The 144,179-nt window shown below is 38.0% G+C and overlaps 1 protein-coding gene across 4 annotated transcripts; it reads right to left on the reverse strand.

The window, feature by feature from the left end:
* Positions 1-10,874: 10,874 nt before the first annotated feature.
* Positions 10,875-116,531, reverse strand: SMAD2 (SMAD family member 2). Of its 4 annotated transcripts, none has more exons than XM_082640980.1 (11): positions 116,446-116,531; positions 88,801-89,089; positions 56,731-56,820; positions 55,488-55,681; positions 54,563-54,697; positions 52,115-52,189; positions 27,717-27,770; positions 26,303-26,515; positions 23,193-23,330; positions 22,865-23,009; positions 10,875-19,579 (listed from the first exon to the last, which is right to left on the reverse strand). In XM_082640980.1, exons 2-11 carry the CDS (start codon positions 89,034-89,036, stop codon positions 19,456-19,458), a joined length of 1,404 nt encoding a protein of 467 aa, XP_082497106.1. In that variant the 5' UTR covers positions 89,037-89,089; positions 116,446-116,531; the 3' UTR covers positions 10,875-19,455. The 4 variants fall into 4 exon arrangements, with proteins under 4 accessions (XP_082497106.1, XP_082497107.1, XP_082497109.1 ...); XM_082640981.1 differs by having other exon boundaries at positions 116,391-116,529; XM_082640983.1 differs by having other exon boundaries at positions 88,801-89,084; positions 116,446-116,524.
* Positions 116,532-144,179: the final 27,648 nt, after the last annotated feature.

Below are 144,179 nucleotides of genomic sequence, written 5' to 3' on the forward strand. Positions count from 1 at the left end.
AAAGAACAAACTCCCTACTTCCTTTTGCTTCCTGGTCTGAAACGTACTTGGATATGGAGTGAAGTGGAGTTGATACAGAAAACCTTTTAAAGAGGAGACTGGGTATAATTTTTTTTACTGAAGTATAGTTGATTTATAATGTTGTGTTAATTTCTGCTGTACAGCAAAATGACTCAGTTATACACATATACACATTTTTTTAAATATTCTTTTCCATTATGGTTTATCACAGGATACTGAATATTGTTCCCTGGGCTATACAGTAGGATCTTGTTGTGTATCCTTCCTATATGTAATAGTTTGCATCTACTAACCCCAAACTCCCAGTCCATCCCTCCCCCACCCACCCTCCCCCCTTGGCAACCACAGGTCTGTTCTCTGAGTCTGTGAGTCTGATCATTTAAATGCATGATAGATTTCTACTCCATTTGCCAAAAGCCATCCTAAAAGAGGGCTGATAAAAGTCTGTTACATGCTGGTAATTATACAGTGGAAACAGGTACCCTTGCAGACATGAAGTCAGAGGGCTCCTACCATCCTGGCTGCCTAGACAGCTCATCTGAGTGTGGTCACTGAGGAGCCATAGCCAGGTATGTGGGGCCCATGGAATGGCTTCTCATCCTAGGAAGGAGTAACCTGACCCAGGAATTCTAGGAACCAAGCAAATTCAAAATTGTACACATATGAAAATAAACTAAATCAAGTCATTTCCCTGTTCTAGGCCCTCCTGAACTTTCCCTTTGTCCGCTCCTCTACCGCTCGTCCCCTGCACGTCCCTTCCTCCACACTCACCATCCCCACTGTGCCTCTGCCCAGGCTATGTTCTCAAAGGCAAATGCTACCCACCCTCTCCTCGCCACCTTGGCCCACCCTCATTGCTCCCTCTGGGACCCTGCAGCGCTTTATGCCACAGACTGTGCTTTGGATCTGATTCCATACTGCTTTATAATCAGAATTGGTTACATCCATGACAGCACATCAAGATTCCCCCAGATAGGTGGTGTTTCTCCTACAGCACCCACAGTGCGAGGCACAAAAAAAGACTGGTTGATCCATCAACATATTTGATCTAGAAACGTAAATAAAATAGCCCCATGCATCCTCAGGCGCAGCCATGGCTGAACGCTCACACTCTTGCACTGTCTTCCAGATTCAGCATCTTCCTCATTCCCTTGATTTGGGGGGTGCCAATCCTGGTTTTCTCACGTCAAAACAACTTCTGTGCCTGTCTAGTTCTCTAAAGACATAGTTATTGCCTTAGAGGTTTTTCTGTTGGAATGAGCACCACCGTCCCCCAAGGATTGGAGTGCCATGGGGTGCTCATTAGGACCACACTGCAGTATCTACACTGCAGTAGATAAACTGCAGTATCTACAGCTTCAACTGAGACCAGTCTAACTCATAGCCCCCAGCCCCTAATGGAGGGTAAGGACTAAGTCAAGTCCACTTGGCTTCCAGGGACAGGATGAGAACCACAAGGCTCATGGCCTCCAGTGTTTTGAAAAAAGCTACCCCTGAAACTCAGAGAAGTGCTTTAGCACCTCCAGTTACCATTTACTTCTATGAGTTGGATTGGGTTGGTCCCCAATCCCAACTCTCCCCCTGCTCCCACCCCAAGCTCACACTCATTTCAGGGCTTGCCAAAACCTGTGATCACAAAAGAGAAAATGAGAGCAGCTGATCAAGATGGGACCCCGTGGAAGGCAAAAAAAAAAAAAAAGGTGGAGGGAGGAAAGAAGCATACCAAGCATTTCAAGGAAAACAACTTAAAAATTAATGAGCTGTCAGAAAAGGAAGACATCACAAGAGGATCAATCAGGGAAGTTTTTCTGAGCACCTGTCAGTTGATCAAGAAACATTTACTGCATGCCCACTATGCATAAGGCACTGCTGGAAATGTCGAAGTGGATACAAAGATGTAGCATATATAAAAAAGAAATGTTTAGGAAAAACTGATTTTAGCCTCTGACGTCAAGGAGCTTATAATCTAAGTGGCGTTCATTAAATCTAAACCACTCTTCCTGAAGGCCCCGATACTTACAAACTGGGTGTCGAGGTTTCTTTCATGAGTGCCTGTGTCACTCTCTCCCAGGGCTTCCATATGAGATTTTGTGTAGATACCTCTCACGGGCTTCCAAGTGCTGCTGCCAGTTATTGCTATGGGGGGAGGGAATTTTCAATAGTGGTGGTTAGGGAAGACTTTGCAGAGGAGATCAAATTTAAACTGGGTCAAGAAGAATGGATAAATTTGGAAGTGCAGGGTGAAAGCTGGAGAGCTTTCCAAGGCAGAAAGGAGCTCAGGATTTAGCAAGGAAGTTAAGTGTACATAGGCCTAATTATAACATGATAAATGCCCTCCCACCAGTATAAACAAATGACAAAGGAAATGCCCAGAAGGGACAAAGAAGTTTGGAGAGAATAAAGAGAGGTCCTTGGTGGGGGTGATATCTGAACTGGGCTTTGAGGGATGACTAATGTTATATCAGGCTGAAGAGAGAAGGACATTCAAGGTACTAGGACCAAAACAGGCAAACACTGGAGCCAGAAAGAGCAAGTCTGGGGTAAGAATGTCTATGTAGAGCCAATACTTTGATAATATTAAAGATTCCATCTTCCTCATCAGTTTTCCTCCTGCAGTCTTTCCAATAAAGCAAGGCCATGATGCTTAATAATGGCAGGACAGAAAAGGCTATGTACTAGAGTAGTAGCATTGTAACTACTCAGCTGTGACATTTAGAGTCTTTATTTTATTATTTTATTATTCTTTGACATCTCTAGGATGAAGATAAGGAGTCTTGAAAGTCGGGTTTCATTGAGAATGAAAAGGGAGTTCTAAATTCTAAGAACTCCATTCACATACCAAAAGCAAACTTGGACAACTGAACGTGGAGATTTACTCTAAGCCATAGATACAGGGAACTTGGGGTATGAGGTAAGGAGAGTCGTTTCATTAGGGAGAAAGTAGAAAGACTCCTAGCGTAGGGAGAAGGATTCAGAAAGGAAGAGTAGGTTGTAAAGAAGTAAGAACATCTGTGACTTCACTTTCCTTCCTCTCAGGGTCAATACCCTGTGTGTGTGTGTGTGTGTGTGTAGGGGGAAGGATGGGGATGGAGGGTGAGACAGAAATTGCATGATGGGTAAATGGACCACTTTCCTAGGCATAGCCTGGGGAAGATTGCGAGCCACTCAGGGAAGTCCTTCTTGTGACTCAGAGGCATATGCAATACGGCTTAGGGGCACTAGCTCATGATTGGTAGAGGGAGCTGACCAGCTAGCCTGAGAAGACTCTGTTGGCTTCCCAAAGCTTGAGCAAGATGCTCAGGACATCCCAACGTTCCAACCTCCTCCTTTTCCAAGAGTCAGCAGATAAAGAGTCCTAAAGCTGGAGAATGAAGGCTGTTGAAAGGGGAGACCTTGAAACCACGGGCAATGGCAGAGTTGTGGTCAGCAGCGGGACATGCCAACATGTGAACAAAAGCCAAGGAGTCACTCACATGCACCAGCAGATTCAGTAAGGACAGCAGCCACTGAACAGAGACAGCAGGATGGAACATCAGAAGCAAGACTGCCCAAGGACCTGAGCACACTCACTGGAGAACCGCTTCCCCCGTCACCCAGAGGTGACTTCTACTCCGCCATCCACTAGAGCCATCTCGGGGAGGAAGATTGGAAGACAGTTTGAAAAGCTGAGCATTTATTCCAAAGAGGCGATTTGAAGCCCAAGATAAACTGTTGGAATAAGAGAATGAGTTATCTCTGACTGGCAAATTTAAGGTCACCTACCTCTCTCTTCCCACACCCTCCTAAATAACGCCAGATGGGGCTGCCGAGGAATTTTAAATTAATCAGATGAAATAAAGAAAGTGCAACTTTCTTTTGCACGGTCTAAGTTGCAATGTGTGGGAGGTGGGAAAATGGAATAGCATTGACAGGGCAAGGTCTGAAAGCTCACAGGGAAATGCGGTCTAAAGCAGGGGTTTGCTGGCTGACAGTCACTTTGGGCTTTCTAAAAATGCAGCACTCACTGCTCCTTTCCAGACCTGCTAAATCAGAATCCCTCAGGGGAGGCCAGGGAAGCTGCATTTAAAAAGCTCTCCCTGTGACTCCATTTTGGAAAACAGTTATCTAAGCACTGGTACAAGAATTAGCCTTGGACGGGACGTCACTTCCTCCCAGTCTGAGGGAAAAGACAAGTGCAGCACCCAACGGCAAGTGCAGTAATTGGAGAAGTGACTTCAGCCAGTAACGTGGTAGGATAGAAAATCGAGATGGCTGGTACAAACTGGTCTCAACATGCTTGGCTGTGAACAGCAGGACAGCAAGTTGTTACGGGGTTGCAAGGAAGTTTGTCTTCATTTTCCTGTTGTCTTTTTACTGAGGATGTATAGGCTGTAGGAAGGGGCAAGTGGCCACTGAGAACTGAAAATCTGAGAAGGAATAACTGATTGGAAACCTTCTAGAGGAGCCACGCAGAACCAGCTGGGCTCAGAGTCCATGGCTTAGTCCTGACACAACTTTTTCTCTGCCACTGGGCTGAGGAGGGGAGAAAGAGGCACTGGTGGTGAGGAGAATGAAAGTTCTGGAGAGTCACCGTGGGACTAGCGGGGGGGGGGGCCACCTAAGGGTCGATAAAGATATATCTCACTGTGGGGCCTCTTAGAACCTGGAGATAAGATCAACTTTCCTTGCAAATTTTAGCTCCCAGTCCACATTTAGCAAAGACAAAAATACCCAAAGGCTTTCTTCAGGGAGGGCTGTGGAAGTGGATTGGAATGGAAGGAAATTCTTTTTTTTTTTTTTTTTAACTATATCTATGTATTGTTCAGAAGTTTTGGTTTTCATGCAAAAATGTTCTTATATAACCATGTAGCTTTTAAAAAAAATACCAAAGCGCACTACGACATTTTTGGATTGTATGTAAACTGCATAATACTTTTGGATAATATATTTATAATTTGGAAAATAAGAAAAGATAGAACTTCATCTAATAACTGCCTAAACAATTTACCAAAACATGAACAAGGAAGTAATCACGAATGGTTTAATGTAATATTACTAATTGATTAACTTGGCATGTTTAATACTATGTATGTCCAATACATTTTCTATGCTCATTATATCCAAACACAATGCTAGCTGATCAATAAAACTCTTTGGTTCCACTGCACACTTTTATTTTAGGACACTTGCAACAGACATGACAAAGAAACGTTTAGTTTCAAATACACTAATGAAAGTATATAGTCAGTTTAAGGCACATAAAAAAATCATGCATGAAAAGAATGTCTAAAATGTTTATATTTAATTTCAAACACCAAATTTGTGTGTTGCTCAAAGCAAGTTAAAAAAAATTGTCCATTATGGCTTGCTGAATGGCTTAGTTTTAGAGATTTTTCTTATGATTTGTAATAGCTTTCTCTAACTTAATGTGCTGCTGGAGATGCTTCAAACATTTCCCGTTAAAAATACATATATGTCCAAAGCAAGGAGGAGAAGAAAAAATTACACCACCTAACAGTGGTTTTCTCTGGTTGTTGTAATCTGGATAATTTTTTTGCTGGTGCTTTAGTATTTTACAAAAATAATGGGTATATTATAAAGTTAAATATAAAGAGTTTCATCCACTGTGCCGCCCGTAAAAGACCACAGAATATTTTTGTGTATTTACATGAATGTGATAAATAAAAGGAGTTGTGTGACCATTAAAGAGGAATATGGGGAAGGGGAGCTCATTTAAACATATATTCGAGGAGAAATATACTCAGTTCTCTGAAAAATGTGGTAAGGAAACATTGGGCACCTAAAAGTTGAAGGTTGAAGTCAATTCCACTTTCCAGGGCTACCAAGCCTAGCCATATCACCAAAGAAACACTCGCTTCCCAACTTCAACAGCAGAGACTCAGACCCTCCAGACAATTTTTTTTTTTTTCTTCTTCGGTACGCGGGCCTCTCACTGTTGTGGCCTCTCCCCTTGCAGAGCACGGGCTCCGGACGCGCAGGCTCAGTGGCCATGGCCCACGGATGGGCCCAGCTGCTCCGCGGCACGTGGGATCTTCCCGGACCGGGGCACGAACCCGTGTCCCCTGCATCGGCAGGCGGACTCTCAACCACTGTGCCACCAGGGAAGCCCGCTCCAGACAATTTTGATACTTGTAATAAACAGGACACAGATAATTGTGGTGTTTCCTTTTTTAAAATGTGTGTCAGAGTTACTACATACCGTGATCCATCATTATTATTGGTGAATCTTTCCTAAAGCACTTCAGTCCTCCAGAAAGGTCCAGCGTAAGGTACAGCAGGCATACAGCTTCCTTGCACGTAAGAAGTCCCAGAAAGGTTTTGGAAGTGGCATTAATGAATGTAAAGTTCATCATTAAGAGAAAAGGTTTCTCTGAATCAAAGGCTTCTTTTTACCTCATTTGTGAGGTGGACTCTCCTAGTTCTGTACAAGCCAGGCTCAAAGTTTAGAGGGTGCTAATTCTGGTCATATGATAATGGCCAGGGGCAACCGCAAGGAAGAACCTAGAGTAGACAGAAAATACACTGATTTGGTCTTAACTCACTTTCATGGCGTATGTTAGAAGAGGCTTCTACTTAATGCTCCATGGAATGAAAACACTTGAACCAAATATATCCCACCCTGGGATGTCCTCAGCTTCCCCACATTTCCCACTCTTCACTGGCAAACAAGTACAACGGTGAGAAAACACGAAGCGTGGGCACGGTGGATTGATTGCTGTTAGGGCCCCAAGTCTTCACCCTCTTGGTACCCTCCTCCTCTGCCATTTCACTGTGTGGTGCCTTTCCACTCTGAGCTTTGCTTGGGGCTTGCTTCTGGGGAATGCCGGTCGGTCAGCAGGGAGGGTGCAGACTTGAAAGGGGCTTCTGGGACTGGGCTCGGTTGCTGTTCCCTCCTGCCACCTCATGGAAACATGCCTGGGGTAGCTGCAGGAGGATGAGACACAGAAAAGGGCCGAGTCAAGGCCACCTCCCCAGCGGGCCAGGCAAAACTAGAACTACCCAGAGACGCCCCATCTAAATCACTGACCTAACTCATAAACTAAATGGATGTTTACAATTGCACGCCACTGGGCTTTTATGGTGGTTATGCATGACTTCTGTGGCAACAGATAACTGCTCCCGTAGGTTTTCATTTACTTGACATCTCTCAGTGTGGTGTCTCTTGCCGCTTTTCTGAGGCAGGTTTGGTAGCAAAGACCTTCTTTGCTGCCACCACCTCCTGACACTCCCTCGACTGTGGATTCAGTCCTCCAGCGCTGAGCTTCTGCTCTGTAAAGTGTTCTCATATAATCCTCATAACCGCCCTGAAAAGCAACTTCCTCATTTTGGGGAATTGGAGGAAATGAGGAACTTGAAGCAGCAGACTGTTGAAATCATCTATCTAAAGTCACCATAAATTGGCAGAATCAGGGCCCAAACGGAAGACCTCTGATTCTGAGTTCAGCTGTATTTTCCATTACATCAGAAATGATAACCAAGGCTTAAAACTAGCAGAATGTGATTCTGTCCAAAGTCATTAAAGACAGAAAAAGTTTGTTTTAAAAAGGCAACTGAGTTTTATTCCATTATCCAAGATCACTGAAGTAGTTGACCATTACAGGGCTCTTTTCTTCAAGCATTCCACTCTTAGCATTTTTGTTGCTTAAATGTCCTTTAAGACATGGCTATTCCCGGTTGAGAAACAGCCAGACAACCAAGAGACTAAATTATATAAATCTTCCCCCATTTCTCAGTTTTATCTAAGATTTTATGTTCAATACCCCTTTTCAGCCAATCACTAATTATGTAAATTGTAAATTTGAAGATTAGTTGTTCCTTGGTGGCAATACTCAATAGAATAAAAGTACACCCACAAAACTAGAAATTAAGAGAGGATACACAAAATATGCACCCATTTTAAAGGTGATTTTCTGAAGGATGTAATAACAAGCCAGATTCTTAGCCATCTCTCCCTTTTGTGATTTTGGCTCTTAAAAAACATAGAAACAAATCAATTAAATATTCTAAGATAAGGCAGTTTTCTAAGGGTTAATTTAATTGCAGGAGGTTATAGGGGTAGGATGGAAATAGGGGGAAGCAGAACACAGAGAATTAAGTAACATTTTGCTGAATGAAAATCACACCATATGAGATGTCATATAGACACTGCTAGAAACTTTACTCCAAATTTAGTTTACCAAGTCTAGCTTGATTTTATTAACATATTTGATTTTATACTTATGTCAATTTAAGCACCTAGATACTGGAATGATAAAAGACAGGAAAACAACTGTTTAGTTAAAAAGTAGTTAAACTTTGAGAGGATAACATTTTGTCAGTGGTTGTTGCTTTAGAATTTAAAAACTGAATTTTACTTTGTATCTTCCTTTATGCATGTAACTTGGAGCAGAAAATTCCCCCTTTAACAAAGCAAGAAACCACAGTGGTTTGCAGGCCACTAATTCTGTTACAGATGAAAGCATTCAATTATCTCTATAAAATTCAATTCCTTAGAAAATGTGTTTATGATTGACTAAGTACATTTTTAAAATGTGGTGATACCACATGCTATTATTCAAGATTTTGATTTAAAAGTTGGAACGAAGTAACTTGTGGTTCTTGGGTAAAACAAAGACACTAATCTGTTTTTTCAATATAAAAATATTTTCATTATAAAAAGGCAACCTAGAATACTTTTATTCCAGATGTTAGGCTAGGCTTGTGTAAATCTTCATTTTTTCCCACTACAGCCCAAACATACTTAAAAACTGCAACCATTTAAAAGTGGGTCATCAGTTATATTAAAATCTTATTTATATGGCATTTATATTTAAAAGTGTGATCAAATACTGCCAATAACAAGTTAAAATAGCTTAGAGATAAGATCTCTCATGGAAAAAACCTTAACAAGATCTAAAATCAGAGTTAATTCTAGCTTAAGTTCAAGATGGGTGGTCTTAATGGAATCACTGTTGGGCAGTGGTTAAGGCCTCTCTGATGATTGCTACTTCTCACCACAAAAGTCTACAAATACACAAAATTCTGCATAAAATTTCAGAGGGTTCTCTCATCATCTCCAGCTGTGAGCAGAAAGTTAAATTTCACTTAATACACACACACACATATGTACATGTTTAAACTCCCCCCGCCCCAACAAGCAGTCCATCCTCGGCTGGGGTTATGGCTGGTGTCCTCATGTCCTCTGCCCCAGCCAGCCAGCTCAGTAGCACAATCTCTGTGTAGATTACAAGACCCAAGGTGCCAAGTTATGTATAGCTTTTACCTCCTGGCTATCTAGGTGCTATTATTAGATGTGGGCTTCAGAGTAGCACCTACCTAGCTTGTGGTTGTCAGTTTTCTGCTCACCATACATAGCAGCTCAGTAAAGTTGTCCAGCTTTCATGCACGTTCAGGTCCACAAGTTCTGTTCCAAGACCTCATTTTGACTGGCCCCAAAAGTCCTCTCCATCTATCCAAATTCAATGCATCCTTGAACACTGTGCTTAAATCGTATCTTGTCCTTCCTCGTCCTGCACCACTGTTCAGAAGCAACTTCTCCTTCCTCTGGGATCTTATCTTTCCTGAACTACTTTCTGAACTTTTTAAACAAACTTATTGCTGCACAGCATTAAAGTAGGTACAAAAAATTGAAGATTATAAAAACTATGGCAAATCCCTCTCTCAAATAAGGTCATGTAGCTTGGACTGGAGCACAGTAACACACTCTTATTCTCTCATAGCTTCCTGAAGATCGTGTTGGCTCATCACAGAACTTGCTACCCATGAGTCTGATTCAATGTTCTTGCCCTCAGTTAATGTGGCCCGCTTTAAGAATGTAATTAAGTCTATGTGCAAACTAGCATCAGATCAATTCTACAAGTATTTTCATATCTATTCATTGCAGCAGAAAACAGCTTTTATGTATGCCTTTCGCTTTTTCTTTTGGATTCCTACATGTGCAAACTTTTTTTAGGTTGGGCTCGTCTTGTATTATTTTGATGAAAAGGATGAGTCTGTTAAAAAGCTGGATAACTGCATCGTGCAAATATATTCTTGAGCAGCAGATGAAGATGATCTTCACCCTAGTTCTTGGGCACACCTCATGCTGAGAATGAGGGCACTGGAGTACATCTGTTTGATATTAATAGTCATGCTTCCCACACTAGGACTTTCAATTTATTTTGAAGCAAGTGGGGAAAAAAGGATTTGCCAACTGGAGAGAAAGCCCAAACATACAAATAATACTTCTCTCCTACCCTTCAGCCCCTTGAATATGCACAATTATGCACACTGGGGTTGCTATAAAAATCTTCCGGCGCAGATAACCAGTGTCACTAACAGCAGGGTAACAAGCAGGAAAGTTCCCAGGGTGAAGTGACGATGGAAAAGGATCTCTTCTAGTCGTCTGTCAACTGAAGTGATGCTGCAGTTCAATGCTGGAAGGCTCCTTTTAGATTGTTAATAGAGTTGTATGGTGTAGCAATTTAAGTAGGATTTGTTTAAGTAGGTTTCCTACCAACACAAAATTGTTAACGAAATCAAGCTAGTCCCTGGGCTGTTCAATGCCAAGTAGCATAGTGTATTTTAGATTTTGAGGTCCCTTTTGTTGCATCCTAACGTAGGTGTCTTAAATAGTCTAATGAAAGCAGTCTGCTAACGAGAGAAGTACTGATTCATCCTAGGAACTGAGTTCCTGCAAGGCACAAAGAAAGTCTGGTTGATCTAAAAAGTTTTTCAATTATTTCATGATGATATTAATTATGAGTACACCTTAGGTATTATTTTTCAATGAAATCTTTAAAAGAATACCATTTGCTGTTTTTGCTAAGAGTACATTTTGAGGGTAAATGTGAATTTCACTTTCTAGTCCGTTTACAGCACATATCATGTGTATTAGATCATTATTTGGTACAGGCAAGCTCTGAAGTAAACTAAAATGCCTAAACTACCAGCACTCTGAGGTGTATTTTGTGAGTGTACACTAAGCAGTGCATTATCTGTCTGCCAGGGGAGTGGGATAATCTTTTTATATAACACCAAACTTAATAAAAAGATGCACTCAATAGCATAATTCCATTATGTGAAAATACACACAACAACTTTTTTTTGTTTCTGTACAATTTAGAGTGTGGTCAGCAAAATATAATCCCTTCTAAAAAAGGATCAGTTTAAATCAAAATCAATGAAAACGATTAAAAATTAGTCCCATAATAACATGGTAAACTCAAATCGCTTTTTTTTTTAATGCTAGGAAAAATGTTCACCTTTCAATGGTGACAGTACTATTAACACAGGTAGAGAGCCAACAAGGTAAACAGTGAAAGCACATACACAGACACACACAAATATATATAAAATTTGACCAGAAATCACAGGACATTTAAGCAACGTTTTCTTAACTTTTTTTTCCTTTTGTACTTTAAATAGACTAAAATATTTGGTGTGGGTGGTGGGAAGGAAATCAGTATTTCACAATTTTAACTTGAAAACCAGCTGAAATAAAGCCTCAGCTCACTGTTTAATTTAAAAAAAAAGGAAACACATCGTATTTTGACAATCATAGGATTAAAGCTTACAAAGAACACATCTACCATCTACATCACAGTGCACAGAGGATGCAGTCTGAGGACTACCACAGGGAAACAATAACAGACTCTGCATCCATCATATTGCATTACAAAATTAATGCCGTCTTAGAAAAATCTCACCTCCCGTGGTCGGTGTTGTAGCTGGTAAGCACCTGAGGGGTAGGAGGCTATCAGAACTTAGGGCGCTGCCCAGTCTGGACCAGGACACCCAATTCCTTCACCTGCCATTGGCTGATGCATTTAATAATCTCAATACAACATTCACTGAGAATAAACATAATAATGCCACATTCTGGCTTCTTGAGCAGGATAGTCTGGGGAATGTAGTAGAGGATAGAGCATCAAAGGCCATATTTTCCCTCAAGAGAGAAGAAATCCACAGCATTACTCAGTTTTCTTTTACTGTGAAAATTTAAATTTCAGATTAAATTGAACCCCATAAAGACATGATCTGTACTTACATAAGACACACAGGTTCTGAAGAACTTTGCTATCTAGTTGCCTCTTCTGTTTCATTAAACCACCAGTTATCTTCCCTGGATTACTGTGTTAGTCTCACTACCACGTTGGTGCCATTACCTATTATTGGTATAAATCTCACATTCCATACACAATAGTAAATGATTGGAGGACACCTATGCTGTAGGGCAGCTGAATTTAATCGCTACTATTACAATGTTTAAGGTGAGGGTAAGTCCCAAGAACACTTAAGGCTATCAGCTCCTCCTTGGTGCGCCTGGGGCTTTCCCGGGTTTATTAGCACTCAGAGTCCTGCATCCAGGGGGCTGCCTCAGTCCCAGGCGCACCAGGGCGGTTGGTCACCCTAAGAACACTCCTCACTCCTCCCTTAGTATCGCTAGAGAAAGGGTAAGAATTTCCAAGAGTAAATAGGGCTACTTACAAGGGAATTGGCTCAAAAATATTTTTAGGACATTTGCTAATCATTAGTTCCTAGAAGTATCTTATTTAACAGTGTCACTTTTAAGAAGAGTTGGTAGAACGTAAGCAAATTGGTGAGCAGTGGATAGAAGTTCATCCTTGAAACCTGTTTTCCCACAAATCCTCTATAGGTTCTTCTGGTTTTGTCCAGTTATATAGCATTTTACCGTATCTTTTTGAGATTTTGAGAGCTAAATGAATAATAGTTTTATATCTTTTCATATTCTTTTCTTTTTAGGTGAAAACACGCTTTGCCAACTATTCCCTACATTCTTGTTTCATATATTAACATGAAGACTGCCAACTGGGGTTATTTCCCTCAGATTACAAAGGCCCAGAATTATGTTACTTTTAACTGTGCTCTACCAGAAGGTCTGGCCTTGGGAAAAGATGGCCAAAAAAAAAAAAAAATTCTCAGATATGAATGTTTTTATTTTGCCTACAAATGCTGTGATCTAGCTCAACAACCACACAACTGCTTTCATCTTAATCTTTATAGTTTTTCTTGTTTTGCTGTCTTGTACAGAAATGGTTAGTGTCACAGTTTCACTATCACTAATAAAAAGATATAAATATTTATGCCTTAAAGGCCAGGGTCAAAACAGCAAAAATGAAGCCTGAGGTAAAGTTGGTCTAAGAAATGACCATTTTGGGTTCTACATTTTGCCAAAAAATAGGGTGTTTTTAAAAAATGTAAAAGCCATGCATGTTACCTACTTGCTATGTATGTGATAATTCTTTCTCCTGATTAAAATTAATCTGTGTGTATATTAGTTACATAAAACCAACAAATGACTACATTCTTAATGCAGGTACATACATTCATCAGAAAAGGACCCTAATAGTTTTCACCAACATTTTTTTTTGCTGTTTGAACAATCCAAGAACGTGAATAAAGAGAGTGACAAACAAGTATTTTCTTAGGAACTTACTGAGAAAGGAAAATCTCTTTGGAAGAAAAAGACTTGAGTAAGACTTCTATTCCGACAGACAAATGCTGAGAACTAACTTTATGCCACAGCATTGTAATCGGTAGGACTAACAGAACCAGAAATATGGCAAGTTACCTAGTGACTAACGCTGTAAAACAGCCAAAAGCTTTAAAGCCACAGGGAGAAAGAACAGTCAAGTGTGAAATGAAAAATATGTAATAGTTAAGTACTTTTACAATTCTAAAACTTCACTTTTGTCCTTAAATCAATATATTATGGATTTCATGGTTCAATAAATTAGCATCTTTAATTAGAAAGAGAAAGTAAATCCCTACCCCCCACCCAAAAGAGCAAACTGGAAATTCCATAGAAAGTAAGAGGTTTTTTTTTTTTTTTTTTTTTTTTTTTAAAGAGGGTAGAAGAATATAATTTGGGGGGAAATTCGTTGGAGAAACATCTAAAAGTCCTTTGTGTGGAGTTAATGAATCCTCACTTCACTCCTAACATCAGTGGTACTATTCTTTGAAAGGGCCCTTACATCTCAATCAATGGTGAAATTTTGGGTCTATTATGGATCTCATGGCAGCAAACCAATTGACACTGAAGTTAGCTCAGGCTAATATACTCTGGTCAGATCCTCTGTGAATCAGAAATGGCCCAAAGAACTTTGGAAAATCCATTTTCTGTTGAGCACAGCTAAGAAAGTCATCTTGAGGCTACCCTTCAATACAGGAAAACTTGACTTGGTAGTGGTGCTTCCCAGGGTATCTTAAGCAGCAGTCTTATGCCAGGGGGAAAGAGCAGGTGTGGCGGACACACAATCTAACATTATTTTTTTAAAAAAAGGTAACCTTAAGCAAGTACCTTCCAGAGACCACTCAGAGCTTTTTTTTTTTTGATGTTCCAGTTATGATTCTTAATTGTCAAGCTGCCTAAAAATGGCATTCTAACTGAACGACAAAATTAGGACCCTGGCAGAATAAAAAATTTACCCTGATGGTCTGTCCATGAAAGGAAAATGTCTGCAAGAAACTTAAGAATTTTTTACTGATATGAGATTTAAACAATAGATCATTGAACACTGTTAAAATGTATGCAAATGACCCCTACTGTTAAGATTTTTCTGTGAGTGTATATGTATATATAAATCCATACATACACATAATTTATTTCCTACTAAAAAGGTTTAAGGCAGTTATGCTATATATAAAGTTAGCTATAATATCCAAGATAAAACAGCTCCTACTCAAGAAATTATATGAACACATTAGACAAGTTCTCATCATAAAAGCTATCATGAGGCTATCTATATCTAGTATAGCTCACATTTCCTGGTTGAGGCTTCAAACATAGGAATTCCACTCCAAGAGATAATTTGTCCCTCAATCCCCACACACAAAAGGTAGTCTGAACAGACAAAATATTTATGAAAACTTGAAAAGGAAGATATAAAAGGAATTCAATAGGACTCTGACAACCTCTAGACACCACACACTATCATTATTACTCTTGATTGTACTAAATACATCAACCCAATATGCCCCAAGGTGGAAACAGGGCTAGTATTATGAGGAAATCATTGGCTGCAACTACCGGAAAAGTTCATAATCCTGAACATAATTTACAACAGAATCTGACAATGTACACTATCGTCACAAAAACATTTAACCAGATAGAATTTCTGAGCCATTTGTAAGATTTAAGTGACTGACCAATCTGAACAATGTCAACCTTCGTGGTGAAGAAATTAGGACCCTGGGATTGAACAGCACCGTCCTTTTTGGTCTTTAGTAAAGTTCAAAGGAGAGAAACATTCTGATGTATGCAGATACAACACGGTTGGCAAGGAAGAGGGCAACTAGCAAAACCACTAGGGATACATGTTGTCAAGAGAAGGGAAGGGAGAATAAAATTCAGTTGATGAATATAAAGGACTTAGCAAAATAAAGTTCACGAAGGGAAGAAAATGGGCAATAATGTGTTATGTCTAAATCTCAATGTGTTGCACCAGAGTAAGAGACAAGATCACGGGTTGCTTATGTCCAGTCTACTTAAGTTATCTAAAGAGATACTGGGGAATGGTGGAGGGGTGGCACACTGTGAAGCTGGAATGTTTAGCTATGAAAGTAAAGACTGTACATAAAGACAGATGCTAAGTACAGTGAGGATTGTCTTGCGTTACATCACATCCCACCATCAACCGGACCAGGAGGGCACTGATTATTGAGTAAATGCTCGAAAGTATTTAGTTATTTAAAAAAAAGAAAGATGTTAAAGGTATATTTGGACAATTTTTGGAAGAGGTAGAGAAACCAACTGGGTATATATACTCTTTTGATTTCAACTAGCAAGAGACTAGACTGATTATTTTTCAAGTTCAAAATCTTAGTCTTGATGAAACTGACAATAAAGGCACAAATAAAGTGAAATTATCAATAAAATAATTTTAACAAAGGAGAATATCTGGCAATGTTTAAAGGACAGATGAACCAAGCAAAACTAGATATGATGTGAGGTTTAAAAAAACCCCAGGTATTAAAAATTTGCAAATATATACTTAGAATACAGAATAAGAATACAGAGTAAGAATATATAGCTTTCAAGAAAAATTAGGCAGATTTTCTTCTGGCAAAGTGACAGGTCCTGAGAGAGAAAGTAACCCCACACGACTAAGATGGCTTGAGAGTCAGTACCAAATCCCAGTTATCTTTTTATTACTCAACATCTATCACACTGGGTAGGTAAAGAACAGGCATCAATAAATGTTTATTGAATGAATGTATATCATAATGTACAATTAGCACACTAACTGGTATAGTTCAAACCTAGTCAGGAAAATCAAACTTTTTTTTAAGCAGTAAAACTTTTTTAAGAAAGAAATCATTCTATTGGAGTTCCTACGTGGAACTCCAACACAGAATAAAAATGAAGCTGCCACTGGCCAGGCCAAAGTCAATGGGAATGTCACCAGCGTCCAATTCCCTAAACCAGCCCTAAGGTGTATGTAATCCACTGTGAAAACCACCATTCATCTTAGAAGTGTGATAGAAAGCATGATCATTCAGTTCTCATGTTGTTAAACTGAGGAAATTACCAGCACTGTGTAGAAGAAATTCTAAATGATGTTGCTAATCTAAATAAAGACAAAATTCTACAGAGAGGAGATCTTATCACTTAGAAGAATGAAAACAAACCCTATAAAGGGAAAAAACAATCAGCAAAAATTAGGCCACAGTGGCCAAAACAGAATGCAAAACCAGCATCGCATTAAAAAGCAAGGAAGACCATTGAACATACTCATACAAATGTAACCACCACCACCACAAAGTCAACTGCTTGACAGGTCTAACCGCTGAATACATGGGTGCTTCCAAATGAGTCCCAGTTTCATACTGTACAGAAGAATGCCACCAGAACTGTAGAGATGTGATCCACTACTGAAATGCTACAGATGGCACTGCTTTGCTTAACATATCAATGCAAGAGCAACTGCCAGGATGTTCTACCACTTTCAAAGTTGTTCTTTACCCCCAGACAAAGAACAGTGTTCCCTAACATCACTACAAGTCCTCTAGTAAGTAAACACTTCCAAAGGGCAGAGCCTCCACATTTCCAACAGGTCTGACGGTGGTAATACCTGGGACATTTACTCTATCCACAGGATGGACTGTAGAAGTAATAATTATCGGGCAGCAGGACATCTGGAAGCAAGCAGCCAGTCACTACAATGGTGAAAATTTGCCCAAGGCAGAACTGAAGAAAGGGTTGTTCAATTAAATGGTACTGACCTGTTGTAAACTTTTTACAGTAAGGATTTGAGGAAGAGGAAATATTAGTGAGAATGACACATGAAGCAATCTATCACAAAGTAAGGCCACCTTCAACTATTATGAACTGTAGAACCAATCTGATACTCAAGTTTGGACCTGTGTAGAGGTTTTTGTATAAAGCATGAACACCTAGTAAATTATGAGTTTCCTTTAAAATAAGCCTTTGCATTTGATGCCATTTTCTTTGCCAGGAATGCCTATTTTTCTCTCCACATGGCTTGCCCCTTTCTCACCGAAGTGTTAGCTCAAGCATCACTACCTTTCAGAAGCATTCCCCCTGCTATGCTTTATCACAGTACCCTGTTTTATCTCCTTCATAGACAAATAAGCTAATTAAGCATTATAGAAACTGCTATCTCAGCAAAGGCAAGGGCCTTATCTGTCTTGTTCACCTTTACCCAAAGGCCAAGAAAGTTCCTGGCACACGTAACAGGTGGACAATAAATATTTCTTGAATGAATAAAAAATTACTATACCAAGTTTACATAAACACATACATGCATACACAAATATAGAAAAATGGGGAATGTCTAATAGAAAACAACCAATGCTGAAAGTATTGAAAATAACACCTGTAGATAAAGGTGAATATGGTTTCAAAAAACAAGTACCAAAGATAATCTGTCTTTAAAAATATGAAAACTTACTAGAAGGGGACCAGGAGTGGTTACTTTCCATTTCTACTGAGATGCAAACAAGAAATGTTTAAACTGCAATGAGTTAACAATAAACATAAGGATTATCTGCTGCAGGGTGGACTTCCAACAGAGTTTCTGACATCTCCTGTCACTGCAGAGCATAATGCATGGTTGGTTCTAACAGTCACCACATATTCAAGATTAGTTAAGAACAGCTCAGAGTGTAGGTAATAATAAGCTAAAAAACTTGCTGAACTGCTTCTCCCCCAAATTTTAAAATTTAGAATTCATAATTATGTAAAATAACATAGATTGTATAAATTTAATACGACATACCTTAAAAACAGATGGCCTTTACCTGATGATCATACCTCAGCATTACTTTTCTAGGTATTTTGCTGAAGCAATTACATTTACAAAAGGTCCATTTCATAATACAATCTGGTAACTAAATCAAATGAAACTCAAAGGGCACTAGGTTTGCTATTGAAATATTTTAAAATACCTTTTTAAAGAGTGTTTATAGACTGAATTTTTAAAAAGGATAAATATATTGAAATAATTGTAGCATATCCCTGAAAATAATTATACTGTCACCTGTGCATTTTTTATGAGGTGTAAAGATAAATCAAAAGACTGCTAGGTTACACAAGTCTATTATCATCTGCTGAAACTGAAACCTGGTGTAAGACAAAGGGACTTACTCCATATGATTTGTTACCGTACCCCAGAATTAACTGGTGCTGGCGGTATCGGTACAACCATTATTGGTGATGGATGTCACGCTACACTGTTTTGGTATCAGGACAAAAGTGGAAACGGAGGAGAGGTTTGGAAAGATTTCCGTAAGGTTTTAGCAGTAAGTAAACAAACACAAAAAGAATGAATATTTAAGACCCACTGAACACATTAAGGTCAAGGATTTCAAAAGTTAATCCACTTTTCTTCCCCCAAGAGTTTATTTTTGGTAAAAGGCAGAAAAATTAGTTTTTCTACAAGGGAAATCTGCTTCTAAATGATAATTTGAAAATCTTGATATATATTATATATTAAAAAAGACACACAAAAATAACAAAGAAGTGGGAATAACAGATTAGGTACTGTAACTTTATAAAGGCTTGCCTAAATCAAGAAGCAGCACACACACACCTAATTTATGCAAACTAAAAATGTATATAAACAGCACAATACTGTGATACTGGATCATGATACATTACCTGTACACATAACTACTACTGTTATTAATAAACCTTTGGGACACTCAGTTTTATGCCCAACAAGACATCAGTAAGTCTTTAAAATCTTCTCTTCCTCCTTTATGGGAGGGTATTTCTAGACACTAATTTTCCCATCTAATATTCAAACATAGGAAACCGATTCCACAAGGTGCTTTAATTGATGAGACCTCAAGTGCTGTTTTCTCTTGAATTTTTGGATAGTAAACAGTCCACGGGGACCACACACAAATACTAGGACAGAAGAGTTGGTACATTAAGTCTTTTGATGGGACTTGACTGGTGACAAAGCTTTATGACATGCTTGAGCAACGCACTGAAGGGGATCCCATCTGAGTTAATACTTTGTCCAACCACTGTAGAGGTCCATTCAGATGAAGTTCAATCCAGCAAGGAGTGCTTGTTACTGTCTGCCTTCTGTTAAAGGAATGCAAGAAAATAATTATGAAATTAAAAGGATAACATGGCTATGGAAGAATTTAGATAAATCAAAAGGTTGTATCAATATATACTAAACCTAGATTCTTTTCTGACCGAGTATCAAGTTTGCATATCTACTATTTTGAAAACTGTTTAATCCTCAAAGTACTTATGTGACTTTTTTTCTTTTAAAGAGGAAAAAAACACTGTTTTCCCCTCAAATTAAAATTAGTAAACTTATATTTACTGTCCAAAATGGGACACCTTTAAGAGAGAATGTAGTTACTATAAATAATCACTGCCAGGACAAGAGACATAAACCAGCACTGTCCCAAGCAAACCAGAATATATAAAGTCACCCTACTTATTAATCATCCACAGAATAGAAGATACTCAAATAGCAAATGAAGTCCAAATGGAATAGGATTCAAATTTAAAGTATATCAAAACAAAAGAGAATTCTGACCCAAGCTTATCACAGAATGTTAAGAGTTGGGGTTCAACTTTCCCTGACAAAGCCAACAACCAACATCCCTTTTAGCAAAATCATGCAGGCTTTTAATAAGGAACACCTTTAGTACTTCAAACAAAATGAGCTACCCTCTGGGAATCGCAAATTGTTCAATGACATCCTGTCACTTCCACAAACTGATTTTAGTTCTTATTTATTATATACAATAAGGCAGTAAGTCTGCTTGCTTCTTCAACATGACAGCCCTTCAAACATGAGAAAAGGCCATTATCAACTCTTCACCTCCATGTGACACATGCTCAATATAATTTAAAACTGTATTTCAAAGGATGTGGTTTTCTGTAGCAGATGGTGTCAGTGCCCCACTATACCCTTCAGATTTTCAGTGTTCTCTAGCCAATTTCCAGTTGCAGGCATCTGCATTTCTGTGCCTGAGAACTTCTCTGCTCTGTCCACATATACAGCAGATCAGAAGTGCCAGGAAATTAACATCCCCAGGAACAGACCTCAAGCAATGACACAGGAATTGGCATTTAAACGTCCAGTTTCCCTTCCCTCTGGGTGGGATAATTCCGTGTGTTCTTTACTGTTTTCCAAAGTTTTCCTAAGGGAATAGCTCTAGTGACCCACCCACTAGAGTAGATGGGTTAAGAATGGTACTGGCTGCCTTTCCTCTCTACCTCTCTTCCCTCCTTCCTCCTTCCTGACCAGTGTTCCCTCCATTTCCTGAATAAACTTCTTGCATGCAAACCCTTGTCTCAGGGTCTGAGACACACATTATGTGTCCACCACCGTTTATTCGTTTCAGTACTAATTCACTTAACTGAGACATATTTCTCAATTAACTGTGAATTCTTTACACATCTGTATTTCCTGCTTACTACATTTCCTGATTTTTACGCTAAGCAATCAAGCGGGCACTAAAGAAACTAAAAGATAGTTTTAGAAATCCAACCATTAGATCTATCTCCTCAGCACCAGTGTCATTAAGGATAAAAGGTTCCACAGTTCACAGATATATGAGTATTTGATTTATTTTGATCTGTAAATGTTAAAGGAAACTACTTTATTATCCAAAGTAGATGTACCTGACTCCATTATCCATGAAAACATACTGTATATTACTGCTTCTCATATAGATGATAAATTAGCTCTGGGTTAAAGAACAGCAGAGTCCACAGTGAATGAAGGGCAGTATCTCTCTCTACCAATCAAAACTGGTCTTAACAGGAGACCCACAGATACACATGGAATTCTCCCCGACCTATGCAATTCGTATTTAATTCCACTGAATTTCTACCATGTTCTTCAACATTATGATCTTTTGAAGAGAAAAAAAAATGTCTGACCTAATAAACTGGTATCAGATGGTACTATCTGAATCTAATTTTAATATCAACTATCAATCTAATTTAATATCAATAAGATCTAATTTTATTATCAATTTGATAATTTTTTATCAAAGGGAAAAAGAAACTCAGCATTCTTTAAAGTTATCACATCTCAAAGGGGAAATGATGAAAACAAAAGAGAGCTACAGCAAAGTCAAAAAGTGAATTCTTCTACTAACACAACTTGGACAAAATAGTGACAAGTCTTCATTCTAGGATATACATATATAACACATAATATATTTTTATAAAAGTATTCAAACCAGTAGATCTCATATCTCACCATCACAAAAGTCATACACCTCACAAAACTTAAGACAGGGAATCAAGTTCAAATGAAATGAAATAAATTCTGAAGAAGGGCCCAAACTGCTGCATGAAACAGGAGTACTATTACTATTCTATATGAATATCTTCTTAAGCAGACATTCAGACAGTAAGCAATGTGAACTGAAGAAAGACTAAGTATTTTACTTATACTTTCATTCTTTAATATGCTGATGAAGTATTCCCTATCTTTGCTGTGGAATCCAATCAATTGTTTAATTTATCAATAGCGTAATCTATCTTACCCCTTGATGACAGATTAGCTTTGGTAAAACTCAATTAGGTAACTGCTACTTACTATCCTTAGAGAAGAGGTTAAGAGCCAAGGAGAGCTTTCCTCAAGTCCCGTCTCTACCACTTAGAATGTGTCCTTGGGCAAACTATCAAATCTTTTCTAAGCCTATTTCCAAATAAATATTAGTTTGGACCATTTTTTACCTTAGAAAGATTGTAACCTTATAAAGAAAGGATAAAAACAGCAACAGTAATTCTTAGCCACGTTGAAAGGCGTGAGATACTGCACCTAAAACACAGCACAGTGCCTGGCACCTAACAAGTACTCCCTTCTATTACTGAATGAAGTTCCACCTTTTAACCTTATACTGAAGTTGTCTCAACTTCTCTGTCCAGCCTTATTCTTCTTTACTTTCTATACTCCAGTCCAACTGAACTGTACTCTACTCTAGGATCATCACTTTCCACCCCACAAACCTGTGACTACTGAAATCCTAGGCATCTTTCAGAACCCAGACCCTGTATCATCACTACCTCCCCCAGCCCCAGCGAAACACCTCTCCTGCCATGAACTGACATAACCCTTCCAATATGCCATTTATGGAATTTAACACTCTGCATTCTATTACAGTACCCATCCATACACGTTTTAATTCTTTGTTCCATAATGCCAGCACAGGAATTTGCAATAGTTTTGAATCCAGAGGCCTCCAACTTTCTTTTGTTATTTTACGTAAAGATCTGCTGGCTCTATAAACCTCAAGGAAAATAAATACACATGAACTTCAGAAGATACAAAGAATGAAAGAAAAAAGAATTACATTGTGGAAATTTAAGAACCGAATATGTATTTCATACCGGTATTCTGCTCCCCACCCTTTCACAAAACTCATTCTTATGGTGCACATTCTAGTTAGCTGATACACGGCTTCAAAACCCTGATTAACGGACTGAGCCAGAAGAGCAGCAAATTCCTGGTTGTTGAAGATCTTCAGGTTACAGCCTACGATTGAGAAAAAGATTAAAAAATTATGTAAAAAGAATATTACTATTAGAAAATCATTTTAAAAGGGCTACAGATATTAGAATATGAGCATGCAAATCATCTCCTGATTCCTAAAAGTAATAGCAAAGAAAAGCTCAGCAAGTTGATACAATAGGTTTATTTACATTGTTGTATCCATACCTGGTGGAATTTTACACACTGTTGCAGGGTGCCAGCCGTATCTCTGATTACAATTGGGGCTCTGTACAAAGATTGCACTATCACTTAGGCACTCAGCAAAAACTTCTCCACCTATGTAATATAAGCGCACTCCTCTTCCTAAAACAAAATATATATGGAATTAGTTTTACAGCATTTACTATTTCAGCATGACTTTCAAAGGGTCTTCTCAGAGGATAGTAAAATGACATAAAGTATTTTGATGACTTTTTCCATAGCTATGCTTTTCTGAAATCTAACTTTGAAACATACCACTGTACATTTTTCCAAGTATTTTTTTTAAATGATTTTATTGATTTGTAAAGATAATACATGCTTATCAAAAATACTTAAGCAACGCAGAAAAGTGAATGGATAGCAAAATAATTTCATACAAATTATAGTTATTTCTAAATAAAAGAATTCATTTGAAGGAATTAACTAATGTCTGGATTAATATGCCTTCATTATAATAAACAGTATTTCTTTAAAGAGCCCACTATGGTTAAGAAAAAAGGTAATAAAAATTATCAAGAGATTAGTCATGTGCCTCTTTTAAAACTATATATATTATGGGGGCAACCAGGTCCCTATTTATATAAGCAGAATTAGATAAGAAAAAATTATATTGGGAGATTTTAATATACCTTTCAGAATTTGACAGATCAAATATACATAAAATATTAGCAGATCAAATATACATAAAATATTAGCAATACAAGGATTAAAGAAAAAATTGTGAAGAGCAGAGTTCCAAGATAGCACTTAAGATTCTCACCCCAGTGTATTTATCTTCTCAATTATTCAATCAAACACTAATCTACATACTGCTTAAAGGGATTTTTCAGATGTAATTAAGTTCTCAAATCAACTGACCATAAGAAACTAAGACTACCTTTGGTGGGCCTGACTTAATCAGGTGACGGTCCTTAAAAGGGACTGGGCTGGTCCTGGTGAAAGTGATTCAAAGTGTGAGCAATAGGAATTCAACACAACAGAGTCTTCACTGCTGACTGTGAAGATGGAGGGGGCCACGCAGGTGGCCTCTAGTTGCTGATAGCAGCCTCTAGCTTACAATCTGCAGGAAATGAGGATCTCAGTGCCACAACTTCAAGGAAGTGAACTCTGCAATAATCACCTGTGAGCTTGAAAAGGACCTCAAGCTTCAGATGAGAACACAGCCCAGCTAACCCTTTGATTTCCCTTTGTGAGACCCCAAGGAGACTCCTAACACATAAAAACTGTGACACAGTAAATCTGTGTGGTTTTAGGCTGGTAAATGTGTGGTAATATGTTATGCAGCAAAAGAAAATAAAAACCAACAAGCCAGATTTACTACATAAATATGGAACCTGGTGCCCTGTTCTCTTAATGACTACAGAATACTTATATAAAAAATAAAGTTGTTCACTTGACCATTAGGAAAACATTAAGTCCAAAAAGTAGAGATTTTTCAGGCTATAGTTTCTGATCAAAAGCACCCAATAAACTAGAAATCAAAAGTAAAAAAAGATGATCCAATAATTACAGCACTCTAAAATTTTGTACAGAAGTAAATAAGGTAGGGTAAACCTTTTGTTAAATTTTTAAGCAGAGCCCTAATTAGAACATGGAAAAATCAAAACAGTTTTAGTTAAAAGAGGGCAGATATTCAGAGGCCTTCCTCACCTATAAGATACCTGAGTACCTTAGGAAAATTATATAAAATTTATACATCAAGCAAGATTTGAGAAATTCCACATGGAGCCAACTAACAGACCTCTGAAGTCACTAGCACTTTGCAATATCACGCTCACTCTTTAGTGATCAGCATTATTTCTCATAGGAGGTGATGGTTAATTAAATGAACAGAAGCAAATTATTATTAAAAGAAGTTACTTGAAGGTGATGAGAACTATGTTCAGTTATCTTTGTGGCGCTCAAACTATTTTTTACCTCATTGTCAAAAAAATACTGACGACCCAAAGAGTTGTTGTTTATGTGTATTACATCTATGCAAACTGATATTATGTGTGAAAACTGAGATTCAAAAAAATTAATTCATTTGAAAATCAAAATAATAAACCCACTACATATTAACATAAACAAGTTTATGAAAAATAACTATTTGCAAACCAAAGAAAAAATCAGTGAGAAGAGTAGCAATGTTTTATATTTTTGCAAATATCCTTAATGTCTGGCTTAAGAGAAGCCAGTAGAATTCTCATCAGAGTCTACATTTAATTCCTTACAAAATCGTAAGCCTTGTAAGCCTCTGGAATACTTCACTGTACAGTCAAGAGAGAACGAGAGTGAAAATGGCAAACAGCATCTTAGTACCACTGTGAAAATTGTTTTTACCTCACCAACTTGCTGAAAGGGTGCCTGGGATTACCACATTTTGAGATTCTATGAATTATTTTTGAACAAATTAAATGGTAGTTTTTGTTTTAGGTATTCTGCTTCAGATTAATAGTGTGCAGAGCTGATATATGAATTCACTGAAAGGGGGAGAAAACTAGGAGACGTAAACAAACTGAAAAAACTTTACTCAGCAGAGTAAAGTTATTTTTTTATTTTTATTTTATTTATTTGTTTGTTTGTTTGTTTGTTTGTTTATATTTAATTTTTTTAATTTTTTTTATTTTTTGCGGTACGCGGGCCTCTTACTGTTGTGGCCTCTCCCGTTGCGGAGCACAGGCTCCAGACGCGCAGGCTCAGCGGCCATGGCTCACGGGCCCAGCCGCTCCGCGGCATGTGGGATCTTCCCAGACCGGGGCACGAACCCGTGTCCCCTGCATTGGCAGGCGGACTCTCAACCACTGCGCCACCAGGGAAGCCCAAGAGTAAAGTTATTTTAACACGTATTTATTGAAGGACTTCCCAGTATCGAAGGTGCCAAATTAACAGAAGCTCAAGATAAAAGTTCGCAGATGGAAGGATCACCAGGATCTACTAAAAGCTGTGAAGCTGTGCACTTAAACATGACTGCCCTTAAGGTGAGAGAGAGAAGGCAGGCTTTTTTGCACACAATCTCTTGATGTGGTAAACCACATGATGCTCACATTATGAGTATATGGCATTGGTTTTTCACATAAGGAAAAAAAACATACCTATATGTCTTCTTGTCATTTCTACTGTAGCATTTCTGTTGACGTTAGAGAGTAAACCTAGGCAGAACCTCTCTGAATTTGATGGATCTGTGAAGCCGTCTACGGTGAGTGAGGGCTGTGATGCATGGAAGGTCTCTCCAACCCTCTGGTTTAATTCATAATATGCTATTGAACACCAAAATGCAGGTTCTGAGTAAGTAACAGGCTGCAAATCTGGGGCAGAAAAAACAAACACATAAAAGAAATGTGTGTGAATAATTCAAGCCACCTCAAGCCAAGAATAGACTGAATATCATCACCTTTACATGTTCTATGCCAGCCTACACTGGCAACAGCCCAGAAAACAGACTTAACATCTACATCACGAACTCCAGATTCCAAAGAGCACTCCAGATTTTCAATTTCTCAAATTTCCCCTATCTCATTAAGTCATTCTAATCTTCAAACGGCTTTCTTAGACTTTATGGTGGATCATTTATTCTAACAGTAGTTTTACCCTGCTTGGGCCACAGTCAATTTGCATTATAAAGTTAATTTGGGGTAGGACAGCGTAGGACAAAGCTGAAGCAAAGATTAATGAGTCAAAAGCCACAGGGGAAAAAAATGTCATGATAGGATACAAAATATGACATAGTTTTGACATTTGTCTATTTTAACATGAGATTCTCACTGAGTTACCCTAGTTACAAAAATAGAAAACCCAAATATACACAAGAAACAGAAAGTAATAAAACATACACACACAAAAAAGAAAACATACAGTATGCAAGTGGAAACAGAATATAAATCAAAAGAATCTATATATTTCATGGGAAAACGAGGATCACATGTATTTAAGTGCTGTAATTTTGATTAAAATGCATCATAAGCAATATCACGGGAAAAAAATGACAATTTTGTAGAACAAATTCCAATGTGTAGAAACTAAAAAGAAATTGTGAAATAGTGAGGTAAAAGGAAGACCAAGAATAAACTACAGACCGTATACACACATATATACATATGTATTAACTATCACATATATATATATATAATCTCCCATACTACATGTACATATGAGTGATATATGTCTATATATATTTATACACACATCTCATATGAATAACTGCTATTATAAAATACATCAGAAACTAAATATATACATAAAAATCTAGGCATATGAGAAAAATTTTCATGAATAATGAATATGATTTCCATGAATAAAAAGATTATTAACTTCTTATATGTGCCAGGAGAAAAGAGTTTTAGTAATATTGAGGCACATTATCAGTATCATTTTTAGAAAGCACTAAGTTGAACAATCATTTGATTATTCACTGGGATCTCTTTCTCATATATATGGAAAATAATTACCAGAAAGGACATTTAATTAAAAAGGTATAAAAACAGTAGGGGAAAAGTATTTGCAACTTACCCAAACTATGATTAACAGGGGAAAGAGTAGTAGGAGATAGTTCTGCTGGAGATCCTGAAACAAAAGATTCAATTTTAAAACAGCTGTAGAAGTATTCCCATAAGTTCTGACCAAATAATAATAGAATTGATTGTATCTGGTTGTAATGGTCACAGATAATACACAGATAATTTACATACCAAGGATTCAAAATATACAACTGCTTAACGAACTGCTTAATGGAAGTTTAATTTTGGAAGCTTCAATACATAAAAGATACAAAAAGTCCTGGCTTCAAGCTACCCTCTTCCAAAGGCATCCAATGTTGCCAGTTCTTTGTGTACCCTTCCAGAAATATTCTTCAAACCATATAAGCAAATATATTGTGTTCTGTGCCTCCTGCTTTTTATGTACAAATGGTAACACAGTTCTGAACTTTGCTTTTATATTACTTATTCTATCAGAGATGTTGATATGTTTCCCTTTTACATATGTATCTATTTATCCATCCATCCATCCATTCATCTATTAGCTGCATAACATTACATTATGGAATACTGTGATCCCATTTTGATGGATATTCAGGTTATCTTCAATCTTTTGCTTTAAGAACCAAGATTCCAATAACTAATCTCGCACATTATGCATATTCTCAATTGTATCTGAAGGGTAGGCTCTAAAAGAGAAACTGCCAAATCAAAGGGTTGTCCATCTGTAATTTGATAAATGTTGCCAAAATTGTCATCTATAGAGGTTGTACCAGTTTACATTCCCAGCAACAACATAAATAGGGGAGGCTCATGTGCTATTGTTGATAAGAACAAGGTCTTAACAAGTATAGTTTTAATTTGTATTTCTCTTATAAATGACATTGAGCAGTTGTATACTTGTTTATATTTTATTTCCTTCCTGTGAATAGTCTGTTCTTTTCTTTTGCTCAATTTTCTATTGTGGTGTTGATCACTTTTCTCACTGATTTACAGAAGGCTCTTTATGTTTTAGTGATATTAGTCCTTTCACGGTATGGGATGCAAATATTTGGTCATCTGGCTTATGATTCTTCATCCCAATTTTGATTAAGCAGTATTAAAAAAAACTTTTATGTGATATAATTTACCAGTCATTTGGGGGTATGTCACATTTTGATAAAACAGTGGTGATACCAGAAATTCTTGGCTTACTCTTAACTTTAAGGAACTGTTTCTAGTATTTGCCCATTAAGTATGATGCTGGCTGTGAGGATGAGAGAGAGAAAATTCTTTAGGAATTCTGCATCAATAATTGTACGCAATACTGGTCTGTAGATTTATGTTGCAAGCACAAATGTTACGCTGTCTCATAAAGACAAGCGAGAAGGTGTAAGTCTTTTCTATGCTCTGTAACAGTTTATTTAAACTACTCAGCATTGGAATAACATATTCTTTAATATTTCAGTAGAATTCCCATGTGAAATTCTTTGCAGTTAAAAATTTTCTAGGGTTTATTCTAAGACACTTCTCTATTTCTTCTATGAAGCTCTATTTCCTGGAGTCAGTTTCAGTAAATTATATTTATTAGAAAAGTATTCATTTCTTCCAGTTTTAGGTAAACTGGCTAAATCTAATCAAGAAAATAAGGGAGGAGGGGGCACAAACACATAAAATAAGAAAAAGGAAGAACCACAGACACAAGAAAAAACAGTGACCGAGAGATTACTTCACTCAATTTCATGCAACTAAATTTTAAAACATTTGTTGTAAACTGTTGTTAAATAATCATATTATAATTGTAGGATAAATTTTGTTTTCTTATCATTATTCTCTACATATTTTGAGAATGCTACCCAAAAAAGCATGACTTACAGCACCCAAGCTTTAAAAATATAGCAATGGCATAGATGTAGAATAAGGTCAGATGCCCCCTGTGGACCTCTCCCCTCTCCACACTATAACCATGACCTAAAATACCAGGCAACACAGGTGAAACAGCAATTCCCACATAAACAAATGAATCAAAAATAAAGAACAGGTGATAATGATTTTTGACAAGACAGAACAGCCTTCCATAACAAAGTTCTTATGTTCTTTTTTTATTCCTCAGTTTGAAAAATCTGTTGGCAAGTCACAACAGGTACAGCTATGAAAGGTCAAAATATATTTAGAACAATGAACTAAAACTCACTGCTGCTTCCTGAAGCTGAGATAAAATAAACAAAGCCACTATTAGAAATGAAGGAAACTGACCAATTTTTCATCTTTTAACTGTTTACTCCCTCTATTAAATACTTATAAGAAGTGACCAGTAGAGTCACAGTTCATTAATTTAGACTAAGAGGAGTCCAGTCAGATGTGATAAAAGTTAGAACTATATATTATGAAAAGAAAAGTTGATTAAAATCATGTATAAAATTTTTAGAAGTTAAATTAAGCTAAAAATTTATTAAACTTTTTTTCTTAAACAAAGCCAGGTTAAATGATGATTAACCTATTAGTTATTCGTATATACATGCTTCTGCTGAAGTCTGGAACTTCCAGTTATGAGAAGTAATGATCTCACTATTTAAAGCTAGTTTCTATTACTTGCAGCTAAAACATCTAGAGGAATCCTCGTGCACATAACCTTGCATACATGTTCGCAGATATTTGTAGGATACATTTTTTCAACAAGGAAATGTTAGATCAAAAGGAATGTGAGGTTAAACTTTTATAAGTACCAAAGTACCCTCCCAAAATGTTTAGACCCACCAGCAATTTATGAGCTAGTGTTTCTTCATGCCATGTCACCACCTTCTGACATATAACAATTTGAAAGGTTTAAATGGGGCAACTCTGATTTTTAAAAATTTTACTTATTCTTATTTTGTTATAAATAGTGCACTCATGTTCTTTATGTCCCTTTTCTATTAACTACTGTCTTTTTCCTCTTTATTTGTAGGTTTTAAATTTAGAAATCAGTTATTAGGCTTGTCATACATTTACAAACATTTCCCCAAGTTTTTTGGTTTGTTTTGGTAGGTCTTTCAAGGTAAAAAAAAAATTTTTATAACATTATTTTTTAGAGTTTTAGGTTCACAGCAAAATTGAGCATAATGTACAAGAGTTCCCATATACCCATGTACACATACATGTACAACCTCGCCTGCCATCAGAGTCGTGTGCCACAACGTACATTTACTGTAACTGAGGAACCTACACAGACATCATTGTCACTCGAAGCCCATAATTTACATTAGAGTTCATCCGTGGTTCTGCACATTCTACAAATTTTGACAAATGTATAATGACATGTATTCACCACTGTAGTATCATACCAAATAGTTACACTTCCCTAAAAATCTTCTGTGCTTACCTGTTCATCCCTCCCTGCCCTCTAGCCCCTGGCAATCACTGATCTTTTTACTGTCTCTATAGTTGTTTGTGCCTTTTCCAGAACATCACATAGCTGGAATCATAAAGTATGTAGCCTTCTCAGATTGGCTTCTTTGACTTGAAATATGCATTTAATGTTCCATGTATTTTCATGCCTTTATTTAGCAGTTTTCGTTTTAGCACTGAATAACATTCCATTGTCTGGATATGCCACAGTTTATTTATTCATTCACTTACTGAAGGATATCTTGGTTGCTTCCAAATTTTGGCAATTATGAATAAAGCCACTAAAAACATCCATGTGCAAGTTTCTGTGTGTACATAAATTTTCAACTATTTTAGGTGAATACGAAGGAGCATGACTGCTGATCGCATGGTAAGAGTATGTTTAGTTTTGTAAGAGTCTGCCAATCTGTCTTCCAAAGTGGCTGTACCATTCATTTTGCATTCCCATCAGCAATGATCTTGTTGCTCCACATCCTTGCCAGAATTCAGATTTTGATCATTCTAACAGGTGTGTAGTGGTAACATTTTAAAGTTTAAACAGTCAAATTTATCAACCTTTTCTTCTATGGTTTATATGTTGCATAGTTCTTGCTCAGATTATTTAAAAAATTCTTCAATGCCATGTCCTAGAAATTAGAGTCTCATTTTTTAATTTAAGCATTTTCTCTAAATGGAATTCATTTTAGTATGAGATAAGTTACATGTTTAGTATCTATTTTATAACTTTTTGAGAAATATTAAAATTACTTTGAATTTCTTGAGCAACATTAACGGCAAAGAAATGTATATTTTACTTTTATAAGTTTCAGTGTGTTAACTAACCATAAGTTATTATCATTCAAATAAGAAAATAAAAATAGACTTATTCTTTCAAAGGGCATATATGGAAGGACAGGAAAGTTAAAGGCCTTAAAATCATTTAGTTTTATCTTCTTTGCATTCATATTACAGAGATAATCCTGAAGAACTAAAATTATCTACGATTTTGTTTTTATACCAAAAAAGGCTTAAACATATGCTTTAAAAGAATCTCATTTACTGAATACACAGATCAATCACATTCACAAACCCTTCAAAAAACTGAGAATCGTGATGGATTATTCCTTCAACCATATCCCTACCTAATCACCAAACAAGTCTTACCTCAGCAATATATTGCAAAAGCAGGCATTTCTCCCCATGTCATCTCAAATGAGCCAGAGGAAGTCTACTGCAGTAGTTAAGAACAGAATTTCTAGAATCTGAGGTCCTAGGTGCAAATTCCTCTGTAACTTTCTACCTATCTTTCTATGATGTTCATTGCAGTACTGTTTTTTATGAATTACATATGTTTGAATTTTCTTGTTTTACCTGTTTATTAATTTTTTATAATGAACATTCACTTGTTGCATAATTCAAAATGTTGTATTATAATTTTAACCTGTAAAATACTGTTTAACTTTTATTTGACATAGAATGGTAAAAATATGAGATTAAGCAAAAATAAAAGAAATAGGTACTATGTCAAGTCCAGTTTAAAAATACATACTTCCTTCATGTTTATTATGTTCTATGTATTTCCAAATTTTCTACAAGCATGAATTATGTTCATAATGAGAGTACTGTTGCTCTTCTTTTGTTTTTATTAGTACTTTCTATAGGGTTCCCCTTATGGTTAGAATGTAGAAGACTGTTGGAAAAAACCTTGCTCCTACAATAAGAAAATATCAGAAACACTAAAAAAATATTTTTTTTTAACCAAAAAGTGACCCCAAAACTGTAGATCCATTTAAGTCTAAGTGAAGTAGTTTAGAGAAGGATGAGCTCTTCCTATTTAAGTAGAGAGTGGTAACCATTTTCATTGCTGGGAGTATCTGCCAAGTTAGGACATAGACACATGTAGGACTGTACTTGCTAAAGGAGAAACCAGCTGAAATTTTAATGGCCACACACTGGCAACTGGAATCTGAGAAGCCCAACCACAGATACAGTCTTCTTCATTAGCCAATTCTAACCCTCATGTCTTTAGCTGAGTAGTACATGGTAGCACAGGAAGTTTCAGGCAAAGGCTGCAAAGCAGTGAGAGATCCTACAGTCTCACCATACTCACATCTGAAAGACCTGCTGAGGTAGGGGACTGCCCCTCCTTCAAACCTGAGGTGATTTGATGTTAAGGATTAAATCATCACCTATTCAACTCAACTCCTAATATATGGAAGACATTAGATCCCCAACTTAGCATCCAGAGAAAGAAAAGGGTGAGTCTTTCATAAGGAAAATATTATCTGTATTACACTCTAGTATTATTTTATATACAATATCCAGCATCCAACTAAAAAAACATGAGACATGCAAAGAAGTAGGAATAACTGACCCATAATCAAGACTTTAAAGTTAACACAAGCAAAACTACATATAAACCAGATACTGGACTTATTAGATAAAGAGTTTAAAATGGAAGTTATGAAACTGAAAAACAGATTATCTGAAATGAAGTCACTGAACTGGCTTAGAGAAGACCAAAAGTTAGACACACATATACCTTATCACTTGATTTTCAACAAAGAAACCAAGGTAAATCAATGAAGAAAGAAAAGTATCTTCAACTAATGGTGCTAAAACAACTGGACAAATTTCTACATGAAAAGAAGAGCAGAAATGGAAAAGAAGGTAGGTAAATACAAAACATTACTTTTCAATTCTTTAAAATAGTTTTTTTAAAACCTCAAAGTCTAAAGCAAAAAATAACATTTGGGGGTTTATACATATTTACAAATAAAATATATGAAAACAGTAGCACAAAGGACAGAGGTAGGTGAATGGGATTATAGTGTTGTAAAGTTCCTATATTTCACATGAAGTTGTAAAATATTACAATTTAAGTAACGTTCTAAGTAGAAGGTGATGATAGGGGATATACACTGTAATCATGAGAACACTCACTGAGAAAATAATACTAAGTGATACTGCTACAAATTCAAGACAGTAAACAGAGTGGATTCAAATATAAATATATTTGATTAATCTAAAGAAGTCAGGAAATCAGGAACAGAGGAACAAAAACCAGATAGCACATACGAAAAAGAAATAGCAAAATGGTAACCCAAACCCAATGATTATTAAGAACTACATTAATTACAAAGGAACTAAATACTCCAATTAAAAGACAATGATTGTTAGATTAAGTAAGACATAAAAAGGTATCCACAAGAGACACATTTTAAATATAAAGATGCAGGTAGACCAACAGTCAAAGGATGGTAAAAGTAAATATACCATGCCACCTGTGAAATAAGAATATATGGTGATGTTTATATGAGACACATTTTATAACAAGGGTCACTTCATCATAAGGACAATTTAAATGTGCACCACTTAATAACAGAGATTCAAAATACATGAAGCAAAAACTGACAGGACTAAAAGGAAAAACAGACAAATCCAAAGTCACAGTTAAGAGACTTCAACACTCCTCTCTGTGAGTGGTAAAACAAGTAGAAAGAAATCAGACAGAGTCACGATTTAAACAATACCATCAATGATCCTAAGTGACACTTAGAGTAACACTACAATTGAACAACATTTTTTAAACTATAAATGGAACTCTCATCAAGATAAATAAGCCATGTTGTGGCATAAAATAATTTTTAGTAAATTTCAAAGGACCGAAATCATACATAGTGTATTTGAATCATAATGGAATTAAGTGAGAAGTCAATGAACTATCTAGAAACCCCCCATACTTCTAAAAGACCAAACTTCTAAATAATCATGGATCAAAGAAGGAATTGCAAGAGGAATTCGAAAATATTTAAATGATAATAATAATTAAAAAACAATGAAAGGGGGGCACCTTCAAGATGGGGGAGGAGTAAAACATGGAGATCACCTTCCTCCCAACAAATACATCAAAACTACATCTACATGTGGAACAGCTCCTACAGAACACCTACTGAATGCTGGCAGAAGACCTCAGACTTCCCAAAAGGCAAGAAACTCCCCACATACCTGGGTAGGGCAAAAGAAAAAAGAAAAAACAGACAAAAGAATAGGGATGGGACCTGCACCTCTGGAAGGGAGCTGTGGAGGAGGAAAAGTTTCCACACACTAGGAAGCCCCTTCACTGGCAGAGACGGAGGGTAGCGGTGGGGGGGGAAGCTTCGGCGCCACAGAGGAGAGCACAGCAACAGGGGTGCAGAGGGCCAAGCGCAGAGATTCCCTCACAGAGGATGGGTGCCGGCCAGCACTCACCAGCCTGACAGGCTTCTCTGTTCAGCTGCCGGGGCAGGTGAGGGCTGGGAGCTGAGGCTCGGGCTTCGGAGGTCAGGGCCCAGGGAGAGAGGACTGGGGTGGGCTGCGTGAACACAGCCTGAAGGGGGCTAGTGCACCAGAGCTAGTTGGGAGTGAGTCGGGGAAAAAGTCTGGAACTGCCTAAGAGGCAAGAGACCATTGTTTCAGGGTGCGCGAGGAGAGGGGATTCAGAGAAATGCCTAAACGAGCTCCAGAGATGGGCCCGAGCCGCGGCTATCAATGCGGACCCCAGAGACAGGGATGAGACACTAAGGCTGCTGCTGCAGCTACCAAGGAGCCTGTGTGCAAGCACAGGTCACTATCCACACCTCCTCACCCAGGAGCCTGTGCAGCCCACCACACCCAGGGTTCCATGATCCAGGGACAACGTCCCCGGGAGAACACATGGTGCGCCTCAAGTTGGTGCAAGGTCACACCAGCCTCTGCCACCACAGGCTTGCCCCTCATTCTGTACCCCTCCCTCCCCCGAGCCTGAGTGAGAAAGAGCTCCCTAATCGGCCGCTCCTTTAACCCTCTCCTGTCTGGCGGGGAACAGACGCCCTCAGGCAACCTACACGCAGAGGCGGAGCCAAATCCAAAGCTGAACCCCAGGAGCTGTGCGAACAAAGAAGAGAAACGGAAATCTCTCCCAGCAGCCTCGGGAGCAGCGGATTAAATCTCCACAATCAACTTGATGTATCCTTCATCTCTGGATTACCTGAATAGACAACAAACAATCCCAAACTTGAGGCGATGGACTTTGGGAGCAACTACAGAGTTGGGGTTTGCTTTCTGCATCTAATTTATTTCTGGTTTTACGTTATTCTTAGTTTACTATTTATCATTTATTATCATTGGTAGATCTGTTCATTGATTTGGTTGCTCTCTTCCTTTTTAAAATTTTTATATATATATATATTTTTCCTTTTTCTCATTTTGTGAGTATATGTAAGCTTCTTTACATATACTTCTGTAAAGCTTCTGTATAGCTTTGCTTATGCCATTTGTCCTAAGGTTCTGACTGTCCTTTTCTTTTTCTTTTTTAATATAGTTTTTAGCACTTGGTTATCATTGGAGAATTTGTTTTTTGGTTTGGTTGCTCTCTGCTTTCTTTCTCTCTCTTTTTGTCCTTACTTCCTAATTTTTTTTATTTTTAATAATTTTTTTCTATTTTAATAACTTTATTTTATTTTATTTATTTATTTTCCTTCTTTCTAATTTTTTCTTCTCCCTTTTCTTCAGAGCCGTGTGGCTGACAGGGTCTTGGTGCGCTGGCCGGGTGTCAGGCCTGAGCCTGTGAGGTGGGAGAGCCAAGTTCAGGACACTGGTCCACCAGAGACCTCCTGGCCCCACGCAATATCAAACAGGGAGAGCTTTCCCAGGATCTCCACCTCAAAGCTAAGACCCAGCTGCACTCAACAACCAGCAGCCTACAGTGCTGGACACCCTATGCCAAACGAGACAGGAACACAAAACCACCCATTAGCAGAGAGGCTGCCTAAAATCATAAGTTCACAAACACCCCAAAACACACCACTGGATGTGGTCCTGACCACCAGAAAGACAACATCCAGCCTCATCCACCAGAACATGGGCACCAGTCCCCTCTACCAGGAAGCCTACACAACCCACTGAACCAACCTTACCCACTGGGAGCAGACACCAAAAACAACGGGAACTACGAACCTGCAGCCTGCGAAACGTAGACCCCAAACACAGTTAAGTTAAGCAAAATGAGAAGACAGAGAAATACACAGCAGATGAAGGAGCAAGGGGAAAACCCACCAGACCAAACAAATGAAGAGGAAACAGGCAGTCTACCTGAAAAACACTTCAGAGCAATGATAGTAAAGATGCTCCAAAATCTTGGAAACAGAATGGAGAATGTACAAGAAATATTTAACAAGGACCTAGAAGGACTAAAGAACACACAAACAATGATGAACAACACAATAAATGAAATTAAAAACTCTCTAGAAGGAATCAATAGCAGAATAACTGAGGAAGAAGAACGGGTAAGTGACCTGGAAGAAAAAATAGTGGAAATAACTACCGCAGAGCAGAATAAAGGAAAAAGAATGAAAAGAACTGAGGACAATCTCAGAGACCTCTGGGACAACATTAAACACACCAACATTCGAATTACTGGGGTCCCAGAAAAAGAGATTAAAAAAAGGGACTGAGAAAACATTTGAAGAGATTGTAGTTGGAAACTTCCCTAATATGGGAAAGAAAATAGTCAATCAAGTTCAGGAAGCACAGAGAGTCCCATACAGGATAAATCCAAGGAGGACCACGCCAAGACACATATTAATCAAACTATCAAAAATTAAATACAAAGAAAAAATCTTAAAAGCAGCAAGGGAAAAGCAACAATTAACATACAAGGGAGTCCCCATAAGGTTACCAGTTGAACTTTCAGCAGAAACTCTGCAAGCCAGAAGGGAGTGGCAGGACATATTTAAAGTGATGAAAGAGAAAAACCTACAACCAAGATTACTCTACCTAGCAAGGATCTCACGCAGATTCGATGGAGAAATTAAAACCCTTAGAGATAAGCAAAAGCTAAAAGAATTCAGCACCAGCAAACCAGCTGTACAACAAATGCTAAAGGAAATTCTCTAGGCAGGAAACACAAGAGAAGGAAAATTCCTACAATAACAAACCTAAAACAATTAAGAAAATGGTAACAGGAACATACATATAGATAGCTACCTTAAACGTAAATGGATTAAATGCTGCATCCAAAAGATATAGACTGGCTGAATGGATAAAAAAACAAGACCCGTATATACGCTGTCTACAAGAGACCCACTTCAGACCTAGGGACACATACACACTGAAAGTGACAGGACTGAAAAAGATATTCCACGTAAATGGAAATCAAAAGAAAACTGGAGTAGTACATCTCATATCAGACAAAACAGACTTTGAAATAAAGACTATCACAAGAGACAAGGAAGGACACTACATAATGATCAAGGGATCAATCCAAGAAGAAGATATAACAATTGTAAATATATATGCACCCAACATAGGAGCACCTCAATACATAAGGCAAATGCTAACAGCCATAAACGGGGAAATCGAAGGTAACAAAATCACAGTAGGGGACTTTAAGACCCCACTTTCACCAATGGACTGATCATGCAAAATGAAAATAAATAAGGAAACACAAGCTTTAAATGATACATTAAACAAGATGGACTTAATTGATATTTATAGGACATTCCATTCAAAAACAGCAGATTACGCTTTCTTCTCAAGTGCTCATGGAACATTCTCCAGGAGAGACCATATCGTGGGCCACAAATAAACCCTTGGTAAACTTAAGAAAACTGAAATCATATCAAGTATCTTATCTGACCACAACACTATGAGACTAGATATCATTAACAGGAAAAAATGTGTAAGAAATACAAACACATGGAGGCTAAACAATACACTACTAAATAACCAAGAGATCACTGAAGAAATCAAAGAGGAAATAAAAAAAATACCTAGAGACAAATGACAATGAAAACACAATGATCCAAAACCTATGGGATGAAATAAAAGCAGTTCTAAGAGGGAAGTTTATAGATATACAAGCCTACCTCAAGAAACAAGAAAAATCTCAAATAAACAATCTAAACTTACACATAAAGGCACTAGAGAAAGAAGAATTAACAAAATGCAAAGCTAGCAGAAGGAAAGAAATCATACAGATCAGATCAGAAATAAATGAAAAAGAAATGAAGGAAATGATAGCAAAGATCAATAAAACTAAAAGCTGGTTCTTTGAGAAGATAAACAGAATTGATAAACCATTAGCCAGACTCATCAAGAAAAAAAGGGAGAAGACTCGAATAGAATTAAAAATGAAAAAGGAGAAGTAACAACTGACACTACAGAACTACAAAGGATCAGGAGAGATTACTACAAGCAACTCTATGCCAATAAAATGGACAACCTGGAAGAAATGGACAAACTCTTAGAAATGCACAACCTTCCCAGACTGAACCAGGAAGAAAGAGAAAATATAAACAGACTAATCACAAGCACAGAAATTGAGACTGTGATTAAAAATTTTCAAACAAACAAAAGCCCAGGACCAGAAAGCTTCACAGGCAAATTCTATCAAACATTCAGAGAAGAGCTAACACCCATCCTTCTCAAACTCTTCCAAAAATTTGCAGAGGAAGGAACACTCCCAAACTCATTCTATGAGGCCACCATCATCCTGATACCAAAACCAGACAAACACGCCACCAAAAAAGAAAACTACAGGCCAACATCACTGATGAACACAGATGCAAAAATCCTCAATAAAATACTAGCAAACAGAATCCAACAGCACATTAAAAGGATCATACACCACGATCAAGTGGCGTTTATCCCAAGAATGCAAAGATTCTTCAATATACACAAACCAATCAACGTGATAAGCCAAATTAACAAACTGAGGGAGAAAAACCTTATAATCATCTCAATAGATGCAGAAGAAGCTTTTGACAATACTCAACACTCATTTATCATAAAAACCCTCCAGAAAGTAGGCACAGAGGGAACTTACCTCAACATAATAAAGGGCATATATGACAAACCCACAGACATCATTCTCAATGGTGAAAAACTGAAACCATTTCCTCTAAGATCGGGAACAAGACAAGGAGGTCCACTCTCGCCACTATTATTCAACATAGTTTTGGAAGTTTTAGCCACAGCAACCAGAGAAGAAAGAGAAATAAAATGAATCCAAATCGGAAAAGAAGAATTAAAGCTGTCACTGTTTGCCGATGGCATGATACTACGCATAAAGAATCCTAAAGATGCCACCAGAAAGATACTAGAGCTAATCAATGAATTTGGTAAAGTAGCAGGATACAAAATTAATGCATAGAAATCTCTTGCATTCCTATACAGTAATGATGAGAAACCTGAAAGAGAAATTAAGGAAACACTCTCATTTATCACTGCAACAAAAAGAATAAAATACCTAGGAATAAACCTACCTAAGGAGACAAAAGACCTGTATGCAGAAAACTGTAAGACACTGATGAAAGAAATGAAAGATGATACAAACAGATGGAGAGATATACCACATTCTTGGATTGGAAGAATCAATATTGTGAAAATGACTATACTACCCAAAGCAATCTAGAGATTCAATGCAATCCCTATCAAACTACCAACAGCATTTTTCACAGAACTACAACAAAAAAATTTCACAATTTGTATGGAAACACCAAAGACCCAGATTAGCCAAAGCAATCTTGAGAAAGAAAAACAGAGCTGGAGGAATCAGGATCCCTAACTTCAGATTATACTAAAAAGGTACAGTAATCAAGACAGTATGGTACTGGCAAAAAACCAGAAATACAGATCAATAGAACAGGATAGAAAGCCCAGAGATAAACCCATGCTCACATGGTCACCTTATCTTTGATAAAGGAGGTAAGAATATAAGATAAACCCATGCACATATGGTCACCTTATCTTTGATAAAGGAGGTTAAGAATATACAATGGAGAAAAGCCATCCTCTTCAATAAGTGGTGCTGGGAAAACTGGACAGCTACATGGAAAAGAATGAAATTAGAACACTCCCTAACTCCATACACAAAAATAAACTCAAAGTGGATTAAAGACCTAGCTGTAAGGGCAGACACTATAAAACTCTCAGAGGACAACATAGGCAGGACACTCTATGACATAAATCAAAGCAAGGTCCTTTTTGACACACCTCCTAGAGAACTGGAAATAAAAACAAAAATAAACAAATGGGACGTAATGAAATTTAAAAGCTTTTGCACAGCAAAGGAAACTATAAACAAGATGAAAAGACAACCCTCAGAATGGGAGAAAATATTTGCAAATTGAGCAATTGACAAAGGATTAATCTCCAAAATATATACACAGCACATGCAGCTCAATATCAATAAAACAAACAACCCAATCCAAAAATGGGCAGAAAACCTAAACAGAAATTTCTCCAAAGAAAATATACAGATTGCCAACAAACACATGAAAGGATTCTCAACATCACTAATTATTAGAGAAATGCAAATCAAAACTACAATGAGTTATCACCTCACACTGGTCAGAATGGCCATCATCAAAAAAATCTACAAACAATAAATGCTGGAGAGGGTGTGGAGAAAAGGGAACCCTCTTGCACTGTTGGTGGGAATGTAAACTGATACAGCCACTACGGAAAACAGTATGGAGGTTCCTCAAAAAACTCAAAATAGGACTACCATACGACAGAGCAATCCCCTACTGGGCATATACCCTGAGAAAACCATAACTCAAAAAGAGTCATGTACCACAATGTTCAGTGCAGCTTTATTTACAATAGCCAGGACATGGAACCAACCAAAGTGTCCAATTTAGTGTCAACCTAAGACGAATGGATAAAGAAGATGTGGCACATATATGTAACAGAATATTACTCAGCCATAAAAAGAAACGAAATTGAGTTATTTGTACCGAGGTGGATAGACTCAAACAGAGTGAAGTAAGTCAGGAAGAGAAAAACAAATACCATATGCTAACACATATATATTGAATCTTAGAGAAAAAAAAAAGGTTCTGAGGAACCTTTGAGCTAGACAGGAATAAAGATGTAGCCATAGAGAATGGACTTCAGGACATGGGGAGGGGGAAGGGTAGGCTGGGAGGAAGTGAGAGAGTGGCATGGACATATATACACTACCAAATGTAAAACAGATAGCTATTGGGAAGCAGCCGCATAGCACAGGGAGATCAGCTCGTTGCTCTTTGCCCACCAAGAGGGGTGGGATAGGGAGGGTAAGAGGGAGAGGCGAGACAGGCCATATGAGGATATATGTATATGTATAGCTGATTCACTTTGTTATACAGCAGAAACTAACACACCATTATGAAGCAATTATACTCCAATAAAGATGTTGAATAATAATAATAATAATAATAATGAAAAATAACTTATTAAAACCTTTGGTATGAAGCTAAAGTAAGGCTCAGAGGGAAATTTAGTTTTAAATGCTTACATTAGAAAAGAATTAATGACCAGTCACTCCCATCAGGAAACTTGCACAAGCCTCTTAGATAGCCTCATCCACCAGAGGGCAGACAGCCAAGCAAGAAGAACTGCAATCCTGCAGCCTGTGGAACAAAAACCACATTCACAGAAAGGTAGACAAGATGAAAAGGCAGAGGGCTATATACCAGATGAAGGAACAAGATAAAACCCCAGAAAAACAACTAAATGAAGTGGAGATAAGCCAGTTTCAAGAAAAAGAATTTAGAATAATGATAGTGAAGATGATACAGGACCTCGGAAAAAGAATGGAGGCAAAGATCGAGAAGATGCAAGAAATGTTTAATAAAGACCTAGAAGAATTAAAGAACAAATAAACAGAGATGAACAATACAATAACTGAAATGACAAACACACTACGAGGAATCAACAGCAGAATAACTGAGGCAGAAGAACGGATAAGTGACCAGGAAGACAGAATGGTGGAATTCACTGCTGCAGAACAGAATAAAGAAAAAAGAATGAAAAGAAATGAAGACAGCCTAAGAGATCTCTGGGACAACATTAAATGCAACAACATTCGCATTATAGGGGTCTCAGAAGGAGAAGAGAGAGAGAAAGGACCCGAGAAAATATATGAAGAGATTATAGTCTAAAACTTCCCTAACACGGTAGAGGAAATAGCCACCCAAGTCCAGAAGTGCAGACAGTCCCATACAGGATAAGCCCAAGGAGAAACACACCGAGACACACAGTAATCAAACTAGCAAAAATTAAATACAAAGAAAAATTATTGAAAGCAGCAAGGGAAAAACAACAAATAACATATAAGGGAGCTCCCATAAGGTTAACAGCTGATTTCTCAGCAGAAACTCTACAAGCCAGAAGGGAGTGGCATAACATATTTAAAGTGATGAAAGGGAAGAACCCACAACCAAGATTACTCTACCCGGCAAGGATGTCATTCAGATTTGATGGAGAAATCAAAAGCTTTACAGACAAGCAAAAGTTAAAAGAATTCAGCACCAACAAACCAGCTCTACAACAAATGTTTAGGAACTTCTCTAAGTGGGAAACAAAAGAGAAGAAAAGGACCTACAAAAACAAACCCCAAACAATTAAGAAAATGGTCATAGGAACATACATACAGATAATTACCTTAAACGTGAATGGATTAAATGCTCCAACCAAAAGGCACAGGCTCGCCGAATGAATACAAAAACAAGACCCACATATATGCTGTCTACAAGAGACCCACTTCAGACCTAGGGACACATACAGACTGAAAGTGAGGGGATGGAAAAAGATATTCCATGCAAATGGAAATCAAATGAAAGCTGGAGTAGCAATAATCACATCAGATAAAACAGACCTTAAAATAAAGAATGTTACAAGAGACAAGGAAGGACATGACATAATGATCAAGGGATCAATCCAAGAAGGAGATATAACAATTATAAATATATATGCACCCAACATTGGAGCACATCAATACATAAAGCAAGTGCTAAAAACTATAAAAGAGGAAATCAACAGTAACACAATAATAGTGGGGGACTTTAACACCTCACACCAATGGACAGATCATCCAGACAATTAATAAGGAAACACAAGCTTTAAATGACACAATAGACCAGACAGATTTAATTGATACTCATAGGACACTGCATCCAAAAACTGCAGATTACACTTTCTTCTCAAGTGCAAATGGAACATTCTCCATGATGGATCACATTTTAGGTCACAAATGAAGCCTCAATAAGTTTAAGAAATTGAAATCATATCAAGCATCTTTTCTGACCACAACACTATGAGATTAGAAATCAATTACAGGGAAAAAAAAAACGTAAAAAAACACAAGCACATAGAGGCTAAACAATACATTACTAAATAACCAAGAGATCACTGAAGAAATCAAAGAGGAAATCAAAAAATACCTAGAGACAAATGACAATGAAAACATGATGATCCAAAAGCTACGGGATGCAGCAAAAACAGTTCTAAGAGGGAAGTTTATAGCAATACAATCCTACCTAAAGAAACAACAAACATCTCAAATAAACAATCTAACCTAACACCTAAAGGAACTAGAGAAAGAAGAACAACCAAAACCCATAGTTAGTAGAAGGAAAGAAATCATAAAGATCAGAGTAGAAATAAATGAAATAGAGACAAAGAAAACAATGGCAAAGATCAATAAAACTAAAAGCTGGTTCTTTGAGAAGATAAACAAAATTGATAAACCATTAGCCAGACTCACCAAGAAAAAGAGGGAGAGGGCTCAAATCAATAAAATTCTAAATGAAAAAGAAGAAGTTAAAACAGACATCGCAGAAATACAAAGCAGCCTAAGAGAATACTACAAGCAACTCTATGCCAATAAAATGGACAACCTGGAAGAAGTGGACAAATTCTGAAAAAGGTATAACCTTCCAAGACTGAACAAGGAAGAAACAGAAAATATGAACAGACCAATCACAAGTAATGAAATTAAAACTGTGATTAAAAATCTTCCAACAAACAAAAGTTCAGCACCAGATGGCTTCACAGGTAAATTCTATCAAACATTTAGAGAAGAGCTAACACCCATCCTTCTCAAACTCTTCCAAAAATTTGTAGAGGAAGGAACACTCCCAAACTCATTCTACGAGCCCACCATCACCCTGATACCAAAACCAAACATACTACAAAAAAAGAAAACTACAGACCAATATCACTGATGAATATAGATGCAGAAATCTGCAACCAAATACTAGCAAACAGCATCCAACGACACATTAAAAGGATCATACACCATGATCAAGTGGGATTTATCCCAGGAATGCAAGGATTCTTCAATATACGCAAATCAATCAATGTGATACACCATATTAACAAACTGAAGAATTAAAACCATATGATCATCTCAATAGATGCAGAAAAAGCTTTTGACAAAATTCAACGCCCATTTATGATAAAACCTCTCCAGAAAGTGGGCATGGAAGGAACCTACCTCAACATAATAAAGGCCATATATGACAAACCCACAGGAAATATCATTCTTAATGGTGAAAAACTGAAAGCATTTCCTCTAAGATCAGGACCACAACATGGATGTGCACTCTCGCCACTATTATTCAACAAAGTTTCGGAAGTCCTAGCCACAGCAATCAGAGAAGAAAAAGAAATGAAAGGAATACAAATTGGAAAAGAAGTAAAACTGTCACTGTTTGCAGATGACATGATACTACACAGAGAATCCTAAAGATGCCACCAGAAAGATACTAGAGCTAATCAATGAATTTGGTAAAGTTGCAGGATACAAAATTAATGCACAGAAATCTCTTGCATTCCTATACACTAATGATGAAAAATCTGAAAGAGAAATTAAGGAAACACTCCCATTTACCACTGCAACAAAAAGAATTAAATACCTAGGAATAAACCTACCTAGGGAGACAAAAGACCTGTATGTAGAAAACTATAAGACACTGATGAAAGAAATGAAGGATGATACAAACAGATGGAGAGCATGTTCTTGGACTGGAAGAATCAATATTGTGAAAATGACTATACTACCCAAAGTAATCTGCAGATTCAACGCAATCCCTATCAAATTACCAATGGAATTTTTCCAGAACTAGAACAAAAAAATCTTAAAATTTGTATGGAGACTCAAAAGACCCCGAATAACCAAAGCAGTCTTGAGGGAAAAAAAACAGAGCTGGGGCTTCCCTGGTGACGCAGTGGCTGAGAGTCCGCCTGCCGATGCAGGGGACGCAGGTTCGTTCTCCGGTCTGGGAGGATCCCGCATGCCGCGGAGCGGCTGGGTCCGTGCGCCATGGCCACTGAGCCTGCGCGTCCGGAGCCTGTGCTCCGCAATGGGAGAGGCCACAGCAGTGAGAGGCCCGCGTACCGCAAAAAAAAAAAAAAAAAAAAAAAATAGAGCTGGAGGAATCAGACTCCCTGACTTCAGACTATACTACAAAACTACAATAATCAAGACAATATGGTACTGGCACAAAAACAGAAATATAGATCAATGGAACAGGATAGAAAGCCCAGAGATAAACCCATGCACCTATGGTCAACTAATCTATGACAAAGGAGGCAAGGATATACAATGGAGAAAAGACAGTGTCTTCAATAGTGGTGCTGGGGAAACTGGACAGCTACCTGTAAAAGAACGAAATTCGAACACTCCCTAACACCATACACAAAAATAAACTCAAAACGGATTCGAGACCTAAATATAAGACCGGACACTATAAAACTCTTAGAGGAAAACACAGGAAGAACACTCTTTGACATAAGTCACAGCAAGATCTCTCTAGATCCATCTCCTAGAGTAATGGAAATAAAAACAAAAATAAATAAATGGGACCTAATGAAACTTAAATGCTTTTGCAAAGCAAAGGAAACTACAAACAAGACGAAAGAAAACCCCCAGAATGGGAGAAAATATTTGCAAATGAATCAACAAACAAAGATTAATCTCCAAAATATGTAAACAGCTCATGTAGCTCAATATTAAAGAAACAAACAACCCATCCAAAAATGGGCAGAAGACCTAAATAGACATTTCTCCAAAGAAGACATATAGATGGTGAAGAAGCACATGAAAAGCTGCTCAACATCACTAATTATTAGAGAAATGCAAATCAAAACTACAATGAGGTTTCACCTTACACCAGTTAGAATGGGCATCACCAGAAAATCTCCAAACAAGAAATGCCAGAGAGGGTGTGGAGAAAAGGGAACCCTCTTGCACTGTTGCTGGGAATGTAAATGGATACAGCCACTATGGAGAACAGTATGGAGCTTCTTTAAAAAAACTAAAAATAGAATTACCATATGACCCAGCAATCCCACTACTGGGCATATACCCAGAGAAAACCATAATTCAAAAAGACACATGCACCCCAATGTTCACTGCATTATTTACAATAGCCAAGACATGGAAGCAACCTAAATGCCCATCAACAGACGAATGGATAAAGAAGATGTGATACATATATACAATGGAATATTATTCAGCCATAAAAACGAACGAAATTGAGTCATTTGTAGAGACGTGGATGGATCTAGAGACTGTCATATACAGTGAAGTCAGTCAGAAAGAGAAAAACAAATATCGTATATTAACGCATATATGTGGAACCTAGAAAAATGGTACAGATGAACTGGTTTGCAGGGCAGAAACGGAGACACAGATGTAGAAAAGAAACGTATGGACACCAAGGGGTGAAAGTGGTGGGGGGGCGGGAGGGGATGATGAATTGGGAGATTGGGATTGACATATATACACTAATATGTATAAAATGGATAACTCATAAGACACTGCTGTGTAAAAATAAATAAATAAAATTAAATAAATAATGTATAGAGGCTCAGACAAGAAAAAAAGAATCAATGGAAAAAAATACAAAAGAATCAATGACCTAAATTTAAGCTACAAGGGTCTAAAATGACAAAATTAAATGGGAAGTAAGTAGAAGAAAATAATGCAGAATAGAAAGAAATCAAGCAGTAAAAAGGCAAACACAAGAGAAAAGTTTAAGAAGCAAAAAACTGGTTCTTTAAAAATATTAACTGATAAAGCCCCTGCAAGACTTATCAAGAATAAAAGAGAAAAGTCAAACTATCAACATTTTAAGTAAAAAATGGGTCATCAAGATTTACTTGATATTGCAGACAAGAGGATAACAGAATATTAGAAATAACTTTATAGCAATAAAATCTACCATTCAGATGAAATGAACAAAATATCTTGTAAGACACCAGTTAGCACACCAACACAAAAAACTGAAAATCTAAATCACTCTCAATTTAAAAAACCCTTCGCTATAAAAGATGGCTTCTCTGGTAGAAGCTATCAAGTGTTTAAGGAAGAATTAATTCCAATCCTATGCAAATTCTTTCAGAAAATATTAGAAAACCTCATCCAATATATTTTGATCCCAGCATAATTATGATATTGAAACTACAGAAAAACATTAGAAGAAAACTAAAGACCACAATCTCTCATAAACATAGATGTGAAAATCCTCTTAAGAACATTAGCAAATCAAATCCATAAATATTTTAAAAGTATAATTTATCATAACCAAATAAGGTCAAAATTCATTTGTTATTAGAAAAATCATTTAGTGGAATTCACTCAACAAGACTAAAACTGTATTATCCTCTCAACAGATGCAGAAAAAGTATGGGCAAAATTCCACAGCCACTCATTACAAACACTCAGAACACTAGGAACAGAATGGAAAATCCTCAATCTGATAAAGATAATCTATTAAAAATCTATAATTAACATCTTACTTATTGGGGGAATTATTAAATGTATTCCCTCTATGATCAAGAACAATGCAAAAATATCCATTCTTAGTATTTCTATTCAATAGCTTACTGTAGGTCTTAGCCAGAACAGAAAAAGAAGAAAGCATAAAGATTAGAAAGCAAGAAGTAAAACTGTCTTTATTTAAGAGATGGCAAGGTAGTATATATAGAAAATCTTAGGAATCTATAGAACACTAGATACAAAAAGTGATTTTAGCAAAGTTCAGGAAAAAAGACCAACATACAAAAATCAAATTTTATTCTATATCCTAGGAAAAACAATTAAAAATAAAATTGAAAAATAAACGTTTACAATAGCACGAAAAGGTTAAAACAGTGAAGAGTGCATCTAATGACAGAAATGCTATATACCTATGCTAAAAACTGTAAAACACTGCACAGATGGCATAGCCAATAAGACCACTACCTTAAAGTTCTCAAACCTGACCCTCCGTTCTTGACAAATAACCTTATTTTCCTATTTAGAAGATCGTAATCATGAAGATGAAACTGCTTCTGCTTCTGGATCTCAGTCCCTCAATTTACTTCTAATTTTCATGCAATCAAGTTTCTTCCTTTTTCTTAATGGTTAATTCATCCTTTTATATTGTCTTTAAATATACTCACATAGTATTTACTGTAAGTTAGGAACATTTAACTTCTTTACAAAAATTAACTATTAACAACCCTATGGGATTGGTACTATAATTATTCCTAATTTACAGATAAGGAAACTGTGTGCCTCGGTCATCTAGCTAGTATATAGTAGAGGGACAATTCAAACTCAGGTAGTCCAGTTCAGAGTCCAACCATACTATCCTGCCGCCATGCATTTGGTTAGAGAAGCTGTCTCCTAAGTGGGGTATGTGAACCTTGTCTAGGGGTATACAAAATGACTGGTTTGCAAGAAAAAAAAATTAGAACTAAATCAAACTTATATCTCTTGTGATGTTCAGCCTGATCCTTAATGTCCACAAACTTTTAAAGAATGAAGGCTTGACCAGAGAAATTAAAAAAAAAGAAAAAGCAAAGCGAAAAATAACAGGTACTTGTTCATACAGTTCTGTATTCTGCATTATTTGTCCTATGGTTACTTTTTTGTTTGTTTGTTTATATTTATTTTTTTATTTTTTTATTTTTTGGGGGGTCACACAGCTGGATCTTAGTTCCCCGACCAGGGATTGAACCCATGCTTCCTGCAGTAGAAGCAGAGTCCTAACTACTGGACTGCCAGAGAATTCTCCTCTGGTTACCCTTTTAAAAAATATTAACTCCTTCTATTCCAGAAGAGCTTGAAAGATCAATTTAATTATGTCCTTCCCTCAGGGAAGGTACGGACCAGAGTTTAAAAACAGGTTAATTTTGTTCCAAATTGGAACCCTGCATCAGTCAGAAAATTCTTCCCATGGCACTGAGAGAACAATAGATAGCAGGTAGAAGACTGGTATTTAAACCAACTTTTAGCATCTCATGAATCAAATATTCACACTGTCACTCATTACAGTAAATAATTTTAAATGTGTCATTTTGCAAAAGACAGTAACATTTCCCCCACTGAAACAGAATTAGAAATATTAGGTTACGTTCAAAGCTAGCCCCAAAACATTGCATTCATTTTAGTTGATTCAGCTTATTATCCACTTTTAGATTTTGACCATTATCACAACCAATGATTATATTCATCTTATTGTTCTTCCCATGTTTCAGCTATATTATAGAATAGGCATTTGTGCGCTCGTTGGAATCCTTATGGCCTTTTGCGCCTGGCTTCTTTCACCTAATATAATGCTTTCAAGGTCCATCAATGTTGTAGCATGCATCAGTACTTCATTCCTTTATATGGTTGAATAATATTCCAATGTATGGATATAACTCATTTAATTTATCCATTAACCATTTGATAGACAGTTTGGGTTGTTTCCAATTTTGGGCTACTATGAATAATGCTTACATGAACATTTGTTTACAAGTTTAATGTGGACATGTGTTCAGTTTTCTTGGGTGAAATTGCTGGGTCATATTGTTATACTATATTTAACTTTGAGGAATAGCAAATCTTTCCAAGGTAACTGAACCATTTTACATTCCCATTAGCAACATATGAAGACTCCAACTTCTCCGATCTTCATTGAGACTTCCTCCTTTTTTGATTATAGCCGTTCTAGAGGGTGTGAAGTGATATGTCATTATGGTTTTGATTTGCATTTCCCTGATGATTAATGATGTCATTAGGGCATATTTTTATTGGCATTCACTTCTAAGTGTCACAGTAGCAACTGTCCATCATGGGGCAAAAAGGAACATGATTTAGGAATACAGTTCTTTGACACACATGCATTTCTTAGGAAGATATACTCAGAAATCCAAATGTCATTTGCAGTAAGGTATTTGCATTAAGATGTATAATATGGGGAATTCCCTGGAGGTCCAGTGGTTAGGACTCTGCGCTTTCACTGCTGAGGGCAGGGAACTAAGATCCCACAAGCTGCACGGCCAAAAAAAAATTTTTTTTTAAAACATATGATATGTTATTTCCAATGATCATCATTTACTTTTTTGGTTATCCACTATTTTGAAAAGCTGTAAGTATGATTAGCTATAGCAGAAACTTCTTCACTTGGGAGTCTAAATAATGGAAGAATTTAAACAACATTATTGTAAAAGTCAACCACCCCAGCCCCCCACCATGTAAAAAATAACTTAGATTATCATAACTGCAGAATGCTTTAGTATAAACTGTGTAGAAAAGCAGATGCTATAATTTGGGAGGTTGTGATATTAAGGTGTCCAATCCTTAAGATATAACCAGGGTGGAATAGATCAAAACATACAATGACATCACAGCTATTTCACTGGTAACCTATTAGTTCTGATGGGTTATATACATTTTATTATATAACAACTGTTTTAAAGCTTTGATGTGTGTAATATCTATTACATGTCAATTTTTTCTTCAATGTGTTTGAAGTTGATAGCTAAATATTAGAAATTAATTGCATTAGGTCAGGTACAATATACAAGGTATTTTGTGTAAACAATCTACTATAATTCAGAACTCACTAGTAAGTTAAAAGAGCACTGAAAAGCTGATCCATCTCTTCCAAGTTCCTCTGAAAGCCTGTTATTGGGCTAATTAATTAGAATCTTTCATCACAAAGACATTTATTCATAGAGTATCTAAAACTTTAAACAGAAGCACAGAATATCAATATTTTAAAAAGAAAAGTGAGTGTTCTCCAATTTTTATTTGTTTATTCTAATAAGAGAAAATTCTAACAATTATTCTGCAGAGTAGCGTATGTTAATCTTTCACTGACTCCTCTCTCTGATGATTCAAATATGATTAAATCAAGATGATTCTTTTTTTTGATATGTCCCAACTTCTCTAAATGTAAGGGTTATGAATAACTCTAGTGAGTTTCCAACAAGGCAAAAATGTGTACCTAATTACTGAGGAATTTTGAAAAATATTTTTACCTGTATCCATACTTTGGTTCAACTGTTGATCACTTGTTTCTCCATCTTCACTGATATATCCAGGAGGTGGCGTTTCTGAAAAAGTTTAGAACAAATCACATACAGGTTCAATTTAATCTCATCGCCTTTTCTCCCAGCTACCAAAGATAACCAACAAATCGCTCCAAATAACATATGAATGTTATATAACATCTCTATAAAAAGCAATATTGGATACTGAGGGCTTATGATTCAGGTTCTGATCTAAACCTTATAGGTGAATCCTTAAAACTTACTTGTAATATAATTGAGCTCTCTGTGCATATTTTCTTAGCTATTATTTACATATCTGGCTCATTGTCATATGTGTATTTTCTGGGGCAAGAGCCAAAAATATAACTTCAAAGATGCCTCAGTTCTGATCGGTATGTTTCAAAGAAACTAGTACCCATAATTATTTTTTTTAACCTAATGGCCATCATGGATGGATACTTAGAGATGATTAAAGGACACACAACACAGGCACACAAGATTTTGGATTACAAAATAATACAGGCTTACATCTTACATTAGGTTCTATGGGGCAAAATATGGTAATATAGTTCAGGAATGGTCTAACTTGAATTCTACCTAAAAAGTGTATTGCTCCATGATTGCTAACCAGTAAATCCTGAATGCCTGAGGCAGAAAATTAAATTCAAATACAGACTACTACACAAAACTGAGGCAAACTACTTCCTGAAAATACTTAAGATTCTAATGTGTCATTTCCAATATGGTTTATGAACAAAATGTTTATATTCAGGAAGCATCTGAATATCTGAATAAACTTCATGTAAAATAAAAACATTTATACAATTTTACCAATTATAATTTCAAGGAGGAAAAAGTAAGTTTAAATGATGTGGGTTAAAGGCTTCCTTCATAAACTTTTTACAATCTCTCTTCAATAAGCTAACTATAAATTTTAACTTAAGTATCAAACTTTTCATTTTAAGTGTCAGTGCCCCCAAATTTTTAATGTAAGAATAAAATAAATTCCTCCATACACTCGAACAACAAAGAATAGAAAAATAAGAATAATACATACCATTACGTGCTATTTTAAAAGTTAAAGCAAATTTTAAAAAAGAGCTAAGCTTTGCCAGTTTAACCACTTATGTCTCAAAGGTCTAAAGAGGAAGAAATACTGAACTGATAAATATGTTATATTTTTTCATTTTTCTCCATTATTAGCTATCTATAAAATAATAAACAACAAAGGTACTAGTGTTTTGGAGGAAATGTTAAAATTTCTTTCACAATGGAATAAAAAGTGAATCCCAAGGTTTTGCTGTCAGTCGGAGCTGGGTAAAGCCCCACTGTCCAGAAAAGCAGATAGGTGTAATCCACTTGTGATTTTCTACTTTGTAAAATGCCCAAATCTAAACAATTAAAGATGACAGGGAAAATAAGCCCAAACATCTCCACAAGTGAAAGTCACTAAACATTCTAACACCCTCCAAGTAATTATTGGGTAGGTGTCTTACAAGAGTGTATGCTTACACCTCAGTTTCCTAAGTACTGTTGAATTATACTAATTCCCACATCAGAGACTTAAGTACTCCCTCACCCAAAACACTACCCACAGGTAACCACTTCTAGTCAAATTCTTCTCCCTACAAAATGCCCTTTGTTCATCCTCCTTCCCCTCACCCTGGCCTCCACTCTCCACAATGTCTTTGCCCTGTCCTCCTAACTTCTCAAAATGTTTGTTTCCCAGCTACCCAAAAAACAGCTTTAAATCCTCTTTTGGAACAAAACAGTAATGAAAGAAAAAAGCATTAAAATAATCAGAAAACACTTTCTAACCTTAAAATTAGCTATTTTTAAAAATCCTTCCTTTTCCTTATGTTTTCAAAATTATCTCCAATGAACAAGCATTATTTCCATGATGAGACAAAGCAATTTTTTAAATGTAGTTGAAACTCCAAGTTCCTTACATATTTTCAGTTGTATAAAATAAACATGAGTGGAATAGATAAATATTACACAAGGAGAAAAAAGACACTAAAAAAATCCTATGTATAGCTAAATGCTCAGTCTTATACCTTTAGTTTGTGCTAGGAAAAAAAAACAAAAAAACAACAAAAAAGGAAACAGACAAAAAAGGAAGAAATTATTAGCTGTTCTCCCAACAAACAGTGAAAACTAAAAGAGTAGTTTCCATATCATGGAATATTACTGGACATATAATATAATAGAGCAGAATTTGAGAATCATGCAGTTCATTTATTTATCAGCATTACTGAGTCCCAGATGAAAAAGAACTAAAATAGAGGTTTTCTGATTTTCAGCACAACATACGTGTTGCTATGTCTGTAGAACTAAAAATTTTAAAAAGCCAAACCATAATTTATTAATACTTGAACGTTTATGAACAAAATTTGTATCTATCCCAAATTTTAGGAGATTCTGAGGCAAAAATACCTGGGATATAATTACTCTGTGGCTCAATTCCCGCTGGGAAATTAGTGTTTTCTGGAATGGAGTGGGTATAATCATCCAGAGGTGGTAGTTCTGTTAAGATCTCAGTATGCCGTGGCACTAACACTGGAGGCAAAACTAAAAGAGTAAAAGAAATCCAAGTCAATGGCAGAGCAAAGGGGAAGGTGACACCTGTATTAAAAGTTTTCATTAATTTTTGAAGTTTAGGATCCACCTACTTGGTATTATTTGGCTATTGAGAAATTGACAAACCTGATTATGATTTTAACTTGTCATGTAGTCCACAATCTAAATCTCCAAGTCCCAATTTATCTTGTACTTTTGGGGACAAAGTGATCCTGGTAATATTATATTACCATAGAAGTTCATAAATCCTCATCGGAAAGGTTGCAGAAAGATTTGTTAAATCAGATTTGGGGTATTTTTTGAAAATATAGCTGTATTCTTTTAGAAAGTTTCAAGTATACAGCTAAGTAAATTGAAAGTCCTGCTATGAGTTTTACCCAACTGCTTAGATGCAAATGATGTCATTAGAGTACATCAAAAAAACAAAGAGCAAAATTACTGAAAACAGGTAGTGCAGCAGACAAGTAGTAAGACATATCATTCAGTTCTAAGCAGACTGTGTATCTGTGGGATTAGAATTTCCTAGATATGTACTTTGATGTGAAATGCTTGCTATTCCAAGAAACTAAGGTATCTTTCCCTCTAAGATATATTTTCCCATAACATGTGTTAAAAAAACTTTAAAGTATTTTTAATTACTGTCAAAAAATATACTGAATTTAAGGTAACTTATTAGAGTTTTATACCAAAATTTCCCTGGGTCAATTAAGTATAAGAGTACCTAATACACTATGGTTCCAGCATTTAATTAAAACAAGGGGAAAAAATCTACTTTTCCTACCTGGTGTCTCAACTCTCTGGTAGTGGTAAGGGTTTACACATACTTCATCCTTTTTAAGATTAAAAGCATATTCGCAGTTTTCAATTGCCTTGAGTTCATGATGACTGTGAAGATCAGGCCAACGCCATAATCGGCAATATATTACATGCGGCAGTCCTTTCCGATGAGATACCTGAAGACGACCATCAAGAGACCTATTGGGAAGCAAGGGAAAAGAAAGGCGGGAACTTTAAAAAAAAATAAATGTTCTCAATTGAGATAAATTAGTACAATAAGAGCATAAGGAAAGGAATGACAGACGTTTAGTTAGTTTTAGTGAGTACAAGGAAGAAAAATGTGTTATCTAATGGATCTCATATAAAAGTAAGCAGCAACAGTAGGGTATGTTTCTTATAAATATGCTACATAAATGACTCAAATGTCAATGAACGGGTAACCGCTTGGGGAAAAAGTGATTTTTTAAAAAAAAGTATCATATAGCTATACTTGAAAAACTTTTGTCACAACTTTCATCTTCAGTGAATCAAACTCTTATTTAGGGAGGCTTTTAAGGGCATTATTTCTGTAGGTGACAGAATTATCAAAAAAAGGAACTAGTGTGAAGAATGATAAATACCAACAATGATGTAAAAGTAACTTACTAAAACTAATGTAACTCATTACCCAGTTGTGATTGTTTTGAGTACTGAGGTATATTTCTATATAGCTCACACATAAATGCAGATGGTGATGAATATGATGAGATGAAATGGACCAATACCAATATGCTCAAAAGAGAATAAGGTGATAAAAAAAAAAGGTAACATAAAAACGAGTTAGCCTGGCATTAATTGTGATATAAGGGGTTCAGTAAATAAGTATGTACTTATTAGTATACAGATGAGATTTAGATGACAGCAAGAAATTTAGCAAAAACTGGTTATGTATCTACTTAAAAATTAGGCCAACAACAGATTATAATCTAACCTCACACTAAAATGAGAATATAGTTATCAAAGTTTCTATTCTTTAGGGGATGCAATAATTTAAAAAAGATTCAAAACTAGAATTTCATTGATAAAACATCAGCTGAAACATTTAATATATTTTTAATACCGGCAAGCAGTTATTTTAAATGCCATGCCTTATTGTACATTAAGGAAACATCCAAGGCAAAATTATACTAAGCAACCCACTATAGGTCTTCCAAAATACCCTCCCTCCCACAAGATCTCTAGGATTCGATAGAGGGCAGAATATTCACCTGGTTTGTTCAGAGAAGCTGTAAAGGCCTGTTGTATCCCACTGATCTATCGTATTTGGTGTACTCAGTCCCCAAATTTCAGAGCAAGTGCTGTGCATAAATTGAAAAACAAAAAATTGATGTGAACATGGAAGCATGGTTATTCAAATTACCATGATGTAAAACATGGAAAATGTACAGAATACTTCCTTCACCCAGAAAATATACATTGCTTCATTTTTTCACAGGCATTTAGTGCTGGTTTCTATATTTTCTATATGAAGGAAGCCAATAAAATGGAACATGTGACTCCAGATAAGTTATGATTATGTTTTTAAAATGTGAACACCAATGCTCTCTAGCTTAATGAAATCATACCTATGCCTTTTCCAATTTCTTCTACTCACAACAAAGGATCCTATGCCATTAGCCTTACTAACAGTGCTTCATTTTATAACCCAGTTTTTTTAAAAAAACTTATCTAAAAATGGATGTCAACTAATATTTTTAATATAGGTAAAATTCCAATTGAAATAGACATATACCCACAGTTAAGATTTCCAGGTTATTTGCTTGAGATACATATATATTCAGTTTTACTGAAAATTATTATTGCTCTCTTATTACTGTAAAGGACAAGGAAATGGATTTTGAAGTCATTCTAGCGCAGCATACTACCTTAAAAGTTTTAAGAAATTGGTATGAGGACTAAAGATACGTGAAAGGACAAAATTCATAAAAGATAGTATGAATGTGACAAAGTTGCTATATCCAGTTTTTCTCATTAATACACCTGAAAGGCATACACCAGAAAGACCTCAAAATTTTTCTTCCACATTTCTTTCCAGAACAAGGGCAGCCCAGAGATAAGTCTGCCTATTTTCCCTGCCACCACTTCATCTGTGGGAGAAGAGAAGAAAAGGAAAAAAGAACAGGAGCTTAAAAACAGTCTGGAATGGAACTAATGACAGCCAAAGGGGTCTCAGTTATAAGTCATACTTCTAAAATTAGAGTCAAAAGATAATTTCGGAAACTCTATTCCATTTCTTACATATTACAAAATCATCAAAATTTAAAGGAAGAGAAAGATATTTCAAAACAACTTTTGAAAATCAAATTAAACAACTGGTTAAATTCCAGGTGTATACTTTGCTAATGAGCTAACTCAATCAGCATTTCAAAGGGCACTGGTGAAAAGTGCTGTCTTCCTGTGGCTGGACAACACATCAAGTGGGCTGCCGGGCTTCAGGGCTTCAGGGCTTCAGGGCTTCAGGGCTTCAGGGCTTCAGGGCTTCAGCGCTACAGGGCCTTTTGCACAGTCACTGGGCTGCAGAAACATTTCACGCCATGCTTTGGAGGCTACAGTAAGTATAATACTGGATGGTTTTTAAAAATACATTTTCAGACACTTTCCAGCAGCTTTCTGAGACATTTTACAGATTCCCTTGGTTTTTAGGCTTCTAACTTCCACTTCTCAGACTACAAAAGTCAGAAAAAACCAAACTGGAGGATAATTCAGACCTTTCCTTTTTTCCCAAAGATGTACTGACTAAACAACCATCACATAAATGGTCCTTTAATTCGGATATTTATCAAATATCTACTGGAAACATACAGCACCATGTAGTTTAAAACACAATAAAATCAACTAAATTCTAGAGTCACATGAATCCGAATTTAAACCTCAGAAGGAACAGTATGCATCTTACTCTTCTCTCTTTGAAAATAATTTGAGGAAAATGATTGATAAAAGAGTAGATAATGAAGCTATTCTACTCTTATGAGACTAAAATGAACATTTCACTCAAGTAACTCTGGAACTGATATGAGAACCAGAATGTAATAGGGTATGAAGAGCTTAAGTTGTGCTTTATTCAAGCCTTGAAATATATCAGAGAACAATAAGCAGTAGTTGCTAAAAACAGGCAACCGATTTAGAGGCAGAAAGACCTAAATCCCAACTCAAACTCGGCCACTTTCCCACTGCCATCACAGGGTGTATTTAAGCCTCAGTTCTATTGATCATTATAATCTCTCTCACACAAATTGGAAGGTTTATTTGAAAATAATAAATTTGCTTCTATAAAGTAAAATTTTTCCTTGTTTATATATGAATTTTTTTAAAAGAATCAATTTATAACAAAATATACAAAGCACCTAGAATAAATGTAATTATAAATGTGTCAAAACTACACCAAGAAACATTTTAATTATTACTAAAGAACACAAAAATCAACTGAGCAAAGAGAAAAACATACATCTTCCTAGACAGGAAGATAACATCATAGCGATATCAGTTCTGCCAAATTTATATATTTGATGCAGTCAATAAAAATTTTAAAAAATTGTTTAAGACCCTGATAAAATTACCTGAAATATAATGTATCAAAATAAACAAGAATGACCAGGAAAACTCTGACAAAGAAGAAACTGGCCGTTACCAGATCCTGAAACACATTATAAATCCTAAGTAATGGAAATAGTATGCAATTAACAAAAGAATACACAAACAAAACAGAATAGAGGTTCTGCCAGTAGAGTAGCCTCAATTAGGCAAATCTTCCTTTGGATAAAAATGAGAGCCTCTGAACAAAATATAATAAAATTAACTATTTGAAAATATAATAAAATCAACTATTTGATAACAGTGGAGAGAGACCAAAAACAGATACAAATTGAAGGGAAGTCAGCCTTTGTAAGGGGGGAACTGTACTGGATGAGAGCTGCATTTGTGTGGCTCTATATCCAAAGGCACCCCACAGTGTAAGCTACACAGGGCAACTAGACCTTAATCAGAAAACAGCAGTTTTAAGGACCGGCAGAATCAGAGGGTGGATTTGGGGCTGCCGGAAAGGCTGGAAAGAGGAGAGGGGAAATCCTATAATGAAGGAAGCCACGAAGGGAAAAAAAAATCTGAATAGGAGTATGAACTCTGCCCAGACCCTTAAACTATGCATGTGGGAGAGACTGCGGAGGCCTGCTGAAAACCAGTGCTTGAAAGCCTGAAAGAACTAAGCTGAGATTTCAGCTGTTCTTTTTCTCAGAGGCAGTTTGCACTCTGAGGTCACCCAAAACTATCTGTTAGAACAAAAATCAACATTCTTCAGAGAAAGATAAGAGAATTTAGTCTCTAAAATATTTTGTCCCAAATATCCAGTATAAAAATCACAAAATACTAAACATGTGAAGAAATAAGAAAATGTTACCCCCAGTAAAAAAAGACCCCCAAGATGAATTAACAGACAAGAATTTTAAAGTAACTATTATGAATATGTTCGTGGACTTAATGAACAGATGGGAATCTCAGCTGAGTAATGGAAACTATAAAAACAAATTAAATGAAAACTCTAGAACTGAAAATTACAAAATCAGAAAATAAAAATTAACCTGATGGTTGGAGAAGACAGAAGAGTTGGTGAATTTGAAGATGGATCAATAGAAATTATCTAATCAGAACTGAAATAAAAGACTGAATAACAAAATAAACAGTCTCAATAACATGTGCAGTCCCAGAAAGAGGGGAAGCAAGAACAAACAAGAAAAAAATTTTGAAATAATAATGGCTGAAAAATCTTCAACTTCAGTGAAAAACTAACCTTAAATTTCCAAGAAACTCAGTGAATACCAAGCAGTTTAAATACAAAACAACCAACCAAAAACATATTGGGAATATCACTGTCAAACTCCTAAAAACAAAAGATGAAAAGAAAATCTTTAAGCTGGTGAGAAGCATAAAAACTTGGCACAAAGGACTCCATCCAAACCCCTGCAGTTAGAGACTTGACCAAACTCTAACATGGCTTCTAGCAACGTTAAGGCCTCGTCCCTGGTGTGACCCAGACCCTACTGAGTTCCTGCCTGGAAAAGCGCAAGGCTGCCAAAAGAATTTACCATTTGTTCCAGCCAATACTGGTCCATAGGCCCCTGACCTCCTTTTCCTAGCGCGTCTATTTAAAAAGCTTACAACTTGTAAATCCTTCCTGTCTCTTTGAAATGTATACATGACTCCTACAACTCAGGAGTGGAGGACCTGAAAACCATTCCTTTGAAATGTAACCAATCACCAGGAAAAATGGGGTCTCCATCTTCCAGTCTGTCCTCTGAGGGAAGGCAGAAGTCTAACTTCCGATAAATGCCATTTAGCAGACGCAGGTGGCCTAAATCACATGGACACTGACCAAACCTCGTACCCACTTTTTGGGTAATTTTTCACTTCCCTGACTCTGTTCCAGACCCCACTCATTAACCCCTTGCTGCTCCCTCATTCTCCCAGTCACCTCTGTGCAAATTGGAATTGGGCTCAGATCTTACCCCTGCTGGAATGGTTACTGAATAAAATCTGTTTTTACCACTTTTAACCAACAACGTGCAGTTTTGTTTAACTTTGACAGCAGCCAAAGCAGAGCAATTTATACATGTAAAGGCATAAAGACGTGAATAACAATCTCTCATCAGAAACAATGGAAGCCAGAAGATAATGGAACAGCAGCTTTAAGGAGCTGCAAGGAAAAAACAAACAAACAAACAAAAAACCCTCAACCTAAAATCTATAATCAACAAAAATATCCTTCATAAAAGAAGTCAAAACAAAAATGTGTTCAGATAAACAAAAACTGAGAGACTTCTAGCGGACTTTGCACAAAGAAATGCTTAAAGGAAAATTCTTCAGGATAAAGAGAAATGACAACAGATGGAAACTCTAAATCAGGGGGAAATTTTTAAAAAAAACTAGAAAGTATAGGTATGTAAGTAAATATAAAAGACAATATTCTGTTCATCTCTTAATTTCTACAAAAAGGAGATGACCAACTACAGAAAAAAACTGTAACTCTAAAAGCATGTAGTGTAATTTATGACAATGGCAGCAGAAGCAACAGGAGGTGTTTAAAAAACCACTACATTATTGCAAAGCTAAAGATGCATATTGTCGCTGTGAAAGCAACTCCCCCCCACACACACAAAGGGCGAAAGAGAGTAACTAAAGAGCATATAGAAAACTAAAATGAAATACTAAAAAATAAGCCCAAAGGAAAGAAAGGAGAAAATAACAAAAAATAGATAACCGAAAACAGAGTAAAGAGTAAAACAAAGAGTAAGTCCAACCCATCAACGATAACGTTATACATAAATACACCACACACTCCAATAAGCCGGAGACTTGTCAGAATGAATACAGGATGCGAAATGTCTACAAAAAAAGATGTACTTTAAATATAATATATGGATGGGCTGAAAATACAAGAGTGGAAATACATAGTTCATACAAGCAATAAGTTTAATAAAGCATAGTACCAGAAATAATAAGACTTCAAGTCTAAGAATATTACCAAAGTAGAAAGAGACATTAAGAGGGACAATTCATCAGAAGACATTAACAATCCTGTAAGCATTTAAAAATACAGTTTCAAAATACATGAAGCAAAAACTGACAGATCTAAAGGAAGAAATGAACAAATAAGCCATCAGAGTAATCTCAGTAACTCTTTGGACAGTCACACTACCAAAAAAAAAAAAAACCTATGTATCATAGAAGAGCTGCACAATACTATCAACCACCTTCTAACTGACATTTATAGAATCCTCTTCAAGTGCACATGGAATATTTAAAAGAGAGCAAAATAGTGCCTGACAATCAGCTGGTGGGTGGGTGGGTGGGTGCCTGGTTCTTTAGAAGAGGCTAGAAAACTGCCTAAATTTTTCTAGAAATGCTAATTTCTTCCCAGAAATGGCTTTCAAATTACATCACTCAAAAAACCAGACCAAACTTAGGACAATTTTCTCTTCCCTTCTAGTCTCTGTGTATGGGGACATGTAGTTCAAGACCTCCCAAGGGAACTCTATCAGTTTTCATCATTATGTATTTAAAAAAGAATGGCATGTAATGAGAAGTCATCCATGGATCCTATGGTATAGTCAGTGTTTTTTGAACCAAGTCAAAGGACAAGATAGGATCTAGCACAATAACAGTGACTCAAAAAATACTTGATAAATGAGTGAACTTTATGGGGAATTCCTTTATATAAAACAGATAAAAGTAGAAAGGTTCCATGCTTACTGTAGGCATTAAACAGAAGCACAGAATAAGAGTGAGACCAGAGTACTACTACTGCCTTTGCCTTCCCTTTAGGCCTGAGGCACCTCTATTTAACACTGGGATCCAAGAGAAACTGATCAATAATTATCTGGAGTCAAAGGCAATGATCTAAGATCAATGAACTATTTCAGAGAAATGGTTTGCATTATTAGGTATCAACTGAACGTTAAATGAATGAATAATCTACAGAGATCTAAACTGAGTTTACTTCTGAGTTACATGTTGTGACGTCCTTGGTTAAAAAAAATACAAGAGAGACCACATGCTGAGGACAGTTAATTCTAAAACTTTGAAATCCTATAGATTATGTTCTTTGGCCATAAGTGAATTAAATTAAAAATCAATGATTGAAAGATGCTTAGGAAAGTCCCAAATATTTGGAAATTAACAACATACATCTAAGTAACCCATGGGTTAAAGAAGAAATGACAAAATAAAGTAGAAAATACTTTATATGATAAGGACTCCACAATATAAAAAATTGGGGAAAGGGGGCTAAAGGAGAATTTATTGCTTAAATGTTTATATTAGAAAGAAGAAATATTTTAAATTAATGACTTAATTTTAGTCAACAATGATATAGTTCTAATTAACACTGTACTGGAGGTCGTAGCCAGTGGCGAGAAAAAGAAAGAATATTAGAAGGGGAAGAAATAAAACTGCTTTTTTACAGCCAAACTCAAAGAAATACAGAGTAGAATGGTGGTTGCCAGGGGTATGGGGGAAACGGGGAGATGTAGGTCAAAAGATGAACTAAAAGTTCTGGGGATCTAACGTACAACATGGTGACTATAATTAACGATACAGGCATACCTCATTTTATTGTGCTTCACAGATATTGTGTATTTGTTTTTTTGTTTTTTTTTACAAATTGAAGATTTGCCCTGAGCCGAGCAAAATCTACTGGTGCCATTTTCCCAACAGAATCTGATCACTTCATGCCTCTATGTCACATTTTGGTAATTCTCACAATATTTCAAACTTTTTCATTATTATTATATTTTTTATGGTGATCTGTGATCTTTGATGTTACTATTGCAATTGTTTGGGGGAACCATGAATCACACCCATCTAAGATGCTGTATGTGTTCTGACTGCTCCACCTTCCAGCCATCTCTGCCCCCACCACCTCCCTATCCCCTGAGACAAAACAATATTGAAATTAGGCTAATTAATAAACCAATAATGGCCTCTGAGTGTTCTAGTGAAAGGAAGATTCGTACATTTCTCACTTTAAATCAAAAGTTAGAAATGATTAAGCTTAATCAAGAATGTTATGTTGAGGGCCTCCCTGGTGGCGCAGTGGTTGAGAGTCCGCCTGCCGATGCAGGGGATACGGGTTCGTGCCCCGGTCTGGGAGGATCCCACATGCCGCGGAGCGGCTGGGCCCGTGAGCCATGGCCGCTGGGCCTGCGCATCCGGAGCCTGTGCTCCGCAACGGGAGAGGCCACAACAGTGAGAGGCCCGCATACCGCAAAAAAAAAAAAAAAAAAAAAAGAATGTTATGTTGAAATCCCAGATAGGCCGAAAGCTAGGCCACTTGCACCAAACAGTAAGCCAAATTGTGGATGCAAAAGAAAAGTTCTTGAAGGAAACTAAAAGTGCTACTCCTGTGAACACAAAAATGATTAAAAAAAAAAAAAAAAAGCAAAAACAGCCTTACTGCTGATACGAATCACCAGCCACAACACTCCCTTAAGCCAAAGCCTAATCCAAAACAAGGCTCTTTCTTCAACTCTGTGATGGCTAAAGGAGGTGATAAAATAGCAGAAGAAAAGTTTGAAGCTAGCAGAGGTTCGTTCATGAGGTTTAAGGAAAGAGATGAGTCATCTCTGTAACATCAAAGTGCAAGGTGAAGGTGCTGCTGTAGAAGTGACACCAAGGTATCTAGAAGATCTAGCTAAGGTAACTAATGAATGTGGCTACACTAAACAACAGACTTTCAATGTAGACAAAACAGCCTTATATGGGAAAAAGATGCCATCTAGGACTTCACAGCTAGAGAGAAGTCAATGCCTGGCTTCAAAGCTTTAAAGGATAGGCTGACTCTCCTAATGACTCTCTCATTAGGGACTAATGCAGTTGGTGACTTTAAAGCCAATGCTCCTTTACCATTCTAGGGTCCTAGGGTCCTTAAGAATTATGCTAAAATCAACTCTGCCTGTGCTCTATAAATGGAACAACAATGCCTGGATGACAAAGCCTGGAGTACAACATAGTTTACTGAATAACTTAAGACCACTGTTGAGACTTACTGCTCAGAAAAAAGATTCCTTTCAAATTTTTACTGCTCACTGACAATGCACCTGGTCACCCAAGAGCAATGATGGAGAGGTACAAGGATATTAATGTTGTTTTCATGCCTGCTAACACAACATCCATTCTGCAGCCCATGGATCAAGGGGTAATTTTGACTTTGAAGTCTCATCATTTGCGAAATACATTTCGTAAGGCTGTAGCTGCCATAGATAGTGATTCCTCTGATGATCTGGGCAAAGTCCATCGAAAACCTTCTGGAAAGAATTCACCATTCTAGCTGCCATTAAGAACATTCACAGGAGTTTGGAAGAATTCGATTCCAACCCTCGTGGATGACTTTGAGGGGTTCAAGACTCCAGTGGAGGAAGTAACTGCAGATGTGGTGGAAACAGCCAGAAGTGAAGCCTGAAGACATGACTGAATTGTTGCCATCTCATAAGACTTTCAAGGATTTGCTTCTGATGGATGAGAAAAAAAGTGGTTTCCTGAGATGGAATCTACTCCCAGTGAAGATATGGTGAAGGTTGTTGAAATGACAACAAAGGATTTAGAATATGACATAAACTTAGTTGATAAAGCAGCAGCAGGGCTTGAGAGGACTGACTCCAATTTTGAAAGAAGTTCTACTGTGGGTAAAATGCTATTAAACAGCATTGCATGCTACAGAGAAACTGTTCGTGAAAAGAAGAGTCGATCGATGTGGCAAACTGCAGCGTTGTCCTATTTTAAGAAATTGCCACAGCTGCTCCAAGCTTCAGGACCACCACTCTAATCAGTCAGAAGCCAGGAACATCGAGGTAAGACTCTCCATCAGCAAAAAGACTACCATTCACTAAAGGCTAAGATGATGGCTAGCATTTTTTTTTTAGCGATAAAGTACTTTTAAATTAAGGTATGTACACTGTTTTTATTTTTTAAGATATAATGCTATTGCACACTTAACAGACTACAGCATAGCATAAACGTAACTTTTTGTATAGACTGGAAAGCTAGAAAATTCTAGTGATTCACTTTATTGAGATATTTGTCCTATTGTGAGGTCTGGAACAAGCCCACAGTATCTCCAAGGTATGGTTGTACTGTATCATATATATGAAAGTTAAGAAAGTAGATCTTAAAAGTTACCACCACACACACACAAAAAGGTAATTATGTGAGGGGATGGACGTGTTAACTAACTTAATTGTGGTAATCATTCTGCTATATGTGTATCAAATCATCACACTGTATACCTTAAACTTATATTTTTCATATGCAATAATCTCAATAAAGCAGGAATAAAAACCCTTTTTCTGAACAATGACATAATGGTTTACAGAGAAAGTCTCTGAAGCAACATCTAGAACTCATTAGTGAATTTAGCAATGTTGTAGGATTTAATGGCAACTTATAAAAATCCATTATATTTCTATTACAGCAATAAACTATTTGAAAATTAAAATTCCATTTACAATGGTGTCAAAAACATAAAATACTTAGACAAAAGATTTAATGCAAGATGTGTAAGACCTGTTTACTAACAACTAAAAATCTTGCTGAAAGATATTAAATAAACCTAAGTATATAAAGGAATACAATATATTAGATTAAATGACTCAAGATGTCCATTTTCCCTAATTCCCTAATAATATTTGCTCTATTTTTTCAAATCCATTGCAATCATGATTTCAGCAAGGTATTTTTATAGCAACTGACAAGCTGATCTAACACGTATATGGAAATGCAAAAGATCTTGAAAAGCAAAACATCTGGAAAAAAAAGAACACACAACATGGATGAATCTCAGAAATATTTAGCTGACCAAGAGAAGCTGAACATGATAGACTAGATACTGAATGATTCCATTTACATAAAGTTCTAGAAGGGGCAAAACAAACGGGAAGTGAAGAAAATTGAAACAGTGGTTGCCTCTAGGGGGAAAGAGGATGAAAGAACTTTCTGGGTGATTGAAATGTTCTGTATCTTGATACACTGTATATGCATTTGTCAGATCTAATCCTACTAAGCATTGTGATTTGTGTACTTTACTATTTGAAAATTTTACCTAAAAATACAAACAAGGAAAAAGAAGAACTTCAGACAATGAAATAATAATCAAAATGGAAAGTAGCAACAAAAAAATTCGGATGTTTATTTAGTATATGATAAAGTTCCCTAAGAATTGATAAGGAAAGATCTCTAAAATATAAATTAAGTGAAAAAAAAATGTACAATATTTTAGTAAGCTATTCTGTGTAAAAAAGGACAATTAAAACTTTAAGTATTTGCACATGCATATGGGACACACACACACACACACACACACACACACACACACACACACACACACACACACACACACACACACACACACACACACACACACACACACACACACACACACACACACACACCCGCCCCCGTGAACAGGAGTTACTTGAGGTGGGGAGAGGGAGGGAAGGGTAAATTTTTCGATGGTTGTTTGCTCTGTTTTTATGTATGCATGTACACATAAAACATACACAGATTTTTAAACCATGTGAATGTATTGCCTTTTATCAAATTAAACAAATCAAACAAAAGAATACTGCCACAGAATAAAATGTAAGTCAAGTCGTCTTGACATTTCTATTAAAAGATATGCTTCTAACCTTAGATAACTAAGAAGTACAGACTGTTATTTCCTATTCTGCGTCATTTCAGCTCACTCTGGGCATTACTAAAGGAGATAATAAAATGCCAGCCTGAGCCCTGTTTATTCTCTTCTAGCAAAATGTCCTCTCTATGTAACATGGGCCTTTGGTACCCATTTTCTTCCACATGCATTTATGTCAACAGCCCCTTCCTAGCCACCTTTTGACTTAACTACTAATTCTTTTATAGGTATACCTAGCAAACTAGGTCAATTTTTAAGACTTAGTAGTCTAGGGGATTTTTTTTTTGCGGTACGCGGGCCTCTTACTGTTGTGGCCTCTCCCGTTGCGGAGCACAAGCTCCGGACGTGCAGGCTCAGCGGCCATGGCTCACGGGCCCAGCCGCTCCGCGGCATGTGGGATCTTCCCGGACCGGGGCTCGAACCCGTGTCCCCTGCATCGGCAGGCGGACTCTCAACCACTGCGCCACCAGGGAAGCCCAGTCTAGGGGATTTAAATCAGGTGGTTTTAATCATTCCCTCTTCCTTAAAGATTCTTACTAACCAAAGTTTTTATTTATGGGGAAAATAATCCCCATAAGACCTTGAGCTCCCAAAGGTCTTTGTATACCTACCACCTAGCAAGCAAGGTATCTGGTGACTAAATTAATATTTTTATAGCATAAAAACTGGACCACAACGTTCCTAGGCACACTAAATCATAATACTTTAAATAACAGTGGGGAAAATGGATCTCTCAGGTTTTCAGTTTGTTCACAAGGAGTGGCAAGTTACAACTGCAAGTATGTACAGTTCCTAAAAGATATTAAAAGAAACAAACACAGGAAAAATGTTAGAGAAATAGCACTGATTGTAACAACTATTTTATAAAAGTCTTTTGCACATTCCTTATTTCAGTAAATCTAAAATGCAACATTATCTTGTGTTAAACTTAAAAGGAAAAACTTCCAAATTTATTTATATGATGTATCCCAAAGTGAAAAAATGTGCATCTTAAAACCAATGAAATATGTAATAGCAATTACCTTCATAAGTTAGCTGCTACATGTCAGGTACTATGTAAGACTTTAAATATATTATGGACCTTATAATCACCTGCAGGCTGTGCATTATTATCTCACTTTAAATTTGAGGAAACTGAGCCTCTGAGGGATAGTAAAACAATCTCACCAAGGTCAGATTCCTAACAAGTGGCAGGGCCAGGATTCCAGCCCACTCTTGTCCAACAATGCTTTCCACCAAGAGCTTTCTGAGCTTCTACTTTCTCACCACCTACATCAGCATTTCTGTGACTAAAACCTGGGGATCCCTGGGCACCTCAAATATAGTACTGGCAAGGGTCTGTTTGGTTCCTACAATAATTTTTTAAGTTACATTTTTATTCTGAGTAAATAGTAACTTTACATAAATCTTCTAAACACATATTCTGGATAACCTGGTAAGCACTAGTCTTGTTCGGCTGCATCATCTGGGTGTCTGGGTTTGGATCTGGGTTTGACAATCACCTCAGCACCAAAGGTAAGTAGAGAGATTGACTTAACATGTAAATGATGAGATCACTCCAAAAAGGCCAAATGATATCAGGATGTGCTAAATAAATTATGTTTCATAGTAGGCTTAGAGAAAAGAGGTAGAGAATTTAGCAACACAGGGCACATGGTAGTATGCTGGCCTCAAAAGAACCTTAGTCATTCAGCAGCACAATCACAATGGAAACAGAAAATCAATATTAACAAATTATTAACTTGATGTTAGAATTTTCTTGGTTATAGAACTCAGTATAAATCAACCTTTTGATAAGCATAAGTTTACACTAAATTATGTTTCTAAACATTTAAACAGGGCTTCCCTGGTGGCACAGTGGTTAAGAATCCGCCTGCCAATGCAGGGGACACGGGTTCAAGCCCTGGTCCAGGAAGATCCCACATGCCGTAGAGCAACTAAGCCCGTGAGCCCCAACTAATGAGCCTGCACTTTAGAGCCCGCATACCACAACTACTGAGCCCGCGTGCCACAACTACTGAAGCCCGTGCGCCTACCGCAACAAGAGAAGCCACTGCAGTAAGAAGCCCACGCAACGCAACTAAGAGTAGCCCCCGCTCGCCACAACTAGAGAAGGCCCGTGCGCAGCAACGAAGACCCAACACAACCAAAAATACATAAATAAATGTATAAGCATTTAAACAACATTAAGAGAAGTCCACAAAAATGTCTATACATTACTTGAACGTGAAACGTATCAACCTGCACAACACCAAGCTATTGACAAGTAGTAAGGAAGAGAAGGATGGGTCTGAAAACATTAAACTCATAAAAATACCTGCTAGGTGAAATCCACATATCCTAAAGAAAGTATTACATTTTATTAATTACAAAATTAGCTACAGTGATAGCACTATCCCATACACATTAGCTCAACATCTCCTAAATTTGACTATCTGACTTCAGGACAGTCTAAAAACTCTTTAGTTTTAAAAAATACCACGCTAATTGGTTAAAAACAAAAACTGGTCTCAGATAAGTTCTACCTGCCTGATCAAAATTTGATATTGTTCACCAATGCAATTAACATAGATTATAAATTTATGCTGAAATAAAATGTAATAGACTGTAAGTCATCTATGATGCTGTCCCTGCATCAATTCACAGATAAGCAAGCATGTCCACGTTAGAATCTCAGCAAAGTCCTGCAATCCTCTGTATGAAACACAATTTCTTTTTTTTTAATTTTTTAAAATTTCATTTTATTATTTTATGTATTTATTTTTGGCTGCATTGGGTCTTCGTTGCTGCCCGTGGGCTTTCTCTAGTTGCGGTGAGCAAAACACAATTTCTTAAAGGCAGATTATCAACTGTGAAACTTTCTTGCTTACATAGACTGAATTTTAAAAATCTGGGAAAAAGAGGCTGGAACAGCTATTAAAATCATCAGGACACTAAACTGCCAAAAAAAAAAAAAAAAACTCTGTGGCATATAGTATATTAGTTGACCACTGGACTAACCAGATGACTTTGTAGTAAACCAGGAAGAAATCCTTATAGAATTGCCCTATAATCACTTTTACAATAATTATCAGTAAAACCAATACATTAAAGCTTTTTTTCATCTAAGAATAAACCTTTGAAAACTGAAGATAAAATTTAAAATCTAGTGTACAATTTACCAACTATATATGTGTATAGGCATTTTATACACAAATCTACATTAACATTTTGAACTTTGGTTCAAACAAACGTTGTTTGTTAATTAATATACTTTTTGAATTAAGGACGTATATTTATTTGTATACTTGTTATCAGGAGATAGAAGTAATGTGAACTAAGCTCAAGAAAATAACACTGACTTTGAAGGCTCATACCACAGAAGCATATAAACCATTAAACAAGTTGTACTGTCCCTACAGTATCTGCACAATTTACTGCAGCAGTTAAACTACCGGTGTCAAAAGTAATAGGCCTCATTATGTTTTACTAATTCATTATTTTTCACGAACTTCTTGTCTAAAGAGTATATTTCTTCTACAAATCAAAAGGAGTAGGATCTAGACTGTCACTGGGGAAACCCATATAAGCAATGCTGAACACTGAGTAAAATGAAAGGGTTCAACAAAAGAAACTTCACTTGAGGCTCCAGCTCGATTACTGATGTACTCATGAAATACGGACTGCTACGGAATAATCTGTAACCACCCATTCAAAATATTTTTTTTTCTAAAGCATTCCTGTTTTTACTTATTTTTTTTAAATGTATTTATTTACTTATTTTTGGCTGCTTTGGGTCTTCGTTGCTGTGTGCGGGCTTCCTCTAGTTGCAGCAAGCAGGGGCTACTCTGCGTTGCGGTGCGCGGGCTTCTCACTGCGGTGGCTTCTCGTGTTGCCGAGCACAGGCTCCAGGCACGTGGGCCTCAGCAGTTGTGGCATGTGGGCTCAGTAGTTGTGACCCACAGGCCCAGCTGCTCCATGGCGTGTGGGATCCTCCCGGGCCAGGGATCGAACCTGTATCCCCTGCATTGGCAGGTAGATTCTTAACCACTGTGCCACAAGGAAAGCCCCACCCATGCAAAATTATTTCTACTTATAACAGATCAGTCCTTCCATTTTGTATATGATTAGCAAGACTAAAAGTTTATATCACCTCAGGAATCAAGAGCTGATAGCTGTAATAAAAAAATAAAGTCTCTGTAAGCATATGTACTACATGTGTCTGTATACTTCACTTCATCACCATTATACAGCTGAGGGATGGGCAATGGAAAAAAAGAAAATGCCTACCTCCAGATAGTTTTTAACCTTCACTCCATCACCAAGAAAGGAGCTTTAGGTACAACCTTGTTCTTAACAAATTAGCAAAGGATACAAGTGAACAATTAAGAAATTTTCATTGGCTACAGAAAACTTAAGCAAATTGCCAACATTTATTTTAAGCATCTGCTATGTACCTGGCACTATTCAAAGTGCTTCATATGTATTATCTAATTTATACTCGTATCAACCCTATAAAGTGAATTAACATGACCATTATTTTCATATAAAGAAATAAATGTGAGCAGTTAAATAACTCAAAAAGTCACAAAGCTATCGAGGTAACAGCCAGGATTCACATCCACTTCTGGCTGGCTTAAAAGCCTAAATTTTTCAAGGTATACTTCTGCAGAATGATGGTTTAAAATCTGTAGTTTCAAACTTTTATAGGAACATGTATTAACTATGTTTTCTTATTTTCTGTATCCTTGATACTCTGGCATTTGGAGCCTTGATCCTGGAGAGACTACCCCTCCCAGGTCTAGAGGTGTCAAGAGACTCCCTTGAGAGCTCACCTTTGAAACACAAACCAACCGATCCAGAGCTCACACCCCTACCTATTTAATCAAACTCTGACACACACCAAGCCAATATTCTTCCTGCCCTAAATCACCCTAGGGCTAGGTACTGGACAACTAGAAACCACCCCTACAGTCCAGAGACTGGCCAAAATTACTAAAACTATCTAATCCTAAACTTAACTCAGCGTATCTACCCAGCACTGTCATTCCTTCCCTGGAAAACTCCAATAAAGGCTCTGAGCCATGCTGTCCTTGCCCCAATATCTATTTATCAATCCATCTTATTTTTTGATGCGTTCAAAATTAAGTCGTAGATACTTCAAATCTAGACCTTACAGAATGCGTATATTGTTAACTAGAGCTCACTGCTCACTCTTTTTTTGAGGTAACATTTACATAGTGTCAAACAAATCTTAATGGTACCATTTTGTTAGTTTTAGCAAATACATAAATTGGGTAACCCTCCATCCTACCAAGAATTCCCTCCTACCCCTTTCTCAGTTAATCCCTGTAATCCCCTCCCCCACCCCCAAAGGCAATCACTCATGTGTTTTTTTTTTCCCACTATAGGCCATTCTGGTGGTTGTGCAGTGGTATTTCACTGTTTCACAATTTGCGTTTTCCTGATGACTAACAATACTGCACACTTTCCATTTGCTCAGTGGCCCTTTCTATATCTTCTTTTGTGATGGAAATTGGCAATCTTTTGCCCATTTTTAAAATCAGGCTATTCCTCTTCTCACTACTGAGTTACAGAAATTCTTTATAAAGTGTGGATACAATCCTCTTGCCAGAAATATATTTTGCAAATATTTTCTTCCACTCCATGACTTGTTTATTCATTTCTTAATGGTTTTTGATGAAATACTTTTTAATATTGATGAAGTCTAACTTAACAACTTCCTCTTATTGCTTTCCATATGCTTTAAAGAAAAAAACCCTTTGCCTACCTCCAAGTCACAAACGTCTTCTCCTATACAAGCTTGATAGTTTTAACTTTTAGATGAGAACTATGATCCATTTGGAATTAATTATTTTGAATGGTTTAAGGTGGGGCCAAGGTTCATTCTTCCAGATGGAGAATCCAGTTCTCCCAGTATTATTTATTGCAGACTTTCCTGTCCCTACTGGATTGCTTTGGCAAATCTGTCAAAAATCAAACAACCATACAAGTATCTCTTTTAAGGTTCCCTATTTTATCCCATTTATCTATTTGTTTGTTTTTATGCCAGAAACACAATGTATGATTACTGTGGCTTCACAGAAAGTCTTGAAGTCAGATAATTTAAGTCTTCTAACTTCGTTGATTTTTTTTAAGATTGCTTTGGACATTCTAGGTCCTAAATTTTAGGATAAGTTTATATATTCTATGAAAAACATTTATATTTTTAGGGTTTGATGGAGATTAATTTGATTCAGATTAAACTGGGAGAGAACTAACTTAATACTACTGAGTGCTCCAATTCACAAACATGGTATGTCTGTCAATTTACTGTATGGTAGTTCCAACATGAAGGCTGTCTCAGGGTTGGTCTCCATTGGTCTCCTCCTGAGAAAGAATCACATTTTCTTTGCTCTTCATGCGTTGAGTAACTTAAAGTCTGTATGCTGGACACTGTGAACATTACATGATGGAGATGCTAGATTCTGTTATATTCCTCTAAGTGTTAACTGTTCTTGTTTTGGCAGGCAATTAACTTGTTCGCACTCAAACTCTGTCTTTGAACAATTCCAATTAGTTTTTCACCAGCCTAGTGATCTCAGCAAAGTTTTTAAGGAAAATCTGGGGCTCCCCTTCTGTGGCTCTCTCCATGCCAGAATTCTCCTCTCACTCTTCAGCAACTGTGGTTGTCCTAAACTCTGATCTCTAATTCTTCAGGACAGAAAAGGCAGGTTTCATATTGAAATTGTAGCTACCCTGCACATTCTGCATGGATAAAAGCTATAAGAACAGAAAATTCACCTCATGTCACTTGCTTCTTCCATGGGTCAAATCTCCTTCAAAATGTCTATTTTGTTTGTTCATTCTCTAGTGCCTTTTTTTTTTTAATTTTGTGCAGAGTTTATAATTGTTATCTAAGGGAGTCTAAGTCTGATAAAAGCATATCTTGCTATATGAGAAGAATTCTCTCCCCATTTGTTTAGTCTTCTTTAATTTTTCTCATTAAGGTTTTGAAATTTCAGTGTACAGATCTTGTCTTTAAAAAAATGTATTCCTGGGGCTTCCCTGGTGGCGCAGTGGTTGAGAGTCCGCCTGCCGATGCAGGGGACATGGGTTCGTGCCCCGGTCCAGGAAGATCCCACGTGCCGCGGAGCGGCTGGGCCCATGAGCCATGGCTGCTGAGCCTGCGCGTCCAGAGCCTGTGCTCCGCAACAGGAGAGGCCACAACAGTGAGAGGTCTGCGTACCGCAAAAAAAAAAAAAAAAAAGTATTCCTAGGTATTTTAATTTTATTGGTGCTACTATTCATAGAATTGTTTTCTTAATATTACTTCCATTTGTCTGCTGTTAATATTTATGAAAATACAACTGATCTTGTAAAATGAAGCCTTGCTAAATTTACTTGTTTGCTTTAGTGACTGTTTTTGTAGATTCCTTAAGGTTTCTTACATAATCATATCATCTACAAAAAGCAAGAGTTTTGACCCATTCTTTCAGATCTTTATGCCTCTTATATTACATTTTCCTGCCTCATTGAACTGGCTAGGTCCTCTACTAAAATAATGAATTGAAGAAGACACAAGAATGGACATCCCTGTCCTACTTCTGATCTTAGGGAAAACATATTATTTTGTGAGTAAGTATATTCTTAAGCCGTCAGTTTTTCTTAAATGTCCTTTATCAGACTGAGGAAACGTCTTTACATTTCTCATTAGCTGGGAGTGTTTGTCATGAATGGATGAATTTTTGTTAAATGCTTCTGACCAAGTAAAGTGATCAACACTGCTTTTCTCCTTTGTTAGTGCTGTGCATTACACTGATTAATTTTTGAATATTATAAACTAACCTTGCATTGTTGAGCTAAATCTCACTCAGTCATGATGTGCTCTTTGTATACTGCTGGAGTATATGTTTTGTTAACAATTTTTTAAACCTATGTTCGTGACAAGTATTAATCTCTAAATTTTCTCCTTTTGGTGCCATCTTTGTCAGGTTTTGCTATCAGGGTTATACTGACCTCATAAAATAACTCTGTTTTTCTGAGTTTCTATGAGACTGATGTTGTTTCTTGTTCAAATGCTTGAATTTACCAGTAAAACCAACTGGACCTGGAGGGTTTTTTTGTGGGAAAGATTTTGATTATGAATTTAATTTCTTTAATTGATTATAGGGCTATCCAAATCTTCCACTTCCTCTTGCACCAGCCAGGGTAACATGTTTTTAAAGAAATTTGACTATTACAAATTATTGACATAAAGTTGCTTAAAATATATCCATAGTATGCTTCTAATGTCTGTAGGATCTAGCATGATAATATCTCTTTCATTTCATACATAGCTAATTTATGGTTATGGGTGCTCTCTTTTTTTTCTCCATCAGCATTATAGGAGTTTATTCAATTTTATTGATCTTTCTAAATAATCAGCTTTTGGAATTATCATCTCTGTTGTCTCTTTTCTAATCATTGATTTTCTGCTCTTATTTTTATTATTTCTTCCTTCTACTTACTTTCCATTTTCTTTGACCTTTTTTCCTAGTTCCCTAGGTGACGTCTTAGATAACTTTTCTTTTCTAGTATAATTATTTAAAGCTATAAATTTCCCTTTAAGCACTGTTTTAGCTGCATCCCACTTATTTGATATGGTATAACTTGATTATCATTTAGTTTGATATATATTCTAATTTTGCTCATGACCCATGGGTCAAAGAATTATGATAATTTCCATTTTTAATATGCCTTGCTGGTATTAATTTCTAATTTTGTTCTACTGTTGGCAGAGAACATACTCTGTTGATTTCAATCCTTTAAAATTTATTGAGACTTGTGCCCTGCAAATAGTATTTCCTGGTGATGTTACCAAGAGCACCTGAAAAGACTGTTACTATACTGATTTTAGATTTAGATCTTCTATGCCTTTACTTACTTTTTTGGTCTAACTGAACCCTCCAACTATTACCACAAATTTGTCATTTTGACCCATTAATTCTATCCAGTTTCACTCATGTATTCTGAAGCTTTTTTTATTAAGTAGATACACATTTATGGTTACGGCTCCTCAGAGATATCATTTTATAATCTTCTGACCCTCTCGCTTCTGCATAAGGTCACCTGTCCTTCACATCATCGTTCCCTGGTATATAACATGTCATTGCTCATGGCTGCTTTCAAGACTTTCTCTTTCATGGGTTTGACTATGATGCACCTAGGTGTGGTTTACTTTTCATTTATCCTTATTGAGTTTAATGAGGAATCTGACTCCATTCTTGATATATGACTGTCAAGAGTTTCGAGTCCCATCATGTCCTCATCCCCTCTGCCTCAAATCTGAGCAAGCTGATAAGGAAGCCCTTGGGGCTGGTGAGAATTTTAAACCAGGCAAGTCTGGGCCCACACAGGAGTGCAGGAATTATCACCCCAGCCCCATGTCTCCTGTCACTCCTTTCTCAAGTAATTTTTGGACCAGTTTGGGAGCCTGCCCTGCTTTCCCCAGAAAGCCTCATCATATGAGCAATAATCTTTTTCATGTCCTTTCAGTACATGTTTGGCTTCATCAGTCTCACATCAAAATCAAACTTGGGGAGGGATCCACCCCACGTATAGTTTACACTGATTAAGCACTTACTATATTTCAAGCATAGCACTAAGTCCTTACACATACTGAATTACTTAATCTTCCAACAACCCACAATTTAGGCAGTTACCCCATTTGACAAATGAGATAATGGAAGCACAGAGATAAAGTGACATGTCTAAGGTCATACAGCTAGCAAGTGGCGGGGAGAGAGGCTGCATTCTTAATTACCAACACTATTCTGTCTTTTATATAGTTTACTAAAAATAAAAACATAGCAAGACAAAATTAAAACAATAACTTTGGTATCGAATCTCTGATAAGTAAAGCATTATAGAATGTGCTTAATTATAAAAACTAGAGATTTCACTGTAAGAGTTATAATTTCTCAGGAAAAAAAAAACCTCTTTGGACAAGGAAATTAGTAGAGCTACTCCCAAATTAAAATAGGGGGAGACAATAAAATTTCCATAGAGTCCAATAAGATAAAACTGATACTCTTCTTCTTTGGTTTGGAACAGCTCTTTTTAGAAGCAGAAGAAAGGACCAAGTGATGATTGAAAAAAATTTTTACCTTTCCCTTTAAAGTTATGTTGAAAACACTACTTTGAGATCTTGCTAGATGTTTCTACTGCCTTTGAAAAATAACAAAGTATCTCCCACACAAGTAAAATAGTCCCTATCATTGAAAAGATTTAAATATCAATTCTAAAAATAATAGTTGCTCAAAATATTTCAAGCCCTTCCAAAACAACAAACTTTTACTTAAGAAGAAGAAGAAAAAAAGCTAACACCAAAATAGGCTCAGGAGCATTTATTTTAATAATATAGCTGATGGATTTTCTAAATTTATTTTAATATATATTCTCTGTTTTTAACAATTAAATAGTATCCTAAAAGACAAAAGAAATCCTAAGAGAAAATGTTAAGTACATGGTCATTCCAATTTCTTAAATTAAGTGCATAAAACATAAAACAAGGATCGCACTACAGAACACAGTTCTGTAAAAACTCAACTTATTAATCACACATTTTTATGATGTTGTAGTTGGTTGTAAAGAAAGGTGTTTGGGTTTTTTTTAACATCTTTATTGGATGTTAAATTGCTTTATTGGATGTAAAACATCTAATTGCTTTACAATGGTGTGTTAGTTTCTGCTTTATAAAGGAAAGGTTTTTTAATCTGACAATTTTAATATTAGCACCCTACAAAATAAAAATTAACTCACATTTGTATAGCACTTTGAAGTTGACAGTGTGCTTTCTCATGAAGAAGTTAAAATGTTTTATACAGTTAATGCAAATTATATAAGCCATCATGTAATAACTATGGGGAAAAATTATTTTAAGTTACTTAAATTACTTTTCATTATAAATTTTTGTTCAGTATCTGACTCTGAACTTTTACAGCATCCTTAACACAAATATAGCCTCCCTTTAACCTCCTCTTCCCCACTGGCTTAGCAAACATGGAGTAAACCAAGTTAGGGAAAAACTATAACCTCTTCTTACATAAGTTAAAAAGCCAGAAAGATAAGCAAAGTTCATAAAAGAAAAAGGTCTGGGATGCGGGAGTGAATCAAAAATCTTATATACTTCAGTTCTAATTTAAGCACTATTCATGATCATAGTTTCATAAGAGTCTCAAGACAACCATTTCACAGTGCTTCCCATAATAACCCAAAAGCAAAGCTACAGTAATGTTGGATTTTGAGAACAGAGATTAAACTAACAGTTCAAGGGAAAAAAATGTGATGGTAATAGAAGAAAACTCTAGTTGTAATAAAATTGTCTCTTTGGAAATAAAGCATCATTGGATAATTTAACAGGTATATGGTCAGATAGTTTCTGTTTAGAAAAAAAGTTCTGTTAAAATGCTACATACTTCATGCAGATGTATGTAACATTCCTCCATTCTCCCCATATAGTCTACCTGTCCCCAGCACCATTAAATTTGGATTCCCAAGTTTTCAAAAGGAGAATACAGACAGCTTATTTTAAAAGCTGGATTTGTTGAGTCTTCCCATATCATTACCCTCAAGCAAGCTCCTGTCAAACTGTTTTCCTCCTTTCTGTGTAAAATTTCAAAAAGATCCCATGGCTGTTCTAGTCACACCCAAACAGATTATATATATAAAACACAATAAACCTCTTTGCAGAAATTAAAATTTTACTACCCTGATCCAAATCAAAACTTTATTCTCTCATTCAATTTTGCTAATTTCACCTCTTCCAGAACTCTCTAGCTGTTACTTTTAAGGGCCCTGTAGGTTCTGGAACATCAAGAAGAGGGGGTTTTAGGGGAAGAGGGAAAGAGGGAACAGCCTTATAAGGTCAGAAGCCAAAATGCAGCCTCTTCCCTGTAGTTAGTTCCTGTTGCAGGAATTTCTCTGGCTGTTTGGCTTGGGTCACTCTGACTTTCCAAGTTGAGCCTCTTGATCTGTTCAAGACAAGTCAACTTCAACTACCTTAGTAAAAGTCCACCTGGCCCATGGGAAAATGCTTGCACCTTTGTTGCACTGCGCGCTGAACGTGCAGACCATTCCAACAGTGCCCTTCCTTCATTCTACTGATACCGGAGCAGCTCCAGCTGCTCTCTCACTTTTTAGCCTTTTTCAGGTGACAGTCAGGTACCAGTCTATTTATCTCCCAAACCTCATGTCAAACTGAGAAGTTCCCTGAAGCCCCTCAATTTGGATGAAGAAAGGGGAAATGCCACAGCATACCCTACTCTCTCTCAAGTTTTCACATGGGATCCCTTCCACAAACTCTTGTATTTTATTTACATGGCTCAGAGGTCAGTGATGGGTTAACTGTGGCAATACTTATCTCAGCTAATCCTTTCTGCAAGTCCTGCATGAATGGTATAGCACCTCAATTCTCAGTGTAGGTTACTTGCAATCAGTTCTCAGATTTCAGGTCTCTGAATAAATATCAGAAGAGTCCCACTTTCAAAAGCTGTTACAATTTTGCTTCCAGGTAAGATATAAGCAGGTCATAGCAGGCTAATGTTCCCTACTGCAACAACTAGGGGGGAAAAATAACAAAAAATACTTATTCAAAGACAATGGAGAGCTATTAAAGTAATGAGATCCAAATGAACAAAGACTGCGAGAAGAGAGAACACTTTCTGGTGAACTGACAACTGTCTGTCATTTCCTTCCCTGGGGTCACCTGCAGATTCTAGGTACAGGCTGAGCATCAGGCTCCGTCTGGGAAGAAAAACTCTATTGAAGAAAATAACACAGTCAAACTTTTGACAATCACAAGATTCTCCTTCCTTAAAGACATCTGCCTGATTTTAAAAATGCAAACATCAGGACGCTCAAGAGCCAAACTCAAACTATAGAAGACGAGTAGAAGTGAATCTCCCACAGTGTTTGAGGGAGTGGATGACAGAGACCTGCCAGGCTTTTAAGCAAAATCCCAGGAGAATCTTATTTGCAGAAAAGGTACGTGCCAGTGTAGACTAAATCAAATTAAAATGGCAACCAAGCCTCAACCCAGCTCAACCCCTGAGAAGATTAAGGTGGTCAGCCTATCTACCTGACAGGGGAAAGCATCATTTGCAGCATCTATAATTCTCTTGTATGCAATATATGGCGTACAATCAAAATTACACAGCACGTGAAGAGGCAGGAAAATGTGATGATAATCAAAAGAATGAACAGACAATAAGAGAAGCAGACCTAAAGATGATCCAGATATTAGAGATGACAGGGACTATAAAATAACTACTATAAATATATTAAAGAAAATTCAGGAAAATAGAAAAAACAGGTGAAGAATTTCAATAGAGATTCAGAATCTATAATATCAAAGGAACATACTAAAAATGAAAAATATAGTATTTTAAATTAAGAACTCATCGGGGGCCTCCCTGGTGGCGCAGTGGTTGAGAGTCCGCCTGCCGATGCAGGGGATACGGGTTCGTGCCCCGGTCTGGGAGGATCCCATATGCCGCGGAGCGGCTGGGCCCGTGAGCCATGGCCGCTGGGCCTGCGCGTCCGGAGCCTGTGCTCCGCAACGGGAGAGGCCACAACAATGGGAGGCCCGCGTACCGCAAAAAGAAAAAAAAAAAAAAAAAAGAACTTATCGGATATGTTTAACAGAAGACTGAACACAGCAGAAAATAGGAGCAGTAAACTCAAACTTAGGTCAACAGAAAATATCCGAACTGAAAGAGGAAAAACAAAAAGAATGTAAAGAACAGAGTATAAGAGACATGTGGAACCCAGTCATTTCAGTCCAATTACCAGGTAAGATTTAACACAAGATTGAAGAATATCCTAAACTGGTGTTTTACTACTATTTTCCATCTTCACAGTCTATGTGTGGTACTGTCAATTTCAGGTCCCTTAGATCAGTGGTTCCCAACCTTTTTGGCACCAGGGACCACCGTGTGGAAGACAATTTTCCTACAGACCGGGGTGGGGGTTGGGGGAGGTATTTTCAGGATGATTCAAGCACATTAGGTTTATCGTGCACTTTATTTCTATTACTGTTACACTGTAATATAAAATGAAATAATTATACAACTCACCATAATGCAGAATCAGTGGGAGCCCTGAGCTTGTTTTCACTTGACACTCACTGACAGGGTTTTGATATGAGTCTGCAAGCAGTTGACTTATTATGGTCTCTGTGCAGTCAAACCTCTCTGCTAATGATAATCTGTATTTGCAGCCGCTCCCCAGCACCGCCTCAGCCCCACCTCAGATCATCAGGCATTAGATTCTCGTAAGGAGCGCACAACCTAGATACCTTATAGGCGCAGTTCACAGTAGGGTTCACGCTCCTAAAAGAATCTAATGCCGCCGCTGATCTGACAGGAGGCGGAGCTCAGGCGGTAACACGAGCGACGGGGAGCAGCTGTAAATACAGATGAAGCTTCGCTCACTCGACCGCCGCTCACCTCCTGCTGTGCGGCCGCGTTCCTAACAGGCCATGGACCAGTACCAGGCCGTGGCCTGGGGGTTGGGGACCCCTGCCTTAGATGGTAGTGGTACATTTACTTGTATCACCAGCAGGGACGACATAGGCCTGGAAACACTTTACTACAAGACAGGCAGGAGAAGGAGCAAACAATATAGTTAAATGTTGTCCCCAATAATAATGGTCTTCCTAGAATGTGGTTAGTCACATAGTCTGGGCAAACTGGAATGGTTCCAGATAAGACTGGAAAGAGACCAAAGATGCTGAGAAAATAAAAGATGGTTATAATTTTTTAAATGCTTATTATTTTAGCTAGGTTGATTCTAAGTTGAGAAATGAATTCTTTAAAGCCAATACATTACGTGAATGGGACAAGAAAAGTGGGGATGACGCTTGTTGCATCGAGAGTTAAATTTAAAATTATAGATGTTAATTAATCTGGGTAATAATCCTATAATTTTATAAAGGAACCTAGGTCCTAGGGCAGTTGGATGTTTTCCCTGATAAGGTAAATGATAAAAATGCCCTATGGAAGAATATATCATATTACACAAAAGGGCTCTGAATACCAGGGTCCTAGAGCATGAGCTCCCTCAAAAAAAAAGAACTGTAAATGTAGGCACCAGATAAAGGTTAAGGGTCTTAGCAAAGTGTCTTTCAAACTGTGTTTCACAGGACCATAGTGAAGTGCTCATTACAAGCGCCTTCACAACTTATACACAGAACGTATAGAAAGAAAATGACAAGTTGGATGCTGAGGCTGATTATCTCAAAGTTCTAGTTTGCATTTATAAAACGTTTCATTGTTTTGATGAATTGATTTTATAAATAAATGTTATACTAAATTATGATAGCTGTCTGGCAGAAATGTTTACTAAGGAAAGATAGACAATACAATTTAATGTGAGTTCTTTTAGAAAACCTGGAAGGAAAATGAAGACATGGAATATCTGTGAATATTTCAAACAAATCATATTCATGGCTGTAGTGCTTTATAGCTTACAAACTAAACTTAACATTATTTCAAGGGACCCAAAAATAGTACTGTGAAAGAACCCAGATAGGACCACCCGTTTCACAGATGAAGAAACAGTCAAAAGTATAATCACATGCCTCAGGATTCACATTCATCAGTACTGACGAAGCTGACTCAAAAACAAGTCATCAAACTTCAGAGTTCTTTCTGTCATAGTATTCCATATGATTATCTCATACACACACACCCCACACACACACACAGTCTATATCTATGTGTGAACAAGGGAGAGAGAATTATTCTCTTCTGAAATAACAAAAAAGCACTAATTTAAGAAGAACTGAAGGATACTACAGTTTGGTTTTAAAAGACTTCTCTTTAATTCTTCCTGGGTTATCCAGAGAAGTAAAAGGGTAGTAATACAAAATCAAAAGTAAAAGTTGACAATCTGCATAAAGTTTATTTCAATTACTCTGATATTTAAAAATTTAGAAGATGGAAAACAAAATCCAAATGTTAGCAACAGCATTAACAAGAAACATATCCTGTAAGGATATATAAGACACTAGTAATATAACTGGGTGAGGAGATGGGTGACAACAGGAGTGGGAGGGACACATTTTTCCACTGTATAATCTGTGTTTGAATTTGGAATCATGTACACATACTACTTTGTTTTAAGGAACATACTTTTTGAAGGAAAAAATATAAATACATTTATTAGAACGTTAAGAAAATGAAAATATAATTGCCCTTTAACAGAAAAATTGACTTAATTTAAAGGGGAAAAAAGCGAAGCCAAGAATAGTCTAAGTATTGCCCAAAAGTTCTTTTTAAACATTTAATTGGCTTCCCTGCTGGTGCAGTGGTTAAGAATCTGCCTGCCAATGCAAGAGACACAGGTTCGAGCCCTGGTCCGGGAAGATCCCACATGCCGCGGAGCAACTAAGCCTGTGAACCACAACTACTGAAGCCCGCACGCCTAGAGCCCGTGCTCCGCAACAAGAGAAGCCACCGCAACGAGCAGCCCACACACCGCGACGAAGAGTAGCCCCGGCTCGCCACAACTAGAGAAAGCTCGCGCATAGCAACAAAGACCCAACGTAGCCAAAGAATAAATAAAAATAAAATTTTAAAAATTATTACAAAAATAATAAAGTAAAACAAACCATAAAAAAACATTTAATTATGCTGACTGCAAAAGTAAAACATACTTTCATAGATAAATATTAGGGAAAAATTACAAGACATTTCTTTTTTTAGGTAATCCATAAATAATCACTATTAACAATTTGACGTATTTCTCTCTAAAGTTTCAAGATTAAGTGTTAACATTTTTGGAAGTATTGCTTTATCAAGTTAAGAAAATTCCTATTTCTAATTTGTTAACATGAATACTGAATTTTACAGAAAGCTCTTTCTAGATCCACCAAGATCAGAGTGTTCATAAATATGAATACAGAGTATCTTATATTAATGGATTTCCTGTAGGTGAATCATACTAGCATTCCTGCAATAAACCTTACCTAGTCATGATTTTGTGGTTTTGTTTTTATAATTCAAGCTTTTTCATTTATAATTTTTGCATTTGCTTTTATGAGTAAGATTGATATAAACTTTACTTTTACCATTCATTTTCAATTCTGGTATAAAATGAGTTGGGTAAGTTTCCTTTATTATTAGAGTTAAGAAAACTGTGGGTTAGGACTGGGTTTCTCTAATTCTTTGCTATTATAAACAATGCTGAAATGAACACCAGAAATCTTGGACCATATTCCTGATTATTTCCTTAAGATGAAAGATCAAAAGGTAATTATATGGTCAAAGTGCCACCTTAGGAAAGCCCTTATAATTTATGTTTATGAAAATAAATTCTTCATTCCTACACATTTATGTACAATGGATATTATCAAATTGGCATTTCAGACCTCACAGCCACTTGTTTTAACCTTTACAAGCTCTCCATCCCCACTGCTGTTTGGATTTTGCTTTACTGTAGATTAAATGCACTGAAAGTCACTTTTTTTTCTTCTGACTGATTCATTACCTAAATATCAATTGCCATTCTGATTGTATGACTGAGTTGTCCTCCATTTGTCAGTCTCAAAAATTGAGATGGAAAAGCTTCGTGAAACTTTATACTATTCAGCTCATTGTAGCTTAGTAGGTTAAGATCTACCCATGAATCACTTTGTGTCACCACATAAAACAGTAGGAAAGAAGCAGTGACACACATGGGTAATAGCTTCTATCCCTTCAGAGACAAAGCAATGAAGGCAGAGTTAATTATGTGAGGGGGATGGGAGGGATATAAAGTCAGGACTACGTTTCTATCTGCAATTTAGTCCCACTCTAACATTAGAAGATGGGGGTTGGAGGAAAGGAAACTGTTAAGAAGAGTCAATGAAACAGGGTTTTCTTTTTAACAGAAAACATTTGTCATTTTAAAAAATTAAGTAATTTATGTTTCATGTTCATTAATACATGATGAATACATCAATACCTTAAGGTATTTTATTGACAACTTATTTGCAATTTTAAGTTAATAAGCTTACAGTAAATCCACCATGAATTACATTTTAAATAATTCTGCTTAAGCTAGGGTTTGGATTCCTCCATAATGGACCCTTTCCACACCCATTCCCCACCTTTTACAGTCTATATAATTAAGAGTTGATTGAATGTTTAAATACATTTAGTAGTTAAGAGATGACTAATAATCTGACACAATATAACTGTTCTATTATTAAAAACAAACTTTATAAAATATATGGCTCCAGAATATAGTGCAAGAAACTTAAGTTTTTTGATAAACAGCCAATATTAACAAATCTACATTTCTTGAAATATTAAAAAAAAAAAGACCACCAAATTAGACAAGCAAGTTTCTAAGCTTCAAAGGAACTTTTAAAGAGTGAAAAACAAGACACTGGACAAGCGCCGCTTCACTTTCATTACTCAGGTAAAAGTGCGGGGAAAAAAATCTTTAAATGATGAAAAAGCCCTAGAATATGAAAAAAAAAATCTCTAAAAACTAGACTGTAAAACAAAGACTGGAAAATAAGAAAAAGAAATTCGACTAAAGGGACTTCCACAGTTTAAACAGAAGGTCTGTACATTTCAATCACGAGGCTGCTTCCTACTGTACCTCTTTAAGAGACAGGACTGCATGACTCTCCTCTCAGTTCTGTTCTGCCAACAACCTCACCGCACTGGCACCGGAGCCTTAGATGAAGCTGTGCAAAAGCATGGCCCCCTGTCTTCCTGGATCACACAGCTCCCTTGGATAAGGAGACGACATACTAACTGGTCTCCCTGCCTCCACTCCTGACAGTCTCACAACCATTTTCCTCACTTCTTTACCTAAGACTCTTTGACAACTCCCCCATCACCCAATCACACTCATGTTCACTGTGAACCCCCCAGCGCGTAGGATGTGGTGCTTCCTCACTACCACACAGCCTCTGAGTCCTGCCATATCCCACCTCCCACCTGACACTCCCAGGACCCCCATCACCAGTCCTCTCAACACCCCAGGGCCACTCTGGATGAACGGAGCTTCTCCTGACTAAATTCCTCCTTAACCTCCACCCAACTCAGGCACCGATCTTTTCCCAGGAGGAAACTTTCCACAAGCCGCAGAGGAGGGAAGGGTCCCCACTTTGGACACAGCTCCCTAAGCATACATCTTTCAGAACACCTCCTGCACATTATGAAATTATCTTTCTTATTTTTTAAAAGTTTACCTCCCTTACTAGGAAGTAAGCAACTCAAGGGCAAAGACTGTATGTTTATAAATGTTTACTGAACTGAAATACCAGGCACTATACAATGAAAAATGAACACAAAAAACTTGACTTATTCTCAACCAATTCATTAGCAAGTCCTGTCAGTTCAATTTCCAACCAAATCCATCCACGTCCAGTGGCAGTGCAGCCTCCATGCCAGCCCAACCTCTGGCATCTCTGTTTTGGACTGCTTCAATAGCCTCCTGATTTCCCTGCTTGCAGATCACTATACGACACCAGTCTACTACACACACACGTGCACACACACACCACTACACCACTACCCACCCCCAGCCCCAACCACCTGTGTCCGGCAGCCAGAATGATCTTTGTAAAAATATAAATGTAAAAAATTCTTTAAAAAGGGATTAAAATCTGAAAATCCACTTAAAAATCTTTATTTGCTTTCTATTACATTGACACTAAAATTCAAACTGCCCTACGATGCCCTCTATGATCTGACCCTTTCCAAGTTTTGTACTCATTTTGTATCACGCCATCTCTACTGCGATACAGTAAGTCCTCCAATACAGTAAGCTATGTCCTGACTTGGCATCTTTACACTCACTCCTTCCTCTGCCTAGAAGACCTCCCTCAGCTAGCTGCTACTTCTCAAAGCTCAGCTTAAGTGTCACAATCCAATCAAAAGCAGTTTTACCCCTCAGTCGTTGTTTTCTCTGTACTCATTACCATCTCAAATTAGATTAATTTGTCCACTTGTTTACTGTGTACAACTATCCCTGAGGAGGGCAGGAACTTTGAGTTTTGTTCATACTGTATCTATCCCACGTGCCTAAAACCAGTGCCTTGTACACAGCAGGCATTCATAAACACTTCTGAAATGAAAGAATAAACCAGGAAAAGTGACTCTTATTTAAGAAATACATGAAACAAGTGAGGTAAAAGAAATGGATAATTAACCTACCAAACAAGGGAGGAAGCATTCTACTGTTAGTATTTGCAAGCAGACAGGCTGGTGTTATCAGGATCTATTATCAACAAGCATCCAGAGTGTATGTCCCAAAACTCATTAGAAACGTGTCAAGTAGAATGGTTTTACGTGCCATATGCTAGCCTATGTGTATGACACGGAAAACAATCATTTTTAGGAAATGCTATAAACTGACACTCCCGCAAACCCTGTAATGTGCACAGCTATAGCAGTACACACTAAAACACTTAAAAGCCACTTGCTACTTTATGTTAAAAAACAGTATTTCTGACAGCGGCACTGATCTGTAAATGATTAAACTGACACGAATAAAACTTCAACCTCTTAAATAATAGGTCCTTCTAATACAAGAGGTAGGTCTTCAAGACAGGTTCTGACCACCTATGACACCTAGGAAGCTGTCTCACATACTGTTCTCTGCTAGAAGTAATGCTGCAGCTGAAGCAAAAACTATATAAAATTCACCACGATGTTAGCAGCCTCTGTTCACTCCTTATGGAAGTTTTGACCAAGGGAGGAGAAAACTGTCAGTCATTACCGCACTAGTGAAGAAAAATCTTTGAATCTTTATTCAAATGTCATTCAATCACAGAAATTAGGATAACATACAATGAAGCATTTAGGCAATGAAGGTAAATGAAGACAGAAGATAAAAATACAATCTAAGTATTTTATTTTGCTTGATTAAACCTCACTGTTCAAGAAAATGCTTTGTAAAATAAACAAGTCTTAACGAGTCAAACAAAATTAATACGACAGGTTAAAAATAGCTGTCATATTTTAATAATCACTATTGACAGGTCACTTGAAAGTAACAAAATTTCAATAACTTCCCTTCAGATTCCTTTAAGCAATTTTCAACAGTATGGCCATCAAATTTCTAATCTAACAACACTTACCTTGGTATGGTAACACATTTAGTATTACAATTTTGAGTGGTGATGGCTTTCTCAAGCTCATCTAATCGTCCTGTTTTCTTTAGCTTCTTCACCAAACTTTTAACTGCTTTCTCACACCACTTTTCTTCCTGTCCATTCTGCTCTCCACCACCTGCTCCTCCAGATCCACCCGCTGATTTCTTCCATCCCAGCAGTCTCTTCACAACTGGTGGAGTGAATGGCAAGATGGACGACATGTTCTTACCAAAGGCAGCGATCCACTCTAAGAAAATATCCTCCTTAATCTAACCTAGAAAAGATATGGAAAGGATAATTTAGAGGCTAACTTTACAATCAACTACTAGTTTCAACACAGTATCAAAAGCAAATTACAGAATGCAATAGAAATTCAAATTATTTCTTTCGCAACAGACGTTCAGAAGTTATCTTTTTCACCCCTGAAAATGACTTTACTAATTTAAATGAACTGTGGAAGCAAATCCTTCTAAAAACAAGACAGTGTTATAAGTGGACAAATACAATAACTTTGCAAGTAAAATCTTTTATCTTTATCAACACTGGACAAGTTTATCACTACCCATACTACTTTATTTTTAACTTAGTATCAATAAAATATCTTCACCAAAAGAAAGTTTTCCTCACGTTTTAGAATTTCAATGTATTCTCAAAACACGTAACAAAAATATTTTTAAAAATTTACAAGCTCAATATCCCCAAAGTTTTAAACTTTCATAACCAAGTATCATAAAGTAAAATGTAAAGTTATAACAAGGGAAAAGGCATGAAGTGTGAAGTAAACAAGAAGAATAAAGACATAGGGACTTCCCCGGTGGTGCAGTGGTTAAGAATCCACCTGCAAATGCAGGGGACACGGGTTCGAGCCCTGGTCCGGGAAGATCCCACATGCCGCGGAGCAACTAAACCCGTGCGCCACAACTACTGAAGCTTGCGCACCTAGAGCCCGTGCTCCGCAACACGAGGAGCCACCATACTGAGAAGCCCGTACACCGCAACGAAGAGCAGTCCCCGCTCACCACAACTAGAGAAAGCCCGTGCGCAGCAACGAAGACCCAAAGCAGCCAAAGAAAAAAAAGTTAAAAAATATAAAAATAAAGAAATAAAGGCAAAGAGAGTCTGTGAAAAAAAGATTTGGTTCACTTTTACCACCCCTTGAGAAGACTTTTAATTAAGCCTCTTTTAAAAAATATTTTCATTTATATCTAAGTAACAACATGCATAGTGAGTAAAGTCAAATATAGCTCCTCTTCTCACACCAAGAGAATCTTTTAACTTTTATTCTTGCTATTTATACCTCAGTAATGGTATCCCTTGAAATAGCAAGTTTAGATATAGCTATCGATTTTTCTACAGAAAATGAGGATTTACACCACGACCACTTGCTTTCCTCCAAGCTTAAAAATAATTATCTCCCAGGTAGTTTTGTACCTGATGAGATTAGTAGTTAACTACTGTATAATCATGTTTCCCTTCTTGTACAACTCTTTCCTTTCCCCAGAGCTAATTATGTTAGTTTTTCATTTGCCTAGTTTTCTAAGCACCTACTACAAATTCTTCCCACACTTTCCACCAGCCCAATTAAAATTTAATGTCAATGGCTTTAATCTCAAAGTAAGAGATAAGATAATTTACCACTTGAGGACAGAACTGGAGAGTTCAGATTTGAGAAGAATGGAAAACATTTCGAAACCTAGCTCTGAGAAATACGGTAGGAAATCAACTAGGGTGAAGTGAAATAACAAACTTTATCAGGTATTTGCCAGATTATATATCAAAGTATTCCATGAAGGAGTTCCTCTTCTAATCAGGAGGTACAGAGTCACAACAGACCATCACTTTCACCCTAACAATCAAAACAAGACAGAAAAACTATAAAATCATGTTTTTTCTGAACCCATCAGAAAGTTTAAGATGCAAAGTAACCTAAGTGAAACTAAATTCCAGAAAGTGTTGAGTCTTGATAGAAGAGGGGCCCACAGATGGTCTCTTTCCTGGTGGAGTGGCTAAGGAGGAATAATCCCACCACAGTGAAGGTAAGGAGAAATCAGCCTAAATTTTAGTATATTTTAACAGTAACATGTAGGCTGACAAGACATATTAGAATTCCAAGGATTCTACAGAGCAAGTCTGCGCCACTCAACCACTCAGTCCCACAGGTCTGCACCAAGAGTTGGCCAAAATATGGCAAAGGTTGGAAGACAGGGCAGGAAAGCTAAGAGATACCCTAAGAAGCTTAGGGTCTTCCTCAAATGCCCTGGGGAGGTGGCGGGGGGCGGGGAGCGGGGAGGTGGTGAGATGTGAGAGAAATCAATCCAAGAGACTCCAGACATTCAGCTGCCAAGGGCTAAGATGGGACAAGAGAGCTGAGACAGAAACTTCCATGCAGATACTCTGGAAATTGAACTACCAAGGCTGGGGTAGGAAAGGATTGCTGAGAGAAAGCACTGGAAGGTATTACTCGTACAGAGAGATCTCACTAGGCACAAAAGCCTGCGGTAAGACTAGAGAGCAAAAAGAACTCCAGAATGACCAGGAAACCAGCAGCTAGGCTGTAAAGCAGAGAAGTCACCCACAGTTCAGAAAGCTGATGGCTCAGATACAAAGTATAAAGAGATAACTGAAATTACACTAAGACAACAAATCTTACAGAAAGTAAAGTCTTAATCCTACTCTCAAAACACTTGAACTAATCAAAATAAAGTTGCAAATAAGCCCAGAACTAGCTGACTATGCACACATCTTGTTGACTTAGCCCCACAAGAAATTTTGGGGAAGTAGATAATATATACTTCAACCTGTACTGATTTTACACAAACATTCAGCATTCAATCAAAAATTACAAGACAGAGAGAGTAGCAAACCAAAGTCAAAAGATGAAAGTATTAATATAATCAGATCAGAGAGGGCCTAGATTTTGGGATTATCAGACATACTTTAAAATAACTATGATGAAAACTGATGGAAGAGATAGACAACATGAATAATGAAATGGAGAATTTAAACACAGACACTGAAGCTATACAAAAAAGATCACAGGGAAACATTAAAAATGAAAAATACAATATCAGAAATTAAAGATTTCTTTAGATGGATTCAAAAACAGACAGAAATAAGCTGTGAATTTGAAGACAGGCCAAATTAAAATGCCCAGATTGAAACATGAAGAGAAAAAAAAAAGTGTGGAAAAAATCCCAGATCATCCAAGACCAAATGTCAATTGGGGTTTAAGTGGAGTGTAATTGGGGTCCCAGAAGGAGATGAAAAGAGAGAATGGGGCGGAAAAGGCTTAAGAAGAGATAATGGCCAAAAACATTTCAAAAATGATGGCAGATATCAACCCACAGATGGAAAGGAAACATACAGTAGTCAATCTGCTGAATATTAAAGATAAAAATAAAGATAATGGCTGAGTGTCAGCTAGGATGGCAGTGAAAACCCAGACGAAAGGGGAATCTGCACTCATTCACAAGCTCTTTTCAAAGGCTCTCAACTGAGTTCTCTTGAAAACGAATGTCATGGGGCAAGAGAAGGGAGAGAGCTCCTCCCCTTTAAGTGGCACCTAACATGAAGCAAAAGCCTTCAACCAGGAGGGGAGATGCAGGAAAGCCTCCCACACCCAGGGCCCAAGGGAAGTTCCCCTGCCTGAAAGGGAAGAGTAAAGCAAAAGCTGTGCACTATTTGGGAGGGTGGGGGGAGCAGAACCTATTTGCCCACCTCCCACATACAAACAAGCCTTTCACCATGTAACATAACCACAGTCTACCCCTAGAGGAAGACAGGAAACACTGCCACCACCAGTGGCAGACAAACATACCCTGATGCTAAGGAATGAATAGAAAGCAAAGCTCTCGATATGACAATGGGCCAGGAGCAAGAAACTGTCTTTGGCCCAAGATCCTGCACTAATACAAAGCAAAGGTCTGCTACTACTAGAAGGAAAAATCCTTAACAAAATATTAGCAAATCACACCCAGTAACATATATAGAAAAAGTAATCATCATCACCAAGTGGGGTTTATCCCAAGGAGCAAAACTGGTTTAACAGTTAAAAAAAAAAAAAAAAAATCAAGCACCTCATTTACAGTATACAGGAGAAAAATCCTTATGATCCTCTTAACTGATGCAGGAAAAAAAAAAGGCATTTGACAATGTTAATTTAATATCTATCCATGATTAAAAACCCTCAGAGAACTAGAAATAGAAAAGGGGAAGAAGTTCTTCATTCTGGAAAACGACATCTATGAAAAACCTAAAGCTAGCAACATATCTAATGATGAAACATTAAGTCCCTTTCCCTTATAACTGAGGATAAGACAAGGATGTCCACTGTCACCACTTCTGTTCAATAATGCACTGAATGTTCCAGCCAGCACAATAAGGCAAGAAAGAAATAAAAGGCATAAAGATTGGAAAGAAAGAAGTATATTCTCTGGTGATATGACTGTCTTCATTGGAAACTGCACAGAACCTACAAAAACACTAGTAAAATTAGGAAGTGAATTTAGCAAGGTTTCATGGTAGAAGATCAACATACAAAATTAAGTGTATCTCTACATACAAACAAAGAACAGATAGAAAATGAAATTTAAAGAAATACCAGTTATAACTGCCACAACAACAACAAAAACCTATAGGTCAGTCTAAAGAAAGATACTCGAGACCTCTATACTAAGAACTGCAAAATATTGCTAAGGTAAATGAAAGAAGACTGAAATTAAGAGAGACCATGTTCATAGACTGGAAGACTCAATATTATTTAAATGTCCATTCTTCCCAGCTTGATATATAAATGTAATCCCTGTTGAAATTCAGGCAGGATTTTTTAAAAAGAAACTGATATGCTGATGCTAAAATTCCTATGGAAACAAAAGAGATCTAGAATAATAAAACAAATCTTGAAAAACGAAAAAGGATTTTTGAGGACTTATACCACCTTATTTCAAGACTCACTGAAAAAGCCTTAGTAATCAAGAGTATAGAGTGGGCATAAGAAAAATAAAGATAGTGAAATAGAAGAGCGTCCAGAAATAGACCCATACATATACAGTCAACTCATTTTCTACCAAGGCGCCAAGTCAATCTATTTTCAACATTTTTTCAACAGCTTTTCAAAAATACGGAAAATAGTAAGCCTCAAGCACTATCTTATACCATCCTCAATAGGAAAGCAAAACCTTAACTCTTAGAGGAAAACACAAAATACTTTTATGCCCTTAAGACATAAAAAGCACTAACCACAAAAGAAATATAAATAACACAAACCTCATCAAAACTTAAAATGCCTGCTTACCAAAAGACACCATTAAAGAATGAGTAAGTCACAGACTAGAGAAAAAATATTTGCTATAAATATTGTAGATAAAGGGCTACCATATAGAATATATAAAGAACTGCAAGTCAAAGAAAAAAGTGCACTCCATTTTTTAAAAAATAGGCAAAGGACAAATTACAGATATTGCATGAAAGAGGATACAAGAATGGCCAATGAGCACATTAGGAGGTGTTTAATATCAACAATCTTCAGGAAAATGCAAATTAAAACCACAATGCATTTCACACCATCTAGAATGGTTTAAAAATATTCTGACACTGTCAAATGTTGGTGAAGATGTAGAATATATCAGTTTCCTATTCCTGTTGTAACAAATTATCACAAACTCAGTGCTTTAAACCACCACAGATTTACCAAAATGAGTTTTAATGAATTAAAGAAAGTCAAAGTATACTCAGGACTGTTTCCTTCCAGAGGGTCTGACCGGAGAATTTGCTTCCTTGCCTTTTTCAGCTTTTAGTGGCCTCCCGTATTCCTTGGCTTATGCCCCATTCCTCCATCTTCAAAGCACATCACTCCAATCTCTGCTGCATTGTCATACTGCCTTCTCCATCTCAGGTCAAACCTCCCTCTATCTGCCCACTTATAAGGACACTTGTGATTACATTTAGGGCTCACCCAGATATTACACAATAATCTCCCCATCTCAAGATCCTTAACCACATCTGGAAAGTCCCTTTTGCCATATAAATAATATTCACTGGTTCTGGGGACTAGGACCTGGATGTCTTTGGGGACCATTATTCAGCCTGACATATGTAGCAACTGGAAATGCTCATACCCTGTTGATGTGAGTGTAAAATGAATGGTACAGTGCCTTTGGAAAACTGGCAAGTTCCTAAAAAGTTAAACATACATCTACCCTATATCACAACAATTCCACTCCTAGACATATTCAAGAAAAATGAAAACTTAAGTTCACAAAAAAAGACTTATACAAGAATATTCATAGTAGCCATACTCATGATGGCCCCAAACTGGAAAGAGCCCAAATCTCAAGAAAACTGACAAAAATAAAACAAACAACTGTAGTATATTCATACAATGGAATACTGCTCAGGAACAAAAATGAGTGGGCTACTTATACACTTCACAACATGGATGAATCTCAAAAGTATCATGCTGGTCGGTGCTTTGTGACCACCTAGAGTGGTGGGATAGGGAGGGTGGGAAGGAGGGAGACGCAAGAGGGAGGAGATATGGGGATATATGTATACGTATGGCTGATTCACTTTCTTATACAGCAGAAACTAACACACCATTGTAAAGCAATTATACTCCAATAAAGATGTTAAAAAAAATCATGCTGGGAAAAAGACACAAAAGATATACTGATTCCACTTATGACTTGCAACAACTGGGGAAACTAATACAGTGACAGAAGTCAAATGACTGTCTCAGGAAAGGGGAGGAACACACAGAGGAATGCTTGGTCCGATGCACAAATACCTTTCTGAGGTGATAAGACTGTTTTCTATTTTATTTTGAGAAGTAATTACATGTGAGTACACAATTATCAAAACTCACAGAACTGAAAATTTAAAGTTTGCGCAGTTATCAATGTAAATTACAATTCAAAAAACTTAAAAAAGCATCTAAACAAATACATTAAGAAGTTTCAAACAAGCAAAGTTAAATGGACTTCTTTATTTAAGAACTTATCAGGCCTTCAATATGCCAACGCATACTGTAAATTTCAGAAGGGAGAAGGTGGCAATTGACCAAGGATGTTAAGTAAGCCAACAAGTGTCTGCCCACAACTTGGAGGTGAGCCTCTGCAAGCACATCTAGGTATATGTTGGGGAACAGGGCCGGGGATGTGGGAGGGATTTTTTTTTTTATTATTTGAGAACAAACAGTGAGAGCCCAAATGACATCCAATCACAAACTTATCTGGGGCAGCAGTGGCAAGGTTGCTGCAACAGAGGTATACATTTACTTAAAAAAAAAAAAGTTAGTGTAATTCTCAAAAAAGGACTTTGAATTCTCAAAAGACCATTCTCAAAAATGGTCTTCCAAACTGAAGATACCTTGGTACAGGTACAGTTGCTAGAAAATAATGGTCACAACCTAATTAATAATCATATTCATTCCCCTCAAAAGGGAAAAACAATTAACAGGTCCCAACCTCAATTCAGGAGACTGTCCCAAGGGTCTCGCACAAGAGGTAATATAGCATGCCAAATTTCACAAATTTATTTGGCCATGGTAACCCTTTTATAGGGACATCTCTGGAATTCCACATAACAATGCTGCCCTGGCACCCCTGACAGCCCAACTGTGGTTTAGATGCTAAAAATCTGAAAGGAGCCAAAAAGCAGGATTATGTGACTTTCTTTATCAATACAGCAGAAATGGTGGGAAAGTGAGGTTTGCCCAGTTAGGGAACTGTAAGGTAAGTAAAGAAGAGCAACGAGAACTTGACAGTAGGTAGCACCACTAAGCTGTCTAGAGTGGGAGATGCTGTAATAACACACATAAATAAGTATATATAAGAATGCCATATATTATAGTATACTATAGTAAATACTATGATTTAAAATACTATAGTATATGAAACTACAACTTGAAAAAATAAAGCAAACTCAAAAAACTACATCAAACACATGTAATAATCCACCAAAGTAGACATTTGCAACTACCAGGCAGCAAAAGGTGTATTTGGCTACCTTTGGACCTCTGCTGAATTCCTACTGTGTCACAAAGCACGCTCTAGTGGAGCCAGCTATATAAACCTCAATACCATGTGACAGTCTTATCCAAGCACGGGGAACATGCTTATTAATTCAACCTTTGGAAGGGAGAGGCATCACAAAAGCAACACACAGCAGAAGTGCGAATAGAGAAAGAGAAAGAGAGAGAGAGAATACCAGGCAGAAAGTTCAGCAGGTTTTCAAGAGACAGGAAACGTTTTAGGAGTTACCCCAAAAAATGTAGGTATTACTAGAACTCAGAGTACAAGGAAGCAACGTGGTAGGACAGAGGGGAGAGTGAGGCAGCCCAGTTTAAAAACCTGAAGACAAGTTAGTGCTAATGTTAGTATTACTTCAGTGATTTCAGAAACAATTCACATATGTTATTGGCCAAGTGGATGTGGACAGTTTAGGGAAAAGGAGGATTTGAGGATAACGGCCACTAACCAATGTAACTGAGCAGTGTGGAATGATGCACTAATCCCTATTCAGAACACAGAAACAGAAGCAAATCTGAAGGCTAAGGTTACAGGGTCAGTATTAATACATGGCTTTATGTAAGTAATTGTGTTCATCACGTAACTAGGGTGCAGCAGAAAATACAGCAGAGGCTCAGGAGAGAGGGTAGTCAGGGCAAGAGAGCACGCCCAAGCAAGGCAGAGCTAGTCCTGCAGAGAAGGCTTGGATTCTGAGGGCTCCGCGGGCACTGTGTCAGCCCCACACCGATTTTATCCTTAGAGCAAAACTCTTCCTGCATTACACGAGGGATCCCTGTTCCTTGAGAAAAACTGACAGAACATGCAAATATAACAAGACTCTATCTAAAAGTGCCTATAACTTTAGTTTAATTAATCCATCCATGAGAATTCAGCCTAGGAAAATGAATAAAAATTAAACTTTTATATATGCAGCAAAAATGAAAGGGATTCCCAGTGTTAGGAAGAATCTGAGGAAACAGGTTCTCTGTTACACTTCTGTTAGAAATGTTTCTTGTGAGTTAAGATGTATTCTTGGGGATCTGAAAACTTTCTGTAAAATCTTAAAAATTTCTTTTCTTCATGGAAATGAAAACATGAAAAGTTTACGCCTATTCTGGGCCATCTGAATAACCTCATGACCTAGTATTGCCACATGATTTCAATGTCCCATGTCTTAGAAGAGCAGTTACGACCACTTTGGAACTATGTGTTCATTTAAAGTTACCAGCCTTAACTTGTCACGTTTTAGTAATCATGGCTGGCTGACTCCTGGCTAATTATCTCTGGAGAATTTTTCAATTATGCAATAAAATAATATTTTTCAGTAATGCTGATAATACACTTTAATTAGTTGAGCATTTTAAATAGCTAAGGTATCATATTTAGCCACTAGTTTTGAAATGTAAACAGACTGAGTTTAGGTTTTTTACAAGGTATAGATTTCTCCATGTTCCAAGTTGAAGACAAAATGGGAGTAAGAAAATAAGAAAATTAGATTTATGATCAAGTTATCAAGATGTGAGTCATTTACATAATATACAGATTTCCTTCAATAGTGTGGCAGCAAGCTCTCTACTAAAGTTAGAAATGTTTTCCCAACATCTGCAAGAATTGAAAAATAAGTTCAGATACTAACTCTGTTCCTAATTCCAGCTATAACTGATACTTATACAATGCAAGTTTCAACAGAATAGGAAGACTATCTTTACAGCTAAGTAAGAAAGCTTATCAAGTGATATCTTAGTAAAATTGGGATTCCAAGATTACTCACTGGAAAGTTTCAGTTAAGTAAGAGGTCTGATTATCCTGAACTAGCAAATAAAACCTTCAAATTATTAATAACTGTAAAATAGTTTTGCAAATAGCATTCTCTACATGTCTTATTAAACTATGGTTCATTTTCTTTGCAGAGTCTTTGTGTTCTCTGCTGTTCTTTGTGTACTGTTTTAATTCTGATATAAACCCTATCACTGAATATGTATTACAAAAAAAATCTCCAAACCCTTAGAATGCCGTTTCATTTTCTTACATTATCTTTTAGTATATACAAATCTATATTTTAATCTAAAATCTTTTATGACACAACTTTGTTTCTTTTTAAAGAAATCCCTTTCTGCACCCAAATACAGTAGGAAATATTTATTGAGTGCTTACTCAATGACACGTTAGTGTAACAGTCTGGTACGCATTAACTCATTAAATTCTCCTAAGAATCCAGTGGGGTGGGTACTATTATTTACCAATGAGGAATCTGAGACACAAAGAGATACCCTGGTTTTATAAAGATCTTGCCCCCTCCAGATATTCCTGTAGATACTTTAGGTTTGCCTTTCACATTTAGGTGCCTAACTTATCAGGAATTTCTTTTTAAGGGTTGAGATGATCTAAATATCTCCTGTAAGGACAGCTTATTTTATCAGCACCATTTATTAAACAGTTTATCTTTCCTTCACTAATTCAAAATGCCACTCCTGTCACATACCGAAGCCCTATAAATAAATGTCTGATTGTGGACTTATATTCCGTTCATTGGTATGCTTGTTCCTATCTATACCACTACTACTACTTTCAAGCAAGTCTTGATACCAACAAGGTGAGCCCTCCCTCATGTCTCAAATTTATGTTAGTTATTTTAAGTTGAGCTTGTCAAATTCCACCAAAACCCTATAGCACTTGGGAAGTGTGATGAATTTAGATTCATTTATGATATTGAGTATTCCTATTTATGAAAATGAGATATTTCCATTTATTTTGGACTTAATACCCATCAATAAGTTGTCTAATTTTCTGCACATCTCATTAAATTTGCTTATTCCTCCATCTTGGGTTTTATTGTGGCTGGAACATTTAAAAAAAATATTTCAGTCATACAAAAAAATCAATAGATTGAAACACCCTTGGATCTCCCACCCAGGTCTGTCAACTCTCAGCACTCTGCAATATTTGATCAGATGTAAGAAATAAGACATGACAGATGGATATAGCTGAAGTCCCCTATGAACACCTTTATGATCCCACTCTCCTCCCTCTTGTTTCTCAGGGAGAGTCACTATCTTGACTCTCCCCCATGGTCATTAAAGGGTTTTGATACATATGGTATCCATACAATAAAGTTTTGCACATTTTATAAATTTGTGTCAAACTTTTAAACACTGCTCATGTAACTTTGCTTTTTTCACTCAGTATTATAACTATCCATGCTGATAGTTATATAATACAGCATATATTATACATATATAATCCTCAACTCTAATGCATTCATTTAGCTGTCATATACCACTCCATTATATGACTCTATCACAGTTCACTGTCTAGTCTCCTTTTGGTTTCCAATTTTCCACTCTTACAAGCTGCCATGAGTAGTCTGGCATATATCTTCTCATTCGTATGAGAGCTCTTTAAGGACAGAAATTTCTGAACTTCTTGATCAAAAAAGAAGCTCCACAGCGAGAAATACAATTTTACACTGCAACCTCACACTCACACACACACACACACACTCTTAAAAGAGACATTCTACCATATGTTATCCTCTGCCATTTCTCTAAATTGAGGGTTGTGAACCATTAATGAATATGAAATCAACTTAGTTGATCCTGAGAAGTATCTTTTTTAAAAGAACGGAAAAAAAAAATAGAAAACAGAATACAGTAGAAAACAGAGCATACTCAATTATTTCAAAAATTTTAATTCAGTCTGTGTCTCATGTAAAATATATTTCCCACCACAGGTCTGTAAAACAACATATGAAAACCACTGCCTTGGGACAGATACCAAGGAGTTGAAATGCTGCATAGTAGGACATGCACATATACAACTTTACCAAATACTATCAACATGGTTACACTAATGGTCATTCCCACCAGGGAAATATGAGTTCCTATTTTACCCAGTATCACTAACACATTATCTGGTCCCTCAAACTTTTGTCAAAAGGATGGGGTGCAACACAGAGGGCTGTCGATGTTTAGCACTTCCCCAACTACTAAGAAGTTTGAGAACATTTTCATGTTTACTGACTTTTCAGGATCCTCTTCCTTTGAATCATTTGTTCACATTCACCATCTTTTTCTTAATTCACAGGAATTATTTATATATTCTGGATAATAATCTTTTGTTAATGTCACATGTATCTTCACCTAGCAAGTGGCTTTTGATGGCCTTTTTTATGCTTAAGTAGTTCACTTTAATGTGCTCAAATGTATCAGTATTTTAAATCATACGTATACATCTGTACCTTCTTAAAGATCCTTCCATAAGCTGTCACCTCTTAAAAGTCAAAGTGTAAAGTTTTGCTTTTCACACTTGTAATGTTTTTGTGTGTATGGTGTGAGGTAGGTATCTCCCCCTCCTCAACAGAAATACTCAAGTACACCAGCACCACATACTGAATCTTCTCCCTAGTGATTACAAATGCTATTTGTGTTTCTAGGCTTTTTTTCTTTCCTTCCATTAGTCTATATCTGAGGCAAATACCATCATGTCTTAACCATTAAAGCTATACAATGTCTTGAAATCTGATAAAGTGAATTCTTTCACCTGCGATTTTCATTGGAATGACACAATTTATAAATTAGTGGAGGAAAATTGACACATGATACTGGCTTCTATTCATAAACACAAGTATATCTTCTTATAATTGAATATTATATGGATCTTATAATTTTTTCCATTAAGGTCCCACGTGTTTTTATTTCTTCCTAGGTATTTTGTAGTTTGTGATGCCATTTTTTTTTTTTTTTTGCGGTACGCGGGCCTCTCACTGTTGTGGCCTCTCCCGTTGCGGAGCACAGGCTCCGGACGCACAGGCTCCGCGGCATGTGGGATCCTCCCGGACCGGGGCACGAACCCGTGTCCCCTGCATCGGCAGGCAGACTCTCAACCACTGTGCCACCAGAGAAGGCCCCTGTGTTGCCATTTTAAAGGGTGGCTTTTTAAAATTTAGATTTTGTTTGTTGCTGGCATACACTGGTTTTTATATACAGTTGACCCTTGAACAATGAGGAGGTTAGAGGTGCTGACCCCCCATGCAGTCAAAAATTCGCATATAACTTTACAGTTAGCCCTCTGTATCACAGTTCTGCATGTGAGGATTCAACCAACCATGAATAGTGCAGTACATAGTTATTGAAAAAAAAAATCCACATAGAAGTGGACTGGCACAGACAGTTCAAACCCATGCAGTTCAAGAGTCAACTGTATTCTTTTTAAAGTCAACTTTATTGAGGCACAGCTTACATACAATAAAATGCACAGATGTTAAACATATAATTCAATGAGTCCTGGTAAATATATACCTCCATATAACCACCATCCCAGTCAAGATACAGAATATTTTCATCATCTCAAAAAGATTCCTTGGGTCCCTTTTAAGTAAATCTACCCTTCACACCCATGATTTCTATGAAAGTAATTTTACCTGTTCTGGAAATTCATATAGTTGGAATCATGCCATAGGTACACTTCTATTTTTTAAACCAACACCATTTACTCAAATTAGGCAAGTTCCCTAATTCCTAATTTTCTAAGAATTTTTGTCAAGAATAAGTACTAAATTTTATCATATGCTTTCCTTCACCCACTGAGATTATCATACGGTTTTTCTCTTTTGATGTGTTAATGTGATGAATTTCATTTACAGGTTTTCTAATGTTTAATCATTTTTACATTCCTGAGACAAACCCTAAATAGTCACAGTGTTTTTTTTGTTTTGAGCAAATACTAACATTTTTACCTAAAGTTTTATTGCCATGTTCATTAGTGAGATGTAGCCTACATGTTTCCCTTCTGGTACTACACTTGTCTCGATGGCTGGGAGGGTATCAAGATTACAGTTGCCTAGCAAAATGATTTTTTCTATGACATTTTGTATAACACTAGAATTACTGGTTCTTCCTAAGTTTTATAGAACTTGCCCATCTGGAATTTTCACTTGGGCTTTGGGTTTTTTGTTTGGGGATTTTTATTTAATTTCATCTTGGTGTGATATCTAACTATGAATTTAAATTTTAACATTATAATCTAATCAAGTTTCTTATTCTTAAGCCAATTTTGGTAATTTATTTTGCTAGAAATTTCCATTCTACCTGTTTTCCAATCTGAAAGCAAAAAACTGCTCAGTGTTCTTAGTTTTGAAATCTCAATTTGGCCGCAGTCCTATCCCTTTTTCATTTCTAACACATTTGTGCCTTCTCTTCCTCCTCTATCAAACTTAAGTCTTTTCAACTTAGCACCTTAGGTTTAGTTGTTCCAGTTATATCTATTTTCCCCTATTAATATTTCTCAACTTTATTTCCTTCCTTTTTCTAACTCATTACATTGTATAGTTAACTTATTTTTCTTTACTAAGTAAACATTCTTAATTCTTTAATACACATTTAAGGTTGTAAGTTTCCCAGATAGGCAAATGAACTTTTGTTGTATCCCAGTTTTGATAGTATTTTCATCATCCTAAACATTTTCTAATTTTTATGAGTTGCCCTTAAGTTTAGAAGTATGTTTTTTTCAGCATACAACTATGGATTTTGGAGCTGTTGCTGCTATCCTCCTGTTATGTTTCTAACTTAACTGCACTAGGGTCCAGGGACATGATTTTTAAGGTACAAATTCTTAGGAATTTGTCAACATTTGCTCTGAGGTCTAGTACATAACCAAGTTTTGTAAAATTCCATGTGTACTGGAAAAGAATATAATTGTAATTGTTGCATGCTTGCTAACTGCACATTTCCAGTGCTGTATAACCTTATTTTTTACCTATCTCTTCTTAAATTACTGTGAGGTATGTTAAAATCTCCTACAATGATTATTACACATTTGTTGACTTATCCTTGTAATTCTGCTAATGTTACCATATAGACTGCTATAGACAGTCCCTACCACACCTGCCCTGCCCTGCACCCAAATTCACATGTTGAAACCTAATTCCCAGTGTGATCGTATCTGGGGGTGGGGCCTTTGGGAAGTGATTAGGTCATCAGAGTGGAGCCCCCATGAATGGGATTAATGCCCTTATAAAAGAGACCCCAGGGAATTCCCTTGCCCCCTTCTGCCATATGAGGTTACAGCAAAAAGATAGCTGTCTATGAAGTAGGAAGTGAGCCCTCACCAGACACCAAATCTGCTGGCACCTAGAACTTGGAATTCCCAGCCTCCAGAATTGTGAGAAATAGATTTCTGTTGTTTATAAGGCACCCGGTCTATGGAATTCTGTTACAGCAGCCCAAATGGAGTTTATGCCTAGTGTATCTTTTTGCATCTTTTTCCTTTACTTTAGAACTGTGTCATCATAGTTTCAAGTGTATCTACTAATAAAAAGCATTTAGTTAATTTTTAATTTTTCATTCTCCATTAACCAGCAAGCTTAATCTGAAATTATGTATTGGTTTATGGAGATATTTAAGCTTATTTTCTATCATCTTATTTTGTTTTCTAATTCCTAAGCAATTTCTTTGCTTCTTTTTTCTCCTTTCCTGCCTTCTAGTTGAATGATCACATATTCTTTATTTCCACTGTCTCATCCCCACTGATTTGGAGTTATACATTCTATTCCAGTTCTTTCAGAGGGTTATCCTTAAAAATTTTTGATGGAAAACTTTAATCAGTGGGTTGCAGGTGAAGACAGCAAACTAAAAACAAACTCAACAACACACAATAAAGGAATTTAAAAAGAAAAAAGAAAAGACAATTTCATGAGGATAGGGAGAAGAGTAAGAAGAAAACAAGCAAAAGTTTGATAACTGGAAAATGGATGGATGAGTAATAACTGTGAACAGATCAGAGACTACTTACTAACTCTAGGCTACCTGTGGAGAAACATCCTGATTTACACAGCAGAATTCTCAAAAGGCTAAGTAGCAGACACCACCAGTCATAGCAGGAACTGAGGGCCAGAAAGAGGAAGGAGATAAAATAGGCAGGATTGGGTGAGGGATATTTGAGAAGCAATCAGATACTTAGATCCACATCCCCACTCTATGCCACTGGGTACAGAAGACTAAATGTTTATTCTTGGCAGAGAGTAAAAGAGTCTACCTGTACTAGGAGATGGCCTGGGTCCCGTTAGGAGAAGAGAGGGAGTAAATGAACATAAGCATGCTAAAAGCAGACACTCCCAACCTCTTCCTCCACTGAGTTCTGGCTCCCAAGATACCAGCAGCCAGACCTTTACCCATTTAGTCAGATCAAGACTCCTCTCCAGGTTACCTGACCAACCCAGGAGGAAAAACATACAGATACTAATATTGAGGGTTTACCAACAAATGGTCCACTCAGATCACTCTACAGTGAAACTGAAAGAAGACCCACATGCTTAGTTTCCAATCGGCTTTTTAGACCCCACCTTCTTAATCAAGGATTACTTGGTTTATCTGAGGAAAAAGGCAAGCAAAAACAGAAAAATGCAACTTTCAAGAAGTTTGAGACTATACAGAGAAAGAAAACATCGTCAAAATCATCACTATACCCAGAGAAACAAGAGAGAATATAGCAACCCTGAAGCAAGAGCAGCATGTTCTACAAAGGAAACATACTTTACAAAGGGAACATTCAAAGTGTAAAAGAAGAGCTCTTAGATGACTTGATAGCAGAAACGCAGCGGGGGGGGGGGGGGCGGAGGGGGTACAATAGAAGTGTGGGAAGATACAGTATAGGAAATCTCCCAGAAAGCAGAACAAGAAGAAAGATGGAAAATAGTGGAGAAAAATGAAGAAAATTAGAGGACCAGTTGAGGAGGTCGAATGTCCAAACAGAACTTCCAGAAAGACATCAGAGATGATTGGGGGGGGGGGCGGGGGGGGATTATCAAAGAAGTCAAGAAATATCCCCTGAACTGAAAGATGGGAGCTTCCAGATTGACAAGGCCCATCAAGACCCCAGGACAATGGATGAAACACATCCACATCAAGGTTGGTGGCTATGAAACTTCTGAATGCTAAAAAGAGCCAAAAGTCTCCAGGGATAAATTTTTTGAAAGGTCATACAGAAAAGAATCAGAATGGATTTGATTTTCACAACAGTAACACTAAGTGAAGTCAACAGAGCAATGCCCTCATGATTCTGAAAAACAATTATTTTTAACCTAGAATTCTATTACCCACCCAGGATCGAATAAAGGTATTTTCAGACATGTAACATCTCCAAATATTTTCCACACACACTCTCTCAAAGGAAGTCCTGAAGGATATGTTTCATCAAAAGAAAGGAGAGCAAAAGAACAGGAGATCTAACAAAGGAGAAAAGCTAAGGAATCCCATAAAATGACAGCGAACCCCATAAAATGACAGTGAAGAGGGATCCGAGGACAACTGCTGTGTACTAGGTGTAGGCAACCAGTGTAGATTGGGGCAGGTTCAAAAACATGTAGCAAAAGTAATATCAGGGGACTTCCCTGGTGGCACAGTGATTAAGAATCTGCCTGCCAATGCAGGGGACATGGGTTCAATCCCTGGTCTGGGAAGATCCCACACGCCACGGAGCAACTAAGCCCGTGCTCCACAACTACTGAGCCTGCACTCTAGAGCCCGCGAGCCACAACTAATGAGCCCACATGCTGCAACTACTGAAGCCCGTGCGCCTAGAGCCCATGTTCCGTAACAAGAGAAGTACGTGCACCGCAACGAAGAGTAGCCCCCGCTCGCCGCAACTAGAGAAAGACCACGCACAGCAATGAAGACTCAACGCAGCCAAAGATAAATAAGTTAATTTTTTTTTAAAAAAGAGTAATATCAGGCTTCTCTCTAAAGTGGACAAACATTGTAAAAGTCAACGGAAGCATGACTTTCACTGTTGAGACCCACTATGATCATGGTAAATGTTGAGAGTAAATGTGACAGTAAAGAACCGCCTGGTATGTTTTAACCAACGTCGAGATTTCTGATGCTACAGATTATAACGCAAAGGGAAAAAAAAAACGGCCTGATAAGAGGAATTCTCATGCATTCAGACTTGTTTATATATATATATATATATATGGAATTTCTTTAAGCCAGAGCCATTCAACAGAAATAGAATACAAACCACACATGTGATTGTAAATTTTCTATTAGCTACATTAAAAAATTAAAAATAGTTAAAAGTAATCATTTTAATAATTTAATTTTATTAATATAACCTACTATATCTCTAAAATATTCTTTCAATGTGTAATCAGTATTAAAAATGGAGATATTTTACACTCTATTTCTTAATTAATTATTAAAAATCTAGTGTGTATTTTACAAATGCAGCCCATCTCAATTTGGACTAGCTACAGTTCAAGTGTTCAAGAGCCACATGTGGCTAGTGGCTATCTACTGAACAGAGCAGCTCTAGAAGGATATGGAACTGGGGAGCAGGAGTTAAGAGATCTAAGGGAGAGTTACTTTCATTATTTACTATTTTGTCCCTTTTGAATTTTGCACCATGTGCTCTTACTACCTATTCAAAAAATGAATAAAGTACATTCCCTAAAATAAAAAATACAAATGTAGATATCTTCTGACCTACTTCTAGAAATCTATCCTATGTATGTGTATAATGATGTATAAACAAAGTTATTTATTATAGCACTATTTTTAATACCACAAGACTGGAAATAAATGTCCATCAACAGAGGACTGATTAAATATATTATAGACACCCATACAGAAGAATACTGTGCAACCAAAAGAAAAAGTTAAAAAGTACTCATTATGTACTGACATGGAATAATCTACAAGATGCATTATTAAGCAAAATACAAGACCAGTTTTTGTACTAAAAGGTAATATATGCACAAAGTTGCTCACATATGCATAAAATCTTTGGAGCAATACAAAAAAACCTAGTAATGCTACTTGACTTTGGAAAGGCAACTGAGTGGCAGGGACAGGCTGGCAAAGAGACCTTTCACTGTATATCTTTAGTATCTTTTGAATTTCGAATTTTGAATTTGAATACAATAATGTATTACCTATTTAAAAACCCCACTATTCTACATCTAGCTAGTGTCTGCTTTTTATTTACCCTGCTTGGCCTTCATGTGATATTTAAGTCCCTCTACAAAAACACTACAAACTAGTATTTTTCTAGTTTTTCCATAGAGAAGCTTGAGGCTTGTTTTTCTCAGAGGCCACAGAAGTTTCAATGATATCAGAACAGAGATATAGATATATATATTTTAGTATACAGTTCCCAGAATTTTATCTCCTTTCCCCAAATGGCATTACAACCCCAGCCCCAGCTACTGAATTATTTATCTAATAAATGCCCCAAGGCCAGCTTTTCCTTGACACTAACTGATTTTCTAAGTTTCTGGTACCTGGGGACTTTTCTCTTCTTCTCACCCCTCCCTCTCTAGATCAGCTGTATATATATATATATATATATATATATATATATATATATATATATATATATATATATATATATATATATATATGACCAAAAATGTTTTACATTGTATCCAACATTTGTAGCAGGAGGAATGGGCCTAATCTATGTCTCTTTGTGTGATTTTTTAGAAATCTAGATAAAGAGAGCATAGTCAATGATGCAAACACTGAAGAAAGTAGTATGACAATGGAGAAAAGACTGCTAAACTTGGCCGTTCAGAATTCAGTGATGACTTCTAAAAGGGCAGCAGGTAGGCGAATATGAAAAAGAGTGGCAAAAAACACTTCACAAGGTTCAAGTTTAGAACAAAGGAAGTCATTAAGTATAGAAAGTAAATGCAGATTTCAAATATCTTCAGATGGCAAATACAAAACATTCTCCAAATACCTATAGAAATATTTATTTCAAAAGAAAATCAAGTTCGATATTTCAGCATAAAATACTTGAAATGTGATGGTGCTGCCTCATAAAGAACACCTAAGTTCCTGCTGAAATGGTATAAAATCACTATTAGATTTTTGGCAATCCACATTCAAACATGTATCACACGTTTACTAATGACCTGGATTTTTACAATTGTTTTAGTCAAAGAAACCAGGACAATAGAAAGCATTAAAAAAAAAAAAAGTAAAAACTAGTTTTAAGAACAACCAAAAAAAAAACGAGATTTCTCAATTCTCACTGTAACTATGCTTTTTTTCCAAAGTTGTACACTAGTAACGAAAGACACTGCCAATTGGAAACCTAAGATTTTTAGGTTTCGCCCCATGGAGAGCGATGGGTAATGTGCCTTTTAAAAGCAAAGAGAAAACATTCATGTGTTCAGTTTTATGGACTGTTAAAACGTAATGTTAGAGCTTGAATTTAACCCTAAAAGCAGGTCATTACTTCAGTGAAAGCCCCCATTATATGGGGACTGCTGTGTAAAGAGACTCTATCTGTTCTTTACTTGTTACATTCCTTTCACCTTTAATGAGTTGTGTGGAATCCATAGGTCTATATTCAGCTTGTAAACATAAAATTACATACTAGTTTATCATCCCTGGACTGTGAAAAAGGACCCAACTATTAAGAGACTACACAAGTCCAGACTCAAATCAGCACAAATATTCAGTACTCCAATCTCCCTTCAAACTCCCAGAGTCTGTATTAACCTTCTGCTGAAGCAACAGCTTACACCCACATCAACTGGGTGCAAGTCCTCAGGGTGTAAAAGTGCAATTAAAGCAAAGCCTAGAGTAGCACTGCCCAACACAACTTTCAATTAAATTAAAATTAATTAACATTAAATTCAACATTCATTTCCTCAGTCACAGAAGCCATATTTCAAGTGCTAAATAGCCACATGTGGCTGGTGTCTACTATACTGAATGGTGTGGGTCTACAGAAAGTTTCTTCTCTACGATCTTTTACTCCTCTAGAGCTTCAAAGGCTTCCTGGGGGCCAAAGAATGAGAGGAAAACTGAGCAGGCAGGGCTTCAGCAACCGCCCCTTTCCTTACATTTTGAGATTCTGCATAATGCTGTTGCTGTTGCTGGTAGGAGCCTTCTCTCTGGTTGCTGTTGTGTGCATACAGCTATGTGTGTGCATTAGGTTTGAAAACTAGTTTAGAGCAAATATGGCCAATGCACAAACCTCAGGCCAAAGCTGAACCCTCCTGATACTTAAAACATTTTATAAAGAAAAGTTTAATTAGCCGGCTTACATGAACTGCAGCCTAACCACCTGTCTACAAAGTAAAAGGTTGGTCTAAACATGAAAAATTTGCATTCACTGCCATAGATAGAGCGCCTCTAGTCAACAAAAAAGTTTCCATAGTTCATTCAAATCGAGGAAGAAAGCCCATGGGCCCAGCTTCCGTTGCACCATTCATCAGGAGTTTATTCTGTGAACTCTGAAAACCAGACTCACCTCCCCACATTTTATAATGAAGGATGATTAAGACGGAGCATTTCCTTAATATTTACAAGTTTAATATTACATTATCATGTTACAGAATTTTTGGAAAAGCTGAAGCAGCATATGCAAATGTACTTTATCTTCAACGGGCAAACTACAAGATCACGGATTTACTATGATACTTCCTCAGATCGAGGTTTTGAACTGAAAGACTCAAGGTAATAAATCTGATGAACTTCCAGTGGCTCCTCCCAGTTATTCTTCCTCACAAGCTGAATACATTAAACCTGAAGCTATGCCCTCCCGCTAAAAGAGAAGGGAGGTCACAGTAGGGCACTACAGGTTTTCAGATGCAAACTGGACATGTGTACTGAACAGATCAAAACTAAAGTCTGCACTCACTTTCCACTGTTCTAGTCTTGAGGCCAAAGTAATTCTGAGATTTTGAAAATTACAGAACTATCTGGAAGAATTCGTGACAAGTTGACAGTAAACTCACAAATTTTAATGAGAATGAATCACTTCAGGATTTGGTGTTTTTTTTTTTTTTTTTTTTTTTTTTTTTGCGGTACACGGGCCTCTCTCTCACTGTTGTGGCCTCTCCCATTGCGGAGCACAGGCTCCGGACGCGCAGGCTCAGCAGCCATGGCTCACGGGCCCAGCCGCTCCGCGGCATGTGGGATCTTCCCGGACCGGGGCACCACGTCCCCTGCATCGGCAGGCGGACTCTCAACCACTGCGCCACCAGGGAAGCCCAGGATTTGTTTTCTTAAAACCACAAATTTAAAGATCTAAATTACCAGGCATCTGTCCTGTCAGTGTGGCTCACTTATATCTAAGAAGAACGCGTACACACTCTAGAATGTAAGGCACATATGTGAGCCACAATTACCTTAACTACCTTAATATTTCTGGCTAACTAGCCAAACCAGAGGCAGGGTCTAAATCCATCTGGCTTGTCAAAATTACATTCTCCCTACTTGAAATTACTGAAATTGAAGCTCAGAGCTATCCTTGAGATGTCTACCTATAATCAGCACTGAAATATGTCTTAATTGAACACATCACAGTTATATCAACCTGGAGTAATGATCAAAATTGATCAGAGAGGGCCTCCCTGGTGGGGCAATGGTTAAGAATCCACCTGCCAATGCAGGGGACACAGGTTCAAGCCCTGGTCTGGGAAGATCCCACATGCTGCAGAACAACTAAGCCCATGTGCCACAACTACTGAGCCTGCGCGCCACAACTACTGATCCCACATGCTGCCAACTACTGAAGCCCGCGCGCCTAGAGCCCGTGCTCCGCAACAAGAGAAGCCACCACAATGGGAAGCCCGCACACCGCAACGAAGAGTAGCCCCTGCTCGCTGCAACTAGAGAAAGCCCGTGCACAGCAAAGAAGACCCAACACAGCCAAAAATAAATAAAATGAAATAAATTAAAAAAATTGATCAGAGATAAGCAATAAGCCTCAAATTGTGCATTTTTAAACAAAAAAGGCTGGATAACTTTTGTACTACTGGTTTAAAAACAAAAGGCCCTTTTTTTCCCCCAAATAGCTAAGGCTATAAATTACAAGGTCACCAATTAATATTTGATGGAGTAGATGGTTTAGAAAGTAACCCTGAGATAGGAAAAGAGGAGGATCCAAAAAAATTACCAAGGCTAATATTGGATAGAAGTCACATAAAAGAAGCATGAAGCCCTCAACAGACAGACTAGCCAACTGTCCACACATGTTCAGTCCTAGAAATCTCTAGCATACTTTATCCTAAAACCTGAGTGAAAAGTTGTACACGACACCCCTGCAGACTGACAAAAAAATGACTTACTCCGAAGAAAAGGTGTGACCTGGGGTGCAACACCATTTAGATCACCTTTCTTTACTACTGGCCTAGCATGAAAGATTTTTCAGTCTGGAATCACATTACTCTGAATGGCAAAACAAATGAAAAGCACCTTGGTCAGAGCAGGTACTTTGGATCTGTCATAAAGTAAGTCATTAGAACCATGTTCTACCCCTTTAAGAACAATTGTTAATCATCCCAAATGACAATCTAAAGTATATTATGTAGATTACCGCTCTCTTTAAATAGATTTTCCCAAATATGATTTAATCTAATTGATGAACTTTCATTACTATGTTTTCAGGTCTGGTCCTGCACTGAATGGTTCCAGACATGCTAGTTAGGCTCTAAGCATTCGTTTTTGTGTCTTGTAGATTATCTCCATTATCCTCACCAGACTGTTATGTTTTTTCTTAAAATAGACAGTAGGCTAACAGTTCCCCATCCTCCTACCCCACCCCTTACTAGACTCCCCTCAGCCTCCCACATGACCCACAATCTACTTGTCTCTAATCTACTGTGGGTTTAGAAGCAAGATAACTTTGCTTGTTAGAAACATTTGAAATAAATGCCAACAGGTTCTAATTAAGGGTCACAATGGCTCTCCTATGACTAGAATTGAAAGGTATGGACTTGGACAATTTGCCTACCTTAGGCCTTTTCGCTAAGTGTCTGTTTCTCAAATGTATTTTATAATAGATCAAGGAGAAGAGTGTAGGAAAATCATCTGAATTAGAAAACAAGTGAAAGCTACAACCGGAAGAGAACAAAGATCTTCTGAGAAGACCCTTAGTCTGAGGCACTGTTCTTAGGTACCTTCATCACCATCATTTACTCTTTGAATGTAATAACCTTAAGAGGTAGGTGTTATTACCTCCGTTTTCAATCAGAAAACCAAGGCTCAGGAGTTAAGTAATTTGCCCAATACAGTGACTGAGAAACTGACTATACGCCTAGGTCTCTCTGACGCCAAAACCCAGGGCCTTTCCACTACACAAGGTTGCAGCCCAATACTTTTTCTTGGTTTAGCTAATTGTTTTTATACTTTATTTCTGATACTTCCGTTAGAACCTGACCGATTCAGGTTTGCTTTCTTTCCCTAACCAGTTTCTATAAAAGGCAATGGATAATCAAACTAAGGCCAAATTAGGCTTAGCTCTACAAGTGTTCACCTGCTCAGCAACAAATATATTTCTGAAAGACTAGTCATATCTTTAATTTGTAGAGATGGTGCAAAAATGGTGACAAGTTCCCCCACCCCCAAAAAATACACTACCTGTTCCCGGTGACAATATGAGTTAACATGTGACACCTTCCCTAGTGCTGTCCACTACACTCAAAAGAAAGCCATGCAAGCATACTTTAGGAATTGGCTCAGTCCTGAATTTGTACATTAACATGATCTTCCTACTCTAAACACTGGAGGACAGGACAAGGAGATATGAAGATTTTCCACTTTTCTAATCCCATTAAGGAACAGGGATACACTTGTTCCCTGTTACTTCACTGCCTAGTTCAGGGCCTGACACACAGCAAAAGGCTGTTTTATTGTTTAATAAATGAATAAATGTTACCTGTTCAATAAATGCAAGTTAGTTGTTGAATAAACGCATAACCTCTCCTGAACTGGTTTTGACACCTTTTGATTTCACATTTCCTGCCGTACCTTTACCATACTTAGTGGGAAACATCTTTCCTCTTACAGATAAAAGTGGCCCCTCTACTCCCATCAGAAGACATGCCCCTCGCCATCCTCTAAAAATGACTCTTGTCCCAAGAATAAGAATGAGACTCCATCTGCCAGACTGCACTAAATACGACGACTTTTATATGCATTACAAAAACACCTGTATAAAAAAGCTGCTACAAAACGAGAAGTCCTAAAGTACAAAACCAACAAAATCAAAACCAAACAAGAATAAGGAGGGCTTTCACACCTTTAGAAAAGCCAAAGCTGAAAATATTTGCAAAATGTAAAAATTCAATAGGTCTTTGATCAGCAGGTTACGTAACTAAACTATTTTTCACTCACGGATTTTCCCCCAATGTGAAGTAACAAAATTTTAGCAACATGTTTGTAATATTTACAATATGAAAATGAAAAGGGGACCTTTTGCCATCTTGAAGTAGAAACAACCTTTGTTCGTACTAAAGAGAATTTCTGCTGAAATATACAAAACTATCCCCAAATTCCTACTTAAGAGTTAAAGCACACACCAAGCCTGACAAGCCACAAACAACAGGAAATTACTCTGCACAGTTTCTTACAAGATTCTTATTTCATGAACCTTACAGATTCTGTGTGTAGAGATCTGACCATTTATGACTAGGCACAGGTTAACTTACAACCTTGAAAAACCAAACTCTGTTGAACTCCTATAATGTGAAATCACTGTACAAGGTATAGCTACAAAGTATAAAAACCAAGTTCTAACAGCAATTTCTTACTAAAACAAGTCAGGAAATGGATGTTACCAATCACATTACATTAATTAAAACAGACCAATGAACTACTTTAAACTCAATTTTAACATTAAGAGTGTAAGTGGGTAATCACCTTAGATATGCCCATAGACTTGAACTATTCTTTCTTACTACCACAGCTAATTTTATGGCAAAAAAAACAAAACAAAAAACTAAGGAACTTTAAAAATAAAATCAGTGTTACTTCCTGAATTTAATATAAATGTTTTCTAAATGACCTTTTGGTGGAGAAAATTCTATCAATACCCTGTATGTTTTTTTTTAAGGCAAATGAAAAAAAAAATCCTCCAACCATGATACATTTATGAAATCCATTTTACATTATTTCTCCCATCTCTGTGTATATTTGCTTCACTTATTTATTTATTCACATCAAAACTTACCACATTTAACTATTTACCTTACACATGTATGTGAGGAAAACTTTTTTTTTAAAGGGGATCAAAACTAGAAAAATAGCTAATGTATTTTCAGAATAATAGAAAATGTATTATCTTATTAGTCTCAAGGAAAGCACCCTTACAATCAGTGGTGAAGGTTCAATTCACATGAAATCAGAAGAAAAGGAACTAATCATTCAGAATTCTGGAAATTAATTCAAATTTCAGGGACCATTTTTGGAAAAATGGAGTTTGCGTGATCACTTGTTTATTTATTGACAATTACTTTACCTGCGTCGTTTTAAAAGTTTAAAACACCAAAATTTAGGATACTCCAAACTGTAACAAACATGCCAGGACTTAGATGGAAAATGCTACTTCATTTTCGTTTTACCTGGAAATTTTTTTCTTTTTAAATAAAGGTTTAGTTGACAACAAACCGGTAGTATTTAGCTTTTAAAGGGTCAGGAGGAAGAAATAACAAAACCAACCTAAGTACTGTCTTTCTTTTGTTTAGGATCAAAAGGAAACCATAACCACAAAACGGTTAAGTAAGTAAAAGACAAAAGTACTCAACCCAAGGGCAGTATCCCCCAGAAGAGAACAAAGTTGCAGATTTGAAAACCAAGTTTGAAATACGTGAAATCAATCAGCGTGCTCTCTAAAGGCGTGTGATAAAAACAAATAGGCTCCGCTCACAGAGCAACTTTCACAAGCGAGTAGAGAAGAATCTGGACAGAGTATCAGCCGTGTGCGTGTTTGTGTGAGAGCACACACAAGCGATTCTGAACCCCGAGACCAGAATGGTTAACAAAGGTTACAGCACCAAAAAAAAAAAAAAAAAAAGTGGAAGCAAAGTATCGCACGCTCCTAACTCGGCTTCCCAACAACTCCCGAAACCAGAGCTCTGTCCCTCCGGGCTTTGCAAATCACAACCACAAACTACCGAGTGTGTTCGCGGCGCAGGGGACGGGCCACAGCCGGCCCCCGCCCCGGGCCGCGGGCGGGCGGCAGCTCCGAGCGCCAACCCCTTCCCTCCAGCTGCCGACCCCGTCCCTCCGGCTGCCGACCCCGTCCCTCAGGCTGCCCCGCCCTGCGCTCCCGCACCCCGAGGGCCCGGCGCCCCGCGGCCCCGACCTCGCCACACCCCAGCCCCCGACCCCCGAGGCCAGGTGACGCGGCGAGCCTCACCGACCCGAGCCCCACATTGACACACCCCAGCCCCGTGGGCCCGCCGGGCGCCGCGGCGTTACCTGGACCGAGGCTCCGGGTCCCGCCCCGTCAGAGCCGGGGGTCCGGGACCTTTTGTTCCTTCCTCTTCCGAATGGGATGAGGGGCTGGGAGGGGAGAGGGGAATGGGCGATTGGAGGCGGGACTGAAACCACTCTCGCGGCCGCCCGGCCACCCGCCCCGCCCCCCAGCCGGAGCCCGGCAGTCGACCCCGGCGCGCGAGGAGGGGGCGCGGGCCCGGCCGCCGCCCGCGGGAAGGAGGGGGTGGGGACGCGCGTCCCGCCACCGCCCCTCCTCCCCTCGGGCGCGCGCCCGCCTCGCCCCCACCCCGGGCGGCCGGGGCGGCCGAGTCCTCCCCCGCTGCGCCCGCCGGCCCACCTCCGCTTCCGCCCTGCGCCCTCCGCTGCCGGCCGCAGCGGCGCGGCGCACCCACCTCCGGGCGGCTCGCTCGGCGCTCGCTGGCTGCTGGCTGGGAGCTGCTCCTCCGCCGCCGCGGCCGAGCGGTAGACCCGCCTCCCACCCCGGGCCGCGAGCCCCGCCGATTCGCCGGCGCAGCCCCGGGGCTGGCACCCTGCCGCCCGCTGATTGGCGCCCCCGGCCGCCCGTTAGGGCGCGAGGCACGCTGGCCGAGCGCAGCGCTCGGCGCGTACGGAAGAACGGAGGAGGGAAAGAAGGAGGCCGAGCGCCCGGGAAAGGCCGGGGCGCGAGCGGGGCTCAGAGAGTCGCGGGCCACTACCTCCCCACCTCCTTTCCCTTCGGCCGCCCCGCCCTCCCGGCCGGACCGGCGGCGCGTGCAGCCAATCAGCGCACGGAGTGCTCGGGGTGTGAGCCGCGCGTCGGGGGCCTCGAATCGGAAGGGAGACGTCGCTCGCTGATTGGTCCCGCCTCCCCCGTAGAGCGTGAGGCGAGGCGTGGCCGGCGGGCGGCGGGGCGGTGGAGGAGTAGCCAGGGTGTGATGCCCGCGGTTTCGGTTGGCTTAGTCTCCTGCGCGGTCCCACGAGAGGCTCTGGGAAGGGGAGGGGAAGGCACGTAACCTGCTGCGCTAGCGACCACCCGTCCCTCACTACCTCGGCCCTGATCTCCCTCCCGGTCTCTCGCCAGCGCCACTGGGTGGGGCCTGTCGGGGGCCGCCTGGCCCACCTTCAGTAGTCAAGCCGGGAGTGGATACGCTCATCCCCGGGGAAGCCCAGAGGACGGGACGAGCCACGGGCAGAAGAGGGTTCTGCAGAAGCTCGGGTACCGGACCCACACTGGGCGCGCCCTTCTGCGAATGAGTGGGCGGGGCCCTCGTGGTGGTAAATGGGGGCGGGGTCCGGGATGTAAATAAGCCCAGGGCTGAGATCTTTTCTGGGATGTAGGGCCTGGGAAAGGGGATGCCAGGTATTTTTCTTTAACCGGAACCATCGTTCTGTCTTCGTTAAAAATGGTGCTAATAATGCATGCTCTGAATGGTCTTGTGAAGTCTAGAACATAAGTGCCTGGCACGATGCCCCTCAATTGCTGAGTTATCTTCCCTTCCCCTTCATTTCTGCACTGTTCAGGCGCTGTTCTTAGGCCCCATCCTCGCTCATCTGCACGACAAGCCGCTAAGCCGCTGGCTTCCCAAAGCTAGTGGAGTCATAACCCCAGTCGGGTAACTTTGTCACTTTTACCTTACAGACACCCGAGCCTCTGCCGAAATATTGAACCCAACCAATCACATCAAGCATTTATTAAGCGCCTACTGTGTTAGGCAGAGAGCACCGTAGAACTGAAGGTGAAAAGAAACTTAGATCTCACTTAGGTAGTTGGTGGCAGAGACAAGACTGGAACACGGTTTTCTTGGTTCCCTGAACGGCACTCACTCTCATGTGCTCCTTGCTTCGTGGATTTAACCTGCGACTCAAGTAAAGCGGCGCTAGCAATGCAAATCAGTAAGCAGGAAGTACCAAGTGACCGCTTCAAACAGTAAGACTTCTTGAAATATATTCTTTTCCGAAATGAAGGCTTCCCTGAGGAGGGTACCTTCAGTTGAATCTGGAGAGATATTTGGTCATCCTCTGAGTCTTACAGGTTTTCCAAATATCCTTTAAAAATCTCCTGCATTTCCTCCGTCTCTCTCCTCAAACATGGAAGTACTTTTCTCATCGAAAGTTTGTGATGAAGAGCATGCTCCAAATATGTGACCTTTGGCAAGTGAAACTCAACCTGCAATGATGGCTACTTAAATATAGTTGTGTGATGATTAAATAGAGTAATAATTATGAAAGTGACTAGCACAGGGCTAAGTTAAAAGAAAACCGATAATCATTATCCTTTCTTCCCTTCTGTTGCCTGTAACACATATGCTAAGATGAACCCATTCAGCAGAAATTCTACCTTCAAAAGTGTACCTCCAGGGTGGTGTCTCCCACTGTCAGTTTAGAGGCAGCTCTACTCACCCCTTTTTAAAAACAGCGTGTGAAGGGGATCTAGGAAGCCAATTGGTGGAGCTGTTCCACCTCCTAATACTTCTCTTTCCGCTTCCCAGAGCCACCAGGGAGGATGTTCTAGGGCAAAGGCTATTCGACTTAGAAGTAGGAGGGCTGTTTATGGTTTTTGGTCCTTCTCCCTACTAACACAAGCCAACAGTTTTTATATGAAATGGCCTATAAAAAGCTACCCTGGGTCACACAAGTATTTTCTCCTATGTGACCAGGGTGTGCATTTGGGTGTCTATGTGGGTGAGTAGAAATAGAAACAGAAGCAGATCTGGCTGGAATTCCAGAAGAATGTGTTCCCAGTACAGGAGTTAGGTACTTTGAGGGGCACATTAATTCAATGGATAATATGCTTGAGGTCTAAGACCATCTCTCCAAAGTGTCAGACTTTGGATCCCTAACTCTTTCATTTAGGAAGCCTTCCAGGATTTGTAGGATTGAGGAAAGGGGAGGAGGGGCAATCTGGCTACCAATGCAGTCCCCAAAAGGCTTAGAAAAGGAGCATCCCTTCTCAGCTAGAAATGCATCTAAGCCAAAGTGGGTCAAGATAGAAACTGAAGGCAGATGGAGCAGGGATTGCCGTGGCAACAATCAACTTGGAAATCCACTAGGGTATCTCAAGACCTACCAGTAGGTCCCTATTGTATAAATTATATTGAGTAAGTCTTAGGTTTATATGGATAGACACCTTGTTTAACCTTTTGTTGTGCATGATACTGAAAAATCAAAATCAATTCAGAATCTATTTAAAAGTAGTAAAATGTACTGGAAAGACATATAAGGAAAATGGTAATGGTGGTTGCTTCTAGAAAGAGAACCTTGAAGTCATGAGTGGAAAACTTAAATTTTATCATTAATTCTTCTGTAGAGTTTTAAAGAAGATATATATGTGTATTTATGTATACATACACATATATATGTACACATATATATATCCATGTATTGATTTTTCAAAAGCTAGAACTCATATTCAAAAGCTAGAACTCTCTGCTAAATTTGTAAAGCTTTTCCTGGTTACTCCAGCCCAAAGGATATCACTCACCTATAAATTTTCTCTCATGGTCAGAATGATTTACATACCATGACTTTGCTTTGAGTAATGTCTTGATCTGTTAGTTTAGTCTTGAGCGGGTTTTTAACTTCTCATGTGAGTGTTTTGTCTCACCATTTAGATTGCAGATTCCTGAAGGACGAGGACGGCAAACATCTTGCCCTCAGTTGTTTCCCCACAACCTAAGATAAAAAATACCACGTAATTGACGAAGTGTGAAATACAGCATTTGTATGGCAGAAAAAGGCTGTATGTGTGTCAAAGGTCTGCAAGCATTCTACATAGCTTTGCCCCATCCTTCCAGTTTGTAGTTACCCTCAGTACAACTATTGAGTATCTTGTCAACATCCAATCTCTATATATGCTCATCCTCATGGGACTAAGTTGCAGTGAGTATTACTACATCTTACAGAAGGATCCAGTTATTTGCAACTGATTAAATGAGATAACCTAAGTACAAAGTGTAAAGAACAAACGTGTGGGGTTACTTTTGTTGTAAATGAAGAAACCCAACACCAGCTGGATTTTTATCTCAATACAATGAAATTTGATATTTTAAATGAACTTATGTTGAAGATGTGTCCACCTGCCTCTACACACGCACACACACACACACACACACACACACACACAGAGTCCTCATTCACATGGTAATTTTTATTAAGATAAAAAATATTTAATATCTGATGGGAAATGCTGGAGACAAGAATATAGCATATACAAGAAAAAAGAATTAATTTCAGCAAATATTTATCAGGTATCTGTTACGTGCCTATCATAAAAGCATTGGTTTTTCATGGTGGAAAGTCCTCATTCCATGGCCAAAATCACTCAAGAAAATAAAACGTACAAATAGGTTTTTTAGTTTAAAGATAATGACATTGGGAGAGAAGCTGGCTCTGGTTGAGAGAAAAACATTTGGAGAAAACAAATTATATTTCTCATCGTTCTCCAGGCATCTGATAATTAATATTATATTTCTTGTCTGTACATTTAAAAGCATAACGAATTACTGGATAATTTATCATTGGATAGTTAATCCAATGATTGTTCAAATACTACTTGGAAAATTATGCAGTGCAATGAGCACTCCCATAAAGGCATTTAAGTGGTATCTGAGATCTTCATATTTTGGAAAAAACTAAACAGGGACCAATGTCTAAACCCTGGAAGAACAATGGACAAATTATTTAAAGTTCTATTGTGAGAGGGATAACTTGGTAGTCAGATGTCAACAATAGGGCCTTATGCCTTGATTATAATTGTCTGTGTGTGACAATATTGACTGAGCCAGGCGGCTGCTAGGCAGGATAAGTGTATGAAGGTATAATACTCTTAGAAAATTTCAACCTTATTAGCATAATTGCTCTGATGAAGACTGAAGAGCTTATTTAACATAACTGACTAGAGTAGACAATAGATGCATAATCAGTGTCCTAATGATTGAATTAATGAGCCCCAATTGTTTGTCCTTACTGTAAGGAGTCCTCAGCTATGAAAAAGACATTTTGCTGAAAGAGTCTGACAATTGTGTTAGCTGATGAGTGGCCAGAATGTAATTAATGATGGGAGAGAGACAATTACTACTGGGTTCTAAAGACTTCAATGGTGACTTTCAAGGGGTGAATTACATAGCTACATAGAAGTTTCATATCAGCTCCTCCTTGCCTTCATACAGTAATGGAGCCTGATCAATGCTCTTATTTTGCAGCTAAAGAAACCGAGGCCCAGGCTTTTCCAAAGACCCATGACCACTTTGTGTCAGGGGTTATACACATAGTGTCCTACCTTTCCTGCTCTGATACTGCCCACTGACTCTTTGACCTGTCCCTGATCTACAGCCTCACCTATGCCTTTGCTACTCTCTTCAATCTCCCTTTTACCTTCTATGCATATGTCCTGACCAACTATTTCACAGTTAAAATGGGGCAAATTTCCTCTCTCCACCTAAACCCCAACACTAGGCAAATATGTCTATCTCCACATCTATACTCCCAGCCACTTCCTGTGGCAGACCAGCTCCTCCTTCTGGAAAAGGCTGTTTCGTCTACCTAGTCTCTGTTCCTTTGACCACCCAGTCTAGATTAGAACCGCCCGCTCCACACACACATTCCAGTCACACTGTCATATCACCTTTTAAAATTTTTCTTTAAAACTCTTCATCATTATCTAGAATTATCATATCCACTATTTCTGTACTGTGACTTATTATTTGTCACTTCTCCCTGCTGAATGTAAGCTCTTTAAGAGCAGGAAACATGTCTGTTTTGTTCACCAGAATATTCCTACTGAAGCATGTCTATTTCGTTCACCATATTATCCCTACTTCAAGCATACCTGGAGGTACTCAATACCTATTTTTGAATGGATTGATAATTTTCCCTCAAACTCAAAGCATGTGAAAAATAAGCTCATCATCTTCTGTTTTCCTTTCTGGGTGTGTTTTAGCCCAGTTCCCTAGAAAACAGACCCTGATGCAAGGATGCTGATCCTTTCTTTAGGAGATATTATCCCAGGGCAGGAACAGGGAAAAGGCAAGGAAGAATGAAGAGCTATGCACAGGGATGCATTACTGTGCTGAACACTGCTTCATGGAAAGACTTGAGGAGATACAGCCAATCTCTTGACAGGTGCAACCACTTGGCCAGACAGACAATATGGAGGACTCATGCCTTGGAACAATTCAAGGAAGAGAGGAATTTTATCTTTGTCTCCTGTCTCTCTGCCATTGGTCAAAGCTTGTCCCACAGGGAGCTAACTGTCCCATACTTCCCAGTTGTGTTATCCATATTCTTTGATAGTCACTCAGAAAGCAGGTCCCTGCCCTGGAGTTCAGAAGTGGTGGGAAGAAACTGTTGGTATGTGGCTGGTCATCCTTGGGCTGTCAAACCACAAGGGACTTAACTAAGTCGCTCATGGTGGCAGCTGAGACAGGAGCAAGAGGCCCCAAAAGTCTGAGAAGACACATAAACGGAGCCTAATGTAGAATACTTGTTACCACAACAATGGTAGGAACAGGTCTGTTTCATTCGCTGCATTGTATCAGCACCTCCCACAATAAGTAAGGATTAAATGTTTGTTGAAGGAATGCGTGCACAAATGGCATCACCATCTCTTGATTTATTTAAGCCAAAATCTTGGAATCATCCGTGGTCTTCCTTCTTAATTCCTATATTGAGGACAAAAATTCCTCTACCTCCTTAATATGTCTCAGATCTAATGCCTCTTGTTCAAGCTCACTGCCTTGATTCAGAACTTCAGCATCTTTCATTGTAATGCTTGATATAGCTCCTTAACTGGTCTTCCCATCTCTGGTCTTCGTCTCCTCCAATTCTTTCTCTTTCCTGCCAGAATTTTCTAAAAATTATAGTGTGTTTTCTGAATGCAAATCTGATGATGTCGCTATGTTGATCAAACTGATAGTTTGTTTAAAAGGATCAAATCAAGACTCTTTAACGTAACCCAAAAGATCCTTCACAATCTGTCCTAGGCCAGTCTCTTTAGCTTTACACCTCACCACTCCCCACCTTGTCCTAATATCCCAGCCAGACTGAAATCCTGGCGTTTTTCCCAAAACACCATGCTCTCCCATTCCTCAGTGCCTACGCTGTGCTCTTTGTTCTGCCTGGAATACATTTGTGCCTGAAGAACCTCTACTCATACTTCAAGACACTGTTTCCAGGTAGCTGCCTTCATCCACTGATCAATCCATCCCCCACCCACTCACCCATGCAAGATTCACTGTAACTTTCAAGTTTCTTAGTTGCAAGCAGCAGAAGAAACTGACACTGCTGACTTAAGGAGAAAGGCAATTTGTGAAAGGATATTGGGCGGCTGACAAAATTGCTGGGAAGTCTGCAGAAACAGGCTCAGATGGTAAGCAAGAACAAGGAAGTCTGGGCAGCAGCTAGGATCACAACCAACATCACAGCACAACACATTGAAGGAGGTGACCACCACCACTCAAAACAGGATACCTCAGCTTACACATCCAGTTCAGTAGCACTGGACACAGGTACCATCCACCATTGGCACTACCAGCCCTATTGCTCCTGGAAACCAGATGTCACTGCAGTGCCTGTTATTGCCCCCAGAATGGATTCTCCACCAAACCTACTTTGTTTTACTAGGGCGCCCTCTTTGAAGCCTGTGGCAGATCCATTAGGTTTACTAAGCTTAACATACGTTCCTTGCTCTAATTGTAGTCAGGTCTGGGAAAGTAAGGAGCTGACATTTTTTGAGACCTTCACTCCAATAATCATTAGATTACCCCCCAGAGAGGAAAGGGGGTCAGATTTGGGGAAACCCCAAATGACAATTGTTCTCAAATTCGCTCAACACATAAATTGGCATCCGCCTGTACTGGATCCTCTTTGAAGCACTAAGGATACAAAATTGACTGAGGTGCCTCTACCCACTGGGATGTACAGTCAACAAGACAAAAAATAACAAGTGTTGGCAAAGATGTAGATAAATTGATGGGAGGAGTGTAAAATAGTGGACTTCGGAAAACAGTCCGGCAGTTCCTCAAAAGATTAAACAGAGTAACTATATGACCCAACAATTCCACTCCTAGGTGTATACCCAAGGGACATGGCACCATATACCCACTTAAAAACATACACAATTGTTCACAGCAGCGTTATTCATAAGAACCAAAAAGTGGAAACAAATCAAAGGCCTGTCAACTGATGAATGGACAAAGTGTGGCATACCCAGGCAATGGAATATTATTTGGCCATGAAAAGGAATGAACCACATGGGTGAACCTTTAAAGCATTATGCTACGTGAAAGAAGCCAGTCACAAAGGGTCACATACTGTATGATTCCATCTGTATGAAACATCCAGCATAGGCAAATCTGAAAGGACAGAGAGTAGATTAGTGGTTGGCTAAGTCTGAGAGCAGAGGTGGATAGGATAGGGATTAACTGCTAATGGGTACAGAGTTTCTTGCTGGAGTAACAAAATGTTCTAAAATAGATTATGATGTTGACTGTACAAATCTGTGAATATACTAAAAACTATTGAATTGTATCCTTTAAATGGATGAATTGTGTGGTGTGTCTCAGTAAAGTTGTTTTTGAAAAAATGACTAAGATAGAAAAGGCTCTCTTTCCTCAAGGAGCTGAAATGCTTGTGGGACAGCAAACAAGCAGGAAACAATACAACTTACCGGTCAGCCTCTTCCTCACTCCTACCTCTTCTTTCTTTATTCCTCAGCAGGGAATAGAGCCCCTCCTCCCTGTCACAGGACTTATTATATTTTTTATCCTCTTTCTCTGAAAAGTGAGATCCTTGAGGTAGGATATATGTCTTTGAACTTTAAGTCAACAGGGCTAGACGCAGTGCCTGGCATATAGTGGGCTTTTAATAATTGCTTGTTGAATGATGAATAAATGACATAGCCAGGACTAGAATGAGGGTGTCCTAAGTCCCAGATCAGCACTCCTTCCAGTTACATTGGCACCTGAAATGAAGACTCCCTAAATCGTACAGCCAGCCAGGAGAAGTCTACACAAAAACAATAGTGCTTTTGCAAGCTGTCAGTTTGCACGTATGCGTTTACCTTTTCCTCTGTACACGTAATTTTGCTGTTTTCTTCCTCATTAGGCTTACAGCTTTCTCCCTTGAGTTCATCACGCTGTAGCAGTTCGGTTGGCATCTTTAGCATCATATAGTTGTGACTCCTCCACAGTGAGTGGGGCTCCCTGGGTTATGCACACAAGGGTTCAAAGGCCCAGATTTTAGAGATCTGGTTTTTCACTTACCAGGAAGCACCAAGTAGAACTCTTACAAGTAAAGGTTATTTAGAAAAATATTTTTTTTACAGCCTACTCAGGTGTAACTTTGCAACAAATGCTCTCTACAATTTTTCCAAAACAGCTTTATTGATATTTAATTCACATACCATGCAATTTGCCCATTTAAACTGTACACTTCAACGGTTTTTAGTATATTCACAGAGCTATGCAGTGATCATCACAATCAAAGTTTAGAACATTTTGTCAACCTCAAAATCAACCTCATACCATTAGCATTCACTCCCCTTCCTCCCTTCCCTTACCCCAGCCCTAGCCAACCACTAATCTAGTCTTCTGCTTTTATATATTTGCTTATTGTGGTTGTCTCATGTAAATGGACTCATACAGTATATGGCCTCTTGTGACTGGCTTCTTTCACTTAACATAAGTTTTCAAGGTTCATCGATGTGGTAGCCTGCCTCAGAACTTCATTCCTTTTCATGGCCAAATAATATTCCATTGTGTGGACATGCCACATTTTATTTATCCATTCATCAGTTGATGGGCATTTGGGTTGTTTCTACTTTTCGACTCTCCTGAATAATGCTGCCATGAACATTCTTATATAAATTTTTATACTACTCTCTAGATCATAACTTTATTCTAAAATTTCCTCTCCCCTTCTGACCAGCTCTAAATATACTGTCCATCAGTCTACAAGATTCTGCCAGGCTTTTTATAAAGGATTATTCGTGGATATTGAAAGCTTGGCAAACGTACAGCCTTGCTGCTATTGGAATTGGCTGCCAATATATAAAATATTTCACTGAACTAATGAAACAATTGTCTCTCCAGTGACATTTTGTGACTTCTGTTCAACAATGCCAAGGAGCCAAGTTTTCCATTCATTCAATAGAGATATGTGTTCCTGGAAAATCAGCCCTGTGTTAGGGACTGTGCACCGTGCTGGGAAGAGAAGGAACAGGACACAGTCCTTGCCCCGCAGGATCTGTTAATATTCTGTGGAGGAGGTGGCTTACTGGGTTTGGTCAGGGTAAGCTTCCCAGAAGATGAGGCAACTATAGCTAAGATGATACTGACAGGAGTTAGCCAGGCAAGGAGTCAAGAAAGTGAAGGAAAGCAGATGTGCAGAGGCCCGGATGTGAGAGGAGCATGTCTGGATGGGAAGGAGGAAGGAAAAGAGAGAGAGAGGAGAGGGCATGAGGAGGTAGGGAAAGAGGTGACACTGAACAAGAATGCCAAGTAAAGAAAAGATCACCACTTGAAGGAGAAGGGTTCAAAATTCAGCAGAAGTAAGCAGTCAATGTTTGACCCTCTTAAAAAAAAAACAAACACAAGAGCTTGTTGAAAAACATACACTATGAAAAAGAATTCATGATTTGTTATTTTTCAATCTTCTTATTAGAAGCAAATATGTTTCCTTTTAATCAAAATTTTCAAATTTGGTACCAACTTGTAGTAACAGTAATGTTTTAAATTGTTATATTTTATCATTTAATAAATATGCATTTAGACCCTCCTATATACAAGAGATTACTCTGATCTCTGTGGCTATAAAATGTTTCCTAATGCTTGGTTCTTCACTTGCAGGCATTAAATGGTAAATCAAGTAAGACATGAAGAAAGTGCAAAAAACCACAAAGATATTTTATATATCATATATATTTAATGAATTACTTATTTAGAACAGCAAGCACTACAAAATAATTCAAAAGAGTCTCAGTACTAATCTCTCTCCTTAGCACAATTATAATTAATACAATTTTTTTAAAAGAGCCCTATACCAAGAGGCCTTCAACTAAGAGTCTTTCAAATAATTTTGCTTTGGAAATCTTTGTATCCTCTGGTGCAGTTCAGGGTGGAACAATGGGAGTGTAATAAATACACATTTATTAAACATTACAGGCAAAGCACTATCCTGTGAAGGAAACACACCTGCTGGAGTAGGGGTGGAGGGCTGTTTGCAGTCTTCAATAACATAGGAGCTGAGACTTGTGGGAGGTGAAGGAGCCAGCCATGTGGAGATCTGGGGAAGGAGCCTCTCAGGCAGTGGGAAGGGTGAGTGCAATGGCCCTGGGGCAGGAGCATGCCAGGCAGGCCAGTTAAGGCACAACAAGGAGGGGCAGAGTGAGCAGGGAGAGAGTGGGGAAAGGGTGGGGGTGAGGGGGTCAGGTAGGGGCCGTTTTAGGGACTGTGACTCTTAATCCGAGTAAGATGAGGATTTCTGGCATATGCAGCTGTGAGGTTGCAGGTGTGGAATAAAGGGAGAGTAGGATTAGCCAGGGTTGGGCTTTTGGCACATGAAAATAAAGAATCGGGAGAGGGGCAAAGGAATGAGGAGTAATTACAATGCTGAATTCTTCCACTTATCATGGTTGTGTAACCAGCCACCTCAAAACACAGCAGCATGAAGCAACCGCAGGTTCTGTGCGTCAGGAATTGGGGCAGGACACAGTGGGGATGGCTTTCCTGTATTCTACGACGTCTGGGGTCTCAGCTGGGAAACCCGAGGGTCAGAAGGCGGGCTCATCCCTCTCATGCTGGCATCGTGTGGACGTATCTTCACTCCCATGTCTGGCGGGTCACGCTGACTGCTGGCCAGCACACCTACACACATGGTCTCTTCATGAGGCCCAGCTTCCTCACAGCCCAGCAGCCTAAATGGTCTCTCAAGGCTCCCAAGGTGAATGTCCTGAGAGAAAGTGGAAGCTGCCGGTGTCTTAAGACCTGAGCCTGGAAATTGGCACAATGTTACTCCCACCATGTTCTACTGGTCAAGTAGTCACAGAGCCCAGATTCAAGGAGAGGGGACATAGGCCCCATCTCTTGATGGGAGAAGTGGCAAAGAAGAATCATGTTTAAAATACAGGACCAGCTGAACTCATTTAAAGAGAGAGAGTGGTTATAGGGCAAGAAAAGGCCACAGGAACGTACTTGGAGAATACTCTATCATTTGGAAGTAAGAAATATGAAGAGAATCTGGTCAAGGAGAGTATGATGGTAGTAGAAAAACCAGGAGAATGTGATGATTGTTTCAAGAAAAAAGTAATGATCCACCGAGCCTAGTGTTGCTGATAGGTCAGAAAGATAAGCCTGAGAAATGACCTTGGACACGGCAAGGTGGAGAATATTGATATTGTGACTATGGCAGGTTTAGTAAAGCTATGGGGGTGAAAGTCTGATTAGAATGGGTTAAAGATGGAATAGGGCAGAGAAAGTAAGGACAGCAAATATAAGACATGTCGTTTGAGTTATTTTGTAAAGAGTAATAGAAAAATAGGACAGACCGGTGAAGGGAGATGCAGGTTAAAGGAGGATAAGATGGAACATATAAGATTTTATAGGCTGAAGTGAATGATCTAGTAGAAATGGGGATATAATGGTACAGGACAGAGAGGATACTGGTGGGACTGATGTCCTTGAGTTGGTGAGAGTGGATGGGACCTGGTGCACAGTGGAGGGTTTAGCCTAAAATGGCAGCATGGATGGTCCACCTGATGCATACATTCTCCATGGGTGCGAACATTGGTTCTTACTCTCTTTATGTCTAAAGCTCAGACATACATATAGTACATAAACAGATATACAGTATATCTGTGGGATTAATATTTCATTGGAGGGCACAGTTAGGGGAAAATATATGTAAAAAAAACTCCTTAAGGAGCATGGTGTTAAAAAAAAAAGATTGAGAAATACTGATCTATTATAACTGAAAAGAAGACAGAGCACATGAATAGATAGTAGGTGTTCAGATGCCATGGTAAGAAACGTGGAAGCTCTCTCTGATAACATCTATATTCTTAGTGAAGTAGGAACAAGAAGAATCAAATATGAGGAGATAAAAGGGAGTTTTGCAGGTTTGACAGGAGATGAAAAAGTTTGAAACTGATGTTTTGGAAGTTAGAAGGAATTAACTAATGATTCACTTTATGTTGGTGGACATTTTAATGTGAGACCCATTGGCGCATTTGTATGCTTTTCTCCAGCCACATTCAGCAGCTCAGTTCAATCAGAGATTGGGCACGGGCGTATCCAAAAGAGTGATTATAACCATCATCGATGTCCCACCCAATCCCAGTGGTCCCCATAACTGAATGTTATTGGGTTTTATACCAAGCACCTGCAACTCTCCATCTGAGAACTTCCTGTTGGCCTGTGTTCCAGGCAGGCCAGAAGTGCTGGGAAGCCAGTGCCCCCAGGAGGCATCTTCAGCCAGTGTTGGATGGGAAGCCCCCAGTTTCCTTGCCCCTGGGTGGGATAGGGGAGAATAACCCCTGACGAGTGCTCTGGACACCTGCTCAAAAAATGCCATTTATTCAGTTCCTTCCCTTCTGTTTCTGACGTCCCTATACCCCTACTAATGCTTTCTGAGATCACTTCCCAAATATACTACTCACACTCAAATCCTTACATGAGGGTCAGCTTCTGAGAGAACCAAACCAGGACAATGACAAACCATAGTTTTTAAGCCAGGTAATGAGAGAATTAAGGACATGATGTAGGGTGTGGGGGAAAAAGGGTTGAAAGACAGTGAAAGGTAATAGGACCAATGGCTTTCAGGACCCAATGAGATCAAAGAATGTTGGAGTCAGGGTACCAGACATAGTGATGATGAGATTATGAAGTTATTGGTGAAGACAGAGTTTAAGGTATGACCATGGGGATGTGTGACTTGGTGGGGTGGAGAGTAAGACCATTGCAGGTAAAGGATCAAGGAACTGAGAGGCCAAAGACTAGGCAAAATCACATATGGAAGAATGATTATCTTTTACTTGCCTTCTGCCTGTCCCATAGAGTTATTCTGAAGATTAAATAATATAATCCACCTAAAGACATTAGTATAGGGTTTGGCACATGGTAAGCGCTTAATAAATGTCAGTAGAGGCCCACAGACGGGCACGTGATCCAAACCACACCAGTCAGTCCTTCCCAAGGAGTGTTACAACTCAATCCATTGAAGAAGTGCTCTCTTTCCTCTTTGGTTGTGAGGTTGGAAAGTTGCAGCTGCCTATGGCAACCTACACTGCCCCACTGAGAGAAAGAAGGAGTTAGCATAACACAAAGACTGAAGCAGAGAGAACATGGAGAGAGGATCCTGGCCGTTTGATTCCCAAGAGTCAGTTCTCTCTACAGCTAGATTTACCCTCTCTTCTTTACAATGATTGCTTGGTTTCAATAAAACTTTTGTAAAAACCTTCATTTTGGGAAGCAACCTAAGTGTCCATCGACAGATGAATGGATAAAGAAGATGTGGCACATATATACAATGGAATATTACTCAGCCATAAAAAGAAATGAAATTGAGTTATTTGTAATGAAGTGGATGGACCTAGACTCTGTCATACAGAGTGAAGTAAGTCAGAAAGAGAAAAACAAATACTGTATGCTAATGCATATATATGGAATCTAAAAAAAAAAAAACCATGGTTCTGATGAACCTAGGGGCAGGACAGGAATAAATACGCAGACGTAGAGAATGGACTTGAGGACACGGGAAGGGGAAGGGGAAGCTGGGACAAAGTGAGAGAGTGGCATGGACATATATACACTACCAAATGTAAAATAGATAGCTAGTGGGAAGCAGCCGCATAGCACAGGGAGATCAGCTCGGTGCTTTGTGACCACCTAGAGGGGTGGGATAGGGAGGGTGGGAGGGAGATGCAAGAGGGAGGAGATACGGAGATATACGTATATGTATAGCTGATTCACTTTGTTATAAAGCAGAAATTAACACACCATTGTAAAGCAATTATACTCCCATAAAGATGGTAAAAAATAAATAAATTAATTAAATTAAATAAATGACAAAAAAAAACACTTTCATTTTGGACTTCCCCGGTGGTCCAGTGGTTAAGACTCCACGCTTCCAATGCAGAGGGCTTGGGTTCGATCCCTGGTCAGGGAACTAAGATACCACATGCGGTAGAGTGGCTAAAAAAGAAAAAGAAAAGAAAAAAACATTCATTTTGTTTTGCTTCAACTAGTTCGAATCGAGTTTCTATTGTCTGCAACAATAATAAAAGAATAAAATAATAAGGGATTCGCCTCTTGCCTCATGCTGGCCAAAGTGATCTGATGTATCTTTCATATATGGAGATCTTTCAGAGCCCACTGAGGAGGAAGTATGGTGAGATTTGAAGAACATCTGACTAAGACTCATACCTGAGTTTGTCTCAACTCTGCCATTTGCTAGCTGAGTGAGCATCATGCCTTGGGATTTCATTGAGAAACTGTCTAAGAGTCAGCCTTGCTAATTTAGGTTGTAGCCAAGTTGTTGGCTGCATCATCTACCTCAACTCACACAGGAGATGATGCACACGGAAGAAATTTATTTTAGAATTTGTTGCTAGAAAAAACTTTACTTCTCTCAAAGAATTGACAAGGGTTTTCTGCATGGAAAGAGAGAACTACGTAATCAATGGTTTGTTCACGTTGGCTCTCCTGGAAGCTCAGAGTCAAAAAGACAGCTCAACATGTATGACCTTATAATCTGCATGTGTGAATATGTGAATTTTATATTTTCCTCCTAATCCTAATATTCTATTCTAGTCTATATTTTCCTTAAACCTTATTTATATTTTACTATTTTATATGTGTTATATAAAAATTCCTCAACTTATTTATGGAATAAAGTATAAATAAATAAGTACACACACTAGCATTCAATCTGTGGAATATCCCTTCCCCTCCTTACTGTAAAATAATGGAGTTAAAATTTCCAGTGGAGATGGCAAATTCTGAAGCACCCATTTTACTCCAAAGTATAGCAGTAATAGTTGACTATAAAAAATAAAACGAAAATAACACAACCAGGTTCAAAAACAAGATAAAAATCTCCATGACCCAGAAACAAAATAGAAACATCAAGCAATAAAAAGGGCTGAAGCCACAACTTGATGGGCTTCTGGTCTAGAGGCAGTAGCCATGGCTAGGGTTTCAACTCCTGTAGAATAATGAGGACCAAATGTGCTCCACATGAGATGGAGTATTGAAGTCAGGAACACTTACCTGACCGTGAAGAGAAGCTGGAAAAGAAACCTGTGTTGACTAATGTGTGAGCTTATAGCTTTTATAAAGGCCAGAGGGAAGTCTAGGGAGGTAGGAGACAGAAACACAGGCCCACAACCAGGAACTAAAACAAGCTGCTCACTGGCCTGGTGACTGGATCTGAAGCATCCTCAGTATCATAATAGGGCAGGAAACCCAACTGCATATATATAAGACCCACATTTTCAAGACCTAGATTGAGATACTGGGGTTAGGGTGGGGGAAAACATAAGAAGCAATCACAAACCTACTAAATAAGGAAGGGAGAAAAAGAAACAAATATCCCTCTCAAAATGAGTTTACAAACTAAAATTACTGCAAGGCATCTGAAGAAATTTAAGACTAAGAAGACTACAATCATAATCAGTAATGAAAATACAAATTTGCTCCATTAGAAATACATTTTAGAGGCTATTTTGAAAAAGACTTAAACATAAGTATTTTAACATGCTAAAATCACATCCATAAAAAGAAAGACAGAAAAACAAACAAGCAAAAACAAGAACAGCTATACATGGCAAGAAGAATTGATTTAAAAATCTGAAATAAAAATATAGACTTTGAAATTAAAACCTTAATAGGCCACTTGGTACTTTTAAAGAACGAATTAGTAAATTTGATGAGAGTATCACAAAATTCTCTCAGAATGCAGCACAGAACACATAAAAAGTTTTAAAGAATAGTTAAGAAATGTGGAGAATAAATTGAGAAACTACACAATACATCTAATAAAATTTCCAGAAGAGAAGAACACAGGGAATGAAGGAGAAACAATAACTGAAGAAGTGGTAACTGAAAATTTATCAGAATTAAGGTATGATACATGTTCTTGGTTTGCAAGTACGGAATATCAAGAAAGAGAAATAAAATTAAATCTACACTTAGATACTTTAAGTAAAACATCAAAATATCAAAAAAATGAAAAAAATTTAAGAATTGTTAGAGATAAAGATAGATCACCTAAAAATAAATGACAATTAGACTAATAGCACTCTTCCTGCTGGCAACAATACAGGCCAAAAAACAATGGAATAATATCCTCAAAATGCAAGAAACTATATTTGGTGAGCCTGAATTTTATGCTTAGCTAAACTGTCATTCACGATGCACAAAATATAAACACACCCACATAATCTGAGAGAGTTCACCATCTACAAATCCTACTAAAAGAGGATATTTAAACTTTTTAATTTAAGGAAGTAAAAAATGAAGATGAGAAAGAAAAAAGGAAGAAAATATTAAAAGAAGGAGAAGCAAAGGCATGGAATACAGGCATACCTTGGAGATGTTATGGATTCAGTTCAAGACTGATAAATAAAGAGGAGATCACAATTAAGTGAGTCACACAAATTTTTTGGTTTCCCAGTGCATTTAAAAGTTACGTTTACACTATACTGTAGCCTATTATGTGTGCAATAGCACTATATCTAAAAATAACAGTGCACATACCTTAATTTAAACATCCATTATTGCTAAAAAAATGCTAACCATCATCTGAGCCCTCAATGAGTGGTAGTAGCAACATCGAAGATCACTGATCACAGGTCACCATAACAAATATGGTAATGATGAAAAAATTGGAAATAGTGCAAGAATTACCAAAATGTGACACAGACACAAAGTGAGCAAATGCCGTTGGAAAAATGGCACTGATAGACTTGCCAATAGAATTATTCTGTACATGGTTGCCACAGACCTTCAATTTGTAAAAATTTGTAAAAATTACAAAGTACACAATTTGTAAAAATTGCACTGTGAAGCACAATAAAATGAAGTGCAACAAAATGAAGTGTGCCTATGCAAGAAAAAATGGTGAGTACAGAATGAGAATGCATGTTTGCATAAATTTAAGTAATACTGACTGTAATAAGAATAAAAATAACTGATTATATACATTTACAAAGGGAGGGTAAATTAATATTCTAAACAATAATTAGAAGATTACAGGCACAGTGTGCAATAGCTAAAGTGTATTCATGTTATCATGATTTTTAAAGAAGGGTAGAAATATTACATAATTAGTTAAATACATACAAATTAAATATTTAGAGTAATCACTTTAACAAATAAAAATAATATCTATAGCTTCTCAAAAAGGGGATTTAAGAATGGGAATCTAGAAAATTTTATCTATATACAGAAGTCTGGAATGGAGATGAAGAAATAAAGAATATGGTAAACAGAAAACACAAATTAAGATGGTAGAAAGAAATGTATTAACAATTTTAATATATAGAAAAGGATTAAATTCACATAATAAAAGGCAGATTATCAGATTGGATTTAAAGATCCATCTAAATGTTGCTTATAAGACATACCTAAACAAAACCATATAGAAAAGTTAATAAAAGGATGGAAAAAATATACCATGCAAATACTATCCAAAAGAAAATAAGGATAGTAGTAATCTAAAAAGAGTATATAATATTCATAAACTTGTGTTCACCTAACCATATAACGTTTAAATATACAAAATAAAAACTGATACATTTATAGGGAGAAATTGACAAATCTACAATCACAAGGTAGAACATTAACCCGCCACTTTTAGAAATTATTATGTCAAGCAGACAAAAAATTAGAAAGGATATAGAGATTTTGAATAACAATAGTAAGAAATATGACCCAATAGATTGTTTAGAAAACCCTGCTGGTTGGGAGGTTGGCTAACAGACTCTTTGGGAGAAGATTAGAGCAAAAACTCATAGGCTTGAGGTCTGGGACATGGGGGCATCCTTAACCAGCAAGCCCGGGCCTACAAATTCTGAATTCAAGGGCAGGGTCCCAGAGGTGCCCTTTGTAGGACAGGGATTTAGTAGAGGGGGGAAAGCTCAAGACATGGGCTCTTACCTTGACTGGGCCACTTTGGGCAAATCACTTTGAGCTTTCTACTTCAGTTCCACAAAACAGAGATAATAATAAAACATACATCTCTGGGTTTTGTAATGAGGATCAAGTTAATGCCTATAAAGAACTTAACAAAGTTCCTGGCACATACCAAGTGCCTGCTATGTGCAAACCATGATGATAGTTGTAAAAATTACAAAGTCAGTGACATAGAACCTACCTTTAAATGTGCAAGATGACGATGTCCAGCAACAATTTACCAGGGATTTTGCTTCATCACTTAGCCAGACAAGCACGTACTTTGGTATCAGACACACCCAGCTCCATAATTTTCTATGTGCCCTTTTTCCGACTCTGTTAAACCGATGTAATAATGGTGCTTATCAAATTGGATTTTGGGGAGAAATAATCGGAATAATACATTAAGCATAGTGTTGGACACATCAAAAATATTCAGTAAGTAGATACTAATATTACCTGTAGGAGTCAGTAAATAACTATTGCCACTAATAAGATTAAAAAGTAGAAAATGATGCAGAGTTAAGATAAATGAAGTTGAAGAAAAGACAAAAGAATTTAGCTGGAAAATGTACTTCAATGTACCCAAGTCCAGGATGACAGCAGGAAAAATATGAGCTGGTCCTAGAAAAATACTTATCTCCCCTTAGGCTAACATTTTGATGTGATATAGGATTATCAAATTTAATCAGTCATTGTATTTAATTCCCCCTTAACAATGGCCACATCATAGTTCTCTTCCAAGAGCCAACTGATAGAAGTATAAAAGCCTGTAATTAAGGATCTTACTTAGATTGCAAAATCAATGAGAAGAACCTGTCATTTTCTGATGAGGGAAGTCAGATACCAAATAATGCCTGAAGATTAATCTTAATTTTCTAGCACAGATTATCGCATTTCCTATGTTACCAATGTTTTCACATTATTAATTTTTGTCTTTTGGTTTTACAACACCTTTCTAAAATAGGTCTGGATACATAGCATTTTCCCTATTTTTTAGAAAAATAGACAGAGATAGAGAGAGTTCAAATATCCTCCTAAGGCAACTATCTAGTTAGAATCTTTTTTTTTTAAACATCTTTATTGGAGTATAATTGCTTTACATTGTTGGGTTAGTTTCTGCTGTATAACAAAGTGAATCAGCTTTACGTATACTTATATCCCCATATCCTCTCCCTCTTGTGTCTCCCTCCCACCATCCCTATCCCACCCTCTAGGTGGTCACAAAGCACCGAGCTGATCTCCCTGTGCTATGCGGCTGCTTCCCACTAGCTATCTATTTCATATTTGGTAGTGTATATATGTCAATGCTACTCTCTCACTTCGTCCCAGCTTACCCTTCCCCCTCCCCGTGTCCTTAAGTCCACTCTCTACGTCTGCGTCTTTATTCCTGTCCTGCCCCTAGGTTCTTCAGAACCTTTTTTTTTTTTTTTAGATTCCATATATACGTGTTAGCATACGGTATTTGTTTTTTCTTTTTTTGACTTACTTCACTCTGTATGACAGATTCTAGGTCCATCCACCTCACTACAAATATCTAGTTAGAATCTTATATGATAATATAGAAGCCAAAGAAAATAGGTCGATCAATTCAATGAAGATGCTGCATATGCAGACTAACCATCTAATAAATGAATTGATGTATGTATTCTTTTAACAAATAGTATTTGCCTTGGTTCTGGGAACATATGGAGCCTCAGTCATTGCCCTATCAGAATCATTGCCCTATCAGGGTAAAGAAGGAGAACAGGAGAAAGAAATTTTTTCAGAGGAGAGAGAAAACGTACAGTAGGCTTAGTGGTATAGCAGACAATTAATATTTTGCCTGCCCAGAACATTCCTTTCTTTTTTTTTTTCTAATTTATTTAATTAATTTATTTTTTGGCTGCACTGCGTCTTTGTTGCTGCATTGCAGTGCGCGGGCTTCTCATTGCGGTGGCTTCTCTTGTTGCAGAGCACGGGCTCTAGGCACGCGGGCTTCTGTAGTTGTGTCATGCGGGCTCAGTAGTTGTGGCTCACGGACTCTAGAGCGCAGGCTCAATAGTTGTGGCGCACGGGCTTAGTTGTTCCGCGGCATGTGGGGTCTTCCCGGACCAGGGCTCGAACCCGTGTCCCTTGCATTGGCAGGCAGATTCTTAACCACTGTGCCACCAGGGAAGTCCTCCTTTCTTCAGGGAACTGTATCTCCCTTCTCTATAAACTGCTCCTCTTCCACTTATAAGTATCCCACAAGGGCTGCCATGTTCTTAGATGACCACAGTTGATCAGCTCGGGAGTAGGGGGATATTGACTTAATCTGTGCCAGTCAGAACCCTACCTAGGACCACTACCAGCCCATATGGCACCTTTGTGGAAATTAGACAAGATGTCCCTTCCTCAGGACACCTTATGGCTGTCTGTGAGGAAATTGTTGAAATCTACATGTTTATGGTATGAACAGTGCCCCTGAGTTTGTTCAGTGACTTCCTCCAGCAGGATTTTTGAACTTCAAACTAAAAACAATATGACAGGCAGTGTCTCTCCAAGAGCAGAGATGATAACAGTCAGGAACCAAGGACAGACATCCACTCTGACACGTGGAGGAGGCTGGTCTGCAGTGAGACAGAGTGAAGTCAGTTGGTGGAAAGAAACCAAATGCAGAACAGAGGGGGGTGGTTCTAGTCATTTGGGGGCCATGATTCCAATTGTTCCTGGAGGCTCCACTGCATCCCTGCCTCTCCCATTGTTTGGATGTTCAACTCTTTCTATTTTTCCCCAACCAAAACATTCCTCTTTTCTGCTTATGCAAGATCAAATAGAATTTTTTGTTACTTGCAACTAATGCAGCTGTGAATTTAATTTCACTAATTTCCACATCCTTCAATTTTAAAAGCTAATGCGAGAGGGCACATTAGCTTTAATCTCGACTTGATCAACTATGATTTTTACACAAAGGGAAACAGCTCTGTCTGTATCTATTCCAACCCAGTAAGTAGTTTCTCATTCTCTGTCCATGCCTAAACAGAAAATTACATGTTGGCTGCCCACTTTAATTGTTTGTAATCACTGAAATTTGCAATCCTATCCTGCGGTGCATTATGAGACCTCTCCTCATGGGGCATTCTTTCAGTGTGTTTTGTTGGCAGTAGCTGTAGCGAATAGAAAATTGGGAAATGTATAAAATCCAGAGGAATATCAATTTTGGCATTTCTTTTCTTCAGTCAGCGTTTTGTTAGACATGTGTAGGGCCCTAGAAAAAATTAAATAGAACTATGGGTTTTACTACTGACATACAGAGCTCATGCTGTTCCAAGAATCCCTCGCTATCCCCATTGGTGAATTCAAATCTAGGAGGATCAGGGTCCAGTGAATCTCTTCCCAGAGGGAGAGATGAGGACCACTTACTGTTTAGAGGCCAGTATCTTTAGAAGGCCATCTTCCTCCCAAGTGCACATGACTCTTTCTTATGCTTCTCCTTGTCAGATTGGACTTTAATTTATAGTCACAGCCTACTATGCAAACCAGGAAGATTGAACCTTATTTGTGTACATGCATACACACATCTAATCAAATGCAACTATAAAGTCATAAGACTAATTTTAAAACAAACATAGAAGAGCTGAGGTCCATCCTTTTCCCCATCTTCAATGTGCTTCAAAGGTGTGTTTTCTCTTTGGAACAGGAAGGAGTTATTTGGAACCACATTATCTGGCAAATCAAGCTGCAGTATGCAATTTTAGGTTTAAAAAAATATTATTAAGTTATAAGACTGATTTTCTATGTGGCTCAAAAGCTGTTTCCAAAAAAATTTCCAAAGGAAATCGGCAAAAACTTTCCAGCAACAAAAGCATCCTTAAAATAGTTATGAAATCTTCTAAAGTGATTACTCAGAAGGGGAACCACTCATTTGGATATAAGAGGATGTATATGCTTGCCATTTAAAAGAAGTTAAGTGATGAGGGCTTCCCTGGTGGCGCAGTGGTTGAGAGTCTGCCTGTCGATGCAGGGGACATGGGTTCGTGCCCTGGTCTGGGAGGATCCCACATGCCGCGGAGCGGCTGGGCCCATGAGCCATGGCCACTGGGCCTGCGCGTCTGGAGCCTGTGCTCCATAACGGGAGAGGCCACAACAGTGAGAGGCCCGCGTACCGCAAAAAAAAAAAAAAAAAAAAAGGTTAAGTGATGAAAAGCATAAACTAATGCATCTGTACCAAATGCAGCAACATAAATATTTATGTTTCTAGAATATTCATCAAATGATTCTGGAAAAATTGGCAATTCAGAGGTAGTCAAGTTAGATCTTCACCTTACACTATATCCTAAAATAAATTCACAATATATTAAAGTGAAAAAGTAAAATCATACAAATTTTAGTGATTAAAAATGTGAATGAAATATAAGTGAATATTTTTTTTTTTTTTTTTTTTTTTTTTTTTTTTTTTTGCTGTACGCGGGCCTCTCACTGCTGTGGCCTCTCCCGTTGCGGAGCACAGGCTCCGGACACACAGGCTCCGCGGCCATGGCTCGCGGGCCCAGCCGCTCCGCGGCATGTGGGATCTTCCGGGATCGGGGCACGAACCCGCGTCCCCTGCATCGGCAGGCGGACTCTCAACCACTGCGCCACCAGGGAAGCCCAAAGTGAATATTTTAAATGATCTTGGGACAGATTTTCTAAGCATAAAATTATGAAAGAAATATAAATGCAAGAATGTTATATCTGGCAACATAAAACATAAGACCAAAATACCTTTTGTAGAAACATTGTACATTAAATAAAGAATTAATATACTTAATATTATATACAGAGCTATTCTAAAGCAATAAGAAAATATTTTAAATTTATATAAACATGAGATACATTTTTTAAAATGCTCAGCCTTCCTAGTCTCCAAAAAAATTGCACATTAAAAATTTAGTAACTGGAGTAATATTTCTAAGTATCTGATTATGTGGGGTCTGTGGTGGTTTTTGTTTGTTTGTTGTTGTTTTGCTTAATGATTCGATGCATTTGCCTTTCACCAGCCTATGAAATCCATCTGTGTTGGGCTAAGGGGAAGGAGAGGAGCTGGGAGGGGCAGATAGAGTTCTTACTATAAGAAGAAGGAAGAGTTAATAATTTGCTTTTGATATCCAAAATAGGTTTGTATAGCATGGAAAAAGTCTTGAGAGACAGACTTTGTCAGAAGAAACAGGATTTCTAAATTCCTGTAGCTCCTATTTAACCTGACTAAGGACTAACCCAGGAAGGCTCAGAGCATGCAATTTCTTCCCCTGTGGAAGAAACTTCCATTTCTGCCCATGATGACTAAACTCTGAGATGGGATGGCTTCAGGACAAGGAGGATATAATATCAAGACAGCAAGGAGTACAAAGACAGTCCTTTCCTGCTCAAGAGGGAAGGACACAGGAGAAAGACTGATTTTTTTCCTCTCCACTTATGCCAGGAAGACACTTAAAAACATCCAAATAAATTTGGGGGAGCCCAAGGACATTGGGGCTAGCAGTTCACTTGCCCGGATGCGACGTAGAAAAACCCTACTTGCGGCTACTTCAAGCGCAGAGAGAGGCTGAGGCAGCATGAGCAGGAGATGCACAGTTAGACAAATCGTGTTCTCCTGGTTCTCCACTGCCAGCTTGCAGCAAGCAAAGGATCCACGTGAAGCCATTCCCTTGGCAGGGGATGCAGCAGTGCTGACAGGGTCAGGGGACTGCAGAAACAAACTCAAAGACCCCAGCAAAGGATGCTAACACATCATCCCAAGAGGCCAGGTGGGGGCAGTTGCCCTTCAGCAGTACCAGGTTCAGGTAGCAGATCACTCCAACCCCTGAGCACCTGCTGCCTAATGGGAATTGGCTTCTGAAAAGTCTGATTTTGTCAACTGAAAATACGTGTTTAACCAGAGGACACGGGAATATTGTTCACTGGCAAGTCTTAAGGGCTCCCACCATTCAGGGGTGAGGCGCTCACAAGGTCTATCAGAGCACTTTCAAAGCACAATGAAACTACAACTTCTTTTTTTTTTTTTTTTTTTTTTTTGTGCTACGCGGGCCTCTCACTGTCGTGGCCTCTCCCATTGCGGAGCACAGGCTCCAGACGCGCAGGCCCAGCGGCCATGGCTCACGGGCCCAGCAGCTCCATGGCATGTGGGATCCTCCCGGACCAGGGCACGAACCCGTGTCGCCTGCATCGGCAGGCAGACTCTCAACCACTGCACCACCAGGGAGGCCCATGAAACTACAACTTCTTAACAAGGATAAGTGTAACTTGAGTAATCGGCCACCCAGCTAACATAGCACCTATGTTTTTCTTTCTTGAGTTTTATTTTTTCTATTATATATTTCGGTATTTTCCAATTTATTCTATAAAATCATACATTGCCTTTGAAATAAATACAATAAACATTTTTAAAAGATATGTTTTTATTTTAAACAGGAAGAGAAATCTAACAGAGCTGAAGAGAATTAAGCAGAAGAAAATCTAGGCTGGTATTTTAGCTAAAATTAATTTCTCTAAAGTTATGTACAGTTGGCTCTCGGTATCTTCGTGCTCCACATCCGCGGTAGGTTGAATCCACCGATGCGGAACCCGCAGATACGGAAGGTTGACTGTCCAATGCCTTGTATATAAGGGGCTTGAACAGCCGCGGATTTTGCTGTCTGCGGGGGTCCTGGAATCAGTCCGAGGCGGATACCAAGGGACGGCTGGATCCAATAAAAATTCAAAGGTTAACAAAATTGGCCTCCTTAATTTAGTCCCACCTTACTCATATGGGTATCTTCTTTTTTTTTTTTTTAATTTCAAGATGAAAACGAGTCACCTCCTGAACTGATTTTGATCATCTGTATCGTGGAAGTCCAGTACATCCCTGCCTAATTAAGCATATGCTTACTAGGATTAGCTCTGGAGAAGAGATTTACCGCCTCGAGAGGCTTGCGAGGCTCCAAGCGCCATCTGTGCAGTGAGCTGTGCCTGGAGGAAGAAGAGGGACAGAGATCTGGTGATTGACAGGACCTGTTAAAGAGGCCGGTGAGACTCACAGAAAACAGGATATGGTTATTCTCTCGAGGCTTAGCCCAACTCCCCTGTGGTTTCCTTGATATGCTCTCTGATTTCCCAAGACCAACCTTCGGTTTTTATTGCTCTTGCAGTGGTTTTTCCACACACACCCTAGTTCAGACAGAGTGAATTAGGTAATGAACTTGTGAGCTCCTTACTTCTCCAGGAGGCCGAGAGGAACAGAGGGTCTTGCCCAAGGTCACATCATTGGCTGCTGGCAGAATGAGGACCCCACCCAGTTGTCACGACTGCTTATCCAGGAGTACAAGAATTCGAGGAAAATGCTCACAACCCACGGGGACACCACTTGTTTACTTATCAGCACTCATGAAACCCTTTACATTTTTATGATCCATTTGAGGACGGCTTAAATTCAGACTAATCTGATCTCACCCGGAATTCACCACAGATGATTTCTAAACTTGGGCAGGGATGAATTGTATTTAAATAAGAGCCATTCACCTCCCTGGGACCCCCAAAGGCTGCCCTTTTCAGAGCCCCCTGCACCTGCCACTAACTGGGGTTTCTCAGTAGAGCAGCTAAAGTTTATTTTTGTTATTATTATTATTTTGATAGGTAATACAAGCATATTGCACAGAAGTAAAAAAAATCCTGCCCACCCTGCCCAAATCCAGTGGAAAGTAATTCTCTTTCACACCCTCAGCCTCTCAGTTTTCCCCAGACACAACTGCTGTTATCAGATTTTTGGGTATCTTTACAGAGCTATTCCATGGATACACAAGTATATATATAATTTTATATTATATATAGATAATATATATTTTATATTATGTATGTACTTTTATACATTATATTTATAAAATTTTAAAAATGGATGGAGGTATGCTACTTACACTGTTGCCCCTTGCTTTCTTTGTTTTCACTTGATATTTCTTGACTGTTGCTCCATGTTAGCACATATGTAACAAGGCAGCTCTATTTTCAATGCCAAATATACCTAGTGCTTAAAGATTTACCTCTAAAACCATGATATTCTGTGTTCATTTATATTCAACCAAAACTTTTCTTTCTATTCCTTTCAAGATTACAATTGGGAGGATTTTTAACAGTGAATGGTCAGGATATACAAACACACACACACATACAAGTGTTGGATACTTTCCACATACAAGTCCGATAAACTGCCATAGTATCAAGCCATAGAATCTAGCACCTCAGTGTTGGAAGTCTTATGGTCTGATGTTTTGCCCAGTAAAAGAATTCCTTCCACATTCTTCCTGACAGTGTCACACAACTTCTGTTTGAGGTAAGCTCCACATTTCCTCCCCAAATAAGCCATTCTACCTCCAGAGTATCTAAGGTCTTCTTACATCAGGGTGATACTTGACTTCTTATTGGTCCTTTCAGGAATCAGATGGCTGCTGCCATGGTACCTCAAGCCTTATCTTCAGACTGCGTTTCTCTGGGACCTTCCACTGCTCCAGGACTGCCCTCCTCCATGGCAGGCACCTTGCTGCCATTTGTCTGAAAGGGAGGCACTCAGATCAGGGCAAAGCTGCAAAGCAGAGGCCTGGCCAACACAGACCAAAGGCACAGAGTCGTGCCTAGGGACAAGAGGATATTGCTTGTGACCTTGCTCACCTTTTTCAAATATTTCCCTACTTTCCTTGAAAACACCCAGAACAAGTGTTATCCCATGGGATTAGTAGCCATATTTTCTAGGCCAAAAAGTACATGCATCGGGCAGCAGCCAAATGCTTGCCTGCTCTGTGGGGAAGACATGCCCACTGTGCAGAAAGGAGCAGGCACAAGCATAGGTAGGCTGGTACTCAGCCCAAGGGCTCCCTCTTGTTCTTGGAAGTTTATGGAGAAGTGTGGCCACCATTAGAAGTTGTGTTGTTCTGTGAAGAATATGAATTTATGATATCAACTTGGGAAGAGCTAAAGTGATGATTATCTATGTTTGCTTGTCTTTGGTTCATAGG

This window comes from Mesoplodon mirus (assembly GCF_964341445.2).
Source record: "Mesoplodon mirus genome assembly, chromosome: 13".
NCBI classification, from domain to species: Eukaryota; Metazoa; Chordata; class Mammalia; order Artiodactyla; family Ziphiidae; genus Mesoplodon; species Mesoplodon mirus.

Excerpts from the sequence above, each read along its gene's own strand:
- SMAD2 (XM_082640980.1), bottom strand. The coding sequence starts at position 89,036 with ATGTCGTCCATCTTGCCATTCACTCCACCAGTTGTGAAGAGACTGCTG. Across the intron at positions 27,771-52,114 it reads GAACCAAAGTATGGATACAG|GATCTCCAGCAGAACTATCT; the intron begins GTAAAAATATTT and ends CTTTTGTTTCAG. Across the intron at positions 23,331-26,302 it reads AATGACAAGAAGACATATAG|GAAGAGGAGTGCGCTTATAT; the intron begins GTATGTTTTTTT and ends ATTTTGTTTTAG.